Source organism: Mytilus edulis, chromosome 9 (assembly GCF_963676685.1).
Source record: "Mytilus edulis chromosome 9, xbMytEdul2.2, whole genome shotgun sequence".
Taxonomy (NCBI): domain Eukaryota; kingdom Metazoa; phylum Mollusca; class Bivalvia; order Mytilida; family Mytilidae; genus Mytilus; species Mytilus edulis.
In genome coordinates, this window is record NC_092352.1 from 30,938,497 (window position 1) to 31,082,675 (window position 144,179).

Here is a 144,179-nt window from a genome sequence, read left to right on the forward strand (position 1 = left end):
ATGCAACAGTTGATTTTGGTTGAAAAAAGGCAACCGTCCGATTTTGTAAGTTTTACGAACTTCCCCTATTTACATTTAGTTTGGAGTTCAGTATTTTTGTTATACTTTTTTTAACATACTAAACAAGCAATACATCATAGCGTGAAAGGTTATCATCGAAACATACATTTGTACCAAGTCCTTGAGGTGAAACAAGATCATAATACTTTATCATTCCCTTTAAAAGTTTTTCCGTAACACTATTATAAGATATTTCTGTATTGAAACTGCTATTAAATGCAAGACTAAATCAAATTTGATTAGTATGAACCGATCTACAATTTTTCAAATAATATTTGAGATTTGGTTTGGTCTTTGCACTGTATGCTGTTCATGGGAATGGTCATGGTGCTACAAAAGATAACAAGTGCCCCCCGAAACGTAAAGTAATATAAAGACTGATACTGTCAAGCATTTTATTAATGAAAATACACAAACACAATAGTTCTACTGTTTGTAGGAAAGACTTGCATAACAAATCTAGGTTCTAAGATAGATAACCGTAAGTGTGATAGTATAACCATTTAAATCTTAGAAATACTGAAAATTACAAAATATTTGATTATTTTATTAGCTTCGAAAGTTATATTTCTACAACCTAAAATTGAATTACATTTGTTTTTCTGTGCGCCTATTGTATCAAATTCTTCACATAATTTTAGTAAAAAAACACATTTGAGTTAACTATATAAAATAAAACTACTTACATTTGAATCCCATTCCCTATCTAGGCAACTCCTCGATAACTGTACAGACAGTTACAATTCGTTTAGGTTTTATTTGAAGGGCGAATACTGAATTGAACTTATTCACACACCCATTGTTTTTAAATCATGAAAATTAACTCTATCAAAATTCATAAACTCCTACCTCAGTTAATAGTTCAAAAGAATTAGAATGGTTCGTTAAATCTTACAATGGAACACTTTCATCAAACGGTAATCAGCAGTAAGAACATTTACATAATATCATCATATACATGTTATATCTGGATCAATGTCAATAAATAAAATATCTAATTAAATAAATAAACATGACATTCACACCATTTCACTAAAAATAAATTCTTTAAAACTTATATATCACAAAATGTCACATGAAATAAAGCAAATGTATTGACAAATACAACAGATTTATACGAAAAGTTTATTCAACTCTGTAATGTCTGAAAACTGGAAAGCAATTATAAAAGAAACTGTGGTTCAGTTCAAGTGGTAGAGTAGACGTCTGTCTCATAGTTTGATTCCAAAACAAGTTTGTGGAATAATTTGTGTAAACCCTTCAGTATATCACTGAAACATACACTTCTAAGAGTTCTTTCATTTTCTTTAAATACAATTGCTCATACTCGATTGAATTCTCGTTGTGAATATAGACTGAAGGTTAATGACTAAGTTTAAACTATAATCAACATGCAATAGAGAATCATAATTAACAATAACTTTCGTTGTGTTTATGTTTATAACAATATTGCCGAAACACATTTAAAAAGAAAAAAAGTTCTTCAGGACAATGCACGTAGAACTATTCTTTACTATTACTAATGAATGAGCGCACTGAATATGACACATCAAATATAAAAAAAAATAACCGGTTAATATATACCGTTTTTTTATCTTAGTTCCGGATATATTTAACAAAACGTGTTTTTTATTCAGATGCCGGTATGTCTTTATTGCACTATTTAAAATCCGTTCTTTGTTTCATCAACAGTGATTATACAAATCTTTGTTTAAAAGTCTGTGCTTGGTGTATCTTCTTGTTGTTGTTGAGGCTTAACAGCCGTACTTCTGGTTATTATTTTCAGAGTTCTACCGCCTCCGGTGGGTGCTTTTTGTGGTGGAGTTGCCTCTCTTGACTGCCCCGCAGAACCTGCAATATAACCAACAGCCTGTCACATATTGTTCTCTAAGTTTTAATTTCAACACAGCTATCCATGGAATATATCACATTTATAATACATCGGTGGTTATTTTCAGAGTTTCTTACGTAATTTGGTTACTTTTAGCCTTTTCTTACGTAACCTTCTATCTTATCCCGATCTGAGAATACTTTAACGTTCGAATAAAAGCTATCAGTTATTACATAGTATGGTGCATAATATTCTTATGAATAACTCATTATGAAGGACTGATTCAATCAAACGATTATCTTATATTAAACAGATGGTTTAACGTTTGCAAAAGTATGTATTTTTGAGGATTCCGTCATGTTTTCTCGGTTGATTCAAAAATTAACCAAGAGCAACAAACATTTTTGATAAACGCTATAGTAGAGGTGTTTTACATCGTAAGAATAAAGCTTAAATGTTAACATAATATTGCAACAGATATATTCAAAGTCAGTTCAAACGAGTTACTATCTTGTTAGAGAAAACAAACATTTGTCAGTAAAAAAAACATCAAATGTATAAAACTAAGAAGATCGACAACTCTCATTGTTAATAAATATAGTTATCAAAGGTACCATGACTATAATTTAGTACGCCAGACGCGCGTTTCGTCTACATAAGAATCATCAGTGACGCTCATATCAAAATATTTATAAAACCAAACAAGTACAAAGTTGAAGAGAATTAAGGATCCAAAATTCAAAAAAAAATATGCCAAATACAGCTAAGGTAATACCAGACATGTCAACAACTTGTTAATGATTACTAGACCATAGTGATTTGTTCAAACATGGACCTCGTTTTAGTTTTTCATTTCTTCAGTAAGTAACTTATCCTCACCAAGGAAACATATATATTACTCAATATATTTCTATATTTACAATAAGACCATGTATTTGGAAAATATTGATAAATTTCTACATATGTTAGGTATACGCCAAACAGACTTACATTCACTTCATTTAAACTCTGATGGATAGTTGTCTCATTGACAATCATATCATGTATCCATGCTTTTATGTAAGGGCGCATTAAAGTTGTGTGCACATGTAGGAAGTAAAACGCCCTCTATCGTATCGTATGCAATTACACAATGTAGATAGGAAATAAAAAAGGTTAAACTAGGCCTATAGTTTAACATCCGTTTCGTCAATATAGAAATGATAATCAAGTTATGAATTAATTCAACAGAAACACCAACGCCTATAATAGAGGTCTGTGAAACAAATAACAATTACTTAAATACCATTTTCTGACAATTGTTCCATACTAGATATAAAGCACTGTTTCACACTAGAGATCATCGTAGTAGTAAACCACTCTATCGGATGTTTGTTTTTATGTCCCATTAACAAAGTATATCATATTCATGAAAGATTTCGATTTAACAAAGACTTGGTTTCAATTGATTTAGACATTAATAACATGAGACCATCAAACAACATAGTGTCCAATTACTTATGTTTTAAATCAAGACACCCTATGAATACTGTCTCGAGACGAACAATGGATGCACAATCAGTTTTTGATAATTTTACACATTCTTAATCATATACAAATTTAACCATAAATACCAATTCGAATGATGGAAAAATCAACACACAAACAATCATTCAAAAAGAATGTCTTCAACAACAATTCATCGTAATTTTACACAAAATGCACAAAAATTAATACTTAAATTTAATGCTCCCTTAATTTGATAAACAGTTGCAAAGGTTCATTGCAAAGGCTGTTAACATAAGTCTATAGTGCACCCGTATAACATGGGAAACGGCTGTGATATTATCTGTTTCAATTGTTATACTCAGAGCATGCATATAGAAGATATGAATGATCATGGGAGGATTGTGTCCCACTAAAAACTCAAAAGGTAGTTTTCCATTTCAGTAACTTTGTTTTTTTTTTCCATTGATATTTTCTTGGTATTTCTTTTACTGTTGATGTGTTTAATCAAAGATTTTAAATATGCATTTGAAGACTGAGTATTAATCATTTTGTTTTATTTGTTTGGTAACTGTCACTTTGACCTAAGCCCTTTATCTCCATTATTCATAGATATAAGAATATGTGGTATGAGTGACAATAAGACAACTCTTTATTCAAGTCACAATTTATAAAAGTAAACCATTTTAAGTCAAAGTACATGTATAGAAATCCTGGGTGGATTATACATTTAATTTATTGTGACTCATGCTGATAAGTCTACACTAACTCATAGATGACATTTTAAAGTCTTTGTTTGAACTGAAATATTCCCTTTCGAAATTGCATCAACCACATTGCTTTTGTTATTTTTAAAAAGTATTGCCGTTTTCTTAGACGTTTATCATATTCAAACAGTGTTTTAAAAGCTCATCACAATGCCAATGTAGATAAAAATGCTCTGGTCACCAGAACTCGCCGCGCGCCTTATTTTAAATATATTTTAGTAAACCATTTGTAGTTGTAAGCCATTAGTGAACACAAAACATCAGACAGGACATTTAGATAAATTAAGAGGTTTGATGAAAATGAAAGGAGTAGGTTACCATTCTGTTCTCCTGTATCACCAACAGACATCTGTAAATACTTAAATGACCGTGAAGGAATATGTCCACCCATATAACGCTTATTCGTCAACTCCTCTCCACTAAGTGTATCTGGAAGTCCATCATCTTCATCTGATGGTAGATCATCCTCGTCCCTTTGTTGTTTTATGGGTACAGCAGCTAGGAATAATGGGTTGCGGGTGATTATAAGTATTGCCATGGTAACATGCACAGTGTAATATGAAGATGACAACGTGTAAAAAGTAAGGGAACACAACAATAGTTACTCAACAAATAAAATGTTATGGCTTATTATTTATTCAATTCGTTATCATGTTGAATTAATTCCTTAGCCAAAATAAGAGAGGTAATGATTTAGTTGTTCTTTATTATTCAATACTTGATTTATTTCCGGTATCTTGTAATTTTATATTATTCTCACTGACAAATATCAGAGGCAAACTTCTTTAAAATAATTTTTAAATCTATCATATCAGTATTTGTTTATCCTAAACGAAGAAACATTTTTAAAATATCCTGTACGATTGATTAAAAAATGTCAACACAAAACATGTGTTCTTATAAAGATTCCGTCAATCTTCAGATTACATACAAAACTATTGACAAGAATTGTGTGGTTTTTTTTTTTAAAGAAAGCAACCAAGCGTTTTGGATAGAAGCTTTACGTGTGAATTAAATGAAGCTAAAGCTAAAACGGCAAACTAAGTTTTATAAATCTGAAAATGTCGTTTTGTTTAATTTTTTTCAATAGTAATCTCCTTAATAAAGGGCTATTTGTTTCTTACAGATTTTGTAATATAGTTTAGAAAAGAATAGTAACATAGATAAACTGTTACAACAACAAAACGGGAAATTAACAATAAGAAACCTGTTAGTGTAACTGAATATTAATATACCTGGTTGGTCATCATCTTGACATTTAGCTAATCGCTGGAGAACTCTAAATGATGGGGAAGGTATGTGTTTTCCCGTATATCGTATGGATCCCTGCTCATATTTACCAATAGTGTTTTCCTCTTCGTCTGTTTAAAAAAATTACATGAATATGATTTAAATGCTGATTTTGCTAAAGGTCGATTCCTTAAAAAGGATGCGGGATTCAAACGTCGCAAAATGCATTCAAAAGCGAAAGAACACTAGCCAATCATCTCAATAGCAACTGCATGTGAACGCTCATTACATGTAAGGAAAAATTGTAACTCGCATATTTATTTAGATACGGTACAAATTTGATTGATACATTATTTTATGGGTACAGCAGCTAGGGATAATTTCTTCCAATAACGTAAACGTAAACACGAAGGAGCCTTGAAGCATGCATGATGAATACATTTGATTTAAGTCTTGATTAAAAATGAAATTGTTTGATAATAAACTCATCTTATATACTAGAACCAAGATTGAAATTTTATAATTGCACCATACGCGCGTTTCGTCTACAAAAGACTCACCATTGACGCTCGAATAAAAAAAAATGTTAAAAGGCCAAATAATGTATACCCCTTATTCAATGATCTAATTACAGAGACGTGGTCTAAGAGGTTCGTTAAGCTTACGGGTTAAACCTACCATTATCAAGATATTTATCATGGGCGTCTTGTTGGTATTGCTGTTGACCATTAAGTTCAGTATCATTCTGGTTTTGGTTTGATATACGTGTCAACGTTCTGAACGCTTTAGACGGGATGTCAGTCTTCTTATTCAATCCAGAAAACGTCATTTCATCGTCTATAGAATTGTGTCGTAAAAGAGGATCTCGTGGTTGATGTTTTTGACGAGGAGCACCTGTTAAGGAGGAAGGATTTGTTTAAATCTTTCTTGTATTGATTGCGACTGAAAATTTAGTGAAATGCTTAGTAGCTGCTTTATTTAAGAGTGGACCAAGTTTACTTTCTATATTTTATTTGTTTAATGTCACCGCAAAAGAAAAAACACATGCTTAAAAACAACAAATACATATATGCATAGGAAATTAAAAATATAAAGTTATCTACAAATTAATATAAACGTACAAATATGAAATATTGAAATAAAAACTGAAAAGGAAGTATTGATACAACTACATGTAACATTATATATACGAATTGTAACAGGGATGGTTTATCGATTAAGGTTAATCATTCTTTATCAAATCGTCAATTCGGTAAAACACGTTAATGTAATAAAATTATGTCTGTAGCACTGTATAATTTAACTTTTGGTATCAATTTTTAATACTTATAGTAGTTACAACTAAAACAATAAAAAACAGCATTGTGCGTGTACACATAAATATATTTGTAAATAAAATTCCACAAAAACATCGCTTAAAAGAGAACAATATTTCCGTCATTACATTTATTTTATTGTTCAACAGTGAAATTACAATAAAAAAGAAACAAAGAGAAAAAACTATTATTAATAATATAATATATTTGGAGGATTAAATTTTGCTTTATTTGCATCCATAGAGAGAATTATAATTTCGAATGCATATACATTGCTTATAAGTAAAAAAGGTAAAAAGAAGTTTAGCGTAGGCAAGCAAGAAAAGCGCAATCAAAACAAAAGCTAAACTTGTACCAGCAGTGTAAGTATACAACTTATACTAGTATCCTTCCCCTTCCCCTACACATCCCGATCTGTATAAGCTTAACGAAAACATGTACTGCTAAAAAAATTGCTAAGAATACAAAGAATAATATTCACTGGAAAAATTAAACTGCTAAGAAATCAAAAATTCATATTCATTGGAAAAACAAAATTGCTGAGAAATCAAACACTCGTATTCACTGAAAAACAAAATTGCTGACAAAATCAAAATTTCTTATTCACTGGAAAAACTAAATTGCTAGGAAATCAAATAAACCTATTCACTTGAAAAATAAAATGGCAAAGACATCAAAAGTTCCTTTTCATTGGATAAACTCATTACGTAATTACTAAAGCCTGGCTTGGTACAGTCACATCTTATCATATCTATACTATTAAACGAAAAGACCTCATTTTTGGTGTCGCTTCTCCTCCTTTCACAATAAATTAATCATCATGCCTCTGTGTTCTATAGGTAACATGTATACTCGCATTTGTCATCCATTCTTATGATCATTAAGTTTGGGTTATTTTGGGATAAAAAACGAAAAAGAATGCGTCCGGATATTTTCCCGTCATTGGAAAAAACTTTAAGTCAGATTAGACTTCCGGTTTGTGTTTTTCTGTACTTATGAAATAAAGTATATGAATTTGCTTTCTGCTATCATTTTGAGTTCTAGCATGCATCATCCTTGCTTAACGTGTTTCAGTTTGGGTTATATTGGGAGGAAAACGAAAATGAATAATATCTGCTATTTACTATCAATTAGTTTACAGTAGCGGATCCAGAACTTTTCATAAGGGAGGGGGGCGTTACTCTCATGCTTCCCCATATAATCAACAATGCATGTTCATAGAGTACAGAAAAACAAGGTATAAAAATCTGTATTTGGAAAATAGGAGGAGGGCAAAACAATGTGCCCAGTCCCTAAGTACCTTTGAATTTTGATACCTCTCCTGAAATTCTCCAGTCAGTATATTTTTTTTACAGTTTACATACGCTCTATTTCCCGCGATTTCGCGGGTGTGTTCTAGTCAAAATTAAAAAAAAAAGTGAAGTTTTTCAATATTTTCAAGAAATATTTATAAATGCCCGTAAAAAAGAAAACAAGTCTAAGCAATTTATTCATTGAACGTGCAATAAATACTATTGTTTTTAAATAACTGTATGTGCATTGTTACAATGTTATTGCGGATATACACGTGCAGAAGCCATGCTTATTAGTGTTTAATACGTGGTCATGAAATATTGAAGATTTTGAAAATGGGAGTTTATATTCATATCTTGAACTCAAATCAGAGAAAATAATGCAGTTATAGCAGTGTAATGCTGTATTTATAGTACTTCAAGGGCTAAGCAAAAGGAATAAAGATCGAGTTCATACGAAAGGATAATAGATTGAAATATTACACTCCGGATTTATCTCTGTTTTATTCTCCTCCATTTCATTGTCATACAGACTTTGTAACAGAAGGAATGATAATCCCTGCTTCCTTGGAGCACATTCTCGGTCTGGAGTTAAGGGGGCGCTACTCTTACCTGAAGATTCACTCTCCTTTATCATTTTATACACCGCGGAGTTTTCTATATCGGCTGCTGGTTTATCTGGCATTCTGTGAAAACAAATTAGTAGGTGTTATAAATACCGTTTGATGATCTATCACTTGTATTGGCAACCACATCGGTTTAAAATTTACAGACGAAAGTGAAATACATTTGGTTATCTTGAATTATATTCTTGACTGAATTGCAAATTTGTCATTCAAAATCCTGTATGTATACATAAATTAACTGTGTATTTTTTTTTACATCTGTAAATCACAATTTTTTTTAAAGAAACTGCAAGGTAATACAAATGTGGAAGAAAAAGAAAAGAAAAAACAGAATTTCAATGAAATAAGTATTTTAATTTTTTATTGGATTATTCTCTGAAAATATCAGCTGATGTATTTCTGTCTTGAATTTGGACATTGGAATGTCAACCATTTTTTTTTAATTTTTATTGTTTGCAGTATATTATATGTTATTTATATAAACCGAAAATATAATAGTACAAGTGAGAATGGTTCTTTGTACTTGGTGTTCTCTAATATTCGAAGAAGGTAAAAAATGATGGCAGCATCCTTCTTAATTTTTTTCTTGCTGTATTGAGATCATTAGTCATCAACTGCAGCTTTATGAAACAATACATGCAATGGCTGGGTGTAGAGGGCTAAGTGGATAAAATAAAGGCGAACTAAAATATGGATTTTTATTTTATACCAAAGAAGATATGACACGAAAGTCCATAAATAGTACAACAAATGTAACGCTAACCTTATCAACTTTAGGTTTATAACCGTATCATACAAAATATAGTTTAAGGTGATTCCAAAATATTGTGCTTATATACTAGTATTCTTTTGACAGCATAACAAAGTTGCTTCGAAGACCATTTGTTTTTTAAATAATACAGTCGATCAACAAAAAATTAATGTTTTTGTCTATATCATGCAACAACAGGGCTTAAGAACAAGTATTTAAAAACTTTGGTATGGTTGTGAGAATTTATCGACGCATCATATGTTTTATTGGCTATTATATAGTTGTGTGATATTTTATGGAAAATGAAAGAAGATACTGAAAACTTCCTATAACTTGTCAGTTCCAAAAAGTAATTAAAACATCTCTAACGACTTTTTGATAGAAATTACGTTAATTGATCGAGTATATAAAAAAGTTATTCTACTCATTTTCTGTATATGCGTAATAATGTTTTGTGATTAACAAGGTATCACTCAGAGATGATGTTGGCAGAAATTACCATACAAAAATAATGAACAACCTCATACTTTTAATAATGTACAATTACTATCTATGTACAACATATATAACGACCATGCACACATAAAACTTTAACTGTAACGGATTTTTTTATATTGTCCTTTTCAGATACATGTACGATACTGGGTTTAGAGAGAAATTGCTTTCTGAAGCATACAAAAAAAAAACAGGTTACTGAGCAGGTAACAGTACAATGAATTCTCCCCCAAAGTCGGAAGCCTGTAATTCAGTTGTTGTAGTTAATTTCTGTCTGTAATGTTTGTTTTTCGTTTATTGCTTTGTCATTAATAAGGCTTTGTTTTTTGCTCATTGTTGAAGGACGTACAGTGACCTATAATTGCTTAAATCCTCTTCATTTTAAATCTATTGGATACACATTATTTTGACAATCATACCAGATATTCATATTTTATATTTTCATACGCTATAAGTAAACACTGGGGACTTACGCCACTCTGCAGTTATTCAACTCCCTCTAATATGACCGAAACATTTTTTCGATAAAATGTGAAATATACATTTGCAATGTTTATGTGTAATAGAGACCTCCGAAATTTATCCCTATGCTTGATATAATATTCTAAAAGATGCAACTTATATCAATAATTTCAAATCTACTGTAACCATGTAAATGTCCCTTTCGGTGAAGAGGAGAATAAAAATCGCCTAAAAGTACAACAGTATATTTTTTATGAATAAAGTTAAAATGTCTTACTGTTCGAACAAATGAAGGTTCCCTTCCAGCAAAGACTTTAAAAATATGCTACTTTTGTTATATGAGTGAATGAAACCACAAATATTGTAATTATGTGAAGGAAATTTCTACTATTACAACACTTCAACATGCACTTCAAGTAGGGTGACGTTTCATAAAGAAAAACAATTAATGCGATATAAGGCGTAGGAAGGGTACTAGTCTACCATCGGTTCAATACATATTTTGGCCAAATTTCGTTTTCCTTAAGATGCAGTTCACGAAAGCTTGAATGGAAACGGGTTTTATTCACGATAATATTCATTTCATTCGATTGCAACGTATTTTTGCATTGTCACAATTTGTACATGTACATTAATTATCTCAAATAAGTTCATAGTTGATTCCTACTATATACTAAAGAATAAAAACACACATGCTGCTTAAATATATTTTTGACAATTTTTGACATTTGATATTTGACATTCAACACAAATTACTAAATCTAAACAGATGTTTATTGTAAAGGGTTATTTCCCTTGTTTATAAAAAGAGCTGATTACTATTACAAAGATCCATGCTTTTTGTTTCTACTCTGTGCCTATTGATCGCATCATGCTGCGTTTAATTTTTTTGTATGCATGGTCTCACCGAATAGTCCTCATCGGTACAATGTAGTTAAATTGGGGATTACTTGATTCAGAATGTCTACGTGTACGCCGGCTGTAATAAGATTTCTCAACAGATGTAGAATAATCGTCATTTATACTATTACTGTTTACATGTTTGAAAACAATTAGTTAACATGATTAATCAAAATATAAACACACACGTTCTAAAATTAGTAGAACTTGAAACCACTCCAAAACTGCAGGCAACTTGTCAATGTTATAAACAGAAACAGTATACGGCTGCAAAATGTAAGTCAGATTCCACATTAATGAGTAAGACACAAATGTGATTTGCTAACAAATGTAAGCGTGAAGATAAATGATGATGGCATTAAATTGTTTAGAAATGGGTACAACATAAATATGCAGGTAATAAAAACATGAACTAAAACAAACTGAAGAAATGGCTTCATTTATTATGCGGATGGTCATTTCAATCATATAACTGATATTTATACCACAGACTTGCCATTGGAGGGTGCCATTTTAGTTCAGATTGTTGTCATGTTTATTACAAATTTCAAAAATAGTAGTTTCTGGCGAGATTATTTCATGTTTCCTCCGTAAAAGCATTCGGACAACTATATGTTTGGCAGTGTTGGCGATGTGACATCTAATTGTGGAAGAAACTCCCATATATAAACATATACAAATACCAAAACCCAATTCATAAGACGTTGTGGCAAATTGCGGCGAATCACACATTTAATTAATTCTTTAACATGACAATAGGGTACACCTTCTGTTACTGTGAGAATAAGTGACAAATTAATATCAGAGTTGGAATTTTGAAGTTATTTTGCAAATAGTGGAAATTGCGCTGATGTATGAGTGTTAATATTGGATAAAATTTCATCAAAAAGACCATCGTTGCCTGGAAAAAGCAACATCTTTTTAGGATTAAAACTGTATCAAATTTATTGAAACTTTATAGAAATGTGAGTTTCCATGATGTACATGACCAGTTATTGTTTGAAAGGTTCAAAATATCTACCATCATCTTGGAATCTGCTTTTTTGGTATAACTTTCGTTATTTAATAAAGTAAAAGGAAATACCAATCATATTAAAGTAAAAGGCGTTTACTTTGACCATGTTTTGTACAAACTATAAATCAATTGTTTGTGTTCACACAATTCTTAGTCTCTTTAGACTTTTGTTCATCTTTTTCGTTTCGTTAATTTTTTTTTCGTCAACTTATGGTTTCTGATTAACTTGTTTTTGTTTTCTTTCTGTTTTCAATGAATTTTTCAAATTTATTAACAGACTTCGAAAACAATGTAATGCAGTAGTTTACACTGAACGAACCAATATTATAGTTTTGGGCATTTTAAACCTTATCAATTTAAAGTTAAAAAAAATAAGAGGAAAAACAGCACTTCATAAGGAATTATTAAACAATGTTCTGTACTTTACTTACCCAGAAACCGCAGTAACAGAACCTTGACTCTGAGTCCTTAGTTGCTGTTCCGCATTATCCTTAGAGTACATATTTATCGGATTATTATATTGCACATGTTTATATGGGCCTTGCTGTGGTGGATTCTTAACTGGTTTTGGTTTACTATAGGCCACTTCCGCTTCATCATCTACAGTGGGACCTTTGTAGCCCTTTGGCATTACCTTCGGTGGTGGACGACTGTAATAAAAACAAATATTATATCACGTTCATGTTTTGTTTGTCGTTATTAATACTTATATATAAACTTACTGTGTATGCAAACCATAAACGGCTCTCCCTTGACACCATTTGTGAGTATGGTCTTGAGTCCGTCGGAAGGGACGATAAATTGCTGACCCGTGTTAAGAGAGAGCCATATCTCTTGCACGTTAAAGACACCCTTGTAGATTTCGAAAAAGAGCAGGCTAATGCCGCTACAAGGCAGCACTCACACCCGCAATGTGGAAAGGGATTAATATAAGTTGTAAAACTTGTTAGCCAATCCACTATAAATAAATCTGTTTAAATTAAATGTGCAATAAACGATTAAAGTTTAACCATTAATATAATCAAAAACCTTTTAGTTGTTCGCTGGTCATGTTGACCATCTCATTTTCTTATTATTGAGTTTCTCGGGTTTTTTAATGTGATATCCACATACCATTCACGAGCAAAAACAAAGAAAGCAAAATGACTCTCACACGATTCATTAGACCCGGAAGTGTTAAGTTTGAATTTGTGGCTCAGTTTAATAAAGCCCATCTTTAGAATTTCTGATGCTTTTTCAATTAACTTTGTTGCTGAACTTAGTTAGAGTTCCAAAATAGTATGCATAAAAGTGAATGATATGTGTCTCGATAAGGGATTATGAAAATACCAACTTTTTTAAAAATCACTTTAATTTAAAGACACAAAAATCGGTATGATTGATTTCGTATTTATGTGAAAATTATTGAATATAACTTACTTTCGTTTCTTAAATCCTTTCAAATCAATGCCACCCGTAAAATAGGCAAAAGGTTTAGGCTGACCACTGCCTTGTTGTTTCATCATGGTGTTAAGAACTGCATCTGGAATACTTTGTTGATCTCCAGATGGTTCCTCAGAAGGTGGCTTTTAAAACATACATTTTCGAGTTAGATCGTATTGAAATTGGTGTGAAACAAAACTAGGTTTAGTAATATTGTATAAACCCCAGAAAAAACGAAGCAAGAATTAAGTTTCGAATCTTTTTAACAGTTCTCTCTTTGTGTTCCATTTTTATAGAAGTAATGTAAGCTTAGACACAGCCTTACAATATAAAAACACAATTTTCTTGATTTCTTTCAAGAAGAAAGCATTTCTCATTTTCATAGAAATATGAAGCATTTATGAAAACTCATCCAGTATAGGTAATATTTGATCAGACTGAGTAGTGGTTACAAATCGTCAACCACATTAAAATTATGAAAATGTACTGTAAAATATTTAGAATAAAATGAGATGTGCTAAAGCAATACATTCACTGTTCCTTTTTTAGTGCGTTTTCGTGCATGGACTGATTTTGAGTCGTGGGATAAATACCCCATATCCTTTTCTTTCAATCAAGGAAAGGTATGCTTTTTTCAATTGTAAATGATAATGATTTGCAATTACGAATTCCATTGTGCATTTTGGGCCTGATGGTAATTTACTGTTCATATGAATTCGATCAACACGTTTATTTGGGAAGGGGGAAATTATTGAATGCATCAATTACTATACTGACAATATCTTGTGATACAAAATACATCATGTACATCTTTTTCTGCTAAAGTAAACAAGATTAGCTTGGACGAAGAGAACAGTTAATACAATATGAAAAACAGGTGTTTTCCCAATAATAATTACATGAATGCTTCTTCGTCTGAAAACATTAAAACTATCTATAGTTATCTACATTCCACTGTTTCTCGTCATTCACGCAAAGTGATTGCCATGTTCTGTAATTAATTATACGTACTGGCTGCCAATTCTTATAGATTTGTATGTATGCATGTCTTATGAGTTCTCTTTCAGAAAGTACTTAAGCAAAAAATAAAAACGCACACTTTGATGTGCCTATACTGCACTAACACATATATATCAAAAGCATTACACATCCGTCATTTTGCTATTCTAGTGTTCTGATTATTACGACATCTCGAGGTGTCAGTATTGTCATATAATGTAATATAATGTATTATCTATAAACGTAGGATAGAGGTATGCATGCATAATGAAAATACAAGACATTCTTAACACACAGAAATTGGTCGAAGACTGATGATAGAACAAAGACAATGTTACATGTATGAACAATTATTACTTTAATCTTACCTGTATTTTCCGTTTTGGTAGAGACCATGCTCCGGGTAATGGGAGTACTGGGAGAGGTGGTGGTGGTGGCGGTGGTGGTGCAAAGTCTGAGGGTGGTGGCAATGGTGGTGGTGGCGGCGGTGGTGGTGGTGCAGGTGCCGCCGATACCTGAGGCGACGAAGGTGTTTGAGGAAAGTCTTCCCTCATGGGGCTCATTGGACTGTACATTGTATTCATTTGATTCATCTGATTGTCAGAGACACTATCCTGGTATGTCGGACTAGGACGAAGATCTGATGATGTGCTTAATGGCGATCCGAAACCACGTGGTGGTTCCGATATGTCTGAAGCAACCCCACTATCAGTTTCTTGTTTCGGTTCATTCGATTGTTTAATAAACTCGTTATAATAATTAGGGAATTTTTCAAACGGTGATAATATATCCTCAATACTACTAATTCCAGTTGGAACACTACTCTTTTTAGGATTCAAAATTTTGTTTTGATTTCTGTTATTCTGATTCACTTCATTATCTTTCGTTAAATAACCTTCCGATGGAGTACCGGCGGAACATATTTTAGCTTCGTAAACAGGAGCTTTCGGAAATGAGCCTCCAGAAGTCTGTCTTTGATAATTCGGTCGCGACTCCTCCCGAACTGGAGGGGATGGTGGTGTTTGTTGTTGTTGTTGTTGAAGTCCACCAGGGAAAGCGTTAATCCTACTTACTTGTACAGCCTGTCGTCCATTGATTATCTGTGGATGTTGTTCGTACGATGGCTGACGTTGATATCCTGTAGATGTTTGCCTCTGAAGAGATGTATCATTAGACTGATAACTTCTTTGTTGATTATCGTCAGGTCGTTGATGTTCGTACCCATTGTAAGATCTAATGCCTGCGTCTTGACGTTGGTATGGCGACTGTGATTCATTGTAATTAGAATTTACATAATATCCATTATTACCTGGCTGAGAGTCATACGATGGAACGTTCTGATTTTGATACATATTTGATGATGTTTGTCTTGAGTAAGATGGGCCACTTGTATTACTTCCTCTTCTTTGCTGTGTTTCTCCATAAGTTGGTGGTGCTATGCCATATCCAGGGGGACCAGAACTGAAGTTTGGACCTGGTGATCGATTTTGATCAGAACTAAAGTTTGGACCTGGTGATCGGTTTTGATAAGGATCTTGTTGGTATGGATCGTACATGGCCTGTTGTTGTGGTTCAGGCCTGTAAGGCGATGTATTATACCCTGGACCGTAATTTTCACTTTCATTTCTCATTTGACTGTATGGTTGTTGCTGAAAACCAGCATTTGGGCGGTACGGTGTCGGTTTTGGCATAGTTTGTGTACTGTACTCTTCACGTCGTGGTTGTTGAGGTTCATATTGGTCCTGATAATTTCTGTATCCGCCTGCGTGTCTTGGTAATGATGCAAACTGCCTAGGACTGTCACGTTCGTCAGGGTACATTCTTTGTTGATAAGGATACCCTTGTTGGTACATAGGATAGTTATCTGAGACTGGTGACAAACTCCTGAATGAACTGGGACTTTCTGATTGTGTGCCGTACTGATTATACTGGGACATAGGTGTTGGACTTACTGGAGCACTAGCTGCAACTCTTGGACATCTAAAATGAATATCCATAATAAATTGTATGGAATTGATATTTTTAGTACCGCCACTAAATTTTAAACAATGTATATTCTTTATTTTTTTCGTTTTATCATAAGGAGTTGAATTTTGAATTACTTATCAACCTCGGAAAACACTGTTGTTTCATGTCAATAATAACATGAATTAAGTAATGTATTAAAAATAAAGTACTAAGCAAAATGGCATACAGCGAACAATATAGCCTAAGGGAACAAACAGTGCCTCAAAATAAGTGAGGGGATATTGACGTATGTTTAAAAAGTAAAGACAGACATAAATGTGGTTAAAACATAAAACACATAAAAATTATTTAAAGACAAGTTATTCATGGAATCATACAGTTCTATTCTGTGTGGGTCAAAGTGTACCGGAATATTAAGACACTGCCGACAGAGCGACTTTTGAAGGGAAATTTCAACTAAAAAACATACATAAACCATGTAAGGCGTATATTGAGAAATATATTACCACGGGTTTAACAAAAACATATATAAACCATGTAAGGCGTATATGGAGAAATATGTTACCACGGGTTTAACAAAAACCTATGTGAACCATGTAAGGGGTATATGGAGAAATATATTACCACGGGTTTAACAAAAACCTATGTAAACCATGTAAGGGGTATATGGAGAAGTATGTTACCACGGGTTTGGTTTTATAGCTATGATTGAGAACGAAACGTCATAAATCTTTAAATTTATTGGTATTTAACGCCACTTTCAACACTACTGCGCAATTTCGTTGCGGTCAGTTTTTATTGGCGAAGAAAGCTGGAGAGAACCATCGACTTTCTGTAGGAAAACTAAGAATCCTAGTCAATTAAGAGTGGAGACGAGTGCACCTTGACCGTGCGGGATTCGAACGTCAGTGTTGAATGGCTAGTGATATAGTAGTTCGACGACTACTTGGACCATTCAACCAACCAATGCCCCTGTTTGTATACGGTGTTGCCTCAAACTGGGATAGTAAATACATGTTGGTCAGCTGTATCTTCTCTTTAAGTTTTATATGCATGTGAACAAGGCCTTTCAACGTTTTTCAAAGTTCAAGCCTAACATATATATGACATATATATTATATATATATATATATTGATATGACAATATAATACTTTTCCTGGTTTGCGTATATCCTTTCAGATAAGGGCAAATGGAGGATAATTATACGTGAACATTTTTCTGTGCACTTATACGATAACAAAACATCAGGAAGCAACACAACGAACAATGAAAAAGAAAAATACAATAAAACAAGCGGAAAAAGAAAAACAAACACACTGTATATATAAAATAGAGTATGCAATCTGATTAGATTTGTCTGTTCGGGCCATCAACAAAACCTGCTTAACATCGTATTTTATCTAAACTTAAACCAATATGCCGTTCAATGAATCGCTGAAAGATCCCATAGCTCCTAAATGATTGAAAACTACCATTCAACGTATACATTGACAATAATATTTTGGTGTAAATTATATACACCCATTCAGGCTAACACCCCAAGGTGTATCTTATACAAACAAGCATGCTGACTTCCTACCAATAGGAAAGAACTTCTTGACAAACCAATTAACATTTCCAACCCTAAGTCACAATCTCCGGATATCCGTATAGGTTAAAATTAGATTTCGGGAGAAAAACACACTTTTACTTAAAAACTTTAATAATGAAAAATTAACATGATGAGGCATACTATTTATTTGCATAGTAGATGTGATCAATATACGTGTTTAATAACATTTTAACAGTTCTTTCCGGTTTATTTCTGTACATATTACGGATAAGTATATTCAGATATAACATACATTTATGATTATAATTTTGCATCTTGTACTTTCTTAATAAGACTTGTGAACCTTTTTTTTCGGTTTTTTTTTGTTTGTTCCATAGACCACAAGCATGCAAATGCAATAACTCACCTTTTGATGGTTAACTGTAAAAGATCTCCAGAATATCTGATTAAATCCTGTCCTTCGTTATGTGAAACGTTAGTTACGTTGTTATTACCGATCTTCAGAACAATATCTCCAGGAACGAGAACATTACCTGCAACACTTCCAGGTGTTACCTATAACAAGAAAAGCCAAAGTTTAACGGTGTGAAACACACTTTTTTGTCCCATTTTAAGTTGCCTCTCCTTTTGATAATCTATAAAATCGTAAATCTTTATCAGTCGAGTTGAATAGTAGGGTAACGGGTGATTTCAATATTAATTTCACAATTTTAGTGAATCAATTTGTTTTGTTTTCGGAACTTAGGTTGTTATAATCTTAATCGTTTTACAAGCACAATTGATTTTTACTAGATTTTGATAAAGGGTTCAGATACCCCACGATTACCAGGTAAATACCTGTTTTACATCATTTAAGTTTATGAATGAAATAGTTAAACAATTACGCCATTATAACACTGAGATTTATTGTTCAGTTAGGGAGAAAACCTCTGTCAATTGATACCTTTACTGGTTTCACCGTTTAATCATTGTGGGTCACTCAGTGTGATATTGGTCTATATACAAAGACAACACCTAACTCTTACAGAAATACGTAAACATGTTGGCAAGAGGAACAAGAATGATTTATAAAGTACAATCCATCATAAATATGCAAAGTCAGAATAGTATATATGACTCAAAAATAGTTGGGATACATACCCGACCTCGTTTTGTACCGTAGCACATATTCTTGTCACCTACGCAAGAAATAAGTTGCGTTAAATCAATACAGTAGTACAAATGACGCATTGTTGTTGTCTGTTGAAATTGACGGCTCTAATTCTACCAGTACATAAAGGTTCGTTCTACTAGTAAAAGATATATGCTACCAGTAAAGAAAGATCCTTCCATTGGTAAAACAAATATCACAGAGCGTCTCGCAATCTACTAGTAAATATCTATCAACTCTAATTGCAAAGTAAGGTCTTTTTTATACAGCTCTCATTCTACAAGTTATGAAAAGATCACCATACCGCTCTCATTCTACTTGTAAACAAATATCACAATTGTCTTTTTTCTGGTAAAGAAAAATCACCATACGGCTTTCATTTTACCAGCAAAAAAACAATGTACGACTCTCATTCTATTAGTTAAGAAATGGCCATGGACATCTCCAATTCTAATTGTACAGAAAAGTTACCTAACTGCTTACATTCTACCAGTAAAGATAGGTTGATGTACGGCTTTTATTCAACTGTTAAAGAAAAATTACCGCACGTCTCTCATTATACTTGCAAAAGAAATTCACCATACGGTTTTCAATCTACTATATAGCTTAACATGCAGACTTCTTATTCGTTCAGGTATTTCACATCCAATTTTTTATGGAAATATTTTTTATAAAGCACAAAAATGTCAGTATTCAACTCAGAAACTAACAAAACCTATAAATAGACTTATTAAGAAGGGATATAGTTACGATACTGTTGTCAGGTCATTAAAGATTGCATATTTTGGCGTTAATATTGATTCACTTATAGGGTCTTTGCATCGGAATAAACACATTTATTAAAAAACCAGTTGTTGGCATGACACGGGTTATGTTCTTCTCATATATGTTATGATGGTATGATACTAAACCCCTAACGGGAAGGATTGTTCCTGATATTCATATGATGAAATCATAATCTTTCAATCAGTTTAATTGAAGTCTGGAGCTGGCATGTCAGTTAACTGCTGGTAGTCTTTTGTTATTTATGTATTATTGTCATTTTGTTTATTTTCTTTGGTTACATCTTCTGACATCAGACTCGGTTTTCTCTTGAACTGAATTTTAAATGTCGTATTGTAATGCGTTTACTTTTCTACATTGGCTAGAGGTATAGGGGGGGGGGTTGAGATCTCATAAACATGTTTAACCCCGCCGCATTTTTGCGCCTGCCCCAAGTCAGGAGCCTCTGGCCTTTGATAGTCTTGTATTATTTTAATTTTAGTTTCTTGTGTACAATTTGGAAATTAGTATGGCGTTCATTATCACTGAACTAGTATATATTTGTTTAGTATATACTGGATCTACTGGTTAAAAAAGACCGCACGGCTCTCACTCTACTAGTAAAGAAAAATCAACGTACGACATTCATTTTACTTGCAAAGAAAGGTAACCGTACGGCTCTGGATCTACTTGTCAAAAAAAGGTCACCGAACGGCTCTTATTCTACTTGTTGAGAAAGGTCAGCGCACGGCTCTCATTCTACTTGTTGAGAAAGGTCACCGAACGGCTCTCAATTCTACCTGTTGAGAAAGGTCACCGCACGGCTCTCATTCATCTTGTTGAGAAAGGTCACCGCACGGCTCTCATTCTACTTCTTAAAAAAGGTCATAGCACGGCTCTCATTCTACTTGTTGGGAAATGTCACCGTACGGTTCTCATTCTACTTATTAAGAAAGGTCACCGTACGGCTCACATGCTACTTGTCAATAAAGTTACCGTATGGCTCTCATTCTACTTGTTGAGAAAGGTTACATTACGGCTCTCATTCTACTTCTTAAAAAAGGTCACCACACGGCTCTCATTCTACTTGTTGGGAAAGGTCACCGTACGGTTCTCATTCTACTTATTAAGAAAGGTCACCGTACGGCTCACATGCTACTTGTTAAGATAGGTCACCGCACGGCTCTCATCTTACTTGTAAAGAAATGTCACCATACAGCTCTCATTCTACTTGTACAGAAATGTCACCATACAGCTCTCATTTTACTTGTTAAGAAAGGTCACCGCACGGCTCTCATTCTACTTATCAATAAAGTTACCGTACGGCTCTCATTCTACTTGTTAAGAAAGGTTACATTACGGCTCTCATTCCACTTTTAAGATAGGTCACCGCCTGGCTCTCATCTTACTTGTAAAGAAATGTCACCATACAGCTCTCATTCTACTTGTTAAGAAAGGTCACCGTACGGCTCTCACTCTAGTAGTAAAGAAAGGTCACCGCACGGCTCTCATCTTACTTGTCAAGAAATGTCACCATACAGCTCTCATTCTACTTGTTAAGAAAGGTCACCGTACGGCTCTCATTCTAATTGTCAAGAAAGGTCATCGTACGGCTCTCACTCTAGTAGTAGAGAAAGGTCACCGCACGCCTCTCATTCTACTTGTAAAGAAATATCACCGTACAGCTCTCATTCTACTTGTTAAGAAAGGGTCATAGTACGGTTCTCATTCTACTTGGTAAGAAAGGTCACCGAACGGCTCTCATTCTTTTTGTAAATGTAACCTTTTAGCTCTCATTCTACGGTTTTGGTTCTACTTGTTAAGAACGGTCACTGTAAGGCTCTGGTTCTACTTGTTAAGAAAGGTCACCTTACGGCTCTCATTTTACTTTTTAAGAAAGGTCACTGTACGGCTCTCATTCTACTTGTTGAGAAATGACACCGCACGGCTCTGGTTTTGTTTTAAAGAAAAGTCTCCATACGGCTCTCATTCTACTAGTTAAAAAGTCTTTTTAATCGAACCCTTTCCTCACAGACCATGTTGATAACACATATCTAATTATTTCATTTTTGTATAAATTAAAAAACTTTACAATGAAATGTTTAAGAATGCGTTTGTAAAGTGTTCGGAATTTTTAAGAGGGATGTATCCACACTAATACACTTATACAATATTTATGAAACAAAAGATGATTAACTACAAAAACGTGTAAATATCTCGTTTAATAGTCATTGAACTAACTTCTCAAGATGTTTACGCCAAGTTCTAAACAACCTTACAAAATCATGTAAATCTTTTTGCATTGCCGAATCGTTTGGCACTTGTGAGTCAATCGTCTGCAATTTGCTGTTAACCTTCAGAAGGAGAAATATTTATAGTATAAATGCACGTTGCCGTGGAGTTTCTACAGATATTTATTTTGGATTGTTTATCGTAAATGTGCAGATTTTACAGATGATTATAAAACTTAAAGCATTATTTATGTACTAGTAATTCTAACTCATTATTATCAATTATCAACTTTAATTTTTTTTATTGTATTAATTTCAAAAATACGAGATAATCTAGCTATCTAAGCCTTATAGGATTTGTTTAGTATTCTATAAAAATGAGGAGATGTGGCAAAATTGCCAATGAGACAACTATCCACCAGAGTTAAAACTGAGATGCAGTGAACGATGTTATAGACCACCTAGTTTCTATTCTTTTCCGAAAAGTAAACTGCTACTTCATTCCGATTGAAACCGAAGAATTTGATGAACAGGTGCACGACATGCTATACACCGTACAGTAGTCTATGTAACTGATAGGTATAGATAAGATAAAATGAAGGTATCCGATAAATTTAGTTATATCATCAGTCATTAACAAAGCAATCAAGTTTCTCTCAAAATAGACAGACTCATCAACAAAGTACTCCTTCTTTTATTTGATAAGAGATGGGTTTTTTTATCGTTAATCTTTATCTTGATTAATAGTTAAATAAAGATAAACACCCTAAAAAATATCTGAGCATTTGGTTCAAATGAAAGGGTTTAACAAATTAAAATAAAAAAACATGTATTTTAGTTAAATTGAATTAATTATTACTTTTTTCTATATCAACTTTACTTTTCACTATTTCCCATTGTTTTAGGTTTTTAGTTCAATTAAATCTTCAAAACTTACCGAAAAATTTGATTTATTCAAATCCTATATTTTATCCTTGCACATTGCCGATCGATTTGATAAGTATGATCTTGAATCACTAAAGCACTTGTAATATTACTAAAGAAAAGTAACATCTGTTTCGAATTAATGGAGAATATTAATCTCTGTACTAGAAATTAGTGTGATTTGTGTATTTTTGTTTATCGTATTTATTGAAGGTACTAAGTTAATTAAGACCAGTCAGTCACTCGTTAACTTTGTTTGCTCTGAGGTGTCTGGAGATGATAAGAGGTACATTTTTGTATGTAATATGGTATAACACACAAATAAAAGGGGGGATAAATAACCTAGAGGTATAATATGACATCATAATACATAAAGTGATAATGTACATCAAATATAATTATTGTAAAATTGAATAATTGAATTTGTAAAAACAACATAGTGTTCTTGTCATTACGTATTGTAGTACAAGTTAAAAAGTATATGATAAGAATACATGTAGAATAACTGTTAGTCTCCGCCGGTCTCGCTTTTTAAGAACGAAAAAAAGTTAATTCAAAATGGAAGTATCAGGATGTTTAAAATAACGCTCTTATAGATTTCATTTGTTACAAATTAACCATAAAAACATCATATGAAAGTTTTTTCCAAAAGTAATAAAAGTTGTGTATTCCTACCTTTTGTACTGATAAAGGCTGAGCGAATTCACGTCCCCCTTGTAAACGAAATCCCCAGGGGACCTCGCCACTGGACCTCTGTAGCCAAATAGTTTCCATATTTAAAGCCCAGCCCTTCTACTGGGCAATATTCTGAAAGAGAAGGTGGCAAGAGGAATGTACGAAAATTTTGGAAGATGTAGCTACAGAGATAATTTTAGATAAGACGTTGCTATGGTAACAGCATACATCACAAACACCCCATCGTCTGCAAAACAGATACATCTTGTCTGTTCGAAGGATTTATCTGTTTGATATGTTATTCATTTTCTTACGGAAGCAGAAATAGAATTTTCTATTTCTACCATTTTTTTTTAATTTGAAACTTTCATAAAACCGATAAGACACGTTTATATTTTAGTCATGACTCATTTCTTATTTATGTAATAACTTGAATATTCACATTTCAAAACTTTTTTTTAGCTTTATCGGTAAGAACACAATTGATAGTGATATTTACTTGAAATAACAAATTATGGTTATGAATATAAACACACATTTTTTTGTCTCCATTTTAGTTAAAATGCTGAATTCATATTTCGACGAATAAAAGATTATAAATTTGACGGAAAAATTTAAGTAGTTTGCCTTTATTTGAGCTGTCATACGTCGGTCTTAAATAATTTTGTTTAAAATTTGGTTAGCTTACTATTTCATTATTTGGATATTTGTTCTATTGTTTTTGAAGTCAGGTTTTGTATATCCATTCCGGAGTAATGACTAGTAATTACGATTATTAATGTGCATCAATATTGACGATATATATTAAATAAAAAAACAGTGTAAATAAACAAAATGTATGGCACACCCACAGGGGATAAGATTAGTTCTTCAATTAAAACGATTCAGATACTTATTTAATATGGGAATTGCATATTAAATGGAAACATATTTTGTCACTCTGTATAATGACGATACTAGCCTGCCAAGTCGGTTATACAATTTACAAGCAGATAACCTTGTACAACCTATAACACAAAGTTATCATTTTTTCTTCTAATTAGTCGTCAAGTTATCTTGCTTATACATTGTAGGAGTAATGTATTCACTTGTATCGCGTGCAAAGCGCGTGCAAGTCAATGTGTACTTTTATCTTTACTTTTTACTGTCCTGAAATTTTAATATACTTAAGGTGACAGATAAAAGAGGGGCGAAAGATACCAAAGGGACATTAAAACTCGTAAGTCGAAAATAAACTGACAACGCCATGGCTAAAAAAGTTAAAAAAAAAAAAAACCAGGTAAACAATAGTACATAAACAGTAAACTATAGAGACTGAGGAACATGAACCTAACCAAAAAACTTGGTTAAAAAATCTTTCTTCATGCAACTATCCTGACATGTTATTATAGGAGGAAAACAAAATGTATTTCTTTATACAGATATTTTCAATATTCATTATTTGTTTTGTAAATCTTAAAAAAGGACAAAGCTAAGTGGTGTAAAACATTTTTTGATAGACTCGAACTTTCTATCTTACTGTTAACTAAAAATATGAGGCTTTACAATGTATGCCATCGGTCTAATTTTTTGTAAAGACAAGCCGTATTCTAAATACCCTGACTTAAAAATTTGTCAGATCGATGCTCAAGGTATTCTAGCAATTGAACGATATATATTAGATAATTGTTCATCAACGGGGCATTAATAAATGTACAATATAATAAAAAAAAATGTATATGCTTTACGTGGTACATAAATATAAAATTTGTTGTAAAGCTAAAAACATTTGTTCTATAAGAAAACACAATCCATATGGTACCATGAGGATATTGGATGTCAAGAAAATTAAGAAACTGTTGCGTTTGATGGGAAATCAAGTTAAATCTATAAATTGCACATATTTAAATTTGCATGGTTTCCTGTAAACTTTTACGCAGATATTGTACCGGACAAGAAGGAGCTCACCATAGAAACAGCGTACAAAAAAATAACGACAACCACGGCGACCCTATATTCTGGCGAACTTTCCTTTCCGTAATGAAAATGACGCTTTTATAACGAAAATTCTAAATGGAACATATTATATAAACTGTAGTAAATAAACAATTTTTAAGACGTTTCGTTTACTGGCATTCTTCAGTTCTTTATTATCCTTCTTGACTACATAAGATACATTCTACTTAAATAATCATTAAGATTTCATACATGTAGATTTAGTTTTGTTACGTTATTATTTTCGTTGGAAAATTAATAAATGCATATAGGTCTATATACGTGTAATATATATGCGTGACATGTTTGTAGGAACGTTGAGATATCGATGACCGCATAAAGTATGACTAAAAAACTTTAACATCAAATCGAATAATATCGATCATTCGATGTCGTAATTAGTATGCATTGTGTATCAAGGAAGTATATATTCTGATATATATTATATTATTCCAAAACGGTTATTTATTATATGCAATGGTCATCTAAGAATTTAAATTCAAGTAGTCAGTGTCGACAAAATAAGAGTGCAAGATATTCAATTTTTGTTTTAATTTGTTGTTATTTTTTAAAGAGGATATCAATTTCATTTAGTTGTGTGTGTACATGTTTTTAAAAAAAATTGCTACTGTAACTGTCATTGCGTTTAGATTTCGGTCGATGTGGTACACAATTTTAAGTTGGATGTACAAAAGTCATAAATATTTGACTGTTATGAAAAAAAGTGTTATAGAGTAACTGTTGCATTCTGCTTCAGGCATCCTATATGTGTCTTTGAAACTGGTTCAATGATCATTGGTCTTAAATTAATTTATGTCCTTGTATATATCTTTATTCTCAATGAATATGCATAATACAAAATGAATGTATATTATATACATATTTATATATTTGAACAATTAGAATAAAAATAGTCAAGGCCCTGAAAATGAACTATCTATAATACTAAAATTACGAGGTCCAATTTGTCAGCCGTCATCACGTAAAAACGACGAATCAAAGAATTCAACTTTATATATAACTAATATAACTTACAAAGGTGTAGATCAAAAATTTACACCACTCCAGGCACTTTTGTTTTCCACATAATTAATATTGCCAATAATTAAGAAGTTCCGGGTCGAGTCCGATACCGATACCAATAGTATATTCACCTGTTACCTTTTACCTTATCTGTACGTTCCGCATCTGACAGGCGCACCAACAAACGGTGTATTCAGGATTAATATGCTGTATACACGGGTCATAATCACAGGGTTGACACTACTAAATTGTCGAATTGTTACCTATTGTAGTATTTTAATCAGTAAGACTTTCTAAGATAACAATACGAATACTAAAAATCTGGACTAAAAATAAGGCGTATAGGTACAGTTTTCAATTTGTTAGCGGGCATGACGTAAAACAGCGAATCAAAGAATTCAACTTTATTTATAACTAATATAGGACAATGCTGTTGATTAAAAAAATACTCCATTCCAGGACCTTTTGTTTCCCAAATAATTAATATTACCAATAATTGATAAGTTCTAGTTCGACGGGTTCAAACAGAAAGATTTGAAAGCAGAGAAAACTGTGTATCTTATAATCGGCAGGACTTTATCAGATGACAATACTAATACTAAAATAATGCTTGCGCATAGTTATATACTTTAATTCAGTCACGGACCCGCGATATCACGGGTGTGTCAACTTCTAGTATATATGTAAAAGCTAAGTTGAATGCGATGTACATAACATACCAGTCAACAAAAGTGAGTTTGAATTCCAATTTACTAAAAATATAATAGGTAGGAAAACACTGTTAAATCATTTAATGAAAAATTTCAGTTGCAAAGTAAATGCATATCGATTACAAGGATCGGACAACATTGGAAGTAGAGAAAATACCGTGTTATTAAGCACAGCACATGCAGGGGTCAAATTTATTTTTGCAGAAATGATGGTCGGCACTTGCTTTCGACGATGAGAATAAAGTATTAAAATATCTGCATTGCCATTCAAAATTTTAAGCAGATCATTTTGTTTTAGTTTAAAGTTTTAAATTGTAATATCGATTTGTTTTGATTTTTTGGTGAATATAAGATTATTGAAATAACAAAAATTGCATAAAAAATATTTTAAAATCGCGTATTTGGCTTAACTATGTATAATGATCAATGATTGTGTGAAGAAAACAACAGTACACTGTAAATATAAGACCAATTGGGCAATTATTTACTTTGCTACAGTGCATACAATTGCATTATATACGGGAAATACAATACTATTTTACAATGCCTTGTATCATTTCTTTTGTTGACAAATTTAGTTTATTTATAAGCTGATGATATTTTATAACGAACAATTATAAGTTTTAGATTTTATATATTATGCTCCGAAATTAGATCTAATGGATATACGAAAACAAAAGATAGTAATTTTCTCCTAGCTATAACAATTTTTTTTACTAGAATCATTGCCCCGGTTTTGTTGATGAGAGTGCATTGTGTCACATTTGGTTTTAGATAACTGTCGATGTTTTATTTCGCTCAATATACACAGACCTATCTATCTATAAGCGGAATCCTTATTGAATAAAAATTGTCTTGCTTAATATATCTTTTATTCGCATTATATTAGTTTAATTGCTAACATCTATTTTGATTTAACCCTCGGAGAACCCCCAACTATTAATATAGTATAATAGATAAGTGTGTGATGGTGTGTAAATAAAAACTGTAAGTATATTTCATTTACTCCCGGCAAAAATATTTAAATGTACAGCGTATAAATTGACTTTGTATCCCCAAAATATGCGGTACCGTAGCTTAATTAATTAACTTTAAAAAGTGTTACAATAAGCTTAAGGTGTATGTGTTTTGCTATTCAAAAAGATACTCTTGCATCTTTAGGTTAACTAACTAATGTAATGCACTTAGTTGAATGTAACCAATGCCTTTTGTTTTCAAATGTCGGTCCACACAAATTTTCATATCCTTTATAGATTGAAATGATGAAAGAAACACGGAATTATTTTTTTTCACATCAAGTAAAAAGGAGCATATGATTTTTATAAGAAAGGTACGATGGAAGGACACTATTTATACCAATAGGAATGCTTTAAACTTTAAATGGCAGCAATATATAGCCTTTCGAATTACGGATTTCTAGTAGCAGTTTGTAATTGATAAACTGTTGCTTGTGAGTATAAATAGTGCAGTTTAGACATAACACACAAAACGTATAACAAATAATGTAATACTTAGAAGTAACTATATATACATGTATATATATGTACCTTTTCAACCGAGGCTAATGGATCGCAACATCAACGTTCATTAAAACTGAATTTGTATTAAAACCAGAGATGAAAAATCTTAAGATATTTTTTTTTATACTTTTTTTGTAAATAAAAATATGATTGACAATGTTTCAAAATGTTATGATTAGAGACGTAATGCACGAAACCCTTTAACCAGTATAGGTGTCAGACAACCAATTAAAAATCCCTATCCGTTCAACCAAATTTTGCAATTTTCACAGCTTTCTAAATATTTTACCTTCAGTTTAACTTCATAAAAACCAGGTATATCCTGAATTGTACATGTATCAGCTTTCTACATGCCAATTTTCACCATACCTTTAAAGCCTTCTAACAAAATAACTGACCTTCGAACAGAGGTACTCCAAAAATAACCCCTGGTTTTCTGGAAATCTTAAATTAACTTATACTATGGAGCGCATTAATCCTCAATTTTTAATGCATACTCATAGACAAGTACATTTTGGCTAAAAATGGTCTAGATATATTTCTCTTTCACCAAAAGTTTCATTTCTCCAAACTTGTTGGTCAGTTTAAGTAAACAAGGACATCAAAAGCACTATTTTGTGTCAGAGTAGGGCTACTTTTACATACGTTCTAAATTGGAGGGAGTAATTGGTAGTCTGACACCTATACCGTTTCATATTCCATAAAATGAATAACTAAACAAGTTTGAAATTAAAATTGATACAGGATATTGTTATATACCTTCCAAAATGTCTTTAAAGTTTATAAAACGGATTTAACAATGTGTCTTAAAACTGGATTCGTGCCATTTAACAATTAGATAATGATAGTGTTCCATCCAACAAAATGAACGCGAACAAACACTTTATATATATAATATAATAGAGATACTTGACCCCTCATACTTGTTAAATGACAAAACCATACAGGAAGTGACATATGACACAATCATCAAACCTGCCACTTTAAACACAAAGGTAAAGATGTATTATACATGACTATTATTCTTTTTAATTCTTCATACATGTACACATATTGAAAATCGACCAGAAGAGCCAGAGTGCAAGAAGCAGCTGCATATACAATTTGAAAGGTCTCTTTACACCAGGTTACATATTTGAAAATAAATACAAATGTTCGGCTGTATCTGCTCTTTGATCGGGTTGTTGTCTCTTTGACATATTCCCCATTTCCATTCTCAACTTCAGATATTAAACTACAAATATCTATTAATACTGTGATATTATATATATAATTAGTACTTGCAATGCTTTCTTTATGTTGTATTTGCATAAATTGTCATGTTTAATGTGTTTATCTTGGAATACGCATTGTATCATATGTGCTTTGTCCAATAAAATATTTGAATTTGAATTAAGAAAGACAGACGAAAACCACAAAGCTTGGTACAAGAAAGATATCTAAAAACCAATTTCAAAGTTACCGGTTTAAAGAGAGATAACTAGCCACTAATATTTCACCTATCAGCATACATGTTCTTTTTATAATATTTTTTTACATAACTGAATCAGAAACCAAAAGGACAGTAATTATTATGCATGATACAATGTGAAATGCCGTTTTAAACCTACAATGTAAAAGGGGTAATGTCAAAACAAGCAATATGAGGATAGACATGCAAAAATAAACGTCTTTTTATGTCGGGATGTATAAGTACCCGGCCACGTCTACTTGTATATTTGTCCATCTGCATGATGAGTCAAGCCTTTTTCAACTGATTTTTATAGTTCGTTCTTATGTTGTACTGTTATACCACTGTCCCAGGTTAGGGGGGGGGGGGGGATCCTGCTAACATGTTTAACCCCGCCACATTATTTATGTATGTGCCTGTCCCAAGTCAGGAGCCTGTAATTCAGTGGTTGTCGTTTGTTTATGTGTTACATATTTGTTTTTCGTTCATTTTTTTACATAAATAAGCGGCCGTTAGTTTTCTCGTTTGAATTGTTTTACATTGTCTTATCGGGGCCTATTATAGCTGACTATGCGGTATGGGCTTTGCTCATTGTTGAAGGCCGTACGGTGACTTATAGTTGTAAATGTCTGTGTCATTTTGGTATTTTGTGGATAGTTGTCTCATTGGCAATCACACCACATCTTCTTTTTTATATAAGAGGAACCAAAGTGATTTGCACTCGAAATCGGACAAGAAAACATGCTTACACTTGTCGAAAAAAACATATGCTGCTCGTAACACCCAGTCATTAAAAACAATAAACATCCTAAATATTTTTAACATGATGCATAGAAAAGAATAAAAAGAATGTCTTCATTTATTTTTTGCAAGACCTAATGCTGTGTTCTTTATTTGCGATGTAATCCTTATGTGACCGACACTCTATTGTGTGCTAAAGTAGAAAGACATTCTGTTTATCCAGACTAGCTATATCACATTCACATTTTGTATGAAATAAACATTGACATATAAAACGGTTTACACTATTGTCGCTGTCCCATATACTTTAAACTAAACACAAAATTTCAATGATGATCAATCTCAAAAACGCAAAATTTATGTATATGTATCTATCAACCAATAAATAAGATCCATCATCTCTTTCTCTATATGTACTGTTCCATTGACAAAGATAACCGCGACCGTATATAGATAAGATTATGTAGAATGGACCTTGGAGGATGTAGACAACCATTGCACTTTGTCCCATGTACTCATAATAAACATAATGTTAACTATTAACAGGACATTTACTGATAGTCAGGCTATTGAATGCTTTTCAAGAAATAATCCGTTTTAACTATTTGTCAAATAAAAAAAAACGGAGTGTCTATTCGTCCGGCTAGCTGTACGAATAGTTAAAAATCTCTATTCGTCCGGCCATCCGTCTGCGCATGCGCAAATCTTCAATATCAATCAAAGTGTCATGTGACGCGGAAAGTGTCCCGGATGAGGTGTCGGATAACAAACGCGCGTATGCAATGGACGTTTTGAGAATCGGAGGTCGTAATTTATATTTAAAAATGTCATAAAGAAAGCAAGAGAGAATGATATTTGCTTTTAACGAATTTCTATAGAAGAGATTCAAGAAGAATAGCGTATACATGTACATGTTAACTGTTAGGAATGAGCTTGCAATCAAAGTGAAATTGATGCCGGATTTCATGATCCCCAATTTACCAAATTATGGAGGCAAAACGAATTCGGAAAAATTACTATATTAAACTTGCTTGGATGCATTATTTTTAAGTTATACTACAACGAAGATCTATCAACATGCACTGATATGCCTGGACTGGGAATATGACACCAGGGTTGGGGTATCCCCCCTTTTTTCTGTTGAATCATATATATACATTTTTTTTCTAAAAAAAAAAATCTATCGAAAACACAATCCTACTTTTGGGGACAGGTTACACGTGCCTACCCTTTTCTCTGATTTCCTATGAATTAAAAATCGCAGAACAATTTAAATTAAGAATCGTGCATAATCATTTGAGGACCTTACTTTAACCAAACTTCACAACAACAATACATTTAGGATCTTTTAGAATCATATATGTTTAATGAAGCCAATAATCATTTGCCCGTCTATTTACCTTACAAGAAATTCATAGGCAGAACAACAAAAGAGAGAATAATGTTTGTCCCCCTAAATCTCCTCCCCAAAAGTTCCTTTAAAAAAATCTGAATCAAATGTAAAGTTTAGGTTTTTCTTATTAGAATGAGTTCTTTTTCATAAAACGACGATAGACAATACATTTTAAAACTATTCATGCTTGATCTATCTCCTTCAAAACACGATGTTATATCTTGATCATTATATGCAGTTTGGCCGGACAAATAGCGAAAAACCGTAAAAATGCTATTTGTCCGGCTTGACGGATGAATAGACATTTTTGACTATTTGTCCGGCTAGCCGGACGAATAGCCACTGCCAAAAAAAAAAAAATACCAAAGAACGTTCTTTTTTAAAACATAAAAACAAATACAACAGTACTGGCAGTAGTAGTCAACATTTTTACTATTCAATTGCCGGACATTTAAGGTTATTTCGTTTTTCAATGCATACAATATATAAAGTGTTGCTGCTACGGTGGCAGAATGCGGCCATGAAAGAAAAAAAAACTATGTTGTTCCCTCAAGATACTATGTCGTTCCCTCAAGATGCTATGTCGTTCCCACAAGATAGTTATCTCGTTCCCTCAAGATACTATGTCGTTCCCTCAAGATAGTTATCTCGTTCCCTCAAGATACTATGTCGTTCCCTCAAGATAGTTATCTCGTTCCCTCAAGATAATTATCTCGTTCCCTCAAGATACTATGTCGTTTCCTCAAGATGTTATGTTGTTCCCTCAAGATACTATGTCGTTCCTTCAAGATGATATGTCGTTCCCACAAGATAGTTATCTCGTTCCCTCAAGATACTATGTCGTTCCCTCAAGATAGTTATCTCGTTCCCTCAAGATACTATGTCGTTCCCTCAAGATAGTTATCTCGTTCCCTCAACATAGCAATACAATTATATTGATTTATTCTTTATTTCCAACTTCGAAACGGTGGAGTAAAGACGTGGAGTTACTTCCAATTATTTTTTTAATCAAATGCGGAACAATGCAAGAACGAGAAATTAAGACCACCGACACGAAACACGGAAAATAAATAAGGGGAAATACGAAGCACGCACATCAAACCAAACACGAGAAAACGAGAAATAAAACACCAAATCACGAAAACACGTAAAATGAAAAGACCGAAAACGTTGCACGAAAATAACCCTTTACCACCCTCTTAGAAAATAAAATTAAAAATGGGCCACAAAATGTTTCATCATCTCCTATTCCTGGATTTCTAATACATTAACCTAACTGTTTGTGTTGTACATGTGCATATGTATGTAATCAGTATCTTCCTTAGATTTAATTTTCAAATGTTAAAAGGGTGAAAAATAATTCCTTTTCTGTGTATTCATGGCAACATTCTGCATTTATTTACCATAAAATATTGCAAAAAGGGGGTAAACATGCATGTCACATATCCCCCCAAAATTTGGATCAAACTAGAATTTCAATGCCTTTGAGTGATACCTTTTTAGACACTGTTTTCATAAATCTTCCTAATGATCAAATAAAAAATGGGTGTCTTTCGCCTAACTTTTTCGTAAAATCTAATCACAAAGTTCGTGCGACAAAAAGTTGGAAAAAAACATTACAAAAATTGCCGGACCAATGTATGGTATGGACATACAAATACAGACTGTCATACAGAAAACAGCCTATATTACATACATTATATGATCTTGATGTTCATATAAACCCAATACGAAGGCTATTTTAATACTCAGCTATCCAAAAATGAATTTTATTGCACACTAGCTCTTATATTTGAAAAATCCTCAGGGGCCAAAATGCGAAACTACACATCTAACTGTGGAGTGCTACTTTTACTGGGACTCCGGGATCGGGTGTTTTTAAGCTCGGGATTTCGGGATTGACACTTTCGGATCCGGGAATTCTTTTTTTCGGATTACGGGACGTCGGGATTTACTTTATTTAAATTCGGGATTTCGAGATTTCGTGTTTTAAAGCCCGGGATTTCTGGATCAGGACCCCTCCTATCCCCTCTCAGTTATTCTCTTTAAATACAGAATTATTATATCATTATTATTATGCAAATATTCTACTTTTGGGATCTGGCCACGTCTACAGTTCCGCTTCGAAGGACGAAATGAATCATATATCAATACAATTTTAAAATCTTGAGGGAACGAGATAACTATCTTGAGGGAAAAACATAGTATCTTGAGGGAACGACATAGCATCTTGAGGGAACAACATAACATCTTGAGGGAACGACATAGTATCTTGAGGGAACGAGATAACTATCTTGAGGGAACAACATAACATCTATAGGGAACGACACAGTATCTTGAGGGAACAATATAACTATCTTGAGGGAACGAGATAACTATCTTGAGGGAACGAGATAACTATCTTGAGGGAACGAGATAACTATCTTGAGGGAACGACATAGTATCTTGAGGGAACAACATAATTTTTTTTTCTTTCATGGCCGCATTCTGCCACCGTATGCTGCTTAACCTTTCAAGATATCACAAAAATACTCCGAGGAAAATTCAAAATGAAATTCCCTAATCAAATGGCAAAATCTAAACAGCAAATAAATGGACAACAACTGTCATAATTATTGCTGATTTGGTACAGGAACAGAGAACTAAAAAGATATTTCAAATGCAAAGGCACACAATATGCAAACAATAATAAAGTAGCATTGTGTGTGAATTAGAAGAACGATATGCACCACATCCATGATTATACAGTGTTAAAAAGGTTTAAAAAAAGTATAATAACCAAAAATACCGAACTCTAAGAAAAATGAAAACGGAACGTCCATAATCAAATGGGAAAATCAAAAGCTCAAACACATCAAATGAATGGATAACAACTGTTATATTGCTGAAAAATTAACACATTTTGAAAAGCTCAGGATTTCATAAATATTATATTCGAGAGTTCAGTAAGTTCCATTAAAATAATAAAATGAGTGTGTGTACCATGATAAGAAGAAGAGGTTCAAAATGTATATACTTCATATAATCGTATTTTAGATTATTTGGCATTATCATATTTTGAACAATTTGCTTTCTCCATTAATATTTATACATTAGTCGTATATTATTAGGCTGAATCAAAATCCAAATCTTTGTGTTGTTCAAACCTCGTACTAACCGACTGTTTTCAATACTGTTTGGACCTGTATACATGTATGACACCTTCATTTATCATGACTACTTACATTATATACACCAAACACAAATATGGTGTAAATTTTTAATGATTGTTTATATCTTTTTTATTTATACTTTTTAGAAGAAATCAACATGAAACTGATATTACTGATGTTTACTGTGAATATTTCTTATTGTTTGGTTACCTGCGAACAAATCATATTAAGAACAAAACTTGGGAACATAACTGGTGTAGAAAGAAATATTTTAGATAACAAACTTTTAGAATTCCGCAAAATTCCATATGCCAAAGCTCCAGTTGGCGATTTGCGATTTGAAAAACCAGTGCCTTATGGGTCGTGGACAAGCCCATTAGACGCAACCACATATAGCCCATCTTGTTATCAGGAATTACCGGAAAACGTGAAGAATGTTTTGGCAAACAAAATCGTAACTGAAGATTGTTTATTTCTTAACATTTACGTTCCCTTTACGGTTACTCCTAAGACCCCAAAATATGTGATGGTATGGATTCATGGAGGTGGATACTCTAATGGACAGGCAGCTCTATATGACGCTGGACGGTTTGCTACAACTGGAGATGTAATTGTGGTTACAATAAACTATCGCCTAAACGTGTTTGGATTTTTAAGTACTACCGATTTAAATGGGAACTACGGAATATGGGATCAGATTTTAGCAGTTCAGTGGGTTAAAAGCAATATTGAATCCTTTGGCGGAAACAGCGATTCTATTACGATTTTTGGCGAGTCCGCTGGAGCATTCAGTGTTGGACTCTTATCGATTGCTTCACGAAATGACGGACTATTCCAAAGAGCCATAATGCAAAGTGGTGTAGCCATCTCCCCCTACTCCATGGGCAAAAAGGCCAACTCTTCCCTAGTTTCGCAATTTTTAAATTGTACACATAATGAAGGGAATTTAGTCAGCTGTTTGAAGAAGAAAACCTCGTCTGAACTGTATGAAGGATTGCTGAAGTCTAAATTTAAACAGCAAGCTCTATTAGAAACCCAATTTGCTCCAGTTGTCGACGGAGAACTGTTTCTTGACAACCCACTTAAGCTTTTAAATGATGTTGATTCTCCAGCATCTAAGTTTTATAGGTCATTAGATGTCATAATAGGCACAACAAGTGGCGAGTCATCACTTTTTGTTTTTGCGCTTCAAGAACTTCAGAAAAAATTTCATTTCAATGTAACAGACGGAATTCCTCAACTTGTTCTTACAAACTTTCTTGCACCACAAATCGCTAATGCATACTTTAATGGCAATCCTAAAGTCATCGCTGCTATCATCAAGCAATATGGTCAATCAAATGATAGAATGAGACAAACCTTTGACATTCTTGATCTGTATACAGATTTGCTGTTTTTTGTACCGGCTGTACATTCTTTACTGTTACATGATCCAAACAATGCCAAGAAAAGTCGCCAGTTTCAGTATATTTTCCATGGCCTACCATCCTTTCCCTTGTTTGGACCACTCCCATCTTGGTTCAACAGGTCTGAACATGCAGCTGACACTATGTATCAATTTGGCAATAGTTTTGTGTCTCTCCCAACTCTGGACACTGATCTATCAAACAAATTCATTAAGTACTGGACAAACTTTGCAAAAACTGGGTACGTTCGTCATGTTGAAGTGTATATCAATTGTGCATGTACATGTACATATTCATGATTAAATGTTATCTATTAGACATGAACATATACAGTCCGTTTAGTATAAATAGCTCTTTAAATTCAACAAGAAATAATATTGAACAATATGTCCATAGAAATCATTTGTTTTGGATCATCTTATATAAATATAAGAAGATGTTGTGTCCGATTGCCAACAGGAAAACTCTTCACAAGTGACCAATAGACAAAGAAATTATCATGCAACTATAGGTTACTATACGGCCTTCAACAATGATCAAAGCATATACCGCATAGTTCATATGTTGTCTTCTTTATTTTACACAAAACATACGTTTATCATATCGCATTTTGATATGAAATGTATCTGCATGAGGAATTGTATATTGTATTGCGATTTCATCAATATGTTTGTCACTCGTTAAAACAACACACTTATGATATTAATATCAGACATCATTTCACATTAATTTGAACGAAATTTGGAAATACAGTTCCAAAGCTTTAGCTATTGGCAAGCTTTTTAAAATCAGACTCAGAAGAAATAAAAGAGGGAACAAAAGCTTACAAACTGACAATATACTCGAAAGGTCGAAATTTGTAATCGTTTGTCTACTTACTTTTTCATGAATACATATATATAAATAAAAATAATCATTACAAGCAGGTAAAACACATTTTGTGCCCTAAATTGGTTGAAGTTTTTATTATTTTTTCTTATTTCAGAGATGTAAATGACGCAGACCTACCAATGTGGATAGAGTATGATGCCATTAAAGCACATTACATTAATTTAGATGCCAATATTACTACAGGTCAGCATTTGTTCCAGGATCGTGTTAAGTTTTGGTTAAATGATATCCAACAAATTCATAACCCAACATCGAGTGGAACATGTCTAAGGCAAATTACCATTGGATGGCATATATTTGTTTCATTCATGTTTAGTTCTGTATTCTTCTACTTTTAAGAATTTATTATTGCTTTGGTATTTATCATAGACTGAAGTTTCATGCTGTATTACCTAACTTAACAATGATTTTAAAGAGGTTTTGTTATAAGGGAAAATGATCGGTAGTTCGATTAAATACTTCAGAAAAAATATAAGAAATCGGTAAGTTCGTATACTTTTTAAACTTAACTAAAGACAGCAAGACCAAGTGAATTACTCGGTGTTCCCAATTAAAAGGAAGTAGTTACCACGACGAAGACGACTAGTAAGAAGAAGAAACTTTTACGATGTAATTTATTTACCTCCTTTGAGTTGAATGTTTTGTATGATTAATCAGATTTATATTACTATCTATATATATATATATATATATATATATATATATATATATGTCACATGTCTCTGTCTTGTAGCAACAAGTAAAAAAAACTCGTATCTCTCTAAAAATGTAGTATTTTATGCATGCTGTAAATAATGCAACTTCTTTTACATGTGATTATTGTTCTTTAGTGGATAATAAATTTCAACCGTGCATGAATTTTCTGCTTTATTATGATTTTCTAATTTGGTACAGGTTAAAACCATTTTTAAGCAATATTTTGTACATGTTATAACATGTACGACATAACATGTACGAGGTACTTTTGTACATGTTACAACTTGTATTTTAACACTATAACATATTTTACCATATAGCTTACATATAGGTACTAGAGGGACAGTCAAACTCATAGATTGAATAAAAATGACAACGCCATGGCTAAAAATATAAAAAGACAAACTGACAATTAATAGTACAGAAAACACAACATAGAAAACTAAAGACTAAGCAACACGAACTCCACCAAAAACTGGGGGTAATCTCAGGTGCTCCGCAAGGGTTTAAGCAGATCTTGGTCCTCATGTGGCACCCGTCCTGTTGCATGCTTATGTTATTACAAATCCGGTAAATTGTCTTATTCGATAGGTCAAATTCGTGAAAAGGGAAGAGTATCGTAGTGACGACATAAGGAACACATCCTATATCATCTGTGAAACGGTTATTCCATAACGGTAAACCAACTCGTGATGGCGTACGTAAAATTGACGAAGGAATGACTTTAACTACACCATTTGGAACTCTTGGTTTAATAGGTTCCTTGTGAGCAGCAATCCTCTATCAAGGAAATCATGATAGGAAATACAAACCGGGTAATATCGAATCAATTGGGAGATAAAAACTCCGTATGTAGGCACTGCTGGAATGTTGCTACATAGAAATGAAAAGTTCACAATTGGGAAGCTGAAATCATCTCTTTTGTCTTAAAGTTTTTTTTTCTTCAACCGGCCCTCATCGTCAATCTCTAGATGCATCTTGTACACGAAATATTTACATATATTTATAAACATAGACTAAGTAAATACAGGCTCCTTTTATTGTGTTTTTCTTCTTAAATTTTGCTTGTTTTTTTATATATTCACTGACGGAAATAGAAAAAACTTAAGCCCCAGTCCCACTAGACCACGATCGCACCACGCTCACCGCGATCTAAATTAAATTCAGATCGTGGTGAGGTCGCGGTATGAGCGGCATGAAAATGCAAATTTTCGTTGCTTTCACGATGCTACTACGTCCTCATTACGCTTCTACAACGATCCCGCTACGATTATAACACGTTCTCACCGCGCTTATTCTGCGACCTTACTACGCTTATCAAGATCTTTCTACGCTCATCACGTTCTCACTACGACCATACCACGAGTTATTTGATTGCAACACGATCTTACCACGCTTCTACTGCGATTATAGCACGTTCTTACCACGATTACACTACGTTCAAACCGCGATCTCACTACGCTCTCAGCAATAACGTCAACATCGTACATTCCATATCAATACAGTATCATTCCTTCAGTTCTATTTCTAATTAATACATAGATTTCTCGAAAAAATACAATCAAGCCACCAAAATCTACTAGAACACGTGTGGGCGTGGTGTTAAGGTTGATGTAGAGGCAGATGGAGCTCTGATAGTAACGAATCTTGATCAAGTAGAGATGTCGGACCGACCAATCCGACCTAAATTACAACCTATTGCTGGTCCATAAAGCTGAATTGACGATATTTTAGTGAACGATAGCAGATATGAAACAGATGTGTCATATATAGGAAGAAAAGTAACAATCATAGGCCAAGATACGGCCTTCAACACGGAGCCTTGGCTTACATCGAACAGCAAGATATAAAAGGCCCCAGAAATTACTAGTGTTAAACCATTCAAACGAGAAAACAAACGGGTCTAATCTATATGAAAACAAAAAGCATGAGCCGTTAGAGAAAATGGACAAGAAGTCCTAATTACATACAGACAAACAAAACCTGGAGAGAATCAATATATTTTATGGGAAAATGACAATGAGAATAATGGTCGTAGTATGAACGTAGTCAGGTCGTGAGAAGAGCGTGATGAGGACGATAAGGGCGTGCTAGAATCGTACTATGATCGTGAACAGCGCGGTATAGTCGTAGTGGAAGCGTAGTTGGGTCGCGGTGAGAACGTGATGGTCGCAGTGAGGTCGTAATAACGTTGCAACGAGATCGTAGCGCAGTTTCTCCGAATAGAATCACGCTTTCGCTACGCTCTCACTACGATGGTACAGCGACCTTTGCGATCTTACTATGATCTTAGTGCGCTCTCACTACGCTTCTACTACGACCTGATTTCGCCACGACCGCACCACGATTGTTTTGAACATGTTCAAAGTTGGCCACGCTCATCACGATCTTGAAGACCTCACCACGACCGTGATACGACCTTACTGCGACCTACACGATCGTACTACGATCATCAAAATTTGCATTTTTTTCACAGATCGTAGTGCGATCGTGGCCTAGTGGGACTAGGGTATTACACCAATTCGAATCAATCGGTCGTCAAGGACACTTGGAAATTATTATCTTTCAGAATCTATTCCCGAAACAATTCTTACCTTTTAGCACTCCACAGTTAGGTGTGTAGTTTCGCATTTTGGCCCCTGTGGATTTTTCAAATATGAGAGCTAGTGTGCAATAAAATTCATTTTTGGATAGCTGAGTATTAAAATAGCCTTTGTATTGGGTTTATATGAACATCAAGATTATGTAATGTATGTAATATAGGCTGTTTTCTGTATGACAGTCCGTATTTGCATGTCCCTACCATACATTGGTCCGGCAATTATTGTAATGTTTTTTTCCAACTTTTTATCGCACGAACTTTGTGATTGGATTTTATGAAAAAATGAGGCGAAAGACACCCATTTTTTATTTGATCATTAGGAAGATTTATGAAAACAGTTTCTAAAAAGGTATCACTCAAAGGCATTGAAATTCTAGTTTGATCCAAATTTTGGGGGGATATGTGACATGTCCACCCCCCTTTTTGCAATATTTTATTGTAAATAAATGCAGAATGTTGCCATGGATACACATAAAAGGAATTAATTTTCACTCTTTTAACTTTTGAAAATCAAATCTATGGAATATGCTGATTACATACATATGTACATGTACAACACAAACAGTTAGGTTAATGTATTAGAAATCCAGGAATATGAGATGATAAAACATTTTGTGGCTCATTTTTGATTTTATTTTCTAACTGTGGAGTGCTACCTATAGCTCTTCAATTATTTGTGTTCTTTTACATCCCTGGCTTTCAAAAAACCAGGCTTTAAGCTTAACTGATGAAGGTAAATCCAGACAAGCACTTCAACACATATGATTTATAACGAGTTGTTTTCAATTTTCACTAATTTTTAATTACAAATTTGTAACTGATGTTTATATCAATGTTTTCTTTTACTCTTCGTAAGAATTCAGCATCTGTCAAATTTTTCCATACAACGGGGACACCAAGCTTAATCTATCACAAGAGTTAAATGACGTTGGTCTATAATTGCTGTTAATTCTAAACTAGAGGCTCTCAAGAGCCTGTGTCGCTCACCTTGGTGCATATTAAACAATGGACACAGATAAATTCATGACAAAATTGTGTTTTGGTGATCGTGATGTGTTTGTAGATCTTACTTTACTGAACATTCTTGTTGCTACAATTATCTCTATCTATGATGAACTTGGCCCAGTAATTACAGTGGAAAATATTTTCTAAAAATTTATGAAAATTGTTAAAAGATTACTATAAAGGACAATAACTCCTTAAGGGATCAACTGACAGTTTTGGTCATGTTGACTTATTTGTAGATCTTACTTTGCTGAACATTATTGCTGTTTACAGTTTATCTCTATCTATAATAATATTCAAGATAATAACCAAAAACTGCAAAATTTCCTTAAAATTACTTATTCTGGGGCAGCAACCCAACAACTGTTTGTCTGTTTTGTCTGAAAATTTCAGGGCAGATAGATCTTGACCAAATAGACAAGTTTACCCCATGTCAGATTTGCTCTAAATGCTTTGGTTTCAGAGATATACGCCAAAATCTGCATTGTACCCTAGGTTCTATTTTTAGCCATGGCGGCCATCTTGGTTGGTTGGCCGTGTCACCGGACACATTTTTTAAAACCAGATACCCCGATGATGATTGTGGCCATGTTTGGTTAAATTTGGCCCAGTAGTTTCAAAGGAGAAGATTTTTGTAAAAGTTTACAGACGCCGGACGACGGACACCGGACGCCGGACGCCAAGTGATGAGAAAAGCTCACTTGACCTTTCAGGTCAGGTGAGCTTAAAAGTAGAAGATGTGGTAAGATTACTTAGGAAACAACTCTTCACAAGAGACCATATGAAATAGATGTTAAAACAACTGTAGGCCAACGTAATGCTTTGTTAACTTTTTCATGAATTAGGATGTACGTGTTCCTTATCTAATAGCTGTTAGCTTTAACTTCAATTGGTTGTTCTTAGAGTTGAGTAGTAAAATTTTGCAATTATGAATTAATCTACCGGCCTTCCCATCAGGTCTATGCCACCAATAATTTCCAAAAGTTTGTAACAGCAAATTCTTTAGCAAAGAAATCGGTTTTGTTTTCATGCCAGTATAGTACTGGCTACTGGCCTAGTGATACCCTCATATTACATCAGAGGTATCGACCCGGTAGTACTAATACCATTAACAGTACCAATATTTCTGCACCAAATGCGAGTGAATATCGTTTGGTTTGATAGCTATACGGAAAAACTAATAAACAGAATATGGGTCCAAAGAGTTATGATAAAATAATCATTATACGATATTTACTAAGACTGTATATTTTTTGTTCACAATAGAATACTATATATATCTTTATTCTCATACCGTGAATGCATAACATCGGTACAGAGATAACAAATAGAAATGTTTGAAAGAAACTGTAAATAGTAAGTTTTGATTAACAAAATGATAACTAAAATAAGAGGATACTAGTATATGGACAATTAGTGCACGTCTTTGGAAATAGTATCCAACGTAGAAATTCAGTGTTTTCTATCCAGCAGCCCACTTTCTCTATCAATTGAATTATTGCAGTTTTTCCAACAAATATATGTTTGAAAACAAATCAACACCTAATGGTCAACTAAAACTGTTGCGCAGAAACATATTTTTAACGTTTCAATGACAGATAAGTAAGAAATCATGACAAAAGCCTGCAGTTAGTGTTTGCCTATCACTCTTAGAGAGCTGTCAAACAAAATAAACCAACAGTAGTTTACCAATGTTCAAATCTCGAAAGCTTTAGTGTCTCCTGCTACAATGCATATGCATGCTGTGTATCCACACTCAGTAAAAATTTACAACTAAGAATAGGACACATTCGATTACAAAAAAGATCCAACGACAATACTGGTATTTGAAAATATATGTATATATCGTGTGTGAGTTGACTTATGAAGTGTCAATTTCAGTCGGTTTTCCTCTTTTTTCTGTACTAGCATATTTGATATAAGGAACATCACCTGTTAATGAAGTCATGAAGTCATATCTTGACTTACATCTAGAAATTGACAATGAGAGTCGGTTGAAAACAAAACTTTACGACAAAAGAGATGATTTCAGCTTTCCAATTGTGAACTTTCCATTTCTAAGTAGCAACATTCCAGCAGCACCTGCATACGGGGTATATGTCTCCCAATTGATACGGTATTCCCGTGCTTGCATTTCCTATCATGATTTTCTTGATAGAGGATTACTGCTCACAAGGAAGCTATTAAACCAAGAGTTCCAAATGGTGAAGTTGAAATCACTCCTTCGTAAATTTTACGGACGCCATCACGAGTTGGTTGACCGTTATGGAATAACCGTTTCACAAATGATATCGGATATGTTTCTTACGTCGTAACTACAATCCTCTTCCCTTTCATGAATGTGACCTACCGAATTAGACTATTTACCGGATTTGTAATCACATAAGCAACACGACGGGTGCCACATGTGGAGCAGGATTTGCTTACCCTCCGGAGCACCTGAGATCACCCCTTGTTTTTGGTGGGGTTCGTGTTGTTTATTCTTTAGTTTTCTTTGTTGTGTCATGTGTGCTATTGTTTTTCTGTTTGTCTTTTTCATTTTAGCCATGGCGTTGTCAGTTTGTTTTAGATTAATGAGTTTGACTGTCCCTTTGGTATCTTTCGTCCCTCTTTTAATGAAGTCATTTAAACGCGACTGAGATACGATGGAACAAACGTAAATAATCAATAAAGCAATACATATCTTAAAAGTTCACAATCACATATAAGTTTAAAATAGGACTTAGCATTTCGTTTTATTTAAATTCGATTGTTTAACCGGTATCAAAATAAGTCTCCTTAGGATCAAAAACATTATCGTTACCAATCTCACTACTCCAGATGCATATTTCGACAATAGTAATGATAAGGGACAAATATTTGAAAATTCTAAATGATTAAAAACAAATGAATAGTTTATAAACCAAAAAGTACAAAGCGTATAATTCAGACCCGCAAAAGAAATTAAAGCCACTTGCGTTATCTCTCATTCAATGATTAAGTATTAAAATAAGATTGAAATATTAATTTAAAGTAACAGTAATTTACTGATACTCAATGATAATAAAACATTACAAGAGGGAAAAAAACATAGATTTTTTTTTAGCATATCAGTTTCACATCGATACAAGTTTGTCGGCCTGAACGAACATAAAACAAATAGCGATTACTAGACGGTTTATTTCTTAGAAATGGTCGATATACTACATTTTATTTTCATAAATTGCTGAATTAATTTCAAAATAGAATATTGAAAGACATTTTGTTTCAAATAGGAATCACACAGTTTATCATCATTCTTGCATCATTTTTACAGTACCGCACCACCTCTGTATTCGATCTTCCACCGTCTCATTTTGTCGGAGGAGTATTATTTTTTGCATGGACATCTGATGTTACTGACAGGTAATCACATTAACTTCTATCGTTTTTTTAGAACTCGAGTAAGCGTCCTGCTGTTACAAAATGTTATTGGAACACGCGTTCACTCAAAAATGAGAACCCATATCGTATCATACTAGTTGTTCATGATTTGTCAATGCAAATAGAGGCAATTGTAGTTAAATTCCCTTGTTCAATTCTGTTGTATTATTTCTTATCCTTTTAAACTGTAACAAGTTTTGCAATTAATCGATCGGTAAGGGGAGAATTCTCTTTGAGGCTTTTCCTTTCATATATCAACATCCTAAAAATAAAAACGTCATATTTTATACCAATACCAATAATAATGGTGGTTTTTTTTATCATTTGTGAATCTGACTGCTTTTTGTATATATTTTTTAAATTATAGTCGTTATTGTCGGAATATTTTGGGTTTTTTTTAGATCAAAAGGAAAAAGATTGATCAGCCATATTTTTTAAACCCTGGAATACGAATATCAAAAAGATTTTTCGAATAACATCTTCAGATATTCATGACACATTGTTTTTCGAATTTTGTCTTACACATTTGCATTTGGATTTAAAACTTCTTGCAAAAGCTTTACCTAAAAGAATGGTTTGCTGCAAGATGTATGTTATATTTATATATATATATATAAAATACCAATTTTTCGATAGGATTTTATTGATATCTAATTTACTCACTAAACTACGTGTAAAATTGCCATTTTACGTCAATACAATGCAAGTGAGTAATGTCTTGTTTGTAACATCAAAATGACATCAGTTTCATATGTGCTCTTTCTGCACTATAATGTACAGGTTGTATCAACTTGTTCAGTTATCAAAGAAATGAACTGTCATCTTATCATGATTACTCCTTTTTGACAATTGCAGCAATATTTGCTAGACTTAACGTAGCACCTGAAATCATCTCCAGTTTATGGTGTGGTTCGTATTGCTGATATTTTTTATTTTAATTGGTGTTTTATATACGATTGAGACCTTTGTTTCCTTTTCTTTTCTAGGGGTTATTGCATGTCGTTGTCAGTAGATATCAATAAGAAGATGTGGTATGAGTGCAAATAAGACAACTCTCCATCCCAGTCATGTCGTATATATTTTTTTTTACGTCAGACACGCAAATCAATGAATGTGTTAGTAGATAGATGTTTTTGTGTTCCGTTAAATTGTTCCTTTTAAAATTGTTACACGATGATGACTGCTGTACCCATATTTTGACTATATTATTTATTATGTCCGTTTAGTTCACGCATCATTGTAAATATAACGGAATTTGATGAGACTGTCAACAAAGTGACAGGGTTAGCTTTATAAAACTAGTTTTAATCCACCATTTTCTAAATTTGAAAATGCCAGTACCAAGTCAGGAATATAACAGTTCTTGTCTATTCGTTTTTTATATGTTTTGTCATTTGATTTTGCCATGTGATTATGGACTTTCGGATTAGATTTTCCTCTGAGTTCAGTATTTTTGTGATATTACTTTTATTTCACAATGTGTAACAAGTAAAGTTAGTTTGTTTCGACTTATAACTACGGATTTATGAATGTTCCTTTGTCATTTACTCTTACATTCATTTATCTCGATGATATTTATGTGCCTAAATATTAAATAAACATATAAAATGCGAAAAATTCACTGTCCTGTGTTCAGTATATTTGTGATTTTGACCTTTTTTCAAGTCAGAATATACTTTGATTTCACATGACAATAAGGCTTATTTTTATTAATCATGTCTTGCCATTTTATGAGAGTTATTCCTAAAAGTAATTTGAGCTGATATCATCTCAATGGTTGTCTCTATTTTTGACAACTTGTCTGAACTTGGAACTATTGACAGCTTCTATTAAGGAGACTTGTTTGTAATTTTATCTTAAAGGGGACTGTATTTTTTACAATCATTGGTTCATAAGCTTTTTCATTATCAACAAAACACATACTTTGCTAAATTAACGTGTCTCTTTTCTTCAGATTTTAAAGCAGCTTGAATCAAAAACAAATTAATCACATCTCTCTGCAAAAGTAACAATGAAAAAAGATTGTTAATTCATTTGGTATTAGCCATAAACATATACTGGAATCAATCAAATTAGTTATATTTATACCTTCCCTCTAAAAAAAACAATATTATACATTTTTTTAAATTTAAATTGTTGAATTTGAGAAACAAATTTGATCTGACAGAACCATATTTTCACTAAATAAACTGTATATTTTAAATACTTGTTTTTTCATTCGTTATGTTATTTTGATTTCAAAAGTGTAAAAGGAGGGTTTTTTTCAGTTGAAGCAAATTTGGTATTTTTTCAAGATCAACTGAGACAACGCCTTAGGCTATCCGACGAATCGTTTGTACATTGTATGAATAATGCAATTAGTTATCAAAAGAAAGAATGTTTCCTAGTAGCTTTAATTTTAATTGACTACTCCAATATAACTGTCAATCTTCTTTATATATAGAAACAGAGTTGACCACGACAAACCAGAAACCACAACATTTGTTCATGTATCCAAAATGAATTATTACCTGAGCATTACTACCACCTAGGTTGACGATCTGATATCGTTTAGGATAAATGATATCCACAGCCTTGTCGAACTGTCCATCTTCAAATGCAATGAGTGCTTCACATAAATCTGAACCAACAGATTTCATACTCTCATATGTACATGTATTGCCTTTAGCATCACTGTGAAAAAGGATGTTATTTTAAAATATGTTGGTGAAAAATCTTTGTAATGATACAGATGAATTATAAATTTACAATAAAGGTTATAAAGGAAATCCAAATTACGAAATATATACAACATCCTCTACCTATATTTTTAGGATTCAGTAGTTTATTATAAATATGATTTTAACAACACAAAATCCTAAGACAGATACTGGTAGCATTGTAGGAAAGTAAAACAAGTTTCAAAGAAAGGAAACCATAAAGATTACTTTTTTTTAACACGGCTTTGATATTAATCGCCTCTCTTTTCACAAGAATGTAGATATACTACAATAATACAATGATTTTGAAATAGCAAGTTTAATGACAACTTATACACACGAGCTGTATCAAACACACCATACAATAATTTGAATTTAAAAGAAGTAGTTAAAATCTAGACATGGTTATAAAACATATATGGTATCGATTGACAAACGTATGACATGTTTCTCTTGAATTAACTCGATCATCAAAGCTTATGCATTTAACGAAGTAAAAGCTGTAATCGTAACTTGTATGTCTGACACCTGAAATTATCGATTGTTTCTTATATGGGTACACGGTCATATATGTTTAAATTGTTATATAAAAAATACAGTTACTTTTTTATAATGGATCTCGTTTCAGGTTTGGTTAGAGAAAACCGTCATTCAGTTTTGATACTATCCTTTAAAAACAAGTTGGCTTTCCAGCTTTAAAGAGTCCACCGTTATATTACCAAATACTTTGTTAGGTGCTAGTCAGCGTACAACGACGTTTTGACGAAAGAAGACAAAAATCTGTACACGACTATACCTTCACCAAAAGCTTTTCGTTTGATACAATATTTCGTGTTTTAATAAGGTATTTGTCAAATGGAAAGAAATATATGTAATTAAGTGAAGCTTTTTGACGAAGTCCTTAATTTGATTAGTAATCTAAATAGATCGTTACCTTAAAAACTCTCTAATAGAATCAGTTAGCCTTTTTGCTGAATCTCTGTCGTTTGCCCCAAGACATGCCATCATATAACAGGTATCAAGAAATCCAAGTGCATGATCGTCGTAATGAAAAGCACAAAGTGAATTGACGTCTTTGAATTTCTCAATTACAGGTACACCTAGTGGATAGTTATAGATAAATGAATAAAAAATACTCCTTCGTTATCAAGTTATGAAAGAAATAACTTTATAATGACCAAAACGTACAGATGACAACCTTTCATTTGAATAAAACATGTAAGCATTTAATGCTGCATAATGTGTGAATATCTAAAACAAAAATATCACTAATATTGCATAAAATGTTTGAAAATCGAATAAAACATATCGTTACTGGTTAGAAAATTGGTGTTGAACTTCACAGTATGAAACATTTCACCAACCTTTTAATGTTTAAGAAATGGACCGTTTTACGAGTAATTTTCACGTTTCGCTTCGAATACTCAATTTATTTTATGTATTTATACCTTCAAGTCTTAGTCTGTATAAGTATGATACGGAATTAGCAATCTCCGAGGTTGATTTTGATTTGAACGCTCTTCTTCCAATCTAAAAACAAATTTTTATCCATAATTTAGTATTCAGTATAGTATTCTTAAAAAGACTAAAGTTAAGTTTTTAAAGTCATCATTTGCGTAATCTTGAAGTTCTACTATAAAACACAGAATGTGTACCAAAAAAGAGATTTATTTCTAATGTATTCACAATTTGTCTAAGCTGTGTTGATTAAGAGCTTAGCACATAGTCATGATAATGTAGTCACTTATATAAAAATGTGAAAAGACAAATACTCCAAAATGTCGTGAATGTAAGCAACCAGAAGTCAACAAATATATGACCTTCATCAATGAACTATTAAGGTTCCCAATTATTCATAATGCACAACAATTAAAAACAATAAAAAAAAAAGACAACCATTAAATTGTCAGCACCTGACATGGGACTATTACAAAGAGGATATGGCTGGTTTTAATACGTATGTGAGTGTTAATCATCCCCCTTGCATATAGTGTTGTAACGGCAAAACGAAAGAACAAACGGTATAATAAGAAATGGCTGATTCAACATATCTGCATGATGCACAAAACAACTAACACTAAGACAAACGATACCAATTAATTATTAAAAAGAAATTTGGCGTGTACTGGGAGAAATAAAACTTGACCTTGTGCACTGCCAAGCAAATTGTATCGGTAGCATGTTGGACCATAATTTTTCATAACATATAGACTTTTATAAGTTTTTTGCTATCTAATAAGGAACATTTGTGTTTATTTACAAATTTATTTTCCTCTTTTTTCATTCCTATATTCTTATTTCTATGATTTTTATACTTTCTTTTCTACATGCAATTGTCACTGAAATGCTTTAACACGTCTCATTGGGTTCATGTTTAGCCTTTAGTTTATTATATGCACTATGTAACACAGGTGGAACTTTTAAAATGTTAAACAAAATATAACAAAAGTTCAATTCTGTAAATTTCCATTACCTCTTTTTCAAAGAGTCCAAGTGCTTCACCAAATTCTCCCTGAAAATACAAACGTTATATGCTTAATATGTAGCATTTTAAATGATAATGTACGGTCAGATAAAAGCATTGTTGCATGTCGTCATTCTCAAAATAGTATATGAATATTTGAATGATGTAGCACATATGACCAAAAAAAAACATGAAAAAAAAGTTGCCTTTGCCAGAGATGAAAAAAGTCTAAATTGATCAAAGGAGAATTTACGAATCAAAAGGTTTGTTAAAAATCATGTCATTACCGAAGTACTGATTACGGACATGAAGTTGATAATTCTTTTTTTTTTTGGGGGGGGGGGACTAGCAGTGCACGATTAGCTGTACTGACCAAGTGCACGAGAATGAAATACCAATAATATAGTGTTATTAACTGGCTGGTTCTGTACCAGTGCCAATACAGAAACAGCCAGTTTATAACATTTTTATTAAATAATCCAACTTTTTCAATACAGACTTGTCCTGAATGCTGTATTACATACACCAAATATGAATATAGGGCCAATATTTCCAATACGGACTGGCAATGATGTGAAAGAGGGACGAAAGATACCGAAGGGACAGTCAAACTCATAAATCGAAAATAAACTGACAATGCCATGGCTAAAAAAGAAAAAGACAAACAGACAAACAATAGTACACATGCCAAAACATAGAAAACTAAAGAACAATCAACACAAACCCCACCAAAAACTAGGGATGATCTAGGATTACCGGAAGGGTAAGAAGATCCTGCTTTACATATGGCACCCGTCGTGTTGCTTATGTGATGACAAATCCGGTAAATAGTATAATTCGGTAGGTCACATTCATGAAAGGCAAGGGGACTGTAGTTACGACGTAAGGAACATATCCGATATCATTTGTGAAACGGTTATTCCATAACGGTCAACCAATTCGTGATGGCGTCCGTAAAAAAACTTCACCATTTGGAATTCTTGGTTTAATAGCTTCCTTGTGAGCAGCAACACTCTATCAAGAAATCATGATAGGACTTGCAAGCACGGGAATATCATATAGGGCCAATATTTCCAATACGAACTGGCAATGAATCCTGAATTACATGCACAATATATGTTTAAATGTAATTCAGAATTCATTGCCAGTCCGTATTGGAAATATTGGACCGGGCCGAAAAGCAATATAGTTCATGTGATTTATATGACCAGGACGACGTCACCAGTATGACACATGCCGTTTTGGTAGTATTAGGGCTCTTTTAATCGTATTATTCAATAATACTATGTTATAAATTTGGTACGTTAGACGCAGTTTTTCTTTATTTGCAATAAAATATTTAAGTAGTTACACATCACAGACTTTCAATTTGTTTGTTTTGAGCGTTCCTGATATTTATAAAGGGTTATTTTCATTATGGAGTGGTTCTACGTCCACAACAGATGAGCAGTAGTTATCTACAACCACTGTTTGGGCAATGTCCTTTAATAACAGTTTAAACGAATACTATTGAAATAATTTGAGACCGAAACGATCATTTTTATCTTAACGTCAAATGAAAAAGCTAAATATAAAATGAGTAAATCTTCTTTTAGACTTGCGGTCAGCTTTTAGTCTTATCACCGTGGTTAATTAAGTACTGTGCGTACAATTCGGCTGCAGATTTTTTAGTGCCGTTCATACAATTTGCCTGCAGTAAATTCATTACTATTCAGTAGTTTTTTAGTCAATTTTTATACTAGTTTGGCTTAATAAATATTTTGATATGAGCGTCACTGATGAGTCTTATGTAGACGAAACGCGCGTTTGGCGTATTAAAATATTATCCTGGTTCCTTTGATAACTATTGTATGATATTGATATCGATATAATATGTGGTATGAGTGCCAATGACACAACTCTCCATCCAAGTCACAACCAAATGTACAGATAAATAGTAACTACATAGTGATTATATAAATCTTAATTGAGCTGTTCGGATCAAAACGACCGTTTCAGATCAAAATTTGAATTACTAGTGTAAAATTTATGGTTTAGTTGCTTCTATCTAGGACATTTTGTAGATTCAATATTAATGATAAACATTTCAAGCTAAAACTTCGTGTTTTTATGGTTTGTTGCTTTTACAGATATAATACAATGTTTCTAAGTTTCGTTAATAACGACTTTTTCTATTGGAAGCAGTTGAAATGGTTGAAGGTTTTCAGATTCTTGTTTTTACCACCTGAAACCTCACATGAACTGTTAATATGGTCATGATTATAACTGAACCGTTTACAAATTTCTGAATTTTAAGTAAAAAGGATTTTCCTTTGTGGCATTTGATTAAACCTTATAGATTTTTGGTTTCACAATGCTCTTCAACATCGTACTTTGTTTTACCTTTTGTATTTTTTTATTCGAGGCCACTGGTGAGTCTTCGGTATACGAAATGCGCGTTTGAAGTTCAAAATTGCAATCCTGGTATTACTCTATGTATCTCACTTGACTGGGCGGAGTTTAACGGATTCGCTCACAATACACTAGTCCATCAATAGATAGGTGTTTTAGGATAAACTCATCAATGAAGTGTCCAGTCGTTGTTTTGTAAATTCCTTTGATGACACTGATAGTAGGTGATTAGAAATCAGTAATAATTATAACGGCAATCATCCTTATCACACACATCTTCAAATAGACTGTCCTTATGCAAATTAAAACATAAGCTCCGCCCGATCAGTTGAAATAACATTGGTAAAGCTAGGTTCACACTGCCGATCAGATCAACTCGATGATCCCGATTGTTCAAATTTCCACGACCAAGCGGGACCAAATTCTTGATCGGTCCTGTTTACGACTTCTACCCGACTGCTATCAGACTGTACACCCGACCACTAATTGAATGCATATTCGATAATTCCGACCAATTCACGATCTCTACACGATCTTTACTCGACTAGCTAGACCAAATAAACTATACTCGATCTCAGCCTGATCTCGGCCAGACTAGATCGACTTGATCGTATAGGGGTCGTAGGGATAGTCGGGCATTGGTCGGTTTAGTATTTAATTTCAGTATAAAAACATCTGTTCTTTTTATATCACTCGTTGCAACGGAGGAGTCATTAATTACCCTTGTCCGTCCTTGAGTACGTATATTACTCGATTTATTTCACTTGACTGGGCGGGGTTTAACCGGTTCGCTCATAATAAATCAGTCCATCTATATATAGGTGTTTTAGGATAAACTCATCAATGAAGTGTCCTGTCATTCTTTTGTAAATTCCTTCAATGACACTGATAGGTGATTAGAAATCAACAATAATATAACCGCAATCATCCTTATCATACACATCTTCAAATAGACTGTCCTAATGCAAATTAAAACGTAAGCTCCGCCCGATCAGTTGAAATAACATTGGTAATACATACGTCCCAACAATAATTTTATTTTGCCTCAACCAAGTTTTATTAAACGCAATACCATAAAACACAGATCAAGTGCGAATTTGGGTGGTGTAACTTTTACTATTCTTGAGTAATGACTCTTCATAACGTTATATGCAAGTTGGGGCATTATCTGTGTCCAGTGGACACATTCCCCGTTTATTTGGTTAGCTTCAGTAATACACAGAAGGTCTGAGTAAAATTTTACATTTAAAATATCTGCATGGAAATAAAGCAGTTGGATAGTTTGGCAAGGTAGTTAAGGCTCAGATAGACAGGTTAATAGCTGTGACGGAGCTTGAAGAGAGCGTAGAAAACAAACAAAACGGGATAGACAGCCAAGGGTGCCGAAAAATCTAGATGATGCAGTGGCTGACAAGGCGACCACTGTGTATGCAGTATAAATAGTAATCACAAAAATACTGAACTCCGAGGATAATTTAAAACGGAAAGTCAAATGGCAAAATCAAAAGTATGAGAGACTTGCAGGAGCTGAACAAAGAGGACCCCAATGGGTATAAAAACTTCTTGAAAGTGGAGAAGGACGCTGATTTGTTAAAGGAGTTTTACTGCTCTTTTCTTCAAAATGAGATTTGTCACTGGATAAGTACTGATGTTAGATAGCAATATACAAAAATATTACAATCCCCCTTTCCTTGCTTTCTTACAAATTAAGTGTACTGTTTGTCATAAATGTGCATTGGATGTAATCAGTATTTTCTATAAATCTGATACTCAGTAGTTGAATGGTTCAAAATATATATTTTAGGTGTATCCATGGTAATAACCTGCCTTTTTACTAATAATATTGCAAAAAGGGGCAAATAAAAACCATTTGTTGTTCGTCTCATTTTTTTTTAATAAAATCGTATCAAAAAGTGTATGAAAAAAGTGTTTATAAACATTCGATCGTTACGGTGACATATAGTTGGGTCAAGATCCCTAATGCGCCTCGAAATGAGGAACTCAAAAGTCATGTGTAAACAAAAAATCTCTGTGTAGTGATATTGGACATGTTTCTATTTTTTACAAATGACTGAGCTTAACCATTTGTGGTGATTAGGAAAGTAGAGGAACATAGAATAAATGTGTAAAAACTATGGAGCTATTAATGTGCTCAAAGTATATAAATTTTCGAAAAACTTCTTGTGTTAAAAAGGGATTTGTTTACCACAAGGAGCCGCATCACGAAAGGATGTTCGGGGTATGCTTATTTACGGGAAAAGTTATCTCACTTCGTACCCCGAAAATTTAACTACATATGTGAAAATGTCACAGCTATCATACATATCCAAGTTTACGATATGGACTGAGGTACAGGAAAAAACGTTACCATTACCGCCTATAACTATGTAAAAACAATTAAAGATATTGACCCAGTTGTTAATTTCTGTGTCATTTGATATCCTGTGGAGAGTTGTCTCATTGGTGATTATATCACATCTTCTTATTTTTATACTAAAAACATTTGTGGACATATGGAAAATACGGACAGTCAAACAAAAATAGCCCGTTAAACAGCTAAAATATAATATTGATGTTCTTAAAAACTAACTTTGAAGACTAAATTAGTCATCAGCTGTCTAATAATGAATTTTAATGCACAAGTTCTTTCATATTTTGAAAAATCCTCTGGGGATAAAATGCAGAATTTACTTGTCGGCTTTCGTTTTTCGCAATGGCTGTGTCGGTTTGACCTTTATGTTTGATTATTCCTTTGGTATCTGTGTTCTCTATTTTTGAAATCTTACACCTCCTTGCAAAAGTACAGACGCGTACTGTACATGGAGGAGTTGGTGTACAGCTATAAATAAATAGTGACAATATCTTTTTGCAGAAGCACACATGTCTAGAGAATCGTGTAGCGGTCATGTATACTCGTGTATGGCCGAGTAGAGATCGAAGAGTGGTCGAATGTGGTCACGTAGAGATCGGGTATTGGTCGAGTTGATCGTACAGGTTATCGTTGATCGGGAAATGATCGGGTATTAGTCGAGCATAGATCGAAATGATCGAGTACTGATCGGTAAACTATTTGTAATCCGACCAAACTAGATCTATTCACGATCCTTTTCCGATCAATTCGATCGCTACTCGACGTATTCACGATCTCTTCTCGAGTAACTGGCTTCTCGATCCTTACTCGAATGTTTTTGACATGTCAAAAACTCTCAGGTAGAAAGTCAGATCGATGACGACCAAGGTAGACCACCTCGAACATTGTTGTCGATTCAGACAGACGAGTCTCCCGATCGCTTAATTTGTCTTGATCGAGCTTGATCGAGTTGGTCTGATCGGCAGTGTGGACCTAGCTAATATATATGAAAAGTTTACTTACCTTTTCTATGTAGAAAAGACCATAGTGCCAATAATTGTGACATGAAGTCATTCCACAAATCTGTAGAGAGAATTAATATGTTAGGAACACACATGAATCTTATATGTATTTGTACCAAATGACATGACTGTGTTTGGTTCCAGATGTACCCGAATTTAACTCCCTAAACTGTATTGACCTTATCATGTTGGATTTGACTCCTAACTTTAAATGATCAATTACGAACTTATATATAATCTGTCAAAACGAGTAAAATTAATTAAGTTTGATTAAGCTTGATGCGTCTGTTATAATAATGTATGGATATATGACACTGGTTAACACCTGGGTCAACAATCAATTGAAGGTGTATTGATGATGTACAAAGAGCTGGTGAGTCTGCTATTTTACATTTGATTATTTTAAACCGAACTATTGACCTAACAGATGAACAAAAGTACAGACAACAGCCTTCAAAACACTATACAGTAAGCAAATTAGGATTGGGTAATATGAACCAAACCAAACAATCACGATGATCTCACATTGCTTTGGAGAATGCATGTTATCCCTGCTCCACATGTTGCATAGTAGGGGAGAAAGTTAACCGCAGAAACTATAGAACTTGATATTATTCCTAATAATAACATGTATTTTTGTAAATTATCGGTTTTATTTTCTGATAGATTATTCGATAATCATTTAATTCTCTTTAATCGACTATTCGATTTCATGATAATAAATTAAATACTCCACAAAAATTATTTCGTTTGATCGGCGAACCAAAGTCGAAATTATAACTTTGGTTTTTTTTGGGGGTTCTTTATATTTACCTTCCAATCATTTTCTGTCCTGGACATGAATTTAATGCCTTCATCATATGTTCCTGTCATCTCGTACACATGGGCCATAGCATGAGTAGCCCATGCATCATGTCTGTTTATTTCTAGCGCCTTAAAGTAGAATAATCATTGAAAAAACGAAAACATCTGCATTTTGCAAATGAATAGAAAGATGCGACAGTAGTTAACTGATGTTGAAAACTCGTAAATAAATCGAAGACTATCTTGACCCAGAGAAAAAACTTAAAATAATCACATAAACTCTTATCAGGGAAACTATGTAGCGTCGACAAGTTTAGCGTCTTCCATACATGCGTCGTTGGCATTTCAAATCCATACTTTGTTAAAAATATCACAACAGGAGTAAAACAATTGGTAAGTTGGTGGTTTGAGATTAAGACATATTGTATAGGTCATCCAGTTCCTGCATGATGGTGATCGTAGAACATGAGGAGTGTCAGATTTCAGTCGTTTTAGAAATGAACAAAACCTGCAACAGCAGATAACACGATGCTTAACTTCACTTAATATGAATAAAAGTTATAATCAAAGGAAAAGAGTAACTTATTCATTATGAATTGCTTAATAAAGGGTGTTTTATCATTAGGTGTGATAATATTCAAGTATCTAATTACCCTTTCGGCTTGTTTCTTTGCTTCATTATACAAACACGTTTCCTCAAGTCCAAATGCATGCATTCCTAATAGGTATCTATTAAAATATTATATATATAAAATAAACTCTGCAAATATTTGAATGACTATAGCAATGTAATTCTTGATTACATACATTTGATTTTTTTGTGAATAGTATTTTTTTAGGCAAAATATATGACCATGAATGCTAACTGTACGTTTCTATAATCATTTAACATATTTTTACTGTAACCAATATGCACCATTTCAATTAAATCAAAGACGAGCAAAGATTGTTTAAGTATTGTATACTTTTGATAAACTTAATATATATTTTTTTTAATAGTAGTGTTTTCATTATCAAAAAAGAAATATTGTATTTTAGATGTATATTTCTTATTGGTGAATTTAACATTTTTGATCAAGCACTCTGTACTAAAATATTATTAGACAAAATAAAGTCAAATGATATCCTCTAGTTTCCTGAAAAAATCTTATGTTCGAAAATACTTTTATTTTTATGTAATCTCATGGAATACCCAATTTTGGTTAATTTAAACAAAATAATAGTTCTTTTTACACTTCGAAAACTAAACATATTGGACTACAACATTCTCCCTATCTGTACATGAATATTCTTCTTATGATTTACATTCATCACAAACATTCAAACCAAAACCATTTTCTTTACAAATTAATGTATACAAGTAAAGTGGGTGAAGTATAGATTGAAAAAGATATAAATTAATAATACGAATCTATGTCCTACCCATAAAGAGGCATAGATCGGTTCCAGAATGGTAGAATACGTGCGATGGAATCTCTCATTTGATGATGATGTGATAAACAGTAATAACAATCATGAGCAAACTTTACAGCCAGCATATCTGTAGGGTGTTCTATTAATATGTCTTCCCATACCTCACATGCTTTTTTCAGTTCACTGAAATATAAAAACATCGTGACTATCACGTGGTCACTATACCTCCATGTTAGTTTTGTTAATGTTTTCTTTTTCTCTTGATTTTGATTATTATTTTTCTGATTGTTAACATATATGTATTTTGTTAAGTATCACCAACTTTGGTCAGATTTTTTCACTTTTTACTTAATGAGCGGAGACAAACCTTAATTTAAAGTAATAACAAAGCAATAAAATAACTTCATCAATTACTAGTATTGTTTATATGAGATTTAGATTGTGATATTTCTTTACAAATTCTTTACTTCATTGTACGTTCAATGCATTTGTATTATGAATTTAAACTGTTAGCTTCAAATTTAATATGAAAACATTGAAATAGTCTTCTTAGTACAGTTTTAACGCAAGAAAGGTAATTACCCTTCTGCCCAGAGATTAACTGCTGAAACATGCTTCTTCTCTCTTGTGGTTATATGTTGTTTTGTAGCTTTGTCAACCATGCATATTATATTTTCTCTTAATTCTTCATTAGCGTAAATGTTTTTACACAGGCTAGATAGTTCTAATCCGTTCTTCATTACATGACCTAAAACTACAAGCAGAATCCGAAAAATGTTGAATATTTAGATATTAGAATTGTCGTATATTATTCGATTGATATTATTTAATGTCCATTTCTGGAATAGTTGCAAATTTTTAGATTGATGTATTGGTGTTTAATTCCAAATCTTAAAACAAATGACTACGCAGCAGAAGTTGAATAAACGTATTTTCACTTTTGGCATTTAGCTGTATTTTGCCTCCGAATGACCTTGTTTCACCTCTGAATAACCTTCTGAAATCAAACAACAATCACTTTTTAGTTGTGACGTCAAATGTTTTGAATTATGATGTCAAAGCTTACAAGAACCTGTTTGATTTTTTGGTAATGGCGGATAATTTGCATACAATTGTAAAGACGTCTTTTGGTCCATTTACTCCCAAGTCGTGTACTGCACATGTTAGTATAAGTTTAGTGATGAGTCAATGGCATTTTGTAAAATATGGTTATTGTAAAAATACAAGATTCGCATTGTTCTCCTACTTTTACTATTATTATACTAATTTTGTGTATACATCACGGCCGACACTCGGCTAACCGAGAGATTGGTCGGTTAATCTATATTGAGTATGTGGCTATATCGGCGGTGGGTCTGTTAATCGGGTTGGCTAAAGTCTGTTAATCAGGTGTTATCGAGGAAATCATTGGAAATTCTGCATGTTTCATTGTATAACTTTTTAAATATATGATTATCATATAAATTATTCATGTCTAACAAAACAATTCAATGTACCGAATCCAGTGGTGTAATTATTATTTTTCTAGCTTCGATGTACGATCTATAAAATGAAAAGGCGTGTTACTCATCAATAAATTTATACACATTTTACACACACAAAATGTACACAAAAAGACACGTTGGTTGAATTTACACGCATGCAATATTTTGAACATCGAACAAAGACAGGCATTATGTTTGTCAACCAAATTGATATCATTGTGTGAAAAATCTACACAAAAATCTGTATTTTGGTGACATAAATCAATCTTTATTTAAAACCTGGTCTGTTAATGGGTCGGATGTATAAAACCCGGTCTGTTAATTGGTCTGTTAAGAGTTACGAATGGCAATAAAAGTATAATTTTATTGCTGTATGGGGTGTTATCGGATAAAATGGGTAGGCTCAAGACGAGTGGCTAAAATATACGGAAACAACACATGAGCAATGAAACATAATATATACGGAAACACTGACATGAACAATGAATTTAGGCCATGAATATTGAAAACTGATATAAAAAAGAGTAATATTAAAGTATTATTACACATCATGTTAAAATGCCATATTTTGATTGCCTAATACGAAGGTTTTAATTTACTCTATCACATGGCTGAGCGGGTGACAATTTTTTTGGAATGTCACCCTTTCGGCTAGACCAATCAAAAATCGGCATTTAAACGACAATGAATTGAATCTACATCAAGTTATTTTATAGACAATGCTTAAAGTTCTAATTTACTATACAACGAAGCGTGGAACGACTCAAACTTATTTCTTTTACAATTGTTGGAAAAACGTATTTCACTTGTTAATATTTTTACTTTAAAACCTATAAATCATTGTGTGTTATGCTTATTGTTGATATTAAACGCATTCGTTCACCATCGATGGGTTTCAACTGGTGATGTACATTTCATCATGTTCATTGTGGTGTATATTTCTCAGCCAGATATGAGGCCTTTTGAAAGGGGTGTTTACCCAAAATTTAAATAAAATAAATAACAATAACAAAATTGAAAATATTTTTTTTCTTGATAGCAGAGCTTTTTTCTCGTTTCGGGCCTAATCCTTGTATCGTTTATATGTCAAGTCAATGCACTACTATTGTCTATTTACTTCACTTCTGATGATTTTTCAAATACCCGTTACGCTGTCAAGTACGTGACTACATAGAAAATACTTTATAATAAAACTCATCTGTTAAAGAAAATGATGATAGGACATTCATTATAATAAATCAAATATCACATAGCTGAGAGGGTGATAGAGCAGATCGGTATCCCTCGAAAAAACATTGTCAACCTTGGCTTCGCTTCGCCGCGGTTGACAATGTTTTCTCGGGACCCAATCTGCTCTATCACCCTCTCAGCTATGTGTTATTTATATCTTATCACATATTTGTTATGGATACGGATACATTTTTAAGATTTACCTGTTTTGTTTCATTAAATTGTTATAATTGAACTCTTTTTCACGCTTTTCTGCAACAAATATGTGATAAATAGCTTAAAGATTATAACATGTTTTTCCATATTTGCCCTGGTATCATCCCTCGATCCATATCGGCCCTCGGCTAAAGCCTCGAGTCCGATATGGGAGTCTCGGGATGATACCAGGGCTAATATAGAAAAGGGCATGTTATAATCTATACTTATCATATACTTAGACTAAATAACATATGAATTTTACCGTATGATAATAGCATTAAATTAACGTATATTTCATATTTTTTCCAATTAGTGCTTAGCGGGCTGATATGAAAAGTTTATCACATGCTTCGATTGTTATCACATGCCTTTCCGTAACGTTATCACATGGCATTCCGGTGATACTCGGCAAATTCCGGAAAATACACCTCAATACTACGTTTTCAGTGAAAAACATTACAAAGTAGTGTACAAAACAATTATTTGGATACTGGAAAATATATTGTGTAAAATAATATAAAAAAAAAAAAAAAAAAAAAAAAAAAAATTTAATAAATGCATTTTTTTAAAGTTTCAAACATAATTTAGAAAGTTATTTTAAAAAAGGTTGACTTTTCCAAACAATGTTCATTATGTATATTGTTGAATTATTTTTTTTATCGATTCGTCCATGTTAAAATGGTTTTTTTTTTCTCTGTTGAGGCATATGTTAGAAAGACTCATATCGAATGTACCAAAATTTGGGTCCGACGTCCCTGAACTTTTCACTCTTTGAACTTCTTTTCTAAAAGGATCATTATATGAATCTGTTATTTTTCTTTACTGTTGAAGCATATGGTAAAAAGATCATAACATGTCATTTTTCATATCGCATGTATTATCAGCCCTCGGTCAATATCAGCCCTCGAGCCATGCGGCTCTTGGGCTGATATTGAACCTAGGGCTGATAATACATCCGATATGAAAAATGCCATGTAATAATCTGATAATATTGATTTCATCCAAGAATGGTCGCATATATCATGTGGATTCTGTTTAGGTTGTCATAAATGACACTTATTTGTATCTAAATTGGTATTAACCAGTATATAAATCAGAGATAAACGTCGTAATGTTACAGTAACTAAACATCAGTAAGTAAAATATATTGGGATGCTAGAATATATAAAGAATAAAGAAATAATAATGAGTAAGATCAAATAAAATGTAGAGAAAAGTAACAGACAATTTAAAGAATATAGAAATAAACAACACCCCCAATCCGGACCCTCATTGTATACACGAGAATCTGGATGGAAACACAGAATATATAGAATAATAGATAAGGACAGTAGGAAGTGATGCATTAATAAAAAAAAGATAGAAAAAAATAATAACTGTTTGAGAATAAAGACATGAAACTTCCCTGGGTGTTGAAACAGTAACGGATTGCTATGTACTCATATTGGTAATAAATGCTAAAAGTTTACATGCAGACAACTGCAGTTCTCCTCTGCACTTATGTAGAAAGGAACTAAACGGAGTAAAATGAATTAAAACTTAAGATAACCAAATGTAGCTGCATTCGCTCCTTTCCATTTACTTCTTTAGACTGATTTGTAAACAACAGATGATTCAGTAATAGAAGAAAAGAACCAATCGAATGATGTTGACGATTTAGAGTTTAACGTCCAGTGACAAATATCATGTGCATATGAGAACGACAACACGTTATATGTACCCTGTGTTGTATTAGAAAGACACTTTCGGGCGGATTTGAGAACGTGCTACTTTGAACAGACACAAAAATTAAGGCTGAAGAAAACGTTAATAATAGATTCATGCATATTCCAGCAGGCAATCCATATCCATATATTGAAGTGACACACTCCTTAATAAAATGCAAAGGAAGTCAAAATAAAAATGTTCTTACTAGAAGGATACTGTTGCAGCGTATTGTCATTTTTTTTTACTCAAGAGCATCTCATTCTTAACTTTTTCAAAGGGAAAATATAAAGGTAGCACAACTATTGTCATGGCTAAATAACTCTTAACTGACACAATTTCAATTGTCCAACCCATTAACAGACTTTATTCCCATAATGTTCACTAAAACGTGGTATTACTGACGTTATATTACAATCATGAAATATTTACTAATTTCAATTTATATTTTAGAACCAAAGTACGATTTTGTGTCCTTTAAATGATATCTAAAATTGTTTGTTTCGCCTTTCATTACAAAAATTGCTATGCGTATAAGCATAAATACTACATACTTGCGCGACGCCTTTTAGTTTTACTGAAAACTGCGCAGACTATGAAATGTTTTTACAGTTGGAAAATGTTCTATGATATATATCATTTTGTCAGACACTTTTCTTTTTTTGATTTGATTCTTATAATGTACCTAAAATCTGTATATTAAATAGATTTTAATATTAAAATTGTGCGTTTTACTCTTAACAGACGTATAACCAACCCGATTAACAGACCAACCGCCGATATAGCCGCATACTCAATATAGATTAACCGACTATCTCTCGGTTAGCCGAGTGTCGGCCGTGTACATGCTAGAATATAAATAACAAGTTTGTTTTTTTATTTCTATTACATATGATTCTGTTATCATCATTACTGCTTTTTTTGTTTGTTTTAGTTTTTGTTTTGTGTGACACGTTGTATGCATTTGTTGCTGTTTTTGCGTTCGCTTGTACTCTACTTAACTTGGAAATATTCACCAAATTCTACCATTTGAATCAATTTTATCATTGTTGATTATTAACTTTAAGTTAATAAATATTTACCGAAATCTGGGTCTGCCTCAATCATTTTATTAATACTATTATCGATGCCGCCTACTGAGTCTTCTTCGTACCATCCGACATACTAAATAATAATATATAATAGACCATGTTTCAAATGTTGCGGTAATATATTACTTGCACTACTAGAACCCTTACGAGTGTCTCGCGGCAAATGCCAATCAAATTCCTCCTACCCAAAAGCTCTGTTTCCGTATCCTAGTACGTTGACCTCATGAATATGTCAATTAGCATATGGCAATGTCGAAATATAAATAACAATCTAAAATAGCTATTTCAGCAGTTTTTTTGCAAGTTTTGTAATTTTTTTGAAATGTTTGAAGTGTAAAAGCTGTAAAACAAAATTCAAAGATTAAAATATAGATATCTGTGTGACTAATATCTAGTGAACATCGACATGAGGTCATTAGATAAGTTTGGGATAAATTCTAGTCGAACCTTTAATTTTCAAGAAGATAAGGTACCAAACGTTTCCTTTAAAAATGTCCTGTACCAAGTCAGGAATATGGCCATTGTTATATTATAGTTCGTTTCTGTGTGTGTTACATTTTAACGTTGCGTCGTTTGTTTTCTCTTATTTTTTAGTGTAATTGCGATAAGATGTGTCACGGTACTTGTATAGATCCCAAATTCATGTATTTGGTTTTGATGTTATATTTGTTATTCTCGTGGGATTTTGTCTGATGCTTGGTCCGTTTCTGTGTGTGTTACATTGTAGTGTTGTGTCGTTGTTCTCCTCTTATATTTAATGCGTTTCCCTCAGTTTTAGTTTGTTACCCCGATTTTGTTTTTTCTCCATGGATTTATGAGTTTGAACAGCGGTACTCTACTGTTGCCTTTATTTAGAAGATATAATTCGAATGAAGTATAGATACAAATATAGCATTTATTATATGAGTGACCCCTATATCTTACCTGAGTTAACACAGCATCGAACTGTTTACTGGCTTCGTCGCTAGTAGTTGTCAATGGGATATTTAAGTCTGACCAATCCTTAAAAATGCATAAACATCTTTTGTTGATTACATACTATAACAATTTACGGAAACAAGTTATTTCCAGAAAATTATCTTATAAAATATATGGAAAACCATAAATATCAAACCTAATAGTGAATTAAATGACACTGCACAGATAAAACGTGGTAACTTTGGACATGTTTATTCAATGTATGATCAAACAACAGAGAACAACCGTAGATAATTATGGAGAATGCAGCCATCAAAACCAATTCCACTAAACGCAGACAACAAAATGATGAAAATAAAAAAGACAAAGCCCACTGCATATAAAATTATTAAAAACTGAGAAAGTTCGTTACCAGTCTAAAACCAGCGAAGAACCTCGAATTCTCCAGAAGAGTATGCGGTTCATGTGTAACTAATGGCACTCATTGCTTTAACAGCATAATGCTTCTAGTGAGACGTCAAATCAAATTTAGAAATTGCATAGACAAAGAGAACAAGAGGAATTATAGCCTCGCCAGGTTGACAATGTCCTTGGTTATTCTATGACAGGTATTTTATGACAGTAGAGCCAATCATGATGGCGTCCGTAAAACCTCAGAAGAGATGAGCTTAATCTTTACCATCATATGTGAATAAAATACCAATATATGCTAATCAAAATATGCTGTTGTAAAACTTGGGGAAATAATTCAAAATATATGTCTCTCTTGCACTATAAACTACATGCATTAATAGTAACTCAGTAAACATTTAATCAAAGTACTGAAGTACTGAACATCAGATGACTACAAGTTCTTGTGGATGGTCAACAGCACTTGTCACAGGAAAAGATCACACCTATATACCTGAAGCTGAGGTTAATGTACAAATATATATTTTTTTTCTGAGACAAGTTCGTGCGTGGATGATGAATAAATGACAGAAAATTCATTCGCACCGTAATAACTTTTATATTGTAATGATACGATTCAGTATAAACTGACTGTTGTTATATATTATATTAATATAAAAGTTACATATATATATGTTTCATCCATTTGTATATATTAATATCTATTTTACTATTCTAATAATAGTGCAGTGCAAGTGCATGGTGGACACTCTTCTGTAAAAATTCGATTTTTCTAAAAGATTGGATATTAGTAGGCATTCATATTTTCCCGCAAAAACAATAACAGAGTTATCGGTCCTTGTCGATATTGTCGCAAAACGTTCTTGAGATATTTTTCCGCATGCTTTAACATAATTTTTCGGTACGCGTGCATAGATATTAGAAATGATTTTTACTTATATATATATAAAAATTGACTATAAAGGGCAATATATAAATACAGCACAAACAACATTTTCCAAAAGACCGAAAAAGTGAAAAAGTATATTTTAACAAAACGCATTTGACTAACAGGTCGAACAACTGATATTCTTAAACCCTGCTGATTGCCATTGGCGATTGCCAAATAAATTGATCACAAGATGTAACATTATCTTAATACTAATTCAATACTAAACAGAAAACAATAAACTTGCTGCAAAGATGTTATACCACAAACATGGGGTGCAAAAGATTTGTACACAGGTTCCGGTTTCGACAATAAATGTCTCTTCAGTGATGTTAGGGATCGAAACGGTATTTATATATATATTAAGTGCCTAGAAAATCAACCAAACGATGTTAGAGTAGATTTGATTCGTAACTTCCTCCTCAGCGGGGGCTTGAACCTGTACTTCTTATTTCTAACTTCTACGACAACGCCGCCTAGCATTGCGTAGAACCCTTATCCCCTCCTCAAACTCTAGCTTATAACATAATACGCTTTCGTTTCGGGAGGCGTTACCTTCTCGTAGGAATTAAACAAGGATACTCTGATACAATACACGAAGTATCCTTTTTGTGTACAGAAATGATAATCTATTCATCTCTTTAATCTATTCATCTCTTAAGTGTTATTACAGGATGCTAATCTGTATATATAAATAGAAGTCTATAAAAAGGACCAACCAGCAAATTTACTATGTACCGGGCCGTCTAGAATAGACGATACTATGCAGATAAGGAAAAAATTATATCAATCTAAAAATTTGCACAACGGTACTGATATAAGATGTTATTATACGAAAATGTTGTTATTAAATCGTGTTGACAAATATTTCGGCTCAACAAATGGCCTTCCTCAGTGTCAAAAGTTTTAACAATACCGATACATAATGTATAAACTGTAAAAATAGATCAGTAATAAAACACAGTTAAGTTATATATATATATATAAATCTTACGACAAAACATTTTCATATTATTTCTTTATGTTCTAAACAAAAATATCTTAATCAGTATTCATTGAAGAGATGTACATTGTATTTACAACAAACGATAAGGGATGTTAGTTTACACTAGTTAATATTCGTGTATTTATCATGTTTATAGATCGGTTACAAACCCAAAACGAAAGTTTCGTGTGCAAATCTAGGCGATAGCAATACATCGAAATGCCATCACGGTCATATCGATGTAAAAATGCATTCAATGTAAAAGGTTCATAGTTTTTTTTTTAAATATGTAATTGTTCAAGAATGTAATGTCATTTTCCTTTAATATGTATGTGACAAGAAGACAATATAGGTAATGTCATTCTATTTTTTATTCTCAATAGTTGTTAAGAGAAGATTGTTTAGAGATATCCATCAAAATGTTTTCTTTAATTTATGAAATTAGCTTAGCCCTTGTGAATTCCTAAGAAGAAAGGGATTTTTTACAAAATATTCTGCTTGAAGATGGTCATTTTAACATTTTTCTGCAATTCTAGAAACACATTTTATATTATCAATATGGTTAAATAGAAAAACTCATTTTTTGTTTAATGTCCAATACTTCCCTTAATACAAAATAATAAAAGAAAATGAGAAATTTACGATGAGAAAACTAAGTTACGCACAGTTCAAAACCAACTTCGGCATATTGTAGACATCTGTCTATTGTTAATTAATTGCGCACATGCTTTACTGGTCGATTTTTTTTCTCCATATGAATCAGAATTCATATAAACCTTCCCAATAACATTTGTCCAAAAAAAAACTTGCAAAATTTTTAATTTCGCTTCCAGATATATTGTCCTGTCACTCAAGAATCCACTTTTCAGCGAGTGCTTGAATCTCATATATGCATATGTAAGGCGTAATCGTTGTAAAAACACAACATACGAACTACATATATCTGTAAAAAATCAGTTGAACACTAACATTAAAATAATAGACACAAAGTACCGATAGCGTTCCAATTTGTTTTACTTGTTTTGTGATTTACGAGAAATACTCCGAACACACTAATCCTCGTGAAGCAACTTACCAACATTTATGTTTATGAAACTTTAAGTTTACTATTGATACGAATGTACCATTAAAATCATTGAATATTTATGAAATGTTATTTTGATTTTCAAATGCTATATGTTTTACCTTACAAGCTCTCCAGTTTGTGTGCATCATTCCAGTTATTCTGATGTAAAGAAAAAGTATTAAACAGGATATATTATCTTACAGTTAAATAAATACTATCAAATGCATGTATATATATACTAGTATCTGAATATATCCTTCATATTTCGACCAATAGTTTTCTACGTCTTTATTTTATTATGATTCAAAAATTCACGTGTCTACGGAAAGGTAAGGAGTGAAATTTTAGCTTCCTGTTATATAATTGTTTGTTTTATTTTTGTTGGTGAATTATAATTCATGTTTATTTAACAATGCGTTTTATCCCATATTAAATGTTGTTAACATTTTTCCTATTTTATCTGATTCAATATTTGAAATTTTACTTTACGTATAATTACGTTAAAATTAGCTCTATGAAAAGTATAATGTTATTATACGTCACAAGTACTTTAAAGAACTGAATGGGTTTTTTTTGTAAATTTTTTTGGTTGTAAATGAGTTGACCGAGGTCCATTTTATATGAAGCGTGTTCCCGCTTGATTCTAAACATGTGCGCACGGTCAACGCATTCGCAACCCTATAAAATTACCAAAAAAATCATAAAAGGAGCATTCAATTCTTACAATTACATTCTTTTGCTAGGATAATGAATGCATGATTTTTCAAGTTCAAGTTTTTCTCTTATGTCCCTCTAAACTTTATTGTGGAAGTTCGTGTTATCATGAAAGTTACATATTTGGAAATGAGAAATGAAAGTTAATTTGAGATGACGCGAGTTTGCTGTTCGCCTTGATTCATCAAAATAACGTATTAAAATGAAACATACAGATACATATATTAGACGTTACGCACACTGTTCGGTTTAGTAATGGTAACGTTACTCGACGCAGTTTTCAATTATTTTCCACCGACTTCTGTACAAAACGTCAAAGCTTTGCACCATTTTTAATACAGCTGGCATTTTCATGTTCAGCTACTCATTTTAAAAAATAGACTGTTTCATGACTGGTTGTATACTTTTGACAATTTTAAAAATAACCTTTATTTTCTCATTATCTTAACTTAACGAAAGTATACATTTCAAATATTTGTCACTGCATTTCAATTGTTACAAAATGCTTATCCTTTATGATGCTCAGGATTCCGTCATCACAATTATTTAAGTCTGGGCATATACATCGCCAGCCGAAGCTGTTTAGGGGTTAAAGAGTATAAATATTATAGTCACGCCTTCAGTTGTAGTTTTTGAAGAAACAGTTAGAGAATGATTTAGGGTCTTTTTATCCGTACTATCAACATCCCAAATATATATGTGTCGTTCAAGAAGATTATAAATAAAAAAAATAATCCTCGTTCTGGTCAATGGCAGCAACATCTACTATATATCTTCTCTTTGCTTGATCTATAATTTCAATTTCATCCTCAGATTTTTGAATGAAAACGGCAGTTTGAAATTTATTTAAAATTTAAAAAAAAGTGATCTACAGTCCTTGGATTCGTATAAGTATTTTTCACATGGGTCTACTTGTCGGATGCGTTAAAATGACTGTTAGTGTATACAACAAACATTCGTACTAGCAGACACATACATGTTACTAGGTTTCAAAGTCGAAAGGTTCGGTTCGGTATTATAGAAAATTTATTATTCATCAAAAGCTTCGACGCCTTTAAGACCAGCACATGGTTTACAAAATTTTGATAGAAGTCAAATTTTCTTGTTGATTTATTATCTTTGAAAAGAAATTATTAAAAAATATCTCCAAAAAATATATCCTAAATGCCAGATCTCTGCTAAAAACACAACAATGCTAAACTTTCAGTCAATGGAAAACAAAATTATAATATATTGCATTACATTGACGTTCAGTGCAAAAAACGTTCAATTTGGATGTGGTAACATTTTGGGGAGACAAGGACAACCTGATAGAAATTGATGAAAAATTTAGTGTTTATTTCACATTAAAGGCTTAAACGAATCTTTAATTAAATCACATTTCAGGAGTATCATTTGTTTCATAGTTCATTTGTCTATCACAAGTTTTAAATACCCTTAATTATCATGGTACTGAAAAAATCTTGAACAATGGCTCTATGGTAACATTTAAGGGAGACACGGAAAATACTGGGAAAAAAATGAAATGAGAGAAGTTATGTTAGAAATAAAAATGATTTCATAAAATTCAATAAAATCACATTTTCATGTAGAGGTGTCGAACCTTTTCTATAATTTATGTGAAAATATTATAATATCGAAAAGGTTTCTTTCATTTTTGTATACTTGAATTTTTAAATCTTACAGCTCTATGGAATTTCGAAAATGACCGCTAAATTGCGAACTGACATAATATTTATCGTGACCGTTTCACATCATGAATATAATCATATTATATCCCACCTGTATAAATTTCATCGAATTCCATTCAGTAGTTAGTATTTTTTTTTCGTTTATATTTGGATGGTTAGTAATTGTTGTTACGTCTTACACGACAAAAATGGCATTATGGACACGGAATTTTTGCTTAATAATGTAATAATTCATAAAAAAAAAAATTAAATCAGGTTTTATCTAATTTCGATTCAAATGATGAATCAAGACAAGTAATTATTTAATAAAACGTAGAATTGATTTGTTTTTTGTACTACATATGCATCAAGAAATGGTCAAATGTAAAATAGACCGAATACCGTGCTTAACGTCATACAGATTCAATATGTTATTAAAGTTTCGCCACTTGTATAGCATAAAACATTCTAATACACATATAAAACATACATTCACTGTTATATAAAATTATGATATAAGGGCATATAATTTGGTGTTGATGGCCATTGGCCGATGTTATAATTATTTTAGAGACCTTTTTACATTACGCAGACATAGTCTATATCTGTCGTTAAACAAGAACGAAATCTCCTTAAAAATGTCACCAAAATAATTCTGCAAACCATTGACGATTCCAAGAACTAGAAACAATATTGGCAAAAATGCAGAAATATAAAATTTAAATAAAAAAAAAATATTCAAAGGAGAAATTAGATAGTAAAAGTTCAAAACTTCCACCTTTATTTTGTTTATATCCAAAATACATGGACCACAGCACTAAACAAGTAAGTGTGGTACTAAGCCACCATAACAGTAAGCTAAATGTGCACATTTTAAGTGGAAATTCTGTCTAGGTTTCTTTATATTAAATATTAGAATGAACTTTTCCCCCCTATATGTTTATTTTTTCATAATATTTAGTCTAATCCTAGATACACAGACATCTAGATAGACATGCTTAAAAAGATAACCTTTCATAGATACTCAAATTCAATTTTGAACTTTGAAAGTGTCTGTAGAAACCTCATCAAGTACAGGTTATTACATCCTAATTTTTTTTACAGTTATGGTGTTTGAGCCGTTAACTTATATGCTTTCCTTAGAATAACACATTCTTAGAGGCTATCAAGTTAATTCATATTCGTTTATAAAAAAAAATTATGATACTGCATCCTGCTGATATAAAGTACTAAATTTTAGCATTGCACAATGTCATACTGTTTATATATAAATAAGGAGATGTGGTATGCTTGTCAATGAGACAACTATCCACCATAGTTCAAATGAAGTAGATAAAAGCAATTATGGGCAAGCGTACGACCTTCAACAGTGAGAAAAGCTCATACCGTATGGTTGGCTATAAAAGGCAGATACAGGAAAAGTACGAAATAATTCAATTGAGAAAACTAACGGCCTAATCTATAACAAACAATTTCCAAAAAACAAATATGACAGACATGAAAAAACTGAACTTCATGCTCCTAACTTGGGATATGCACAACATCGCTCTTAAAGATCAGGGCATTGTTGAACACATACCGTTGTATTTAACCCCGCCACATTCACCGGTATATGTGCCTATCCGAAGCCAGGAGCCTGTATTTCAGTGGTTGTCGCTCGTTATTGTCCGGTATATTTGTTTTGGTTTATTGTTTTGTCATAAATAAGGATGTTTTTTTCTATATTGTGAATCGTTTCATATCTTGTCATGTCGGGCCTTTTATATGTGACTATAGGGTAAATATTTTGCTCATTATTGAAGACCTTACGGTAGCCTATAGTTGCTCAAATCTGCATGGTTTCGGACACTGTTGTGTTTTTTTGTCATTGACCTCTCCTTATTTTATAAAATTTATAGAACACTTTTTATTAATTTTGATCCATTGTTTCACCTTATATATTATAACATGATAGTAAGTTCTTTGGTGGAATGTAAGTTAATATCTGAAATGCATATATGTACCTACATAAAAACAAAATTGTCATAGATTAAAGAATGTGACCATCCGCACATTTAATATCCTGTATAATGATGACCCATCATTAATTTGAGATACACCTCACACGGTCAATCAGATCATCATGTCTAAGTAATTGACAATTAAGATGACTTGCTCCGTTTTTCATAGAAAGCTACCAGGATTTTGTATAATTATTATTTATCATAATGATTAAGTATGTATCTTCGTGTATTTAACAGTGTATGTAATATAGAAAGTAGTTCTAGTAATTTAAGTAATGAAGAAAAGTTTTTATTTATGTTTCATGATGATAGAGTTTGTTATTTTACAGCCAAAATCTGCCATGAAGTACTTTTTAAGATAAAGTGTATTTTTATACTCGTAATAAGTGTATATAGTGGTTTCTTTTGTATAATTGTTTTTAATAGTATGGTGTTTTATGCTAAGATATATTGATATATGTTATAGATGTAATATAAATGTATTTTAATCTGTGTTTTTACAGTCTCTCATAACTCTTTTTAGAGTGGCTCTTTTATAAATTGTTAATATTAGAATGAAATTCAAAACAGTGTGGCTGTGGCCATTGATTGACACATTAAATTCATCCATTGACTGGGACAATTTAGGTGAACGTCTGTATGTAACGACCACTTCTCACTATGACGTCGCGTACGGTGTTGGTGATAATACGGGTTTTGCTTTCCAGTTCGCCTTTATTGCATTTGTTAGAAGTTTCGGAATTGATAACTATATAAATGCATATATACTGCAGCTGTCCTATTTGAGCAGTCAAATTGCATTGACTGTATATTCATATGTGATATACAGTCACTGACCGTATATCACCTTGTTTATGACGTTGACAATGCGTTAATAAAACATACAGGTTCGCGGAAATTTTACGTCGTCCGCTTCAAATTAAAAAATGATTGTTTTTACCCTAAATATTTCATTTAGAACACTTATAAGAGTTGCAGTATATAAAGAATAACCATACATTGTCTCGAAATATCAATTAGTTATTAGTACTCGGCTCGAAACAGGTAGAAATGCTCGGCACAGCCTCGCTTTCTACCTGTTTCTAAGCCTCGTACAAATAACATTGATATTTCGAGACAATGTATGGTTATTCTATATATATCAAAATGTGCGTAATTAAAAGTAGAAATGGAATATGCCTTAAAATCAATACTATTATTCATTTTGTTACTCGAATGATCCCTAATAGCACTGATTTTGAGCGTGTAGACAAGTAACACCGCGACATATGATCAGCGTTGCTTTGAAGTTATTCTTGTCATTTTTTAAACTTACTAAAAAAAAGTTGTACTCCTAGCAAGAGTAAGCTTTGGTGTTAATGGTGTATGTTTTATTTATGACGTCATCGTTAACTGGACGCGTCTGACCAGGACGAAAAGTTCACTTTGTTTTGTGGTAAGCCGAAAATTGAAAAAAAATATGGATAGGGGTGAAGTTAAGAGTGATTTTTAAAGGTAATTCAAATAGATTATTCCAAAAATGATATATCTTTTTATTCCGTATATAATAAGGAATAAAAAATAAAAAGTTGTGTTACAACATTTCAAAAGATCGTGGCAGAATTAATGATTTTTTGAAATTTGTATTTCTGTCACAAAACCCAAATCTCGCATATTTTTTGGAGCTCTTCAAAATTCGAACGAATGCTGCAGATCCAAACCACAATTTACATATCCACCCTTCCTGTGTCAAAATTATACAATAAATATACACATTTCAATGTCTTCAATTAGTAAGTATTGTTTAAATTATGTCCTTAATTGTTCATTTTATTAAATCCGTTGAAATGTCACACTCGCCGTTTTCTGACGTTTTGGCGTATTTGTTAAGTGTCTTATGAAAAGTAATAGGCAGTTGCAGTCTTTTCTACGATATGAAATTTTATTCAAACGTGAAAACTTTTTTTTAAGTGTATGAGAAAAAATTGTGTCGAAGTTTTAAGAGAAAATATTGAAAAAAAAATAAACGCGATCTTTTTGTTTTTGTCTAGTCAAAATGTCACAAAACGCCGTTTTTTACATTTTTATTACAAGTATGATAAGTCATATTATACAGTTTTGGAGGGGGGAAAATTTGAAATTATAATAGCACAAAAATACTATATAACATTAAAATATACTGTTCAGGGATTTTTTTGCACCCATTTTCGATCACATGTCGGAAGTATTAACGACACAGTCAGCGACTACTTTTGTCTAGTCATAATGTCACACCATTTTTTTTTACTTGTTTTGACGTTACGTTCTATAAAACTTGACATGTAGTGCCTAACGTCGAAAATTGCGGAAGCCTTTACGTGCCATGCTAATTAACTTTTTCCAATTTGATATAACGAATTATGAATTTAATATAACAGATTATGAATTTGATATAACAAATTATGAATTTGATATAACAAATTATGAATTTGATATAACAAATTATGAATTTGATATAACAAATTATCAATTAGAATTAACAAATTGTCAATTTGATTTAACAGATTGTGAATTTCTCTACCCAATAGAATCATTTTAATAATGAGATTGTTTGAAACATTGCGTAACCCAAATTGGCGCCCTCCCCTTTTATCTATTATTTGAGGCAGTTTGGGGGACTAGTTTCAATTGAATGTTCTTTATTCAGTACATGGGACCTGGTGTCTTAGAACGAACGATTATAATAGAAAAAGGTTCAATTTATATTGCACATTTTCAAATCAGAAAGAATGGATAGTGTGTTTCTAGGGACATATGAACATGCAAGGATAAAAAATGCTGGCATGCTTCTTTATTAACTTCGATGGGCACATACAAGGATAAATGAAACATCCTTAAGTTTTCCTTGCATTTTTCTTTATATATTTGTTTTAATATTTATTTTGTTAGCACACTTTTTATTATAAAAAAAACAAAGACCCATGCGCGAGATCTGGAAGAGAAAACCCATACACAATCAGTACAATACTGTTGATAAAGTTGCAGTAGGAACTGATTTTTCTCTTTATCTTGTCTAGGTTGTGGTGCACATTCGCCTATACATTGTATTGTTATATATGTTGTTGTTTGTTTAATGATAGTATCAAGAAAAACGTAAATAGCTGAGTGACAACTATAGAATTACTTTTATTTCCATGATGAACCAAAGTGAACATATATATACATACAACTTTAATATTAAACCAGCATAAATTAATGCTCGTGGTTTTAGTATAAATCAACTAGAAAAGTTTTCGCTAAAATTGGCTATCGAAAATAATGCTGAACGGATTAATCCTGCGCTAAAATGGGCTCTAATGTCTGCGCTAAAATGTCCCCTAGTAGTTTCGCGTTAAAATTATCTGCGCCCATCTGTTTTTTTGTTCATAGTTGAAATTAAATTTCTTTTTGTTTATGAAATTGGCAAATTTGATTAAATTAATTTTATTGTGGTTAATTTTGAATTTGCTTTCAACTGTTGATTCTTTTAACATTTAATACAGGCGATAAAAAAATTGATTCAACTAATAACATTTTTATTCGGAAATTATCAAAAGCGGATAAAAGAATAAGCCCTTGACACCATTTGCGAGTACGATTGTCTTGTGAAACAATGATAGTCCGTCGGAAGGGGGCGATAAATGACTGACCCGTGTTTTATTAAGAGATAGCAATATCTCTTCAACTTGCACATAAAAGTCACCCTTTTAGATTTCGAAAAGAGCAGGCTAAGGCTCACAAGGAAGCACTCGCACCTTCAAAGTTGAAACGGATTAATATAAGTTGTAATAACTTGTTTCCCAATCCACTATAAATAAATATGTTTAAACTAAAAGAAAAAACAGCAGAAAAGACAGTGGTTTAAACTTTTTTTTTAAATATCCTGTTTCAATCAAAAGAAAGAGAAAATATCTTCCAAGGGGATACTAATGTAAATGAATGTAAATGAATATTATTTTCCCGTTTACTTTAACTGTACTTAAAAAAAAAATGTGTGCCGCTTTTGCATTTCGGTTCTATACGTAGCAAACCGCTCATATAAATTATGCTGTATGATTGAGCTGCACGAAATAAAAAAAAGTACGACGTTATTTATACAATGCATGAAAAATAACGTCAAAATAACGTTACCAAAACTAACACCAACACCATACGCGACGTCTATGTACTTTTTAAAGACACTTAAACTATGGGGTCACCAAAGGTTCTCAACACCTTAATAAAGTAATTCGAAAAATTAATCAGAAATAACGCGATGTTTTGATTTATATCAATTATATAAATCAAAACATAAAGGTTATTCCTGATTAATTTTTAGAATTATTTTATAATTAAAAGTGTTAAGAAACCTTTGGTGACCCTACAGTTTAAATGTCTATCGTAGGTACGTCGTGAACAGTGGTCGTTACAGACAAACGTTCACGTAAATTGTCCCAGTCAATGGATGAATTTAATGTGTTAATCAATGGCCACAGCCACACTGTTTTGAATTTCATTCTATATAGTGTTTTATATCAAATGTTTTAAAGAGGTGAGACTAAATTATTTGTTTATTTGTTTGTTTGTTTGGGCGTATTGCATTTTCGCTAATTTTTCATATTCCCAATACTACGTTTCCGCAAATTTAAAGTATACGTTTCCGCAATTTGTATTTATTACTTTTGTGGAAATTTACCTGGTAAATTATAAATATTTGAATATATATTAGATAAATTATCTTTTTTATTTTTTTAATAAAGAAAATGTTCTGATCTTATATCTACAATATACTAGATATAACTAGTTGACTTTGGTAAGGATAAGTTAAACTTTGGCTTACTTGCTAACTGACATGATTGAAGAATCACTGGTATTAAAGAGATAATCGTAACTGGAATTACGATTATCCCAATATGGCGACGGTAGATATAGGTAAAAATTTTACAGTCATTTTTCTCAAATGTAGCATGTTTTTGTCAATAGTTACTCAGCTGCAAGGTTTTTCTATACCATTACATCATATTTGAATCGTAACGGTGCACTGGAATTGTCTAAGCGCTTTGAAAATTGCCGTTGAAAAATTCCGGATGATAATCGTAACTCGGAAAAAAGATAATCGTAATTACAGTATTAAAAAATGAGAAGATAATCGTAACCGGATAGTGTTTTATTGATATTGACACTAAAAACGTATATATGATAGCACATGGTGAAATTATGGTGATTTATTAATCACGTTTCAACATTTTATGACATTTTTATTTGTGCATATATTATTAATAGTTCTAACGAAAACAGCTACATACTATTATATCATAAAATTGGAAGGTTGAACAAGCTTCGAGAAATTTGGAAATTGGAAAAACACGAACTATGTTAAAATACAGAAAACTCCAAGAACTAGGAATATCACAAAATATGGGAATGAGCGAAGAGGCAATTTTAAAGGAAGTTATGATATATGGCAATAATTGTCGGGCGAAACGCATGTGTCACCCTACATCAGATTTGTGATTAAAACTGTTAAAAAACATTGATTTATCCTGAATAAAAACATAGTAAATGTAGAAAATATTGTTTCAAATCATTTATTTGCAGGTGGCTATATGTGCTATTTCTCCCCCCGGGAAGCCACTGCTGATTCAATTCTAGCCCATACCCTATTATGCCATAATGAAGTAGGAATAACGTTAAGTATTCGCAAGAGACAGTTTGACCCTATTCTATGTTGATAACATACTGAAAATTACATGAAACTAACCCTTGTTATTTGTTTTGCACGAATATAATTGAAAAAATACAAAATATCCAACACTTGTTTCGTAGGTGACTGTTTTGTAGTGGACATTTTTACATGTTTTATTCCCCCCCCCCACAATCCCTATATTGCAATAGTAACAGGAATGATTCTATATTCATCAAAGCACGTACTAAGCTGTACACTGATATTTTTTTCATAATTTTAAAACCAGATACTGGAGGAGATTTGAACCGTTTCGTAGTGGACATTAACAAAAATACGGTATCACTCTGGTCCATATGATGTGCCAATTTGTTTCAACAATTAAACTACCGTTATAAAAGCATGACTTCTTTTGTAAGACCCTAATGTTTATATATCTTGCAAACATTGAGAATGAATGTTGAATAGGGCGTCTAGGGACATGCTATTTTGGTTATTTTGAATCATTCAGGAATCAATAGCTTATTAGTCCCTCTAAAATAGCATGTTTCTTAGGTTGAACATGTTAAATCTAATTCCATGTACTGACTGCACAAAAACTCACTTGTAAAGATCAAACATATTTTTTTTTAAAGTGGCTGGGACAAGAAATCAAGGTTTTGTTGAAAAACGCCCATAAATCGAGATATATAAGTAAATTTGTCTTAGATATTAACCTGAGTATACGTAGGGGAGGGGTCGGTTTTTAGTTTTTATTTTTAGATGTTTTTCCTCGGTTTTTAGTTTTATTTTTATTTTCCGTTAATTTCATCAATTAACTGGACATTTGCATTTTAACACACAAAATACCATTGAAATGCTGATAGACAAATTTATTATTTTTCAGTTACTATTATCCGATAAAGAAATTACGATTATCAAACAAGAAAAAAATCAAATATGATGTTATGGTATAGATAAACCTTGCAGCTGAGTAACTATTGACAAAAACGTGCTACATTTGAGAAAAATGACTGTATTGATTTTACCTATATCTACCGTCGCCATATTGGGATAGTAATCGTAATTCCAGTTACGATTATCTCTTTATAGAGCTTTCTTACAAATTGACGAAAGGTACGTATGCTTGACGAATCATACGTAAGACTCGTTTAAGGGATCCTTTATTTTGACATATTTAAATAATAGTCGTGAAACTTCGGACAATTATCCTACATGCAACGACAGTTATTAAATTGGACTTTTCCGATATATTTATAGGATGTCGGGACGTACGATATGTTAAAATATGATACCACCAGGTCGGATGAGATAACACTACAAAATATCCTAAATATATCTAGTAGTCAGACAAAAAAAAATGCCCCTAAAAAACTAAAAACCGACCCCTCCCCTACGTATACTCTTCAATATTACAATGTTTTGAATCATCGCCCCCCCCCCCCCCCCCCCGTAATGTGTATATATTATGATATACCGGGGCAATGGAACGAATATTTTAGCGTATAATTGCGTTTTGCCTATAGTCCTCAACATTCATCAAATATTAGCCACTGGACGATAAGTGATAACTTAACTTCGCGTCTATCTTCCAAACATGTGTATTATTAAATCGTCATTATAAAATCCACAATGTATATGGTGTAAAATCGTAGATTTATTTTCTTGATATACAAAATCTGTTTTTCTAGATTTATTCAACATTACTTTTTAAAAACATGTATCATCATTTTTGTTTAGCAAATCTCGATATTCCACTTTGACAATTTGCTGAAAGTGTACTATAAAAAATAAAATAAATGTGAATCTTTAAATTTAGACTAACGTACTTCAATAATGCCATTGAAAAGTTAATCGTGAAACTCGTGCTTAAAAATTTCCCGCGGAAATGTGTGTTCTCGTGGTTTACGTAAGTAACGTATCGGACGTAAGTGTATTTGACACTATTTTTCTCTGTTTGATTATATTAAAATCGTGTATTATTTGCGATATTATTCTTTTTTGAAAAATAAACTTGATTTAGAAAAGAATGCTGTTTTACTGGATAAAACACAGACTCTTTTAACAGTTATTGTGGAAATGAAATACGTGCTCCCTTTACGTTCGTTCGTACCTTTCGTCAATTTGTAAGAAAGCTCTTATAGGCGAGTGATATGAGAGCCAAATTTACATTTTTAATGCACCTACCTAACACACGGCTAAATTACATATCACTAGAAAGCTAAGAATGTGTACTTTCTAAATATCCCGGTCGTCAAAAGAAATTATGGTGCATTTTTTTTTAAATCGAGGTCAAAGGTCATGGGTGCAATTTCAATTCACGGATACTTCTAGTTGTAAAATCGAGTCAAAACAAATGCAAAAACGAAACAATTTTATAGGAATGCTGTATTACTGTTGGGAAAAATATATTTCTATCATAATATTAATTAATTTTAGTTGATTTCAACGGTAACGCATGTTACATAACGTTTTCTCTCGGAGTCTTTGAAAATCAACCTTTAAGTCACACAAATGTATCTGTAGTCGCCCTTGCATTATCTAAATCATATAATACCTCCATATCATTTGATTGCACGTATTTACAAACATATATATCTGCAAATTTGATATAAATAATCCGAAACAAAATATTTGAAACAAGGGGAAAATATACCATATGACGTATTTTTAAATGTTTAGAAAAGTTCCACAATGAGCTGTTTATTAAAATTGAGGAAGCGTATGGTCTCCTGTTAGTTTGAAAGCCTGCCAACCGCTTCAAGATCAGACAACCATAGGGCATATTTTCTTTTATTATTGTAGTGCAATATGTTGATATATAAAAAAAGAAGATGTGGTATGATTGCCAATGAGACAACTATCCACAAAAGACCAAAATGACACAGACATTAACAACTCATACATCACTAAATCAGATATGATAAGAGTACTAACAAACATAACTAAAATGAGTAAAGTGCTACTGGTATATTTATATCAACAAATTGACAATTTTAATATTAAACATCACAAGGAAAATATGATCACTCATTGTATGTCAAAATGTGTTTGATTTTACTTCAGTCGGCTGCCGTGTATCTTGAGATATATAATTAATCAAACAACACTTGACAAAGTAGTTTGTACTCTTTTTAAATTACGCTAGTGATGACGTTCGGCTACTTTGGCACTAAGCATTACTTTTTTTTTTAATCTTGTTTCACCGCTTCAAACGGAGGACAAGGCTATCCTAATATTGAACCTTATATTTGGCTTTCTAATGTTAAAATCCCGTGATCGAAACGTCGGACCAATGGGATGTTGGACCATTTAGGTGTCGGAATATTGCGATATAGGAATATTATAGCTTCATTTTAACTTGTAATCTCATCATTCTTATCGGTCAACATATCCATACAAAGACAACTTCCTTGGCATGGGCATATATCAGTACAGCAGAGGTTTTGCCGGACACAAGATCTACTAGATACAGATTGAATTAAAAATTTGGAATGGACATGAGGGATTTGTCAAAGAGACACCAACCCGCTAAAAAGCAGGCAACGGCCAAAAACCACCAATGGGTCGTCAATGCAGCAAGAAACACCCAAACCCGGAGGCGTTCTTCAGCTGGCCCCTAAACAAAAATGTACTACTTTGAAATGATAATGGACGTCATACTAAGCTTCGAAATATACTCAAGAAGTTAAAATAAAATTTCAAACAAAACTAATAAAGCCACGATGCTCCTGACTTGGGACAGGCGCAAAATTGCGGCGGGGTTAAACATGTTTTTGGACATCTCAACCCTCCCCCTATACCTATACCAATGCGTGAACAGATCAAATCTTGTAGAACGTTGGATGGAAAAAAAATAATGCCATTTAGAATGTATGCCCCATTTTCATTGTTTCGAATCTCCTGATCAGTCAAACTTGTTAATAGTTAACAAAGGTGTGTCCATAGATACGGTGCATTTGTAGTGATAAACCTAAATGAAAAAGAGTAAAAAAAAATATTTATAGATAATATACATTCTACTAAAGCCATACATCTAAGAACTTTGTCAATAGGAATATCGTACGCTTTATTAACTGCCGCAGAGGTGCCATCATCCAAAAGACAACACAGAACTGTTTTTAAAGCAGGTGGCATAATTTCAATTGAATAATCCAGTGAAATGTTTTTAGATAATGGATATTCATCTGATTGGATTACAACTTTACCCTATATCTGCTTCCATAAAGTAGCTGCACTAAGTGCTTGCAACCAGTTTCGCAGTCACTGCTCAGATCTTTAAATTTTACAGACCGAATATCACAGTCATTTTAAACGGGTAATTTTCCGTCATTACGGCATAAGACAAAATTATAGAGCTACTGTATACAATATTGGATGCACCTTCGCCTTGTTGAAGCTGTATACATGTAACTATAAATTGACCATGTTTTTTTAGTTTTTGTTGAAGCTGATAATATGTTGTGTAGTTTTCTCGGCGGCGATCCTCGGGCAGAAATTAACCCCGGTTAACTGATCAAGTAATTAAAGTTGTTAACCAGAATACTTCCTTGTGTATAGGCACGTCATCTTTGATTGTCGAAATGTTAGTAAAAGCTGTTTTATGTTCAGAACTAAATAGCTCTTTAATTTCTGATTTCAAATTTTGTAGCAAATATTTAGCGATGCAAGCTCGATGGTATAAAGAATTAATAGTAAAATTAACATGAGTTATTTTGTAAATCAGATCATTGTAGGAGATATATGTAGTAACACTCAATACAGCTTGAGTTTGCTCCTCAGAGGATACCTTATGAAGTTGTGTAACTTGCTTATAGGCTTTATACATTTGCAAAATATACAAACAGACAAATCAGAATGAGTTGTAGATCTACTGTCCTCGTTGATATATGAGAAGATCTACTGGTCGGTACTGAATTGGTACATGTAGTACAAAGTCTTTGTACAGACAAAACAGAAGATGATAGGTTGTGCTTACTTTTGAATATTTGTAGCAACTCTTATGATATTTTGTATTTCAAATGGGATGTTTCATGTTTTTCCTATTCATCGACAAGTCTTCTGTAAACTTCATATTTTCGTTTTCCCACTGCGGCAATACAACTGTATCTTCATTTAAGTGTTTAACTACATAGTTTCTATGTAGTAAATATATGACAGACTATGCATCTGTGTCAATCAATGGATAGTTTTTGCTTTTTAGCAAAGAAAGGGTTTCAATGTGAACTGGACTGTGAAAATTTGACACGACTCGGAAGATTTTCTACAATTTTCCGATACGATTCCTTATTTAGAAAGGGGTGAATTCTACAGAACTCAAAAACTATGTTTTACTTTGATTTGATCTTTATTTCGGACGAATTTATATCTATTTAAGCTACACTGAAGTTAAAGTTAGAAATAGAACCGTTTAAATATGATTTATCGTACTCTAAAAGCACTATTAAGTACACGGAAATCGACTAATATATTCAGTAAAAAACGATAACGAAATAGATAAGGGATTCCGGAAATTATTGTGATTTTACCCAACATCATAAAATTACAGAAATTTGTGATTTTAAGAAATGTTGAGATAAAGTCTTGATCTTGAATGAAAAAACGATAACTGATGAGTAATTTGGTGTGATCTAAAACGGATAGAGTGCAAAAACATTTAATAACAATTTAATTGTAGATCCGAAAAGGTCGGGATTATGAAAATTTTGTACAAAATGTCAAATATTTAGAAGGAATGCAAAAGCATGCGGACTTACAGTTGTAAATATTGTTTTTCATTATTTTAAGAATCGAATTCACTTAATTATTCTGTCTAAAAGAAGAGATACGACTAATTTCCTTTGCTTGAAAAACATGTCGTAATTTTATAATTTTCAACTAATTTCTGAAATAAACGTCAATTTTACAAAAACTGCACCGTACGATTTTGTGACGACCGGGCAAAAAACAAAGTTTAATCATTATTCTTTCATTTAAAAAAAAAATTAGCCGTGTGTTAGGTGGGTGCATTAAAGTCCTTAACTAGACGTCTTTTTCAAATATTACACTCGCCTATTAATACCAGTGAGAATGCTTTGTTGAATTAATAGCCGATGCTCCATCTGACGATAAATGCATGAAGTTTTCCGATTATATATTGGAATTTTATATAGATGGCAATTGCAATTTGAGATATCTATCAACCATTTGGGCATCACCTCCTGACACCGAAGAAAAGAGAACAACGAATGGTGCAGAGTTTTTTCATGTCCATCTGAACGAGCAGTTTTACGATATAGCCATCTTAACATTTTTGTCTTTGTCGTTGTGTTATTGAAACTGCAAACAACATCTTACATAAAGATGATAACTCTAACTGTAAAAGCATCCGTTCGGAAATATGAAAAGGAGAAGATGGACTTCCTTCTTGACTGACAAAATACAAAACTTGTAAACGGTGAATGTACAACTGTGGACTTTGTATACAGTACGACGTGTTGGCTACAAATATTCTGCCAGCACTGATTTATGAACTCATATCAAGATATATCTGATTAGTGCTGACTTTTGTACATATGTTTTCATACATTTTGATGATGAATTTTACTTGCGTCTTATGATGACCTTTGACTTAATAAATATTTATTTTGTATTCGATCAACAGGTATTCTTTAATTATTTTCGGAAAAGTAATGATTTATTTTTTCCGGAATAGTAACTTTTTTCCCGGAAAAGTAAGATATTTATTTGCGGAGAGGTAAACTTTTTTTTCCGGAAACGTCATCTTTTTTCCCGGAAAATGAAATGCCAATTAGCGGAAACGTAAAACGCCGGTTTGTTTGTTTGTATTCAATTTAATGACTCTTTTCTCGGAATCATAATTATTTGATTATAATAACAACACGTTTTTAATTTATTAAATTATTTCTTTATCATTGACATTTTTACGTTACAATTTGATGGATGGCATGCGTTTAAATACTGTATATATAATAATATATGTGTAGATAAAATATATTAACCAATAATTACATTAGATGTATGTTTCATTACTATACGTTATTCTGATTGGCTAACGGCACATCATGTGTTATTCCTTAAGCAGTTGTATCACTCATTAAAACTTTTCATTCATGATGACACGAGGTCCCACAATAAAGTGCACAGGTAAATGAAATAAAAACTTGATAAAAGGCGTGTTTTCGTGATCCTATAGGTAAAAATGTAACTATAAGTATTGAATGCTTTTTTTTTGTAAATTTATAGGGTTGTAAAAGCGTTGACCGTGCGCACATTTTAAGTATGAAGCGCTTCCGCGCTTCATACAAAATGTACTTCGGTCAACGCTTTTACACCCCAATAAATTTACAAAAAAGAGCATTCAATTCTTAAATTGAATTAAGTTTGTTTAACCTCAGTTACCCAAGAAATGTATCATCAGCTAGAGTGACACAGTTTTTTTATATAAACAAACCTTATTGTGAAATATTAGAACACTTTTCGCCGATTTTGCTTCATAATATAATGTAAATAATCAAACTTAAAAAGTCAACAAATATTTATGTTATTTTGAAGACGCATTTAAAATATAATTTATGATCAATATAAGGAGCGACAAAAAGATAATACTTATCGGTCATAAAACTTTCTTAAGTAAAGGCAAATGTTCTTACTAAGCTAGCTATGTTAACCCCTCTAAACAAACAAATGAAGAAATTCCATTTCAGTTGCATTGTTTAAATTTTTCCTTATGTTATAGCCTTTCTTGGGACTTGATTTCTTTTTTGTGTTTTATGGTTTTTAGCAATTTAAAACTGTTTTCAGAGTAAAATTTTTAAATAACAATCAATTTCATTTGACAATTTTGAATTCTGTACCGCTGGTGTTTTCTCACTATCGCTCGGGCAAAAATAATCACGAATATAATGCCTACCCATGTTAAAACTACAATAATAACTCCCGGAATGACTGTAATATTTTTTCTGTCTATGAAGTAATAACATAAAAAATTTGGTGCACACTGAATAACGCGCGTAGCGTGTTATTTAACAGTTTGAACCACATTTTTTTTTATGTTATTTCGAATATTAGACAGATAAAATATTACAGTCATTTCTTATAATTTGATTCTAAATTCCATTTTAAACCGTAGAAAACCATGAAAAAACGTTGATGACGTCACGGTCTCATGACTAAATTATGTCTATGGGCTGATAACAAAATAACGTCAGCCAATCAGAAGACGCGTTACATCCAAAATTAAATTATTAATTAATAACAGAAAGGATACGATGCTCACGAACTTTATAGGATGATAAAGTAAATGACTCATCAGAAACGCTCTGATCAAAATGGTTATAAAGCCGAACAAATACAAAGATGAAGAGCATTGGGGACCCAAAATTCCAAAACGTTGTGCCAAATACGGCTACGGTAATCTATTCCTGGGATAAGAAAATCTTTATTTTTTTTTAAAATTCAAAGTTTTGTAACAGGAAATTTTTTAACAAATGACCATATAATTAATATTCATGTCAACACCGAAGTACTGACTACTGGGCTCGTGATACCCTCGGGGACGAAACGTCCACCAACAGTGACATCGACACAGTGGTGTAAATAGTTAACAAAGGTACCAGGATTATAATTTAGTACGCCAGACGCGCGTTTCGTCTGCATAAGACTCACCAGTGACGCTCAGATCAAAATAGTTATAAAGCCAAACAAATACAAAGTTAAAGAGCATTGAGGACCCAAAAGTTGTGCCAAATACGGCTAAGGTAATCTATTCCAGTTTTTCAAAAAATGACCATATAATTGATATTCATGTCAACACCGAAGTACTGACTATTGGGCTGGTGAAAAACACTGGACTGACGTCATTTCCGGACAGTATTTCCTAGGCATTCAGTATAGCATACAAACAATGCACTTATATCTATCTCATATTAAAAATTATCAACAAACCCTTACACCTGTTTATCGGTGTGCGATAATATACATTGTATATATTTGTTTGTTTGTTTGTTTTTATTTTAACCTTTACTTCAGTACAGTTTTTTTAAAGCAACAATATTTTGATGTTATTCAGAAAATGTCGTCCGATAAGATTTATAGTTAAAATTTTACAGGAAACCACGATAACTAATCATTGCCACAAACATGAATTTGTATGGTAAGATCTTGCCATACTTATCCTTGATAACAAAGAAATAACACGACGAGTGCCGTATACGGTGCAGGAAATGCTTACCCTTCCGGAGCACCTGATTTCACTACCGGTTTTTAGTGAAGTTCGTGTTGTTTCTTTTTTATTATTTATAACTGTTGATGTAAATGTCCTTTGGTTTTGTGAGTCTTTTAATATCCAGATATGACGAAAAATGACGTTCAAAAAATGCCAACAAAAGAGGTTTCTACAATTCCAGATGTTTCAATCGCACATACAGGATCTGAGTCATCATCGAAAGCAGAAAGAGAAAAACTAAAAAGCGATCTAACATTGGAAATAAATCCTTTCGACGAGACATCAGATGGAGGCTGGGGATGGTTCATTGTGGTCAGCAGTATGATGATCCATTTTATTGTTGGTTTGTATTTAAATTTAACTGGATAGTATACCCTAGAGCAAAAAAGTATATTCGTTAACTGTAATGTGGGTAATTTATTTAAACAAATTGTTTGATATTTGACAACATTTTATTCGCATAAAATATAGAAATATTTATTGTATATGATTGACAACTTTTTGAAATAAATGTAATAGTATACGAAGTAAATACTAATATTCATACTTTTCATCATTTATTTTTATTCCAGCTGGTTTAAACAGGGCAGCAGGAATATTATACTTGCGGTTTGAAGAGATATTTAACAAACCTGCTTCAATCACAGCTTGGGTTACTTCATTGTCAGTCAGTTTGACCTTGGCAGGACTTCACAAATACTTTAAGAATAATGTCTTCATGCATGGCTTTTATTTCTTTTCCAGGTTTGCCCATACTTTTTTTTAGTTTATATATGCCTACCAAACAAAAAGGGGAAAGATGCCAAAGGAACAATCAAAATTCCTAAATCGAAGAAAAAATCGATGACATCCGAGCATTAAACGAAAATAAAAACGCAAGCCAATCAAACAAAAATCTACACATCGCTACATAGAAAACTTCAGCAGGTGTAATCGCAGGTGCTCCGGAAGTATAAACACATCCTGCTTGGAGAGTATCGCAACAATAAAAACTCGCAATCATATATCTGATACATATCTATATGCATATTTCGCATTTCTGTCCATACTTTAAAAAATGTCAATAGTAGTTGGACGCAATAATTTCTGGATAATGAAAGTGATGAGTTGTATCTGATCATTTTGTTTTGCAGGTCCTGTTGCATCAGCATTATGTAACAGATTTTCCTACAGATGGGTTGTTGTAGCAGGTGGTATTGTTTTAGCTGTATCCATGGTGATATCGGCACTCTCTCCAAACTTGTACGTTTTGTTTGTCAGCTATGGGGTTATTGGAGGTATATCATGTATAATAAATTATTTTAATTATACGATAGAGAACACAATCAAATTTTTTTTTTAATTTTTACTATCATGTATAAATCTCAAAAGAAGTTTGTTGGGTACCAATACACATCTGTGTTTCATATGGCAAATATGCATAAGATCAAAACTTTTAAAACCCTATAAAATTAGAAAAAGAAACATTCAATTCTTATAATAACTATTTTTCATGCATGCCAAACCATGAAATTAAGAGAATTTAAAAAAAATAATTTAATCCATTATTTTGACATTGTCACTGCGGTTGTATTATATACAGATATTTTCATATTAAATGTAATACTGGGGTGCCTTTCGTTTGTTGTACGTTAGTCAAACTTTTATTTCCCAATTAAATCCTACACTCACGACAGCACGTACAATGTACTTCTTGTGAAACCACATAAACGATAGAAAGATAAAGGAAATTTTTAACGAAATTCGTAATTGCATGGTTATACATATATCATATAAAGAGGCAAACGATACCAAAGTGACATTATTTTTTAAACTTGTGAGTTTGAATGTCACAAACTCACAAGTTTAAAAAATATTTTTTTCGGGTCATGCTCTATGCTCCTTTTAACATGGGTAGGCATTGTCTTTGTTTATATCTTAGCGAGGTGTTAAATGTTCACAAATATAATGCCTACACATGTTAAAATGAGAACAGAGCATGACATGATAGAATTATTTCGGTTCTAATAGGACAATTTTGAACATTTGTACTTTGAATCGGACCTATAGTACACACTCGAAAGGCATCCATTTTGATTTAATGAACAAAACACATAAAACAAGAATGTGTCCCAAGTACGCGAATGCCCAATCCGCACTATCATTTTCTATGTTCAGTGGACCGTGAAAACGGGGTAAAAACTCTAATTTGGCATTAAAATTAGATGGATCATATCATAGAGAACATGTGTACTAAGTTTCAAATTGATTGGACTTAAACTTCATCAAAAACTACTTCGACCAAAAACTATAACCTGAAGCGGGACAGACGGACAGACGGACAGACGAACGAACGAACGGAAGAACGGAAGAACGAACAGACGGACGCACAGGCCAGATAACATAATGTCCATAAATGGGGCATAAAATCCAACAGTTTGACGATAAAAAATTCACAGTCACATTTCACTTACTTTTAGAATGATTTTATTTAATTTCCAAGCGAGCAACACCAACACAAATGTCCATGTTGATCTCCGGCTTTGTTCAAAATTCAACTGACGTTGCAATTCTAATTGTGACTAGCTTCAATCACGCGCAGCCCATGTTTTATTGGAATAAGAACATGTCTGTGTATCCAAAGCCAAAGAAGAACGTCAAATTAGAAAAGAAAATAAACTGACATAGCCATGGCCAAAAAAGAAAATGACAAACAGTACACTAAACACAACACAGAAAACCATAGATTGACACCCGGTAAACCAACTCGTGATGACGTCCGTAAAATTTACGAAGAGATCATTTCCAACTTGGAATAATTCGTTTTGTAATTTTGTAGTGCTGTAAAATGGTTGATCGCACATTTTTGTCGAAAGCGTGTCATACAAAATGTGTTTCGGCGGTCAATGCTTTTACTCCCCGATAAAATATCAGAAAGAAGCATTAAACTCTAATCTTAAATGAAATATGAATTGCATGCATGGTAAATAGTATAAATTAAATGTTTTGAAGATTTTTAGAGATACTACAAATTCATGAAGTGGGAAAAAGTATAAAGAAAAAAATCGAATGAGGTTAAAACAAATAATTCAGACGATCTATATTAAACGCAGTGCTTTACTTTTTTCAGGTATCGGTAAGACTTTGGCTTACGGACCGGGTGTGGTTATCGTAGGAATGTATTTCAGTAGAAGACGCGGCATAGCAGTTGGTCTGGGTACCTCCGGTGTGGCACTTGGTGCCTTTGCTGTGCCAACTTTGGTTGAGTTCTCATTTTCAGAATACGGATATTTTGGAGCTTTTATAATCATGACAGGAATTGCTTTACAGTTGGCTGTGTGTGGATTTCTATTGCGCCCATTATCATTACACAAACAGATTACGGAATATGATAGAAGGTTTGTCTATTATATTTATACCATATATAAAAACAACTTCAACCAAGTCACGTGTTAATGTTAAAGAATAATTTACGTACAAGTCATATTTAAAATTTGACATATTAGAGTACTCTCATATCTGAACTCTGTGTCTTTTGTGTTTTTGCTAGTTTTATTGTTTGTTCTTATGTTGTAGATAAGTAAGAGACAAATCATAATAACAAACGAATATTGAAGGAATAAAACGAACTCTCATCATTATAAATATAACGGAATTTGATGAGACTGTCATCAAAGTGAGAGGGTTAGCGCTATAAAACCAGGTTTAATCCACCATTTTCAACATTTGAAAATGCCTGTACCAAGTCAGGAATATGACAGTACTTGTCCATTCGTTTTTGATGCGTTTTGTTATTTGATTTAGCCATGTGATTATGGACTTTCCGAATTGATTTTCCTCTGAGTTCAGTATTTTTGTGATTTTACATTTTTCTCAAAGGAGAAAGCACTGGAGCGTCGACAGGGTCGTTGTCTACTGATATGAACGAATCACCTGCTATGCGAATTCACAATCAGTCAAAATGTCAAAATCGGGAAAAAAAGACACAAAAAGTCAAAACTAACGACAAAAGTTAACCAAGTTAAATGTATTGATTATATGTGACATATTTTATATTGGTTATATTGATTGATTGGTATTTGCTCTACGCCGCATGAGCGCAAAAAAGGCTGTATCGCTTCGAGAGCTTATTCTATTCGAAGATATATTACTTATAACGTCTGCACGTGCGATTGAAATGAAATCGGGTAATATCAATATTTTATTTTTATTTTGTAGAAAACTACAAATATTGAAGTGGAATGAGGATAATAAAAGTCTCGTATGTTTGGCTAAGTCACAAGAACATGCTAAACCGTTACCAACGGATACAGTACATAGACCTAGTCAAATAATTGTTAAGGATAGTAACCGTTTTGCTAAAGCCAGTCTGAAAGTCGATGAGAAAAATAAAGAAACAAAACAAAATGGAAAGTTTTGTGACTTTTCTCTCTTAAGAAATAATCGTTTCAGTAGTTTATGCGCAGCAGTTGTGCTTTTTAACGTTTCTTACCAGTCCAGCATGATATTTCTTCCCGCACTTTCAATAAAATTGGGAATCGATGAGTTTGAATCGTTTCCGGTTGTAGTTGTCGGTATTTGTGACGGCCTTGGGAGAATCATATCAGGATTTCTGTTTGACCGCAAGTGCATAAAGCCTATAAGATGCTATATTTACAATGTAGCGCTATTCTGTTTGGGAGTTACGACACTGTTTATCCCGTTGGTTAGAAATACCACACAATTCGGTATAGTATGTGCTATACTTGGATTGTTCCTTGGAAACGGTGTATCTCAGCAGTCAGTTGTTATTGTTGATATCCTAGGAGAAGAAAACTTATCTTGTGGTTTTGGAATACTAATACTGTTTCAAGGAATAGGAACATTTATAGGTCCTCCTTTGTCTGGTACGTATATACAAGGCAAGGTTATAGGTAAAATAAATAGCTTCAAATAAACAGCTGATAACAAGGAAACAATCAAATTCAAATATCAAAGTAATGATGGAAACAACATTAATAACTATATTCAAATCTCCTTCAATAAAAAGGCCGACAACTAGTATAACAACAACAACAATAATAATACACCTATCACCCTCAATAACAAGGCCATCGACACCCACATTAATGTAACAAGTATATGCACACGAAACAGTCGTTCCGTCTTTTAAAGAATGAAGTTTTGAAAGCTAAAACATATAAAGCATTGTGAGCGTAAATATCCAAAAAGGACTTGGAATGACACAACCATATTGATGAATTTCGTCTGTGGGAGTTGCACTCTTTGGTTTAAGTTTGATTACTAAAGTAGAATAATTATACTACTACTTTTACTTTTAATTACAGTATTGTGTAATATTAACAAATGTTATTTAGAGTAATAGTTAAAATCATCTTCATTTTCTTCATCCATCTAAATGTATGTCCGTTTTGGTACCTTATCATCCTGAATTTATGCAGGAAACAAACTTATTTTAATTTCATAATTTTCAAATTTATAATTTTTTTATAAATTTTAGTATATAGCTCCCTTAACGTGTCGCTTTAGATTTAGACTTTTGTATTCAATTATTGACTGTGCTCAAATGTATTTGAATAAAACTGAATATTCCATACGTTACCATGAAACCTAAACTACACTCAACTTTCTCTTTGTAGGTTTACTAAAGGATATAAATGGATCGTACGATTATGCCTTTTATTTAGGTGGTGTATGTGCTATCTTTGGTGCAGCTATTTTTATGGGAGCCAATATAGTGCATTATAAATTAGAGAAAAATATGTACACTATAGATTCAAAAGACCAGTTGAAAAAACAAACACGCTTTTAATTGTCATAAATTATAGATCTTTAAGAAATTGGAAGAAGAAAATTCAAATGTTTCTAATGTATTTATTATTTACTGAAAATATCCATTGTTACTTTTTAATTCAAGGAGTAAAAGATCATACACAAGTCTTTTCTTTTGTGTTTATATTTTTAAATTCTTGGGATTCATGTCGTTTTTGGATTTGTTTTTTTTTGGGGGGGAGCGGGGGGTCGAGGTGTTGAGTTGCTACATATTACTTACAAATTTTTGAATAATTGTTTAAGAAAAAACTAATGCGTGCTTTGCTACAGAAACTTCCAAAACCATTTTGCAAAATGTAAGAAAACATGGACTTACATCATTTTACAAAGTGGTGAGTGGTCTGAAGTTATATCTGTAATTCATGCTGAGTAAATCACCGATGGAATATTCATTTTCTTTTGTTACATCTTTTGACATCAGACTCGGACTTCTCTTGAACTGAATTTTAATGCGTGCGTATTGTTATTGTTTTACTTTTCTACATTGGCTAGAGGTATAGGGGGAGGGTTGAGATCTCATAAACATGTTTAACCCCGCCGCAATTTTGCGCCTGTCCCAAGTCAGGAGCCTCTGGCCTTTGTTAGTCTTGTATGATTTTAAATTTTAGTTTCTTGTGTATAATTCGGAGTTTAGTATGACGTCCATTATCACTGTACTATTATGCATATTTTAGGGGCCAGCTGAAGGACACCTACGGGTGCGGGAATTCTCGCTACATTGAAGACCCATTGGTTGCCTTCGGCTGTTGTTTGCTCTATGGTCGGGTGGTTGTCGCTTTGACATATTCACCATTTCCTTTCTCAATTTTATAAACACATTTCTTACATAATTTCAGCCTTACATTGTGCAATTTCATTTTTGAGTTTCATGTGGCATTACATGTACACAAAAAGGATAGACGTGTCATATCTGCAGCTATTAACTGGATTTCGATAAAACTTTCATAGAACCCGTTTTACATAATATAATGGCTATTGTGCACTCCTTTTATCCGCATGTTTTGTGGTATTTCATAAAGCAATTGTTGGCTTGTCATATCGATGTACCAATGGGAGTGGACGAAGGTTTATATTTGTGACCTCTATTCAGTTACCAGTTATTTTTGCGACGTTAGTATCGCTATAACATGACTTCCTTTTTTTCTGTTTCATGTAAATTAATAACTCCTTGTACATATGAACTCGTTCTCCGAGAAATGCAAGTACGTCGGTATTTCGAAATGTATTATTTCAACTTTATAATACACAAATGAATACTTTTTTTTTTTTTTTTATATAAAAAAAAAACACTTAAAAATAAGCGATTTCATAAATTTGTAATTTAAAACTTTATTCAAAAGTGACACTGATCTATTGTATCATTAAATATTAGTGTTGTCAAATCGTACACTTTTGCATAACCGGTTACTCGGATAATCGTTCGCCCGATTAACCGGTTAACCGGTATAGTTTAAATTGGGGTTTGAAAGCATTATTATTAGTACCCTACATAAAGATTTAAGATGTGGTATGAGTGTCAATTTGACAACCTTTCATCCAAGTCATAAATTTACGCTTTAAGAATTAAATATTGTCCTTTGGCATTATAAGGCTTGTCTTTGAGGATTCCTTGCGAAGTTTGACTTTTAATAATTAAATACACCGTATCAACTATTAAAGCGTCTGTACCAACTTCAGATTGAAAAATTAAAAAAAAACCTTCTTGATATCGTACAATTGAATAAGTCTGAAACCGATTATTCTTTCCTTTTCTCTTGTTGTCTCCGAAAATAATGTGGAGTGTTTCAATTTGAAATGATTAATTATAAAAAAGAAGATGAAGTATGATTGCCAATGAGACAATTTTCCACAAGAGACCAAAATGACACAGAAATTAACAACTATAGCCTTCCCAAGAGCCACCATAAGTATTTTATTTCACAGTTGAATCACACTCATATAAAGCTTTGTTTTTAAAACTCTTCATTTGTAATATATAACTTTAACACTAAACAAGGATGTCAAATTAACCGAATTAACAACTGACAACATAATGTTACAAGTAGATAAAAACAAAATTAATAAATATACAGTTATGAGTTTTCATAATCCCAAGGCTATCGATACTGTAAATTTATATTTTGGGAAATAAACAAGGTCATGCGATTCTCAGACTGTAAGTGTGAATCATTTTCCTGCATTTTTTTCAAGAGATAAAATAAAATAAAGCAATGCAATTCTACATTTTGTCGTTTTGAAAAATATTAGTTTGTATAAAATAAATCACATAAATTGTTCATTTGAACGAAAATTTTACTAGTAGTAAATAAATTGCATTCCTGCATTAAATTTTCTATAATAACACGCTGAAATTTCTAGTAATAGGAAATTTTACCCAGTTTCTATAGTTTGTTTTTTCTTCAAGAAATTAAATGTTGAACACCACTGATTCCGGTAATCTATGGAAAATGCATTGCAAATATCTTGTTATAAACTTAATATATTATAGATTTACATGTGATTCAATTTGAATTGTCTCCCCTTTGACAGAAAATAAAATCAACTGATAAAAAATTGTTATTCACAAATGTACGGAAGCCGGTAAGTGTTTTATTTTCAGTCGTTTCAACGAATCAAAATAAAACTGCACTCTGGCACTAATCGGCTTCCGTACATATGCAGTAGATGTGTGTCAGGTAGGTTTGTTTAACTTTTTTCGCGGAGAGTTTTTGCAATATTGCATCTATATGAATTACCAAGTATTATAGGTGTCAGTGTATGTAAATATGCTATCTTTAATATGTTAGAGACAGTTGCTTGTTGAGATAGACTCATCTCAATTTCCAATTACTAACTATTGATTCTAATTCATTATGTAAGAAATAGAGTATATAATTCTATATGAAAATGGATTTATAATGCTAATTTGCTATTAATGAAAAATATTGGCGTATTATCCATGACAATTGTGTTCGAAAAGAAATTGAGATGACGATATAGAAAACACATGATGGCTTTCTAAAGCTATTACCTCCCTGTCCTGACTGTGAGACATAATGGATCTTGTAATTCATATCGTCAACAAGAAAATAAACGACACTGACATCAAATACTCTTAAAATAATATACACAAACAAGGATAACAGGAAAGGCAATTAGGCCCCGCCAATTAAAACTGACAATACAACAGATCCAATTTACCACAAGCATACGACTCTGCAAAATAGAAGAACAAATATTACCGCAACGAACAACTTGGTACAGGCTCACAATAATGTATGATAATCGTAATTGTTACGCTAGCATAACCCTCTCCTTTTGCATATGTCGAACATACGTTGTAAATGAAGCACACAATAAATCTCCTGTATATTCCAGCGACAATCAGGAAGACTACTAACTTATTCAAGGAAGAAAAGATGGCACACACAAGTTAGGGTCTAAATGTGCTTGTTCATAAATCAGGCACTTGGTATTCTCTTTTGAATTGTTTAGGTAGCAATAAACAGTTAGGAAAAAATACTAAAATTTGCCCTTATGAATTTTACCATCCCCTTTTCATTGCTTTCTTGCAATATCAAGCTTACTGTTTGTGTCATATATGGGCATATGTATGTAATCAGAATCTTCCATAGATTTTATATCCAGTATATAAAATGGTAAAATATAATTTCTTTTTGGTGTATCCATGGCAACAATCTGCATTTATTTGTTATAAAATATTGCAAAAAGGGGGGGAAAGATGTCATATATTTCCCCAAAATTTGGTTAAAAGTAGAATTTCAATCATTTGAGGTAATACCTTTTCTGAAACTGTGTACATATATCATTCAGCAAATCTAATGAAAATCATATGTCTTTCATCTCATTTTTTTGTAAAATTGCGTCAAAAACTTCGCGTAGAAAAAGAGTGTTTGTAAACAGTACATTAATTTCTGGACCGATGGCCGGTCTAGCTATGAAAATACGGATAGTCAAACAGAAAACAGCCCATAAAACATGTAAAAAATAATCTTGATGAACTTATAAACCATCTTTGAAGACTAAATTAGCACTCATCTGTCTAAAAATGATTTTTATTACACAATAACTTTCCTATTTTAAAAATCCACAGGGGCCAAAAAGCGAAACTAAACTCCTAACTGTGTATTGCTACCTTAGCATTTTGTCAAGTCGGGGCTTTTTAAGGCTCATCGTTAAATGTCGTATTGTTGTTTACAGCTAAGCGTCAATTGATCTCTTGACTGGTGGATATTCATACCAATTCATTCCTGATATGTGAAAATGTTATACAATTTAAACGAAAAAAACGATGAATTTGACAGAAAACATCCAACGTCACGACAACAACTGAATGATAGACTTCTCACTTGGGACAGGCACATAAAAAATGTGACGGAGTCCGTTAACATGACTGTGAGCAATCGACCCTCTCCAAATTAGGCTATCGACAATGATGTAAATGTACACTTAAGTACATGCTGGATTATAAAGACACTTAAGACTTGTAAAACATTTTGGTATTAATAAAATTCACAATAAACAATATATAATCATTTCCTTCTTATAAATCCTGAAATCCGGGAATAATGAAGTAAATGTTAAAAACAACGAAAATGCGTTTGGATGTGGTAGGAAATATTGTTGTGTTGTTTATTTTAAACAATTGCTTTGCTTCTGGACATGGTAAGTCATTAAAAAAACATTACGTAATCTCTGTGAAGATTTTGAAATATTGTTATTTGTTTTTACTTGTGTAAAAATAGTTTGTTGTTGATACTTTTGTTTGCTATATACAAAGCATACTAGACATATACATGTAAATGTATACATTATTTATAAATATACTGCAGCTGTGCTATTTGAGCAGTCAAATTGCATTGACCGTATATTCATATGTGATATACAGTCACTGACCGTATATCACCTTGTTTATGACGTTGACAATGTGGTTCCGAAAAATCAGTAAACATCGGCACAGCCTTGCTTTCTACCTGTTTCTAAGCCTTGTACAAATAACATTGATATTTCGAGACAATGTATGGTTATTCTATATATATTTTTTAAATCTCTAAAACCAGTCGTAAAATTCATAACCACCAAGGGTGACAGGGGAATCGACATATGGTCACTTGGTCTTCTTCCGACCGGCAGTTAAACGCTTGCCAAAGTTGGGTGTCCGTTTGGCTGTGCGGGATGTATCAAGTACACAGCAACGTCCGGTCAGAATGAGGACGTTTAATCTGATGCCTCGTGTTAAGAGAGTGTGACGCTCTTAACAATTTGAGAACCCATGCAACAATTCTTTGAGGGTCCGTAGGTGGCCTGTTGCAAGGCAAAATATCTGTCACTATCTAATATACCCTCATTTTTCTGTTGCAGTTCAAATTTTCCCGACCATCATACGAGATCTACCTATTGAATTTAATCTTAATTTGTACTCGTCCTAAACATGCATGAAATATTTGACACTGGACGTTAAGCAACCAACAATCAATCAATCAATCAATAAATTCCATAAAACTAGACATTTATGATTTTGGGGTAGTTGCCGTTTAAGACGCCATATATCACACGTGGTTAAATTGTTACTCGGTGTCTTCATCACAGGCACTTGTCTCAGAAAAAAAATTAATATAGGGGGAAATAATTCTGAGACAAGTGTCTGTGGTCTTCATGATAAATATTTGGAAACTACAAATCTGAAAAAAGTAACACAAATTTCATGTCTAGTACGTCCAGTGATTGATCGTATAAAATTAATAAGGTGAGATCCGTAAGATAAGAAAAACATTCTTTTCAACGACTTTTGTCAAATCGAAACAAAACAAAATACCACAAGTACTGCTTATACTGTTTCAGATAGATATGCATTTGGTTTTCATTACCTCTATACCATTGTTTTACTGATTAAATTTCCATTTTAAGATTTGTACTAAAACAAACATCGCTTCATACATTTTATAGTACATCCCTAAAAAATTTGCTCAATGTTTTCCATACTTCAATGCTTACTTTTAAATATAATTTCCGGTACATTTTTTATTTCACTTCCAGATGCATCATATACCATTATATGTGAAGACAGCACATCAGCCTTAGCATGTAACGTGAATCACACGATTCACATAGTGTCGGCCATGTTTGGTAGATCAATGCTATCAGTGTGCTCGGACAATGAAACAGAACTTTGTCAGACACCAGATGCACTTCATATAGTACAAGCGTTATGTGAGGGAAAACTACAGTGTCGTATACCTGCAATCAAAGCCTTATTTGGAGATTCGTGTGGAAACATAACGAGCTACGTCGAAGTATCCTACAAATGTCAATTTATAAAAAATAGTAAGTACCAGTTGTGAACTTTCAGTCTGATTTTAAGGGGGTGTTGTACAAAATTCAAGGCATGTAAATAAGTATACTGTTCTTATAAGGTTAGAAAACAAACTTCTCATAGGTAGTACACAAAATACAATGTTTGAAAAGAAATAAAAGTTTTGGCCCAAAAATCAAATTTATTTCAAAACTGTCTTGTATGAAGAATAAAAGGTTCAAAAAATGTATTTTGCTTTAGAAATATTGATTGCAGACATGCAATAAATTAAAAGATACAGATAAAAGCCAAACAAAAATAATAAGAAAGCAACGGGTAATGACAAAATTGTAAATGAATATATCAAAAAAGTCAATGGGTGATACTGATTTTAAACTAAGAGATTGGAACTAGAAAAATTTGAAAATTAAGACTCTTAATGTATCAAGAGTCATGTAGAGAAATAGTTTTAAAAGAATCTTTCTGAGGAGTCAAAAAATATAGTCTATTCCCATCATCACTACAACCACAAGCACAAAACTTGTATTCTACATCCTTTGCTGTGGATTCAATGTTTATAACAAATAAAAAGTAGAATAGGGTGGTGTATTACTTTTGTAGGACTGTGTTTGTTTCTTGTTTTCCTTGTTGATATATTTGTTTGTTTTTATAATGATTAATAGTGTAACACAATGTTGACTGGTGTACCCTTATTTTTTACGTTTTTGTTCACACATCGCTATCAATATAATGGAGTTGTATGCGACTGTAATACGCAAGAGAGAGGTTTAGCTAGCTATAATACCAGGTTAAATTCACCATACGTAAAAGACTGTACCAAGGCAGGAATATGACAGTTGTTTTTTGTTCGTTTGGTGTGTTTGAGCTTTTGATTTTTATGCCCCACCTACGATAGTAGAGGGGCATTATGTTTTCTGGTCTGTGTGTCCGTTCGTCTGTCTGTCTGTTCGTTCGTCCGTCCGTCCGTCCGTCCGTCTGTTCGTTCGTCCGTCTGTCCCGCTTCAGGTTAAAGTTTTTGGTCAAGGTAGTTTTTGATGAAATTAAAGTCCAATCAACTTGAAACTTAGTACACATGTTCCTTATGATATGATCTTTCTAATTTTAAAGCCAAATTAAACTTTTGACCCCAATTTCACGGTTCACTGCACATAGAAAATGAAAGTGCATGTTTCAGGTTAAAGTTTTTGGTCAAGGTAGTTGGTCAAGGTAGTTTTTGATGAAGTTGAAGTCCAATCAACTTGAAACTTAGTACACATGTTCCTTTTGATATGATCTTTCTAATTTTAAAGCCAAATTAAACTTTTGACCCCAATTTCACGGTCCATTGAACATAGAAAATGAAAGTGCATGTTTCAGGTTAAAGTTTTTGGTCAAGGTAGTTTTTGATGAAGTTGAAGTCCAATCAACTTGAAACTTAGTACACATGTTCCTTTTGATATGATCTTTCTAATTTTAAAGCCAAATTAAACTTTTGACCCCAATTTCACGGTCTACTGAACATAGAAAATGAAAGTGCATGTTTCAGGTTAAAGTTTTTGGTCAAGGTAGTTTTTGATGAAGTTGAAGTCCAATCAACTTGAAACTTAGTACACATGTTCCCTATGATATTATCTTTCTAATTTTAATGCCTAATTATATTTTATATCCAATTTCATGGTCCATTGAACATGGAAAATGATAGTGCGAGTGGGGCATCCGTGTACTTTGGACACATTCTTGTTCCATTTGCCTAGGGACTTTCCGTTTAGAATTTTCTTCTGAGATCGGTATGTTTGTTGTTTTACTACAACTTCACACCGGTATTCAGAGTTGTAAAAATGATTGACACAAATGGGGTTTATTTATCAAAAGATTGACAATATTTTTCATACTGAGCATTCGTATTTGACATGTCATATTTTTGGACCGTATATATAAAGAAACTATTATCAGGAATGGTTCTGTCTTTCGTATGTTGAAGTCAAATAAATCATTTTCACTTGTTTGGGGTTTTTTTTTTTTTTTTGCTTCTAACACTGGGGTAAAGCTGATGACCGTAACGTTGCATTCACGGTCATCCCAAGATGTCGGATGAAAAATTAGGTCAGTATCTGTATTGTGTGTTAAAGTGTTTCTATATCATTTTTTTTTACAAAACATACATTTGTACGATGTAAATGTATAAAAAAAATTCACATGGAAATCACAAATTAATACCGAGAAATGTGTATGAAAGAGGAAATTGGATTTGAAAAAATTGCTAAGATGACCGTAAATCATCATCAAAATATTTTCAAGATGACCGTAACATATAACAAGGATGACCGTGATTGGTAAAAAGATGACCGCAATTTGTAAAGGATGACCGTAATTAATAAAGGATGACTGTCAATTCTAAAAAAATATCCGTATTTGTATTCAAATAATTAATCGTGTTGCAATTGGTATAAAACGAATTTATAAGAGAGTATTATCCTATATGTAGAAGAAAATAAGACGTGCTTCAAATACATACATTAGTTCACCCTATGAAGCCTCCAAATACAAGCCAGTAGATTTTTTTTATTTCTTGGATTCCTTTTAATGTCATATAATTACATGAGATATAAAAAAAGAAAAGAAAAGAAGAAGTGGTATGATTGCCAATGAGACAACTGTCCACAATAGACCAAAATGACACAGACATTAACAACTATAGGTCACCGTACGGCCTTCAACAATGAGAAAAGCCCATACCGCATAGTCAGCTATAAAAGGCCCCGATATGACATTCAAGGTAAAACAATTCAAACGAGAAAACTAACGGCCTCATTTATATAAAACAAATTAACGAAAAACAAATATGTAACACATAAACAAACAACAACCACTGAATTACAGGCTCCTGAATTGGGACAGGCACATACTTAATAATGTGGCGGGGTTAAACATGTTAGCGGGATTCCAACCTTCCCCCTTACCTGGGACAGTGGTATAACAGTACAACAAAAGAACGAACTATATAAAAATCAGTTGAAAAAGGCTTAACTCATCAGAAAGATGTATGTTTCATTATAATACGTTATTCTGATTGGCTAACTGCACATCACGTGTTATTCCTTAAGCAATTGCATTACACAATACAACTTATTATTCTTGATAACACGAGGTCCCACAATAAAGTGAACAGGTGAATGAAATAATAAAAAAAAATCGTATTTTCATGATCCTAGCTAAAAAATGTAATTATAAGTATTGAATGCTTCATTTTGTAACTTCATTGGGGTGTAAAAGCGTTGACCGAAGTACATTTTGTATGAAGCGCGGAAATGCTTCTTTTTGTAACTTCATAGGGTTGTAAAAGCGTTGACCGTGCGCACATTTTTAGAATGAAGCGCGGAACATACAAAATGTACTTCTGTCAACGCGTTTACACCCCCAATGAAGTTACAAAAAGAAGTATTCAATTCTAAATAATAGATCCACCTTTTTAAAATGCCAATGTATGTACATCCATTGATATTATATCGTTTCAACTACCATTGCAAATGTTCTTTATTTCAGATGGTACGAATAGCGTTTAACAAGGGGGAACCTTGTCAAATTGTATAAACAGAAATGTCATAACATATCAAGACAAACTAAGGTTTTAATCTGCTTCCTCTGGAACCATACACATGGGCTCGATTACCGGATATTCATATGGTCAATTAATGGGGTTTTTTCCGTTTCTTAAATTTTTCATCGTAACGCTGTCAATTTGTATTAAAATTTTAATGTCCTTAAATATCACAATTTACTATCATTGTCATCAAGTCAAAATACGGCAAATACTAGTAGTTAAAAAGAAATTGATTAAACATATTTATATCCGCTCCCCAAGCCCCTATTGAGACAAACTCAACAAAAAGCTATGAATACCAATACGGATTTTTCTTAGAATTGACGGTCATCCTTTATAAATTACGGTCATCTTTAACCAATTACGGTCACCCTTGTTATGAATCGCTGATCCTGTTACGGTCATCTCGAATATGATTTACGGTCATCTTAGCGATTTTTTCAAATCCAATTTTCTCTTTCATACACATTTCTGTGTAGTAATTTGTGATTTCCGTGTGAATGTTTCATAAATTTACATCGTACAAATGTATGCTTAGTAAAGAAAATGATATAGAAACACTTTAACAGACAATACAGATACTGACCTAATTTTTCATCCGACATATTGGGATGACCGTGAATGCAGTTACGGTCATCAGCTATAACCCAGTGAAGTTTATCATTTTCAGAATTTTTCCGTGTGAGTATTTAACTAATTACTTTTCTGACGAGTGGTAAAAACAAAAACTGCTAGCAAAAAAAATTACCAGAACAGGAACAACCAAACGAGGATGGCAGTATTTATTTTTTTCATTCATTCTGAACTTGCTTTTGGTATCGATATAATCTATCCTTCATTTTTTATTGCATGGTGTTAGATGCGACAAATGTCAGTATTCATGAGCATAACGGCTTAAGGGACAGCACAGTTATCGACTTAAATTGACATTTAAAATTATGATATATAAAAATACATGCATCTTTATGATTTTTAACTTTGTTTTACAGATACGGTCTCAGATTTTATCTTAACAAACAACAAAGCTGTAACTATAGGTTCTTCAAATAATTGTAAGTAACTTAAACACAATGCAATTCACATGTCCTTCTTCTACAAGGGTTTGTATGCTGATAATTGCTATACCCAAGGTTTTGGACGTGTGTATTATTACGAAACAAAGCTGAGGATTCCAAGACCATTTTCAAAACAGAAAGTATAATGAAATAATGTCAGAACAATATAAATGAGGTGTGGACACACATATGTGTTTCTAGTAGTTTGATTATAATGTTGTTCTGTTTCTTTTCCCGCCTTTTTCGCTACTAGTGTTTTTAAAAGCAAAATATGTCTTAGAACTATTATTTAATTCAGTAGCTTCGTTATAAGTACCAATTTAAAGTAATTTAACCTTTGGAATGTTTTACTCAAAACAAATCACAAACAATGATCATTACAGAATTTATAAACAAAATGCTGTATATTGTTTTTTGTTTTGTTTCAGTGGTTATAGCCGTCGGTATCCTTGCAACACTCTTCACTGTAGCAACACTAACTCTTGCGATGATTGGAATTAAAGTGTAAGTATACAAACATATATCAACCATTTATGTTTTACAAATTAAATGAAAGTTGTTAAAGAAATTAAATGCATTTTGTTTACTGTTTCAAAATGAGTTTCATTTGTAGCGTTTTTTGTCGTTCCGTGTGGTAAATAATGTAAATTAGCAAAGAAAAATAATTTAGCTATTCTTAAACAAAGATATCTACCATAATTTGTTGAATTGCCATTTAATATTTCTCATTTTAACAGTATTTTTATGTAAGTTTTATTTATGCTAAATTTATTCATAGTTATAATTCTTTGCCATTGGAAAAAAAGATAAATACTGTTGAAAATCAAGACCAAAGAATATTTATTTTAATAATGTTATATTATTTTGTCTATTTACAGATGGAAGAGGTAAGTCGGACAGAAATTCGCTAATCGCGTTCATACACTCTTCATTTTTCTATTCGAATTGATTCGAATTGGATAACTCGCATTATCCAATTCGCATTAGAAATGCGTTTTTGTTATTACGAATTAAAAGTTAACGTTCGGACAGTAAAGCAAATTTGACGCGCATTGCAATTCGGATTAGAATTTTTAAAGTTCGGACGTTAAACGTTTCGAATGCGAACTAAACTAATTCGAAATAGTTAATGCGAATTGAATTCGAATTACGTCTGAACGTTGCATTACATTCAGTAATTTTAAATATCAACATATAGATAAAATACTAGATAAATTAAATTGATATACTAGTAGTTCGTAATATTAAAAAATTCAGCACAACCAACCTTAAGATTATCCGCCAGTTCAAGACAATTTGATAAATTATAAGTAATTCAATCAAACTATTGTTCTTATTGTTTAGTATGGCTAAAATTGAGGATGGGAAAAGGTGAATGTGCAGTTAAAAGAGACAAAAACACGACCAAAGAACATAAAATAGCTGAAGGCCAACATTGAACCTTCAACACAGCGAGAGAAAAAAACGCACCCGGAGCCAGGCTTCAGCTAGTTCCTTAACAAAAAAATGTACTAGTTCAGTAAAAATGGACGTCATACTAAACCCCAAAACATATAAATGAACCAAAATTAAAAATCATACAAGATTAACAAAGGTCAGAGGCTCCTGACTTGGGACAGGCGCACAAATGCGGCGGGGTCAACCCTCCCCTTTACCTCTAGCCAATGTAGAAAAAAAACACATCAATACGCACAGTAAAACTCTGTTTAAATGAATATCAAAAATACAAGAGCCACTGGTTGCCAATTATATACTAACTCAAAAATGATGTCTTTCATTTTGTTTTATTTACAAAAATGTTTTTATAAAGAAAATGATCTCTCATTGAATATTTAAGATAACCATTTATGTTTGTCCTAAGATAAATGTTAAACAAAAAGACATGACATGTCGCTTCATCTCTAATTTTTCTTTTATGAATATGTAATTCTGTAAACCTTTGTTCATACATGTTATACTTATCTATTTTAATAAAGTAAAACCAGTATACAAAAATAAACATTTTATTAATCACTAGTATCGCAAATGACGTATGATTTTTTTTAATCACTTAGTAACATTTAATCGATTCATGATTTAGGTTTTTTATGTAGCTAGTGATTTTTTTTTTCAGATGGCGAGGGCGGATTGACTACACCCGAACTGATGATGACCATAATAACGACTTGGATTGGTCACTTTACGGAAATGACCATATTCAAAATGATCAGTTTTCATCAGACTTTCATAGCCCAATTTTTACTGGACGATTATCCGAACAAACAGTTGTACCAGATCTTATCTTTCGCTCGGATAGTGTTTCTTAATAAGAGACCATTTCATCATTTGTGTTGCGTGAGCGATGATATTTGATATAAATGCTATATGGTATTTGTTCTGCTCATTGTTCATGGCCTTTCGGTTATCTGTTGCCATTTGGTGTTAACACATCTTTGAGGTTTATTTATTCAAATGAACTTGACCACAATTAATTCAATAATTATAATAAAAAAGTCACTTTTGTGGTTATAACTGAATCAATTTATTTGAGATCATTTACTGCAAGCAATGATACAATCTCATTAAAATCCGATGTTCTGATACGCTACCCTCCACCAGATGTTAGTGGAGGGTAGCGTATCAGAACATCGGATTTTAATGAGATTGGCAATGATAGTTTTTGCTGATCGCACGAGAAGAGACACCTTAATACTTTGTATCAACACTGTCTGTACTACATGTAAATAGCATTGTACAGATAAAAGAAATCAAACCATTTCGTGGTCTTTGGTTAGCATATGACAAGTAAAGGCAACAGTCGTATACCGCTGTTCGAAACTCATAAATTGATTGAGAAAAAACAAAGCCGGGTTGCAAACTAAAACTGAGGGAAACACATCAAAGAGATTTATGAACTTTCAGCATGACATGTAAAGAGACACCCAGCCAGTTAACAAAATATGTTTTACTGAAAATGATGTTAACTGGCTCAATTTAAATCGACAGTGTTTGTTAGAATTCAGTGAATCGATTCTAATTAAAAATTGTCAGACAGCTTGATTCCAAAGAAAAAAATATACTTCCAAAATTAAAGTCTCTGCTCCTCTTCAATACATAGCAACTTGTTGATTTCAAGTGACATAAATTCCTGATAACTTTATAGAAGGAAGAAGTTAAAAGTATCCGAATGTTTGGTTGGAATCTCGATGCTTTTGTTTCTACAGACAAACTTTTTTTTCGATAACTGATATTAAGCAAAGATTTTATTAATTCCAAATTATTATTAATTTCTATAATGATAATAACTACTAAACCTTACAGAAGATGCTCTTGGTTATGTCCTTACTATATGACTTTTGGACTGTAACATTTTTTTGGTGTCTTCAATTGAAAAACTTTAAAGTCACAAGGTGAAAACTGCGTTGTATTATTTTATGTTTCACTGTTAGCAATCGTCATGCTACATACCCAGATAAAACTTTTTTTTAGTTACACGCTTTCTGCATTTTAAAGATTAACTAATGGAAATAGGATATGTATTATTCGATTTTCAATAACCAAATAAATGAAATCACAGACATTGATTTTTACCTGTTAATTGAATGTAACCTCTCGCGCAATATTTACGGATTCTGAAAACCCATCCTGGAAACCGACCTAGAATAATAGGCAATCGATTAAAGACTAATTAAGATAAAAACCTTGCCGTTTATTAATATTGACAAAATAGTGGTCTTTTAAACTGTTGATTTAAGTTGATCGAACTTTTAAGCCGTTCTTTATTTATCGTTTTAAAAAATGGGATAAAGTGCGTAATTTTCGTATTCACAATGGAACCATAAACAAAATGGAGTCAAAACTTTTAATAATTCTGTGTTACATCTCTCTTCAACAAGTATATGGTAAGTAACAATTATATATATGATATATGAAGAAATTATGTCATATAAAATAGTCATTAATATTTAAATAGTAATTAAATAGTCATATAATATCACCTATCATACCGATGGGAGGTTTATATAGCTATAAAACGAGGTTTCACCAACCGTTTTCTTCAAAAAATGCCTGTACCAGGACACGAATATAACAATTCTGTTTTATTCGTTTATATGTTTAAAAGTTTCTAGCGTTTGAATTTCTAAAGAATTTACAGATTTTCCCATTTTCCCATTTTTGATCTTACCTTGGAATTCGAAACTTTAGTTATATGTTTTACAATACGGTAATATACTAAGTTCTACCATCCGTTCCCTAACTTGGTTACGGACAACACTTCAAATACGTATAGGCTAAGTACAGAGAGAGATTTATAATAATTCATCTTTCCAAGTAAAAAAAATGAATTTGAAATAAAAGTGAATAAACTCATAATTGATATTAGGATTGAAATTTTGTATTTACGCCAGACGCCAGTCTACATTCATCAGTGACGCTCAAATCGAAAATAGGCTGAATAAAGTACGAAGTTGAAGAGCATTAAGGCCATTTTTTTTAAGTTTTGCCAAATACAGCTAAGGAAATCTATTCCTGAAGGATACACGAACCAAACAACACAAAAATGTTTGCTCATTCTCTATTTGGGTATAGAATTATTAGACCTTGTGTATATGGGATATACAAAATACTCACTGATACTAGATTAGAGAATTAAATATATAGCAAATTATTGCGTCTCTATTTTTGTTTTAAAGAATTCATGTTGATATATAAGATCTCTGCACTTCTGTAATTCATCCATTTGTGAAATGCAAAAGGAAATGGGTAAAAAAATGTTTTAAAACCATTATAAAATTGTAATATTTACATACATGTAAATTAAGTTGGTAAACTTTATGTAAATATTAGAAAAAACAATCCTTAATCGAACTTTTTCAAGTTATAACAATAAACACTGAGTAAAAATCCTATTGAAGTAATATCGTTAAAAGAGTAGTTGAGCACTTAATAAAATACATATATTTTTTTTCAAGAAGATAATTAAAAATCGAATTTAAAAAGAATGTAAAATGTAATAATTTTATTTGATGACAATTCGACGACAATAAATTTAGAAAGCCATGAATATCTATTGACACTATATTTGTTTACTTGATTGATTCATAGTGAGTCTGCCGCAAATATTATATGTTGTAACATCATTGGTTTGATATCAGTTGGTACGTTGTTTCACTATTGTTTGGATTTTAATTGATGCAATGTTACACCATTTATTTGATATCAATTGGTATTTATTTTTACATCAGTTGTTGTTTATCAATTAGTACGTTGTTACACCATTGGTTTTCTATCAATTGGTACATTGTTACACCATTGGTTTTATATCAATTGGAACGTTGTTACAACAATTGGTTGAATATCAGTTGGTACGTTGTAACATTATAAGTTTGATATCAATTTGTATGTTGTTAGTTTTGTTACACCATTGGTTTGATATCAATTGGAACGTTGTTACACCATTGGTTGAATATCAGTTGGTACGTTGTTGCACTATTGGTTGAATATCAATTGGTACCTGATTGTAACATTATAAGTTTGATATCAATTTGTATGTTGTTTCACTATTGGTTGTATATCAATTGGTACGTTGTTACACCATTGGTTTGACATTAATTGGTACGTTGATACACCATTGGTTGTATATCAGTTGGTACGTTGTTACACCATTGGTTTGATATCAATTGATACGTTTTTACACCATTGGTTGAATATCAGTTGGTCCGTTGTTACACTATTGGTTGAATATCAATTGGTACATTGTAACATTATAAGTTTGATATAAATTTGTATGTTGTTTCGCTATTGGTTGTATATCAATTGGTACATTGTGCCACCACCATTGGTTTTATATCAATTGGTACGTTGTGCCACCACCATTGGTTTTATATCAGTTGGTACAGAGTTACATCATTGGTTTGATTGATTGATTGCCTCCATATATATAAAGATTTTACAATTTATATTTTAAGAACAGATTCAAGAACATAACCCTAACATATTTACATATTCTAAACAACATCAAAGTATATAAACAGCAATAAAAAAAGTCCATAGGTAGTAACATAATTACATGAAATAGAGTCGAAAACAAAACGTCTATAATTCACCAATTTCATACACGAACAATATTAGTTAAGATCAAATATGTGACTATAAAGATCATAATTGAAGACCTGATATAGTTTATACATATAATCTGCTATGTGGCACACCAAGAGGCTCCATACATCAGCATTTAAAGTTTGCATGGTATGATTCATACTTTCAAGTAACGACTCGACAATTTCGTCATCATCTTGATTAAAGAAACGAACGGAATCTTCTACGTCAAGAATATCGACAATTTTGTAGAACATTCCTCTCCGAATGTGTAAAAGATATGTACAGCAAAGTATATAATGCATAAGTATATCCGTATTATATAAGTTACACAAGGAGCATTTGCCTGTTTGGATAGCTATGCCTCCTAATTTCACAAGCGTCATAAATTTTGAATTAAGAGACGGATAAGTTACCGCTAGTCGTAACAAACGATGCTCCGTCAAACATGTATGTATTTTATGGTACCGCTTAAGTTCTGGTCGCCGTTCAACTGAGTGTTTCCATTTGTTTTCCTCGTATATGTCTAAAGTCTGTTTTACAATTTAGCTTTTTACAATTTTGCTCCACAGTAGTTTGTCTGGAAAAAAGATTTCAGCCACAAAGTTTCAACAAAAACATCAAATTCATATTTCATCAAAATTTTGATATAGTCGTAAGTCAATGATATTTGACTGGACTCACCGGTTAATATTTGTCCCATACGAAAATTAAACATCCGTTTATGTATTGTTGTCGATTTTGCACGACACAATCTACCAAAAAACAAAAGTTTCATTTTATCAGTATATCCTTCGACAGACCACAAACCAACATTACTAATATAAGAGTCAGTCGGACTACGTTTATCCATCATTAGTATAAATCTGACGAAATATCTTTGAGTTATTTCCAACATTTCAGTTTCACGGTAGGGTAGCTGACCCCAAGTTTCACATCCATAAAGTGAAGTTGTAAGAATAACTCTTTTCCATATCAAATTATTTGTTAAGGCACTCATCCCTCGTGGATTAACACCAACAGTATATAGTGAGTGAAGTTTCTGTTTTTAACTTTTTACTGGATTTATCTGATCTATCGAAAGTGAGTTGCACCTTTGGTTTTATATCAATTGATACATTGTTACATTATTGGTTGTATATCAATCGGTATGTTGTTATACCATTGGTTGTATATCAATTGGTACGTTGTTACATCATTAGTTGTATATCAATTGGTACGTTGTTACATCATAAGTTGTCTAGCAATTGGTATGTTGCTATACCATTGGTTGTATATCAATTGGTACGTTGTTACATCATTAGTTGTATATCAATTGGTACGTTGTAACACCATTGGTTTTATATCAATTGGTTGGTTGTTACACCGTTTTGGATAGGCATTTTTACATTTTTAGCATTTTGTTTTATATGATTTGGTACTTTGTTACATCATTGGTAGGATATCAATTGGTACATTGTTACACCATTGGTTGGAAATCATCAATCATCTTCTTGTTCTTTAATAACTGAGATTGCATGTCAGAAGCGGATTGTGCTTCTGTAATGTTAAATTTCAATTGAATCAAAGGAAAATAGAGAAAACATAAACTCCAATCACCGTCTCATCCATCTTGAAATGAAACCATGTTTTAATTGTCAGTTCTACTCCCATAAAAGGATCGGTAATCTATCATTTTAATTATAAAACGTGCAATTAAATTGAATCTGATTGATTTTGAGTTCGTTTTAAAAGCTTTTTAATGTTTTCATTTATGGTATGACTTTTGATTGGATGACTTTATTATTTGACCTTTAAAATGCACTATATCATTTAACGATAAGCAATGCATGGTTATAAACTATGGAACAATGCAATACACTTAAATTGTTTAAAATGCTAAGGAGAGTACCATATATTCCATAAAAAGACAATTAAGAAATTAATTATTAACTCACTTTGTATTGTTTGTTTTGTTGTTTTTCATTGAGTCAGTTGTCAACGTTAGACATCATATTATTGCGTCCCCAAACATAAATTAAGGAATTTTTAAGTTAACATTACATGCATTTGTTTCTTTATATATCATATGTATTTCATACTGTTATTAAAACCAATGTACAAGCATGAACCTGAGATTTTAGTTATATTTATTTTAAAGACCTTAAAAAAACTATTTCAGTAAAAAGTGCTACGCACACTGAAATCAGAGCCTTACGATTATTATGTGCTTCATCTCTTTGATGATCCAATAATACTTTCACCTTGTCTATCCGGTCATTTAAAAAATATTTCTGTCACTTTTTTCTCAGTACTATTGAACAGAATGACTTCAAATTTGGTCAGCAGCTTGACATTAACCAGCTAAAATGTGTGTGCAAGTCTTCTCTGATTTTTTTTTCTAACACGTCACATATTTCTCCAATAAAATAAAACCACTAGTCCTGAACAAAACTGTTGACTTAATTCATTATATATTTTCAAAACACAATTCATAACTAAGAATAATTACAATTGCTTTCAACTAAATTTTTTATATAAAATATAAAAGATCGTGACCAGCGTGATAGTCAAACTCAAAAGTCAAAACCGAACAGATAATTCCATGGGGGAACACGAGGGACAAGAAACCATGAATATTGTGATGACTTGATCATGAATCGGTACCTTTTCGTCCAAAATTGAATTTGGCATTTACAGTTCACAAAAGAAAATTCCGCTCTTTTATTTACATCGTTAGATGTTGAGGTTTTGTTTTTTTTGTTTTGTTTTTTTCGTTTCGAAGTCTCTCCCCCTCCCCCGGAATACTTAAACAAAACTTCGTTCTGCTCGTTGTACATATCTCTAATGTACTTAATCATTCATATTTATATATTATAGACACGGTTGAACAGAGAGTTATGTTAGACCAGCGATATTTATCATTTTAATTACATTTTTGTATCTTTTTTTTTTATTGTAAATATCAATTAAAGGGGAATAAATCAATTCGAGTACCTTTGAGAATTTAAAAACACAAATTTATTAGGTCGAAACAGCCTTAAAGGAATAATTTATTTTAGTTGAAAGGAAGTACATTGTACCTTAATCAAGTTGTGCTTTTGAATATTTGACCTCCAGAGCATGACACACTCAGTTCACTTTGTGGGACTGAATATAACCTATAAAACCCTGTGTATTATTGCATTGTTCTTCTAAAGAAAATACTCCCATGTAAAAAAAATAAGGACGGGAAGTAACACTGCATCATTTATAATTATACATTATACTGGTTACACCGTCATGTATTGCCTAAACTACGACGTGTGCTTTTTCATTTTTTTGTTAACAATTAAAAGTGTTTTCTGCTTTGTGGGTGGCCGAGTGGTGTAAGTAGTCTCACTACTGTAGTAATAGCCTGCCAACTCTGTTCGAATCCTGAACTTGGCAGATGTGTTCGACTCCAATATCAATTAACAACGATTGTCTGTTTTCCTATCGAAATTCAGTGGTTCTCCCCTGGAACTGCGGCTTCTTCCACCAATAGAAAACTGATCGCCACGAAATAACACAACCCAATTTTTGTTTTTGTTTTTTTATCAGAGAGCCCAAATTCGTAACTATATAGTATGTTTTTGTTGGGATTTTAAAAGATCCTTAACTCTCCTTACATGATGCACTTTATACCGCATGGTGGTCTTCTGCTGTTTTTCTGCTCTTTGGTCGGGTTTTTGTCACTTTGACACAATTAAGACTAAAAGGAATTATAATATTTCCAATATGGTTGTATCCTATGAAACATCAAGAATGGAATCAAGCAGATCATTTAAATGTGAAAGATTATTACATCGCTGAAGATAGTAATTAGGAAAAGATCAAAGAATGATATCACCGTTTCTATGTTATAATGGAATGCTTGATGAAGCGTACACGAAATTTAAATCAATAAAACAATATGATATTTAATTTCAGCTTCTTTAAAACTGATGTATTCAAGAGTTCTAATGCATAAGTAATGTTTCTAAGAGGGCTTATGCAAGGCAAACCTTCTTCCACTCTTCAACATACCCTTCTTTTTCCAATGTCAGTCTAAATTCCTGCGACTCTTTTCACTCTTGCGATTAAAATTTATCGTAGGTTTTAGATGAGTTATTTTATTTTTAAGATATAATATAATTTTTTTTGTGAAAACAGCTTCTGCCCTTTATGTCGATAATCACAATGTGCATTAGCAACTATCGAACGATTTGCAGACTACATCATTTAATCAATGAAATTTTGTGTCCAAGATACCGTTACCATGTTGTATTTGTCGCTTTTAAGAAGATACCTTATTTTCTCGTAATTTCTTTTCTGTTCTTTTAATTTTGAGTTATTTAATAGATGTTACTACTGGAGCATAAGCTGCTCACACTCCCAAAGAACATGTTCTCATCGGGTTTTCAGTGGAGTCGGGTTCCATCCTTTGTTTTCTTCATAATAATATTTGGACTCTTCTATTTTCGCCTTTTAGCTGTATGTCCTGACTTATGATTTATTTTATTTCCTTAAAACATCTTCCATCATTCTTTGACTTACATTTTTTTCCTTCATTGTTCTTCTTTTTTTCTTTTCACACTACGTAGCAAGAAAGAATCCTTTTGAGAATCAGTTATCAATTTAATAAATCGCATTGAATTTTGAAGAAAAAACTTTATGGCAAACGTTATTATTCACATGTTTAAATGTTCACCAATAGTATCGCAAGGAGATAATTATTCAATAACAGTATTTTTTATCAGAATATTGTAAATCAACTTAGCGGGAGTTCCGGTGACAAGAACACATTTCGCTTCTTTATTGGTCTTTTTGTTATTTGGCACGTTTTTTTCTAGTCGGACACTATTAATTTTTAAGTTCACTAGAACATAAACCTAAAAATGTAGGGTTTTTTTTCGTGAGAAAATTCGTCCTGTTTAATTAATTATCTCCAGAAAAATAAGCTTAATCTTATAATGTATCTTCTACAATAGCCCAATACTATTGGAGTATAAATAAATTTGGTGTTTTTACTGTCTTCTGATTGGTTAAAATTATTAGTTTTATTTTCAATGTTGTCAATTTTGATGGCGACACGCCCACTCTGACGTTGTGTATTCATACGCCAACATGTGTGTACGTTGTTATTGTTAATATAAATAATATAAAAAGTTCTTTGAGCCTTATTTTTGATAGAAATTTATTTATAATGAATGGCAATAATTTATTTCGATTTTATTGAACCATAAAACTAATTTTTGACTCTTCACATTTTACATAATCCGCTTCGCGGATTATTCAATGTGAAGAGTCAAAAATTAGTTTTATGGTTCAATAAATTCAAAATAGAGAGTATATATTCATTAAATATTTTTTTACACCACACGCATGTTTCGTCTACAAAACACTGACCAGTGACTTTGGACTTAAGTACTCTATTCCTATGGTAGAAAGTCCTTAGTATTTTAGATTAGATCGATTCAAAGTTTTTTAAACAGTCAAACGACCATACAGTATGTCCAGTTCCAGCTAATGGAGTTTATGAAATAATAAACTTATTTCAACAGCAGCTATTTACTAATATTTTTTCAGAAATAATTCAATTCTCTTTTAACGTTTAGATAAAACTTGATTATAGTACCTTACGATCAGCTTTGCACAAGTATGCAGTGGGAGACAATAGAAACAATTTACTTCAATGGGAGTGGCCAATTAACACAATGCTCATTGAACAAGAAAGTGTCCATAGTACACGGATGCCCCACTCCAACTATCATTTTCAATGTTCTGTGGATAGTAAAATAAGGATGAAAACTCTAATTTGGCATTAAAATAAAAAGATCATATCATGAGAAACAGGTGTATTAAGTTTGAAGTTGATTGGACTTGAACTTCAACAAAACCTTTTTAACCTAAACCTCTAAAAGTCAATGAATTATTTTCAAAGAATAACCAATCTTTTATGCCATCGCGGAAGCAACTCATTGAAAGTCTTTTTATATTATCTTTCATACTTTTTAAACCTTATTGTAGGATATGGAAACAATACAACACTGTCTTGTTTTGACTGTGAAGAAGAATTTGAAGAAAGATGGGATCCATATACTGATTGTCAAGTGTATCCACATAATACACCATTGAGACCTTGCTTAGATATTGAAATGTATTGTATGGTAAGTTATAACGTGGGATATATCATAAATATTATTATTTTACAGGAATCTCTGATGAATTCAGAAATATTACTTGCAACTATCACTAATAGTTTTGGTTAATGGAATTTTATCAGGTCGCCAATAGGTAGCGCTGATATCTTCCCCTCAACAACTTTGATAACGACGATCAGTATTGTTGACGTCTTGATTGTAAGGACGGAAGCTGAAATTCTGATAGCAATTTGGAATCTGCTTAATTGCTGTTTGTTTTTACAGCTGTTAATTTTTATTTCTATAATCCTTTTGTGTATACTAATTTAACAAAATTATTTTGTGTGCAGTGATTTTAAATTCTAAATGAACTGTTAGAAAGATTTTTCACAGTGACACATTTTTATGTTTGTGTTTAAAGGTGATTAATTACTTATCAATCTATTTACTTAAAAGGTCTCTTTCTTAAAAACTGAACAACCCTAATATATGATCCTCATATTTTTTTAAATTATAAGACTATTAAAAAAAATCTGTAGGTCAAATAAATAATATAGAAACTTCAGATTAAATTACAGACTTTATATATTAAAAAAAAGTATGTGATATCAATATTTGAAAAAGAAATATAATTTTACAATTTATATTATAAAACACAAATCCTTATCTTTTTACAACACCATAGAAGTACATGTAATTGAAATGTAATTCAAAAGTAATTGAGCATTACATGCCTTTTTCAATGTAATTAATTAAATTACCATTACATGTCATTCAAAAAATGCTCAATTACACATTACATTCAATTACATGGAAAATTGTAATGCATTACACTTAATTACCATTACATTTTCAATTACCCCATCCCTGGTTGGGACTAACATGAATATCCGGATCTGAAGCCATGGTTGATCGATGTCAATGCATTATGCTTTTCAGATGTCAGCATATAATGTGCTCATATAGCTTACATGGTACTGATGTCAATAAGGTCATTCTATAACTTGCAGCCGAATGTCATTCTCCTTTCTTGAAGATGCTATATATGTTGGCATTTCTCAAATCCTCTGATAGAGTAGCCGGAATATGGTTGTTATTATTGGAGCCAGATGTTCGGCTCATTGTTTCAGTACTCTGTTTGGTATGTTGTCTGGACCCGATCCTTTGGATGGGTTGATATTTTGTAACAGCTTTTTGGTCCATTCTGTTCTGATGGTAAATTGATGTATGGAGTCTTTTGCCCTTTGGATCTTTAGCATCTTTCATAATAGAGAGGTTGTTCCTTGATTATGTCTTTGCAGTTGAATTCGCTTGCTAGTATAATATTATTAATTTTGTTCTCCTCTGTTGATTTTTTCCAGAGATTATTGTTTTTAGTTTAATCTTAACCGATTTAATTTCGCAGTTTATTATATATATTCAGTGACTATCATGCTGTTATGGTCCAAGATAAATACACCTCCTCCTAGGCTTCCTCTGTTATTCCTGTATGATATGTAGGTATCAGGGAATACTTCTGCTAATTTTATAGCATCTGTAATTGTTTTTCTTTTCGTTTTATACCCCTTTCAGCCAACATTCTATGCCAATAATGATATACAGCTTAGTATATTGTATTGTTGTTTTAAATTTAGAGCTTTTTTCTTTGATATTACTGCAGTTTACAGTCATGATTCTAGATTGATTTTTATTGTTTATATTAAAGGATGGTGGTGTTGTATCCTTTACACTGTTTCTTGTTCCTTTCACATCAGACCGATTTCTGGTAATTGTTTTGTCTTTTGAACTGCTTGTTACAAGTGGACTAGATGAACCCTAAGGTATGTTGTTAGTTGTTTGCAATAGCTTACGTTTTCTATCTCTTGTATGGTAAATGAATGAAGACACATTTAGGCTGTCGCATTTGAAACAACCCATGGCGCATTTGTCCTTTATAGAACTTCGTAGTCTGTTGTGATTAGTTCGATGCATGAGCGGTGGTGACAAATGGTGCAGCATTCGCAAAACACTCCCTCTCTTGACCATGTTACCGGTCTTTCACATACGCGACAAGGAAAGACAATGTCACCGGAAAGTATGATAATGAGCCGTATTGTTGTTATATAGCAAGTTGACTTGCTTTTGTTTCGATAACCCTGTATGTGCATTTATAATATACAGAACTATATGAGCTGGATAGGAAAAATAGCAGTGTGTACTTCATTGTGTAATTAATATAGCAATGGAAATCTGACTGATTTTCTTATCTGTTTAAACAGTTTAAGGGAGATCCTTATTGTTGTTGGCTTATAGTTTTATCTTACTGATTGTTCTTCTGTGTAAGTCCAGTGTAGCAAGGGAGATCCTTACCAATAAGTTGAAATTGTATGTAAAATGTAGCAAGGGAGATCCTTACCAATTAGTTGAAATTGTATGTAAAATGTAGCAAGGGAGATCCTTACCAATTAGTTGAAATTGTATGTAAAATGTAGCAAGGGAGATCCTTACCAATTAGTTGAAATTGTATGTAAAATGTAGCAAGGGAGATCCTTACCAATTAGTTGAAATTGTATGTAAAATGTAGCAAGGGAGATCCTTACCAATTAGTTGAAATTGTATGTAAAATGTAGCAAGAGAAATCCTTACCAATAAGTTGAAATTGTATGTAAAATGTAGCAAGGGAGATCCTTACCAATTAGTTGAAATTGTATGTAAAATGTAGCAAGGGAGATCCTCACCAATAAGTTGAAAATGTATGTAAAATGTAGCAAGGGAGATCCTTACCAATTAGGTGAAATTGTATGTAAAATGTAGCAAGGGAGATCCTTACCAATAAGTTGAAATTGTATGTAAAATGTAGCAAGGGAGATCCTCACCAATAAGTTAAAATTGTATGTAAAATGTAGCAAGGGAGATCCTTACCAATTAGATGAAATTGTATGTAAAATGTAGCAAGGGAGATCCTTACCAATAAGTTGAAATTGTATGTAAAATGTAGCAAGGGAGATCCTCACCAATAAGTTGAAATTGTATGTAAAATGTAGCAAGGGAGATCCTTACCAATAAGTTGAAATTGTATGTAAAATGTAGCAAGGGAGATTCTCAACAATAAGTTGAAATTGTATGTAAAATGTAGCAAGGGAGATCCTGACCAATTAGTTGAAATTGTATGTAAAATGTAGCAAGGGAGATCCTTACCAATAAGTTGAAATTATATGTAAAATGTAGCAAGGGAGATCCTCACCAATAAGTTGAAATTGTATGTAAAATGTAGCAAGGGAAATCCTTACCAATAAGTTGAAATTGTATGTAAAATGTAGCAAGGGAGATCCTCACCAATAAGTTGAAATTGTATGTAAAATGTAGCAAGGGAGATCCTTACCAATTAGTTGAAATTGTATGTAAAATGTAGCAAGGGAGATCCTTACCAATAAGTTGAAATTGTATGTAAAATGTAGCAAGGGAAATCCTTACCAATAAGTTGAAATTGTATGTAAAATGTAGCAAGGGATATCCTTACCAATAAGTTGAAATTGTATGTAAAATGTAGCAAGGGAGATCCTCACCAATAAGTTGAAATTGTATGTAAAATGTAGCAAGGAAGATCCTTACCAATTAGTTGAAATTGTATGTAAAATGTAGCAAGTGAGATCCTTACTGATTGTATCTCGAGTGGCTGTCCAATGTAGCAAGGGATATCATTACTAATTGGATTAGTTATAGTTGATGTGTATAACAGGTAAAGCAGAGTAATCCTTACTGGTCTTGAATCCAACAGTTGGTTAATGCATGTACAGTTGTTTTCCAGACTTTAGCTAGAAGTGGTCCTGAGTGTATCCCGTCAAAGTATAGCCAAAAGTTAATGTTTTTCTTGTGTTTATGTCCCAGTTCTTTAGGTTTTTAATTATGGATGATGTTGTTATTGAATAATGACGAGCATACTAATTCATTCTTGTTCAGTTTTCTGATCTTCTCATTTACCTTGTGGATTTGTGCTTTTAGTTTCTTATTTTGTTCCCTGAAGTTTCGGGTGTTGTATGGTCTTTGTTTTTGTTGTATTCTGAGAGTGAGTAGACTGGTATTTCAAGGAAGATGATTCTACATTGTGGATATTGTTTGATCAGTTCTTTCATTTCCTACGGTATTTAGCAGCTTTGTCTATTTTAGTGTTGTTTTTTTTTTTGAAAGGTCGCAGGTACCATACCATATATATAACCAGATTTTATCGTTTCATTGTTTCGTGTCTGATGTTGCTTTTCAACAACCTGTTACCTTTTTCGGTAAAAACTAATTTTGTCCACCATTTTAGGTGTTATTCTATGGGGCTGCTGATTTTTCATCTTTAAGCACTTTTAATCCTTTTGAGCCGGAAAGTACGGCGGGGGAATGCGCTCTTTCACCTATAGGTAGTTCGGGTTGGCGCTCTTATTACTACAAAAGTTTTGTTTTTGACATCAAAGTTTTTTGGTATTTAGTGAGTCTATATTGGTAATTCTAAAGCAATGGGTTCATGTGACTAAAGTTGATGGGAAGTGAGGATGTCGATGCATGTTGATTTCCACATGGGTTATATTATGTTGTTTGGGCTATGCATATTTTCAAAGTGGTATATTGGAAAAGCTACACAGCTTGGCCTGTCGTATTTCCTACATATCTCTATTTAGGGCTTTCAAATTATTGATTTTCAAATAAAATATATCAGATGGCTTATAAATAATCGGATTTAATGCGAATTAAAATGAATAATTTCTCTCCAAAAAAATTATGAATTATGAGAGCATTCATTTTCAATAATGCATGCTGCTTCCGGTTAATATATGTATTGATAATTGTTCTTAGGTACTTTAATTTTATCTAGGCGTTTAAGTATTTGTATAGTTTCTGAGTAGTATTAAATGAGGTATATTTCTACCGTTGAGATCGAAAATATCAGACAATAAATAGTGAGCTGTTGTAAAGTATTTTTTATTGACGTAATTTAACAGAGATGTGACGTCCGTTCCGTTCGATTCTCTTGATATCTTATCCTGCTCAACTAGTTTTTGGCTGTTACTTTGTTATTACATAAATTTACAACATGTCTACATGTCATTTAGTCCGATTGTTCGTTCGTACTAACTTTTCAGACTTCATAATGATAGTTTAAAGTACCAATTTACATTTTGTTTTCAATTTAACAGTCATTGATCGTTAAAATTTACTGCAACCTCTGTTGATATTTTCTATTCAAGTTTAAGGTTTCTTGTAAATAAATAAATGTTTTCACCATTTTATATGTTTCCAAGTGCAGCGAACATGAAATACAATTAACTAAAGGTCAATGTTGCTTTTTCAGAATTAAAGTTCTAGATGATGCTATGTCGGTATAATAAAATTAAAATGCAATTAATTGTTGACTCGTCCAGAATATGCAATGAATATTTGCCATTTGATGTTACTAAGCAAATAAAAGACTTGATTTTGACTTGTATAGTAAATAAATACAATTAATGATAGTGCTTTCTCATTGTAATTGCATCCTTTTAAAAAAAATGTATTGAAATAGGATGTAGTTATGTGACTGTCCCGAGACAGGAACCTCACTTATGGATCCTGTTAAAATATCTAGATGTTTAATATCATGATGGGATTTTGATGTAAATATGTTAGTCTGTCATGTGTCTGTAATCTCGAGTATGGTTTTAATTTGTCGGATATCTGTTGGAAATGTATGTGTTAATGTTAGTATGTCCCTAGAGGAATATCTCGCTAGTGTGTTTCTGTGTCATGTCTTAATGTTTTATATCGTTTGTTCAAATTGGTGTAAATTGATGTAAATGTTAGTCGCTTTTAAAATTGTTCTCAGCCTATCTAATTTTGGGAAAATTTAAAGCTGTATGTGTTTTAGACTTCATTCTATTGTTGAAGACCAAATTTTGATTCGCCTACGTAAATAAAATACCAGGCTTATTATAAAGTACACCTTATGCATATTTTATTCCACACTCATTAGTAACGCTCGAATAAAAAAAAAAGTGAACGATGAAAATTAGTAAGGACGTTGAACAGAACTAAAACCAAACATTTTGGATTAACCTTTATTAAAAATGTTAAAACCAAAACATTTGATGAAAGCTAGGTATGTAAAATACATTGTATCTTTATGAGCTATGTGATCAAAATTAGGGTTTCAAAAAATGAAAAACCAAATTGATATATATTGAAAAATATGTATATTGAAATATTAATATTGCAGAAAAAAATATATGTGTCTATTTTAGGTAGAAAAGGTGACTATTTATGGAATGACGACGAGTATAAAACGTAGATGTACTTCCGAATGTTACTATGGCTGTAGAGCACATAACTTTGGTCTGACTACAATGAAATGCACGTCATGCTGCCAGTACGCAGGGTGTAATATAGATGGATCAGCTTCGATTTCATTCATGTTTGGAACGTATATGTGTGTTTTGAATTTGTGTTTTCTAGTGACGTTATTGACAAAACAGTAACCAACCAATTTCTTTGATATTTTGCCAAATCTATTTACCGATCAAGGTGATGACATCATGTGCCTTTAATAATATTTCATTGATGAATAATATGCTTTGTAAAAATAATATAGTACACAGAGAACAAGATGACATGCGCATAGTGAATACCTCGTTTGAGAACATTCACATTATTAAAAAGAATGGTTTCAAGACAAAAAAAATTTAATCAGTCAATAGAAACAATGAGTGTTTAAGCGGTTATGATTACCTAAATCGACATCATCAATTATATTATATGTTGGGACATATATCGTGACTATAGGCTAGAACAATGACATATAACAACGCATCACCTTCAATCGTATTCGCCAAACATTGTATCACCTTATAAAATATAAGTTGTTGCCAAAAGAAAGTAAAACATGTACATTCATTTATCCAGCATTTCGTTAATTTCGACTTTTTTATAAGTTGTAAGTGTCTTTGAACTAACTGTCAGATAACTGCGAGTATTCTCAGATCTGTTCCTAGTGTCTTTTTGTTGTCGGGATGTATAAGTACCCGGCCACTTCAACTTGTATTTTTGTCCATCTGATGAGTTAAGCCTTTTTCAACTGATTTTTATAGTTCGTTCTTATGTTGTACTGTTATACCACTGTCCCAGGTTAGGGAAGGGTTGGGATCCCGCTAACATGTTTAACCCGCTACTTTATTTAAGTATGTGGCTGTCCCAAGTCAGGAGCCTGTAATTCAGTGGTTGTCGTTTGTTTTATGTGTTACATATTTGTTTTTGTTTTTTTTTAATATAAAATAGGCCGTTAGTTTTCTCGTTTGAATTGTTTTACATTGTTTTATCGGGGCCTTTTATGGCTGACTATGCGGTATGGGCTTTGCTCATTGTTGAAGGCCGTACGGTGACCTATAGATAATGTCTGTGTCATGTTGGTCTCATGTGGACAGTTGTCTCATTGGCAATCATACCACATCTTCTTTTTTATATGACACTGACATCGGAAAAAAAGAAAAACGACGAAAAAAGAATAACAGTAAACAAAATACTTCATAGAAAACTTAAGACTTAGCGATATGAAACCCAAAACAATCGGGGTGATCTCATGTGTTTCTGAAGGGTAAAGCAGTTTAATGTATGCAGTTGTTATCAAATTGTTTGATTTTTTGGCAGTTCAGTGTTGTTTCTGTTTTATTTTTCCCTCTTAAAGTTGATGTGTTTCCTCGGTTTTGCTTTGTGACAATAATTTATTTTCGCTTAATCGATTGATGACTATTAAATAACGGAAAACTACTGATGCCTTTATTTGGTAACCTTTGTATTGCTTTATAAACTGTTGTTTCTATTTTTGCCACGGTGTGAACTATATTTTTACTACCTTTAGGATCTTCTCTTTTTATCTATTATACATATATAACTATCAAAAGCAAAATATAATAATGTTCAATCACAGTATCCCATATTTAGATTTGATATAAATTTGTTCTTAAATTCGTACATGTTCAGATATCCTGCGGAATTTCATTTAGATTATGAATAAAAGAATTTCGAATATTGGTATTTTTACAGTTGGATTGTTATTTCAATGACCTTCAAAATAGTTTCATTAATGTAGAACGTATATCTCTCTATATTTGATTTTGACACTTTGGTTGGTCAAGTGGTGATTACATTAACAGTAATTTGTAGTTATTGTTGACAATTGTTTGGTTTTATATGTTATAGACTGGGTTTTCTCTACAATAAAACTCTTTTATTATGAAAATACATACAATTCAGAATTTGAAGATGGACTTAGAAATATGAAAAATGTATGTTGAGGTATATCAGAAAAATCAAGGAACATTGTTAGACAAACTTTCTGAAGTAATGCATAGTGTTATTAAATAAATAGTCTATTCAAATACTTTAGTACATTTTTTTTCAAAATTCCCTGAATTATACAAGAGAGTATATGAACAAAGTGTTAGAACTATTCAGTGATTTTGTAAAATTCCTAGTAAAAATTAGAGATTTCAAAAGTTCCATAATGTATAAGAAAAAAAGTATACAAAACGCTTGAAATTTCAAGGATTTTACAAATTCGAAGGAACTATAATATCATGTATAAACTAATGATATACATCGGTAAGATATAGATAACAGGATATGTGTAACATATTATTATAAATAATCGAATGTCAGCCGGGATCAGACACTGGCCCCTTTGTACTAAAAGCTTGAGGAAAAATAAATTAACTTTTCTTTTAATAAAGAATTATTATTGTATTGCACTTCTGATATTATGCATTATCATTATATGCCTTTATATATCTTAAATCAATTCATGCGTTACCAGGGAAGTAATTCAAGAAGTAGTTTAACAATGTTAGTATAAAAAAAATGTAAAAAATTAAAACAATATATAGTCCTCATGTGTTTGCAACTGTAATTCTTTATAACTAACCAAGTTTGATGAATCAATACAGTTTTGGAAGTATAGATTTCCATTTACAAGTCTTTAGAATTTCCAATTCATATATATTTGGACGTCTTGAAATACTTATATTTGGCAAATGAATTTCGTATATTGGATGCCATTATGATATAATTTTTAGATTTCAGTCGAGTTTCACAATATATATGGATTACACTATATACATTATATACACAGTATCATATAATATAGATATACATGAAATTATGAACATTTACACATAAAGTCAATGAATGAGTATTAAACATTAATATTACCATTGGTCTATTTTCACGAAGCAAAATATCAAAATATATTTGTATAATACAAGTGTGCTTAGTTTATAACAGTCTTTAAACGAGCGGATGACCTTTTGTGTATCTTCTTATTAGATTGGACTTCCCTTTCTTTTGCGAAATTGTTTGTTCAAATTCTTCTATTTGCTCGTCTGAGAATGTATTCTTCCAGTCACCGACAATTCCTAGAAAGGGAATTTAAACATTTGATTTTATGTATAAACTATTCATTGTGAAGTATCGTACATCGTAGTTTTAGTTTCCGTTCGGGTCAGATGTGTTATAGCTATCCTAACAATAGTTTATAAATTAACTGTTTTCAAAAGTATGAATAATTCGAAAAACTAAGTGTGGAATTTTGGGTCCTCAATGCTTTCCAACTTTAAACTTGTTTGGCTTTCAATCTTTTTTCATCTTAGTGTCACTGATGAGACTTATGTAGACAGATACCGTGGATTATATCATCCGTTCTAGATAAGTCCAGAAATTCTGAAATTTTCTTTACTTCTTTGAAGCAGTCCTAAAATAAAAATCACCGTCTTGCGTATCAAGTTATAAGGCTGGTACCTTTGATCACAATTGAGCAAGATTTATGAACGACTGCTTATGTTTTCTAAAAGTTGCCATGATAAGCTTCAAAGATATTAAGACAAGTGTGTTTATATATTTATGTTAGTCTTATGACTGATTTTTATCTTAGCTTATGATTTTATTAGTTTGAAAAACCTGTCAAATGTGATTTTTAGAACCTTACAATACTTAAAGTTGAACAATTCTGTTGAACATAAACTTAATTTTATTATTATTATAATTATGATTACGTATGAATTTTCACTTTCATTGTACAAGTATCACAATTATTGATATTGTAATTTAACTTTCTTAAAGTTTTCTTTATATTACCTTTTCTGAAGTAAGGATCTGTTCCGTCTTTACTGATCGCTGTTAACTTGTGTCCCACTGATTTTAGTTTTTCTGCCTTGAAATTGTCAAACTGGGTATTCTTAACGATACCGTGGATTATATCATCCGTTCTAGATAAGTCCAGAAATTCTGAAATTTTCTTTACTTCTTTGAAGCAGTCCTAAAATAAAAATTAATTTAAAAAATATTTTTCAGTTTTATGTAATAGCTCAAAGTTCCAAAATATAGTAAGATATATGAGGTTGTTTAAAATTTTCGATTTTCTTTCACATTATAAGCATATCATAGTGTATGTGAGCTGCAAAGGATTGTCAAAAACTTGGTAGTTAGTGTTAAATGAATGCAACAGTAGTATACCGCTGTTCAAAACTCATAAATCCATGGACAAAAAACGAAATCGGGGTAACAAACTAAAACTGAGGGATACGCATTTAATATAAGAGGAGAACAACGACACAACATTGAAATGTAACACACACACACAGAAACGGACTAAGCATAGACAAAATCCGATGAGAATAACAAATATAACATCAAAACAAAATACATGAATTTGGGATAGATAAGTATCGTGACCCGTCTTATAGTAATGTGAATTCACACTCAAAAATAAGAGAAAACAAACGACACAACGCAAACACAACGTTAAAATGTAACACACACAGAAACGAACTATAATATAACAATGGTCATATGCCTGACTTGGTACAGGACATTTTTAAAGGAAAAAATGGTGGGTTGAACCTGGTTTTGTGGCATGCCAAACCTCCCTCTTTTATTGCCATGTGAAATATAACATTAAAATGACAACACAACATTACAGGACTACAATATAAATAAATAGGAGAACACAACTGACAAAGAAACACACGAATAATAGCTAACAAAAGGCAACAAGTTTAAAAATTTTAATACGCCAGAAGTCCATTTTGTCCACACAAGACTTACTAGTGACGCCCAGATACAAAAGGTTGAAACCCGAATAAGTACAAAGTTGAACAGCATCGAGGACGAAAAGTTCAAACAAGTTGTGCCAAAAACGGCCAGGGTTTTCTGTTAGGTACCAGAACATCCCTATTATTTAGAATAATTTATACTTTTGCCAACAGTAAATTTTATAAAACTGAAGTATTAACTAATTATGAAAAACTGAAGTATTAACAAAGTTAACCATAAATATGTAATCAATGTAGACATATATCATACTTTATATAATATGCAATATTTACGGCATATTTTCTTTACTTACACGATGAAGATCTTCATAAGATACAAATAAAACGGGATGATCCTTGTCCAGCTGCAGTTCTTCCCAACCGTTTACATGTTCATACCAAGACCCATATCCAACTGCAAAAGACAACTAGACGATTTTTAAACGTTTATGAAAAGCACAGAACTTATTTTACTTCATTCAGTATCTCCCGCAGTGATTTTGGGTGCCTGGAAAATCCATCGAACGTTTTTGTGTTAAAAATATTTTGTCACCAATGAACGATCAAGATTCATAGAAGAAGATTTTCATATCTTTTACGTTATATATTCAACGTACTTCTGATAAAGAAGGCTTAACCGGATTTTTTACAGAAGAAAGACAACTCTGGATTTTCTAACGCATGAGCTAAATTATTTCTTTACTTCTAAAATAAAATCATTTAGTCAATTCATTTGGTCAGTAAATTTGCCGTGTGCTTGAATTGAACCAAGTTTTACCGGAAAATGAAAAAAAAAGATGAACAGTAATATTCACATGAACAAAATTTTTTATCTAACATAAACAAAATTGCAAAAGCAATTAAACACTTTAAGGAGAACAAAATAATGGTATACCAAAATTCTTTAAGTGACCTCGAATATAAGCCGAAATGTACGCGTTGACGTGCTTAGCATTCTTCCCGCGTTATTCAAAGCATTTGAAAACGGAAAGTAAGTGTCTGACAAATCCGTACATTTGTCATGCTGCTGCCCATATATGAAACCATTCTGTCATGCAGTACACGAAAAGGGTTTTACGGAAGTATTTGTAAGACGAATGGACAAGATGAATGACAACGTTGAATAAAGAAAAATAACCAAACTCAAAGGAAATATCAAAACGGAAAATCATTTATTAAATGGCAAAACAAAAAGCTCAAACACCGAACGAATGGAAAATAACAGTCATATTCCTGACTTGGTACAATTATTACCTTATGTAGAAAATGAGGGATTAAACCCGATGTTATAGCCAGCTAATCCTTGTACTTTTTTGACAGGCGCAACCATTATATAGACCACAATGTATGGTCAAATATTGAACCACTCCTAGAATGGTGGTGATAAACAAATTTTTAGTAGTTATTTAGAAAACAAGGTTATAAAAACAGAACAATGATGTGAAAACAATTGAAAGAACTTACGTGTTCCAGTTTGAAAGAGTTTTAGAAAGTTGTCCCATGATCCTTTGTAACTTGACCAACTGTCATGTAACTTCAACATGAAATGATACATTGATACAGCCACATCTCTTGGATTCCTGATTCCATAAATTATCTTGTTTTTCTTCTGGATTATTGATTTAGGGAGATAGTGTGGTGTCATGTGAGACTGTAGAACTCTAGGAGATTGTAATTCGTCCAGTTTTTCTGTTCCATTAAGTTCCAAGTTGGATGTATCAAACACGCGGTCTAAAACTTCTGACTGGTTACTTATAAGCAGTGACACGATATCCCAGAGCCATAATGTACCTATAAGACATTAAAAAGTACAAGATTAAAATGCCAGGTTTATTATACATATAATGTACCTATGAGACATTAAAAAGTAGAAGATTAAAATGCCAGTTTTATTATACATATGCTGCGATATGCAACATATTTTACATGTAAACCATTCTCATTAACTATAATTCCTGGTCATCCTTTCGTGTCGTTTATGCACATCTCTGCCTAACCCCAAAAAATTGTTTGATGAAAATCATCAATCTACTTATTCTTTCTGCCAATCCCATACTGCATCTTTTGTTAGAATTATTTTAAGAGATTTCTTATACTAGTAGCATACAGTTTCGTTTATACATTTTTCGAAATCTCCTGAAATTAAATCAAAACTTACTCAAAGTCCTCTGTTTAAAACTTGATGAAGTAAGGTATTCTGGAAAGGTACTGAGAAGATACTGTAATTCTGATAATATATTTCGGTCAACTGTTTTATTCGTTGACACTGCAAATTGCGTTATGAGGGTGTGATAATTGCTTTGACAGCAAAAGAAATATTAGTAGTCAACTATGTCGATGATGGCCTATATCAATCGACCAAATGATGATTGCCGTAAAAATAGAAATTTACTACTAGTATCTGAAAAGCCTTGATTAAATAGTGCTTCTGATCACAATGGGCACACGCTCTGGCAGTTATATGTTACATATATATCCAGGAGCTGTTAAGATGTTGCCACATAAAAATAGAGGCTGTGGAGCCTAGCCTTAAGTCATAATTCCTGAAAAAGGCAGGATTACAATCATGTACAGACAACACATGTTATCTCTTGGATATCATTTTAAAACGTCACTACAATTCTAATAAAAACATTTTTAGATATCCCACTAAACATCGACTTTACGATGTTAATAACTGGTATAGGATCAATTTATCTGTAAAACCCACATAACTAGGAGATGGTTTTAAGTAAATGAAGACAACAGTAGTATATCAATGTTCAAAAGTCATAAATCGATTGAGAAAAAACAAATCCGAGTTACAAACCAAAACCGAGGGAAGCAAAGGAACTACGAGAACACTGTACACTTTTTAATAACTTATCATTACTGGAGTTTTTACTTATTTGTTATCAGAAAGAGTCCAGGGTTTCACGTTGGTCCTTGCGACACATCGATTTTGAAATACAAGATAGTAATTTATTAAATAATGATGATTGCAACATTAGTTTGTTTTAAAAGACTGACGATGCCATGGCAAAACGAAAAAAGATCATTAGACAATTAACAGTATACGATATACAATATAGAAAAACTAAAGACTGAGCCACACGAACACCACCAAAATCGGGGAGTGATCTCATGTGCTATAGAAGAGTAAGCAGATCCTGTTTTACATTTGGCACCCGTAACGTTTCTCGTGTAAGTACACAACCGGTGATAAGTATGATTCGGTAGGTCACATTCGAGGAGAAGATGGATTGTGGTGACGAATTATCTGACGTTGTCAGCGAAACGATCAACCAGTTCGCGATTTTAATATATAACAAACCTACCAGATTTCGGATATGTACAAACTAACACATCATCATGTCTCGTCTCCCAGCTCTGTAGTTCTTTCAAATGGTCTGGTCGTGCTGCCATTACTTCAGGAAAATAATGACCATTATCAACCCATACCCGTATTTTCATATCATCACAGTCTTTAAATTCTTGTATCGACATTCTGTTGATAATATCGAAAACATAGTTTAACCTCATAGTGTAAAATAGCTTTGCAGATTACAAAATAATGAGTAACAATAAATAAGGACAATGGTATTACAACATACACAATCAAAGATAAATAAACATGATAAAGGTTAACGTACGACCTTCAACAATATACAAGGGTTTTACCAAATGTTATGTTCTGAGAAAATTTCTCGTTGATTTACAGATTAAGCAACACTAGTTTACCGAATCATTCTCTCATATAAACAAAGAAAACCACTGATAGGATTCTTAATCTAAGACGGGCAAATTAACATATGGCGTGGGTAAAAATAGTTTTGTGCACCCAACCTGACCTGCGGTTCAGATTCCTACATATATATATCGTCCACTGCACTTATGATAGTTTTACCAGTACATCATATATATATAGTCTTAAGCAGTGAATAACAATAACTGTGTGCACAGAAAACAAAATAAACATGCCTATCGTATTTTTCAACAGTAAATAAAGTAATTCTTTCAAGTTGAATAACACTTGCTCAATAAATGTCTGATTACCATCGAATTTTGGTAAAACATTGGATAATTTATTACATTCAGTAATACTGCAAGATAAAATATGAGACGTCTTCACGAAAATGTGCATATCGAAACAGCTGGAAAATATGGAACGCACGAAAAAGGTACATCGCCTGAACTTGCTCAAGGAAAATTAATAAAATAAAGGGAGATTATTTCTGCGTGTATTAAATTTTGCTGTAGATTACCATGATTTATGTTTACCTTATAAGGTCTGAAACGACAAAAATATCATTGGTTTATAATATTTAAAATACGCTGATAATGAATATTATAAGATGTCATGTTTTTGAAAAACAGAATTTCCGAGGTATCATCGGTCTTTTTCCATCTTTTCGAATGTGTTTTATGAGGGAATAGTAAATTATGATTTCCAGAGGCCAAACACGTATAAAGATTCAATATAAGGATAGTCAAGTGCATAGAAATTTCTTCTTTTAGATAAGGAAATGGAATCAAAACTGCATGTGATTGGTTTCCACTACTCTCTCGTTAAAAAAAAGTTTTCAAAAAAATGATGCATTAGCAATGTCGGGAAAAAACACAGAAAATGTAAGTGTTATAGATCGTATGCGACCGACGCACTTTTCTTCAATTTACCTTCACAAGTAACGCTCAAAGTCGAATATTCGAAAGTCAAGAATGTATAAGAACAGAAACAGGTGATGAGTTATATAACCAAAAAAGACCTAACGGATAGCTAATTCATCTCTGGTCAACTTTGATTGATGGAGTTAAAACTTTTAAAGTGTTTCGTTAATATAATTTCATAAACATTACGAATATTGCGGCACTGCCAATATATGTAAATTAACTGTCTTTGTTATTATAATTTATAATAAAAATAACAATAATAATGATGATGATAATGATAATGATAATGATGATAATGATAATGATAATGTTAATGATGATGATAATAATTATATTTATATCAGATTTATTATTATTATTAAAAGAAAATATATATCATATCCATTGGTTGAGCGTAAAAATATAATCGGTAGAAATTGATATAATTCATTTTTATATTTTCAATTGATGTTCAAAGAGAAACTTGAGTGGTTTGTTATCTTTTCTGTCAGTCATTGGAATAAAGAAATGTTCTAATCTGTTTCTGGTATTTGATTTGCTAGATCATTACTATATGGATGTACTTTTAAAACTATTAGAGTTTGGATGTAAAAATATATAGGCCTCGAGCATCATTGAGGAAACATTTATTGTCAAAATGCGAATCTGGTGCTGTTAAATAGGTACCGTTTATATCATAACTATGTTCAAGAAAAATAAGATAAGAGTTCAGTTGTTTGAAACATAGACTTGTTATGATCATAAAGCAGGCCTTGATGGATTAAATATTGGACACCACAAAGCGTTAAATGAATAAGATAAACAAAGGTAGTTGTCTTGCAAAATTTGAGATCAAATATAATTTAACATCCATGCTAAACGGAAAGCAGGGTTCATTGCACACATTTCTTGTGAATATGAATGTTGGGGTCTGCATTAATTCATCTATTTATAAAAAAAAATTATTAATTTTTCAAATATAAACAAAATGTATTTCTAGATTAATTTTGAAACAATATAGATTCGAATTATTTTAAATAAAAACCTGTTCTAAAATTGATTATTTCAATTATGTATCTTGAACTATTTTTTTTAAAGTTATTTGCATAAATTATAGATAGACACAATTGATAACATAATACAAATATATAAATACTTCAGTTAAATGTATTTTATACTCATTTAAGTATATTTACCTAACTTCCAGTTTATAAGAATTAAATTGTCTTCTTTTTATCCAAAACTCTCCAAATTAATTAGAAGTCACCAAATGAAATAAAACTTATAAAAATGCATATTTATATATATTACTTATCTCACGTGGTTTGATTAAATGCGCACAGGTTTTGGTACCTTGACAATTTGCTTGATTGCAAAGTACCGAGTCACCCCAAAGTAGTATACACACTATAAATTATTTTCAGACCTAGTGACCGATTCTTAGTTCAGAATATCAAAATGTTTAACTGATCCGGGTTATCATTCTACCTAGTATATTTGGCTAAGTCAATCAGTTCACATTGCAGTATTGGGGAAGTCATTTGCGCCTCATTTTGTGTTTTCTTATGAAATCATTTAGTGCTTTTACATTATTTGAGAGTACTGCTTAAGCAATAAGCGTTATTTCAATGTTGATAGAATTAACAAAAACATATTTAATAACTAAGTAAATAAAACATAATATCAGGTTCATTGAATCGGCATAGTAAAATGCAAGAATTACAAGCTTGCCTAGTACCTACATGGTACATCCGATCGAACATTTGGGCGTTCCTGGCGATGATTAAACATGAAAAGCGCTTCGTACTTTTAATGAGTAAAGGCGTGCAATGCTGTAAGAGGTCATATTCTGTCAAAGTGCTAGAGTAAATTTAGGCCGAAACCATTTTATGAATATCTTTTGTCTCAATACAACACAACAGCCAAATTGATTGGCTAAAAAGACACTTTAATGAAACCATTTGCATACGGTAAAGCAAGGGAAAACTTCAAACAACACGTTATAAATTGCAGGCATTCGAAAGCTAAGAATGTATGAGAACTTCAACAGATGAAGATCTTTATAACAAAAAAGGACCTAAAATATAACTATTCTATTTAAGGTCAACTTTGCAGTAGCGAGTTAGTTTAAACCAATTTCAAAATTCATTAACAGGCAGTTTAAGAAAGGTTTTTTATAAATCATGTCAGTACCGAAGTACTAACTACTGAGCTGATGATACCCTCAGGACTGATATTCCACCAGCAGAGGAATCGACCCGGTTGTTTAAAAACTGATTAAAACAACACGTTATAAATTTCAGGCGTCTGAACCTTTTTTTTATTTACCTTTATTAGAGGGTGGTAAAGGGTTATTTTCGTGCAACGTGATCGCCGTTTTTTATTTCACGTTCAACGTGTTTTTACTTTTTTATTTGACGTTCAGTCGTGCAAGACGGGTGCCTCGTTCAACGTGTTCTGCTTATTTAATTTTACGTGCATCGTGATTTTCAAAGTCTTATTTTGCGTGCTCGGTATTTTTCAAATAAAATTCAAACACTTGGCAGGGATCGTCAAGAAATACTTTTTTAAAAGCCGTAAACCAATTATATCATAAATGTGTATACTAAATCGGGAATATCAAGTAAAACAAAGAGTTAATATATACAAAAAGGTCACAAAAGGTTCAAATAAAAGTATTTATTTTTCGTGCAACGTTCATTACAGAAATTATTTCACGTTCAACGTGAAATTATGTCTTATTTCACGTTTTTTTCGTGCAAGCACCCCCCCCCCTTTACCACCCTCTTTATTAGGAACGCTCATAGCCAAATATTTCAAATCCAAGAATGTATAAAAAAAAAAAAAAAAAAAAAAAACGTTACTTATCTTTGAGTAGCTGTAGATATTTCAATAGACGTGGAAATCACGTGTATCCGACTCCCATAAAAATAATGGTAATATTAAAAAACCGGACTTACTCAAAAGCAATCACACATATTGTTATCTGATAATTAAGTGATTTTTTTTGTTGGTATGTTATTTTTTTTTTCTTGTTTTGTTTTTATCTTGTTTTATCTTGTTTTGTTTTTTATTCGGAGAGAGGGAGTATTTTTTTAAGAAAATTGTTATCAATTGTTAAGCATAAGAAATTAATGCAGCATTCACCAACTCACTTAGTGAATCGTAATACATGTATACATGTATGTCTAGAGATTTTCTTGTTGCGTTGTAGATCCATTGGTGGCCTTATTTCAGTCCACAATATATATTAAATATTTGCCACTGGAGCAAACATAAATCATTCAGTTAATTTGATATACTAAATTCATTTTTTTAATACAATTCATTTTCAAATATTTCAATTCGCCGAGTTAGCTAGTTTGACTTTTGTCGATTTTTAGAAATTATAATTGCTACATTTAATGTTTTTGTGACCTTACTTAAAAATGATATGAACGTATTGTCATGGTTAAAAATAGATTTTAAACATACTTGAGATATTTCGTTTAGAGTAAGAATATATCACAACTGCACTACAAAACCTGGATTCACTGAAGTGTGTTTGTACAGAATGAAATTGTTATACTGGAATTTAACCTCGTATTCTCGATTATTTTTATGAATGGTGAAAAGTCTACCAATTCACATGGGATACATGATATTCTTGTTAGTGCTATTATTCAGAAACTTATTAACGTAAATCTTGTTCTGATATTGGATGGAGGATGAGTTTGTGGGATCGATCCTGATCGAACCAAATCGATGTCTTTTTTTTATTATTTGTTTCTCCTTTTTTTATGTGAAGTTGATTCTTCCTGTTTTGTGTTTTTTTGGTAAAAAAAAATAGGCCAGTGCTATTGTCCTGCAAGTACTCCTTTATAATACATTTTCCAGTATGTATATATCCGTTTTGGGTGACAAAACATTTCTAATAAATAAAAGGAAGCGAGGAATCGCGTTAAAAATATATTTCATCTATAGCAATCAAGGTCCAACGTTTATCCATTTTTGTTGTCGTCAAAAATATATTCCCTTCATTCCGGGCTGTCAGTAGAACCTTTTTATTTAATTTATCAATTTGTTCTTGTCCGGAAGATGTGAAGAGAGCGGGAGTAAATCGAAACCTTGGCTAGTAAATATGACTTTTAGCATACAACCAGCAATATTGTATTACAAGTCAGCAATACCGTGTTTGAAAATATACAAGAGTGTTTACGATTTAAAGCTCGCATGGGATAAGGCAAGTTGTGAAGAAACTAAAAAAAAAAGCTTCTTAAATGTGCAAAAACTAGACAAAGTAAGAAACAGCGATAACAAAAAATGGCGTTTCTTATTTGGGGACAAAAATAACAAATTAAACTAGATTTTATATTATTGACCTTGCAGACATTTTTTTAGACTGTTTATACACTAAATCTATTGAATGTGTGCTATTTGATTTTTTAGTCTGGGGAACGCGATTTGTTTAATTATTTGTAATGCTTTAGATAACTGCGAAATTTTGGGTTTTTGTTACTGTTGCTTTTGTGCTGTGGTTCGATTTGATGAAACAAACATTTTTCAACTGATGCTTACAGTTTGTTTTTACACCACTGACTTATCTTAGGGAAGGGTTAATCTTACGAATAATTCATAACCCCGTCACATACTGTATATAAAATTGAGAATGGAAATGGGGAATGTGTCAAAGCGACAACAACCCCGACCATAGAGCAAACAACAGCCGAAGGCCACCAATGGGTTTTCAATGTAGCGTGAAACTCCCGCACCCGGAGGCGTCTTTCGGCTGACCCTTACACAAATATGTATACTAGTTCAGTAATAATGTACGTCATACTAAACTCCGAATAATGCCTGTTCCAAGTCAGATACAAGAGTGTAATTCGGTTGCTGTATTTGGATACTGCCCATTATATTTCTTTATGTGTTGTACATAAAACAGGCCCTTGGTTTTTTTTTCGTTTGGGTTGAAATCAAGAGCATCTATATATACATTTGCCCATTATTCTATATAAGAGTACATGACCAAAACACTTTAAGTATATTTGATCACATATATTTGAAAACAACATTTTGATAAAGGAATCAGCCTGATTATCAGGAATATCAGCAATTATAGGCTGATATATAGCCAGTACTATATGCCTTTAGTGTATTTCTTGAGATTACATTATACGCTTTTATCAAAGACTATTCTGACAAATGCCTGACTTTAATATTTATTTTATTTTACCAATATTTATTTTGTTGGGTGAATAAGGGCATGTACTTGGGTGTATTATAGTACTGTACTGTATTGATATCGTCGCTGGTTGGTTTCACACTAAAACTGCTTTCTCATTATTAAAGTTAAAAATAGCTGAAGAATATCAAGAAGATTTAAATAGATCCCTATTACAACTGTACTACAAGACGTGAACCCATTGACTTTGACGATTATAAATAAGTGAAGATGTGTAGCCATTTATCTATATACACATCAGGATATCAGTACTGAATGAAAATGAACAGATTGAAGTTGACCTCAAACTACTGTTTGTAATCCAGTCTGATGTCTTCCAGTGCAACAATCAATCAGTTCATAACTATATGTTAATCGTGCAGGAGGGTTGAACAAATACACAGAATGCTTCCTGGAATTCAGTCTTAGGCAGAGACAGTTTTATTTTCGGCAATTTTATTTTCGACCTGATATATGGGTCTAGCACATTTTCAATGAAAAAAAGATCTTAATAAATTATTTCTTGACTATAAAGGAAAAAATCGGTTCTTCTTCCAAATTTTTAATCGATATTCCACCACGATTGATTTGTAAATTATACGCTTAAAATATGAGGTTCAGTAAAATATCAACGACTGTAAATTTGAACATTGAACAAAGTGCAACATTCTACAGAAACTAGCTCTATAAAGATTAGTCCCACTTCCAATAGGATTTCTTGTATCATCCTTAGATGTATCCTTTCTCATGGGATTAGATTAATTAAGTGAAAATTTTATCTGAAAATTATAAATATCCGAATTTCTAATTAATGTATCGTTAAATTGATCGCATAAATTTTGTGAAAATATATTTGTTTTTTAATTGTTTTTTTTTTTTTAATTTAGAAGACTAATACATTGTTTACAGTGTTTTTTATGATTAATTCTAAAAGTCAATTGTAATACTTTAAAGTTTCAATTATTTCCAGAAACCTAAAAGGATAGAATTTAAATAAAAAACGATGTTCTGCTTTTTAAAATAAATTTGGGAAAATAATACATGGTTTAGAATGTTGCATGCTTTGATTTTTTTCTAATATTCAACATAACTTTTAAGTTTAATAATTCAAGAAAACTATTAAAAAAAAACCTGTTTTCCGTATGGGTGATTATTAAAGTATTAATTTTCCTTTTGAGTTAGCTGCCACCTACAACGTCAATTCATTGATATGACTTTAACAGTGGAATTCTAAGTTTTCCACACAAAAACAACCGGCGACAAGAAACGGATTTATTATGAGTAATGAAATTTCTTTGATGAAAAATTGAAAAAGCAATTGAATATCAAATTTTGAAGAAAAAAAAAGAAAACACAATTAAAAAAACCGACAAAAGATCCAAATACCTAACTATAAAACACAACAAAAAATCCAGAAATACGAACACCAAAATAAAAATAGAGTGTTCTTTTTTAATAATAAGACCAACTGTATATTCTAATCTTTTGTCCAAAACTATACTTAAAGTCTGTTTCGCTCGCCTGTGTATATATTCAACCATGGTCTTTCTCCAACAATGTACACTTTAATAGAGTTGATGACTAAAATTTCTTTTTTGTTTATCATTTATTGCTGACAATTCTTTCTTTATAAAAAAAAAAAGGAGATGTGGTATGATCTCCTATGAGACAGCTACACACCAGCGTTCTTATAAAGTGGATGAAAGTTTTGTTAAGTTTCGAGCTCTTTGCTATAGTATTTGCCAAAATCACTACAATAGGTAAAATTCATCATTCACGGACATTTAAGTAAGGAGTTATTTACAGTTTTTTTTTAAAGTATTATAGTTTTATTTAAAGTTGATATACCCGGGTAGGTAAAACCACAAACAATTTGTGAAAGAATTGAGTAACATTTAAAGACAACAACGAATAAAGGCTAAAGTTTCGGCAATGTCTTTTCTTGTGGATCAATTTTTATTACTGGTTAGAAATCTCTGTTGGTCGACTATCAGATTATTAACAATTCTTTCCAAAATCCCTTTGGATGGATTTGGTAATTTTGTTAGTTACTTGTTGGTTACATAGCTCTTCAACTGTATAGGTTCTTATATATCATTGGCTTCCAAATATTCGGCTTTGAGCGTTCCTCCATAAAAGTGCTTCGGACGCATAACATTTATAGCGTATTGTTTTCATTTCTTTTTTTATTATTATTATTTGCTTATTAAAGTTTCTGGCCACCTAGCATAGTTTTTTTTAGGTTACTGGCATGACAAAAAAATAAAATCAAATGGTAAAATTCGTTCTTTTTAGATGGGAGGCGGAATCGTCGAGTCTAACAGAGATGACTAAATATTGTCGGAAACAATTTATTAAACTATTTTCCCCAATGATGATTTGGAAACATTTGCCGTTGAAGTTTTTGAGAAGAAGATTTAAGTAAAAGTTTAGGGACTACGATGATGACGGACGACGATAGTCAATGAAGTAACCCGGCGGAGAACCGCCACTTGACTTAGTTTAAACATATTTTATTTGTTAAAGTACAAATTGGATAAGACACAAGTCAAACAGACTTATGAAGTCTTCTCCATTTAACATTTATAGCAATATAATACAAAAATATATGTATGAGCATGCATGTATAGAATGGTATATCTATTTAGTAAATATATATATAAATATGGATCAAGAGACGGAAAATTGAAGAAAAAGAAAACAATAATAATACAGAAAAAAAAAATCAAAAATAAAATATATAAATAAATAAATCATTATTTAGAAAACAGAAACACAAAAAAAAAACCCAAAAAAAACAAAACAACAAAAAAACAAATAATAATAAAAAAAAAACCAAAAAAAAACCAAAAAAAACGAAAAAATAAAAAGGACAAAAAAGGGGAGAAGAAATTTTACTTAGATGATGATGTGTGTGCGATTATGGTTTGCTACCTTGACAATTTGAAATCTTTCCGAACTTTTAATAAACTCAAAGACATTTTTGAAAATGGTTTGGTTTTGCTCTAGAGAAAGAAGACAACTACCCGAGGTAAGTAGTTCTATGTTAATTTTACAATCATTTGGAAGCCAGCGCAGACTTTCAAACATTTTATTTCGTATGTCTGAATATAATATACATTTAAAAAAGAAATGATAGGAATCTTCACGATTAACACCACAGCGGCAGGAAGGGTCAGAAATAATATTGACCCTATATAGATCATAGCTTAAGGATGATGCAAAACATCGAAGTTGGGTGAGAATTATATTCAATTTTCGATTTCCAAATTCATATTGCTTCGGTACAAATATATTACTCTGAGGATAACGGTTTTTTAGTTCAGTTTTAAATTTATTAATTGATTCCACATCACGAGTTGAATCCTCAAGATTATTCCAAAGACGTATGGTTGATGGAATAAAAGAATCATTAGTTAATGCTAGTCTGCAGAATGGAATAATGATGTCATTTCCATTACGTAGAGGATAGACCGTCATACTTTGTATTTTTTGGGGAATTAAATTTGACAAATATTCTGGAACATTATTATTTTGAATATTATAAAACATTTGGATTTTTCTTCTCTCTCTTCTTTCAGCTAATGTTTCCCATCCAAGTTCTTCATAAATAATCCTTGAGCTTGTGAATATAGGTAACCCCGTAACTATCCTAGCAGCTTGGAGCTGTAATTGCTCCAGTTTATTGACATAACCTACCCCAATATTATCCCAAACCTCACTTGCATACTCAAATAAAGGTCTTATAAAAACTAAATAGAGTTTTTCTAAATTTTTCCTGCTCAGTTTATATTTCAACTTCCTTAGCATATTTATATGTTTAGACGTGCTTAAGATAATATTATCAACGTGGGCATTCCATTTAGCATCATTGCTAAATGTAACCCCTAAATGTTTATGAATATTTGTAATAGGTATATTTTTATCATTGAATATAAAGTTCATTTCTGGGGTTTCAACATTAGAAAATAACATAATTTCTGTTTTATCTGGATTAAAAGACATTAACCATTTTTTGGACCATTCGTTCAGCTTTTCTAGATCATGGTTTATCACAGTTTCTATCTGAAAAGCATCACGATCCGCACAGCTGAACGATGTGTCATCTGCGAAGAGTCTGCACAGAGAAATAAGTCTTTCTGCAATATCTTGACTCTATGGTTACATAACCACTTATCAAAGATATACCGTATTTAAGATGGATGGCTGGTTGTTGAACGTCCAGTGGCAATGTTATTTAATAATGTGATATGAGTTTAAACCTGGCTTTGTCCAGGGCCGACACGATGAGCCGGATTTTAACGTGCTTATTCACTTTGTCCAGGGCCGACACGATGAGCCGGATTTTAACGTGCTTATTCACTTTGTCCAGGGCCGACACGATGAGCCGGATTTTAACGTGCTTATTCACACGGGAACAGTTCACATGAAGATATGTCACCCTACCCGAGCAAATTATTTTGACTTTGAATCGACAATTCTTACATCTTGTGTTTAGCGGACAAGCAGCAAATACCAAATTTGGGTCACTGATATTACAAAAATGTATTATTGCGTATCAAAGATTAAAAGCCACATTATCTGTTTAAAGTGAAATCTTATTATATTTCCAACAGGCTATATATACTATAATATATAAAATCGACAAAATAGAGTCAGAGCTAGTTCTTTAATTGAATAATATACGCTTTTAGTTAAAGGACACCGTTCTGATATTAATACGTATTTTGTACTAGATGTTGGTCGCTTGAGTTAGATAATGAACTTTTTGTGTACTATTTGTATTTATTTTAATGTCGTTGAAGGTTGTCTTGAAGGAAAACTGCTGTCTCATTTTAAAAGTTAAAAATAGCTGAAAATCTACAGATCTACATATATAACTATAACATCTGAACTGTGTTCCGTTTACTCATTGACAGTCATGAAAAGATGTGTAGTATGTTTATTTATATTATATAAGTATTGAATGAAAATATTATGCCTCGGTCACACCTTACCGGATAGCACGAACGGACGCCTAACGGATGAAAATAAAAGCTGTCCGTTGACAAAATTGTTATCCGTTGGGAGTCCGTTGATGTACTGACCGAAAAAACGGACGTGTAACGGATGCAATTTATAACGGACACACACCGGATATGCAACGTACGAGAAACGCAAACGTACCGGACAGAACGGATGTCGAACGTACATCCAACAGACACATAACGCAAGCGTTCCGGATAAAACGGATGAACAAGATATACGGAAAAATTAAAGGCGACAATATTAATTCATGTAAATTCCATCAATATTCAAAATGTTTCTGCGTAACTGGTTTTGGTTTGTTCTTCAAAATGCCGCCAAAGGGCAGTGTCTGGCCAGGATAAGAGCTGCTTGATTGTAAAGACGTGCATTTACGTTATGAATAATAAGAATTCATGAACCTTAAGAAATCTGACATACAAATAATTGGCATTTTTGACGCGAACTTTTCAATTGGCATTTATCCGTTTCAGATCCGTTCTATCCGTTATACGTCTGGTAGAAGTCCGTTTTATTCGTTTAACATCCGTTTTATCCGTTAAACGTCCGGTAGAAGTCCGTTGGTGAATTTATCTTCAAGACCCCCAGCGCATGTATAACGGACACGTAACGGATGCAAAACGAAAACGAAACGGACGAGTACCGTACAAAACGGACGCCTAACGGACGTTCAACGGACATTTTATCCGTTGGGCGTCCGTTCAAAGTTTTGAACATGCTCAAAATTTTCCACCGGACATAATATCCGTTAGGCGTCCGTTCGAGCTATCCGGTAAGGTGTGACCGAGGCTGTAAGAATGAAGTCAATTGACCTTGAAATGTTCGTATTCCAGTCTTAAGGTTTTTAGTGCAAATGTCCACCCTACATGAAATTCTTGCAAAACAGTATATAACATTGAATATTGTCTTGTGACGATAACATTTCCTAGAAATTTAAGGAATTTCTTTCGCTTAACTATTAAAGTTTATGCATATTCAG

At 32.3% G+C, this 144,179-nt stretch overlaps 7 protein-coding genes across 25 annotated transcripts; 4 read left to right on the forward strand and 3 right to left on the reverse strand.

The window, feature by feature from the left end:
* Positions 1-441: 441 nt before the first annotated feature.
* LOC139488079 (uncharacterized) lies at positions 442-24,142 on the reverse strand. Of its 17 annotated transcripts, XM_071273427.1 has the most exons (12): positions 23,915-24,096; positions 18,579-18,727; positions 16,162-16,631; positions 15,020-16,125; positions 13,650-13,795; positions 12,662-12,880; positions 11,223-11,294; positions 8,465-8,667; positions 6,052-6,267; positions 5,379-5,504; positions 4,462-4,641; positions 442-1,911 (listed from the first exon to the last, which is right to left on the reverse strand). In XM_071273427.1, the coding sequence occupies exons 1-12, from the start codon at positions 24,011-24,013 to the stop codon at positions 1,772-1,774; spliced, it is 3,126 nt and encodes a 1,041-aa protein (XP_071129528.1). In that variant the 5' UTR covers positions 24,014-24,096; the 3' UTR covers positions 442-1,771. The 17 variants fall into 17 exon arrangements, with proteins under 17 accessions (XP_071129528.1, XP_071129530.1, XP_071129527.1 ...); XM_071273429.1 differs by having other exon boundaries at positions 8,594-8,667; positions 15,020-16,631; positions 23,915-24,119; XM_071273426.1 differs by having other exon boundaries at positions 15,020-16,631; positions 23,915-24,119.
* A 4,415-nt stretch (positions 24,143-28,557) lies between these two features.
* LOC139488080 (carboxylesterase 5A-like) lies at positions 28,558-39,194 on the forward strand. 3 transcript variants are annotated; one of them, XR_011655926.1, is made up of 5 exons: positions 28,558-28,608; positions 36,024-37,524; positions 38,269-38,664; positions 38,771-39,003; positions 39,069-39,194. XR_011655926.1 is itself a non-coding variant. In XM_071273444.1 (3 exons), the coding sequence occupies exons 2-3, from the start codon at positions 36,035-36,037 to the stop codon at positions 38,510-38,512; spliced, it is 1,734 nt and encodes a 577-aa protein (XP_071129545.1). In that variant the 5' UTR covers positions 28,558-28,608; positions 36,024-36,034; the 3' UTR covers positions 38,513-38,983. The 3 variants fall into 3 exon arrangements, 2 of the variants coding, with proteins under 2 accessions (XP_071129545.1, XP_071129546.1); XM_071273444.1 differs by lacking the exon at positions 39,069-39,194 and having other exon boundaries at positions 38,269-38,983; XM_071273445.1 differs by lacking the exons at positions 28,558-28,608; positions 39,069-39,194 and adding an exon at positions 28,875-29,071 and having other exon boundaries at positions 38,269-38,983.
* A 6,439-nt stretch (positions 39,195-45,633) lies between these two features.
* LOC139488082 (tetratricopeptide repeat protein 38-like) lies at positions 45,634-69,321 on the reverse strand. Its single transcript, XM_071273446.1, has 14 exons — positions 69,157-69,321; positions 65,654-65,731; positions 64,721-64,802; positions 59,605-59,776; positions 59,032-59,205; positions 58,263-58,338; positions 57,619-57,738; positions 56,807-56,866; positions 51,052-51,090; positions 50,027-50,108; positions 49,513-49,678; positions 48,390-48,552; positions 47,803-47,876; positions 45,634-46,141 (listed from the first exon to the last, which is right to left on the reverse strand). The coding sequence occupies exons 1-14, from the start codon at positions 69,184-69,186 to the stop codon at positions 46,060-46,062; spliced, it is 1,398 nt and encodes a 465-aa protein (XP_071129547.1). The 5' UTR covers positions 69,187-69,321; the 3' UTR covers positions 45,634-46,059.
* Positions 69,322-89,339: 20,018 nt separating this feature from the next.
* On the forward strand, positions 89,340-94,133 carry LOC139488083 (monocarboxylate transporter 14-like). Its single transcript, XM_071273447.1, has 4 exons — positions 89,340-89,586; positions 91,419-91,686; positions 92,507-93,174; positions 93,928-94,133. Exons 1-4 carry the CDS (start codon positions 89,523-89,525, stop codon positions 94,098-94,100), a joined length of 1,173 nt encoding a protein of 390 aa, XP_071129548.1. The 5' UTR covers positions 89,340-89,522; the 3' UTR covers positions 94,101-94,133.
* Positions 94,134-98,636: 4,503 nt separating this feature from the next.
* On the forward strand, positions 98,637-107,417 carry LOC139488084 (uncharacterized). Its single transcript, XM_071273448.1, has 5 exons — positions 98,637-98,785; positions 100,157-100,444; positions 105,003-105,065; positions 105,497-105,572; positions 107,182-107,417. The coding sequence occupies exons 1-5, from the start codon at positions 98,698-98,700 to the stop codon at positions 107,372-107,374; spliced, it is 708 nt and encodes a 235-aa protein (XP_071129549.1). The 5' UTR covers positions 98,637-98,697; the 3' UTR covers positions 107,375-107,417.
* A 1,212-nt stretch (positions 107,418-108,629) lies between these two features.
* On the forward strand, positions 108,630-126,149 carry LOC139488086 (uncharacterized). The gene is made up of 3 exons (XM_071273451.1): positions 108,630-108,949; positions 117,156-117,295; positions 123,508-126,149. Exons 1-3 carry the CDS (start codon positions 108,895-108,897, stop codon positions 123,739-123,741), a joined length of 429 nt encoding a protein of 142 aa, XP_071129552.1. The 5' UTR covers positions 108,630-108,894; the 3' UTR covers positions 123,742-126,149.
* Positions 123,844-134,253, reverse strand: LOC139488085 (sulfotransferase 1B1-like). The gene is made up of 6 exons (XM_071273450.1): positions 134,169-134,253; positions 131,661-131,830; positions 129,808-130,134; positions 128,658-128,758; positions 127,388-127,568; positions 123,844-126,669 (listed from the first exon to the last, which is right to left on the reverse strand). The coding sequence occupies exons 2-6, from the start codon at positions 131,827-131,829 to the stop codon at positions 126,542-126,544; spliced, it is 906 nt and encodes a 301-aa protein (XP_071129551.1). The 5' UTR covers position 131,830; positions 134,169-134,253; the 3' UTR covers positions 123,844-126,541.
* Positions 134,254-144,179: the final 9,926 nt, after the last annotated feature.

Coding starts and splice junctions, on each gene's coding strand:
- LOC139488079 (XM_071273426.1), bottom strand. CDS start 24,013: ATGGAAACTATTTGGCTACAGAGGTCCAGTGGCGAGGTCCCCTGGGGA. Junction 13,796..15,019: donor TACCAAAACGGAAAATACAG/GTAAGATTAAAG, acceptor ATGTTTTAAAAG/CCACCTTCTGAGGAACCATC. Junction 4,642..5,378: donor TCAAGATGATGACCAACCAG/GTATATTAATAT, acceptor CATTATTCCTAG/CTGCTGTACCCATAAAACAA.
- LOC139488080 (XM_071273444.1), top strand. CDS start 36,035: ATGAAACTGATATTACTGATGTTTACTGTGAATATTTCTTATTGTTTG. Junction 37,525..38,268: donor ACAAACTTTGCAAAAACTGG/GTACGTTCGTCA, acceptor TTCTTATTTCAG/AGATGTAAATGACGCAGACC.
- LOC139488082 (XM_071273446.1), bottom strand. CDS start 69,186: ATGATGCACACAAACTGGAGAGCTTGTAAG. Junction 51,091..56,806: donor GTCTTTTCTACATAGAAAAG/GTAAGTAAACTT, acceptor TTGTATTTTCAG/GGAGAATTTGGTGAAGCACT. Junction 46,142..47,802: donor AGACACGTTAATTTAGCAAA/GTATGTGTTTTG, acceptor TTTTATTTTTAG/GATGTTGATATATGAAAGGA.
- LOC139488083 (XM_071273447.1), top strand. CDS start 89,523: ATGGTGATATCGGCACTCTCTCCAAACTTGTACGTTTTGTTTGTCAGC. Junction 89,587..91,418: donor CAGCTATGGGGTTATTGGAG/GTATATCATGTA, acceptor TACTTTTTTCAG/GTATCGGTAAGACTTTGGCT. Junction 91,687..92,506: donor ATTACGGAATATGATAGAAG/GTTTGTCTATTA, acceptor TTTATTTTGTAG/AAAACTACAAATATTGAAGT.
- LOC139488084 (XM_071273448.1), top strand. CDS start 98,698: ATGTTAAAAACAACGAAAATGCGTTTGGATGTGGTAGGAAATATTGTT. Junction 105,066..105,496: donor TATAGGTTCTTCAAATAATT/GTAAGTAACTTA, acceptor GTTTTGTTTCAG/TGGTTATAGCCGTCGGTATC. Junction 105,573..107,181: donor GCGATGATTGGAATTAAAGT/GTAAGTATACAA, acceptor TTTTTTTTTCAG/ATGGCGAGGGCGGATTGACT.
- LOC139488086 (XM_071273451.1), top strand. CDS start 108,895: ATGGAGTCAAAACTTTTAATAATTCTGTGTTACATCTCTCTTCAACAA. Junction 108,950..117,155: donor CTCTCTTCAACAAGTATATG/GTAAGTAACAAT, acceptor ACCTTATTGTAG/GATATGGAAACAATACAACA. Junction 117,296..123,507: donor ATATTGAAATGTATTGTATG/GTAAGTTATAAC, acceptor TGTCTATTTTAG/GTAGAAAAGGTGACTATTTA.
- LOC139488085 (XM_071273450.1), bottom strand. CDS start 131,829: ATGTCGATACAAGAATTTAAAGACTGTGATGATATGAAAATACGGGTA. Junction 127,569..128,657: donor CTTATGAAGATCTTCATCGT/GTAAGTAAAGAA, acceptor TTTTTATTTTAG/GACTGCTTCAAAGAAGTAAA. Junction 126,670..127,387: donor AGATCCTTACTTCAGAAAAG/GTAATATAAAGA, acceptor TTCCCTTTCTAG/GAATTGTCGGTGACTGGAAG.